Source organism: Stegostoma tigrinum, chromosome 21 (genome assembly GCF_030684315.1).
Source record: "Stegostoma tigrinum isolate sSteTig4 chromosome 21, sSteTig4.hap1, whole genome shotgun sequence".
In the NCBI taxonomy this organism is placed as follows: Eukaryota; Metazoa; Chordata; class Chondrichthyes; order Orectolobiformes; family Stegostomatidae; genus Stegostoma; species Stegostoma tigrinum.
Genome location: NC_081374.1, coordinates 46285526 through 46421520, shown reverse-complemented (window position 1 = coordinate 46421520; position 135995 = coordinate 46285526). Strand labels below are relative to the sequence as shown.

General features: G+C 43.5%; 1 protein-coding gene across 1 annotated transcript; it reads left to right on the top strand.

The window, feature by feature from the left end:
* The first annotated feature begins 71736 nt into the window (after positions 1-71736).
* Positions 71737-116408, top strand: LOC125462843 (ankyrin repeat and BTB/POZ domain-containing protein 3-like). Its single transcript, XM_048553275.2, has 17 exons — positions 71737-72700; positions 90994-91143; positions 93238-93442; positions 94625-94777; positions 96299-96464; positions 98439-98528; positions 98869-98970; positions 100517-100604; positions 103187-103322; positions 104006-104226; positions 104752-104927; positions 105574-105679; positions 106816-106918; positions 112411-112498; positions 113025-113093; positions 113568-113681; positions 114515-116408. Exons 1-17 carry the CDS (start codon positions 71860-71862, stop codon positions 114716-114718), a joined length of 3012 nt encoding a protein of 1003 aa, XP_048409232.1. The 5' UTR covers positions 71737-71859; the 3' UTR covers positions 114719-116408.
* Positions 116409-135995: the final 19587 nt, after the last annotated feature.

Genomic DNA, 135995 nt, shown 5'->3' with positions numbered 1-135995 from the left:
GACATAAAATCCGAAATTTGTCATAGTTCATAATATAGCTGCCTATGAATGAATTGTGGTAAATCTAGCACAAAACAGGGATTGAACCTAGGGATAGACCCTGACAGAACACTTGGACAGGATGACATAAGAGGATATGGGCACAGGGATGAAGCAGAGTATTTGGCATCAGTAATACTAGCTCATTCCAACATTGTGTATTGTGGATCTTTGCAGCACCACTCAGCATCTCAACTCCACCGATGGGTTCACAGTTTGTCAACAGACTATGTGGATAGTCAGACAGTTCTCCTTCTCCATCTCCTGCTGCTCAAATCTTGCTGTATATCTGTAATCACAGTATATGATGAACTATTAATTTAAGACAGAGGTAGTAAAGCTTTGTATACAGTATTGATTCATTTTAAAAGTTATATTTAAACCTATTCCAAATTGGATTTTATCAGGCACATGGATTAGCAGGTTTGAAAGCTGTAAAAAGCTAGATGAGCTAATTGAATTTTGTTCCTCTATCTGATCAGAGGTTATTTTTAGCTGGCATGCTGTAATCCTTTACTGCTGCAGTTAATCCTCTGTTAAAAATATACTCCACAATGCTCAAAACAACAATCTTGAGTGTCCCTGGCGATTCATCTGATCAATATTCTGAGTGACTAAACTGTGCATTCACCAATTGGGCAGCATGCATTTTATCCCCTCAGTAGGCAGTCTTGACACGGTCTGGAAAATAGTGGTTTAGTATTTCATTAGCTCGATTAAGCTCCTCCACCTACTTGTCAGAAGCCCCCACCCCTTTTGTGTCTGAAGTCCTCCTCCCTCTCTCGCTTTCTGATGCCTTAGCTTCCTTCTCTTTCTGAAGTCCCATATCTGTTCTGCCTGAAACCTGAAAGTCCCTCACCTTGTTCTTTCAGAAATCCTTCCAAATCACATTTTTTGAACTATAAACTGGAATTTGAATTGATTTGGTTGATTATTATCACAAATACTGAGTTACAGTGAAAAGTATTGTTTTGCGTGCTGACCAGACAAATCCTTACATGAGTACATCAGGATAATAGAACAGAACGTAGGCTTAGCTGAACTCATCCTCACCCTCAATAACTTCTTGTTCAATTCCTCCCACTTCCTACAGACAGAGGGGGTGGCCATGGGTACCGCATGGGTCCAAGATATGCCTCCCTCTTTGTACGTTACGTGAAACAGTCCATCTTCCGCACCTACACTGGCCCTAAACCCCACCTCTTTCAATGTTACATTGATGACTGTATCAGCAGCACTTTGTGCTCCCACGAGGAGCTTGAACAGTTCATCCACTTCACCAACATCTTCCACCCCAACCTTAAGTTCACCTGGACCATCTCTAATACCTCCCTCTCCTTCCTGGATCTCTTTGTCTCCATCTCGGCCAACCACCTAGAAACCAATATTCATTTCAAGCCCATTAACTCGCACAGCTACCTAGAATACACCTCAAACCACCCAGCTTCCTGCAAAAATGCCATCCCTTATTCCCAATTCCTTCACCTCTGCCTCATTTGCTCCCAGGATGAGGCGTTCCACTCCCGTACATCTCAAATGTCCTTGTTTTTCAAGGTGTGCAACCTCCCCCCGCCCCTCAGTAGTCGAGAATGCCCTCGACCATGTCTCCCGCATTTCCCACAACTCATCCCTCACACCACCTCCCCACAAAAAAACAAAACAGAATCCTTCTCGTCCTCATGTACCAACCCATCAACCTCTGGATCCAACGCATCATCTTCCGACACTTCCGCCATCTGCAATCGACCCCACCCCAAAGACACTTTACCCTCCCCACCCTTACCTGCCTTCCAGAGGGACCAGTCTCTCCATGACTCCCTTATCTGCTCCACACTCCACTCCAGCGCCACCACACGCGGCAGTTTTCCCTGCAATCACAGGAAGTGCTACACCTGCTCCTATATCTTCCCCCCTCACCCCCATCCCAGGCCCCAAGAAGACTTTCCACAACAAGCAGATGTTCACCTACACATCTGCTAATGTGGTATGCTGCATCCGCTGTTCCCGTTGTGGCCTCCTCAAATTCGGGGAAACCAAGCGGAAGCTTGGGGACTGCTTTGCAGAACACTTACGCTCAGTTCGCACTGAACAACTGCACCTCCCCGTCGCAATCCATTTCAACTCCCCCTCTCATTCCTCAGATGACATGTCCATTGTGGGCCTCCTGCAGTGCCACAACGACCTGGATGAGGGTGTAGAAGGATGGGTTAGTAAATTTGCAGATGACACTAAGGTCGGTGGAGTTGTGGATAGTGACGAAGGATGCTGTAGGTTGCAGAGAGACATAGATAAACTGCAGAGCTGGGCTGAGAGGTGGCAAATGGAGTTTAATGCAGACAAGTGTGAGGTGATGCACTTTGGTAGGAGTAACCGGAAGGCAAAGTACTAGGCTAATGGTAAGATTCTTGGTCGTGTAGATGAGCAGAGAGATCTCGGTGTCCATGTACACAGATCCTTGAAAGTTGCCACCCAGGTTGACAGCGTTGTTAAGAAGGCATACAGTCTTTTAGCTTTTATTAACAGAGGGATCGAGTTCCAGAACCAAGAGGTTATGCTGCAGTTGTACAAAACTCTGGTGCGGCCGCACTTGGAGTTTGCGTGCAGTTCTGGTCACTGCATTATAAGAAGGATGTGGAAGCTTTGGAAAGGGTGCAGAGGAGATTTACTAGGATGTTGCTTGGTATGGAGGGAAGGTCCTATAAGGAAAGGCTGAGGGACTTGAGGCTGTTTTCGTTAGAGAGAAGAAGGTTGAGAGGTGACTTAATTGAGACATATAAAATAATCAGAGGGGTGGATAGGGAGAGCCTTTTTCCTAGGATGGTGACGGCGAGCACGAGGGGGCATAGCTTTAAATTGAGGGGTGAAAGATATAGGACAGATGTCAGAGGTAGTTTCTTTACTCAGAGAGTAGTAAGGGTATGGAACGCTTTGCCTGCAATGGTAGTAGATTTGCCAACTTTAAGTACATTTAAGTCGTCATTGGACAAGCATATGGACGTACATGGAATAGTGTAGGTTAGGTGGGCTTCAGATTGGTATGGCAGGTCATCACAACATCGAGGGCTGAAGGGCCTGTACTGTGCTGTAATGTTCTATGTTCTCTGTTCTATGATGCTACCCAAAGGTTGCAGGAACAGCAACTCATATTCCACTTGGGAACCCTGCAGCCTAATGGTATCAATGTGGCCTTCACAAGCTTCAAAATATCCCCTCCCCCTACCACATCCCAAAATCAGCCAAGCTCATCCCCACCTCCCTAACCTGTCTGCCCATCTATCCCCTCTTTCCACCTCAAGCCCCACCCCCATTCCCTACCTACTAACCTCATCCCACCCCCTTGACCTGTCCGTCCTCTCTGGACTGACCTATCTCCTCCCTATCTCCCCACCTACACTCACCTTTACTGACTCCATCCCCGCTTCTTTGACTGGTCTGTCTCCTCTCCACCTATCTTCTCCTCTATCCATCTTCTATCCGCCTCCCCTCTCTCCCTATTTATTTCAGAACCTCCTCCCCCTACCCCATTTCTGAAGAAGGGTCTACACCTGAAATGTCAGCTTTCCTGCTCCCATGATGCTACTTGGCCTGCTGTGTTCATCCAGTTCTACGCCTTGTTATCTCAGAGTGTAGAATATAGCGCTGCAGCTATAGAGATGGTGCAGACAAAGGTCAACCCTAATATATGCATTAATAAATCTGATAACAATGGGGAAGAAGCTGTTCTTGAATCATTTGGTACATATTCCCTGTCTGATAGAAGAGGGTATAAGAGAGTAGGAGGGGTGGGAGGGATCCTTGATTATACTGGCTGCTTCCCTAAGGCAGCGGGAATGGAAGTCAGACACCGTATATAACTGAAATACCAACAATCAAGTGATGCACATTTATAGCTGTACAAGACAATGAGCTAAATCTTAGATAACAAGGTGTAGAGCTGGATGAACACAGCAGGCCAAGCAGCATCTTAGGAGCAGGAAAGCTGACGTTTCAAGGCCTAGACCCCGAAATGTCAGCTTTCCTGCTTCTAAGATGCTGCTTGGCCTGCTGTATTTATCCAGCTCTACATCTTGTTATTTTGGATTCTCCAGCATCTGCAGTTCCTATAATCTCTGATCTAAATCTTCCCTTTTTTTGGGTTAGGTCCAAATTATGTCAAGTTTTTGGAAGGTTTGGCACCAGGCCTAGATGGGTAGTGTGATGCTCGTCCTCCCTAATAAGCATAGGATTCTGACTTTGACCGCCTGAACATTGTTTGGACTAGTATCAGAGTCTGCCCTTGACATGCTGTGCCAGGAAACCCTGAGTGAACCTGACTGGATTGAGGCTTGCTGGCACCTATGACAAGTTTTCCTGGCTTAGTCTGCACGAAGCAACATTGCAGGACAGCAGTAATTTGAGCTTGTTATCGGTGGCCAAGAGAGAAAAGTACAAAAATGCAAGGCATTGTTCTATGAGAGCAAGTAAATAGCCTGCAGATGCAACCAGGTCCAGTCCATGAGCAGGGTGTGAGTCCCTGAGTGCACATGTCCTTGCTGCATCATTGCAATGATAGTTGCCAGTACAGTCCAGGAGACAGCACTGACATACAGAAGCATCCTGTAAGTGGATTGGCGATGCGGCTATGAAAATTTCTTGAGGCTGGCACATTCAGGTACAAATATCTGTAGATGTCGCGTGCATGTGGCTGGTGTCCGTAGAACATGCCCCTGAGATGTTGGTGGCTGGTTATTAACTTAAAGATTGTATGGAGCAAGTAGTAAGCTGAAACTGCCAGGTGTTCAGTCTGGTTATTTTTTGGGCTTTCCCAATGTCTAACATGTTTGCTAAATTTGGTAACTTGGGAGGTTGAATATTAATGAGTCAAGTTGTAACATTAACAAGGTCTTTAATAAGTGCTCATCTCAGTCTATGGTAACTTGTCACTGTCTAGCAAGACTTTCACCATAAAACATGAAGCGAGATGATCTCAGCATCGAGATTAGCCTTGTGGAACTCTTGTCTCTCCGGCCCCTAGGGGATTCTGCCCAATGTTGCTTTTTGACCAGTGAGATTTATGCAGAGCCTGCGGTGGCTGCGTTAGTCTGTGCAGCCACCTACCGCCTCAGCCAGAGACTGTAAGAGTGTCATCCTCATCTATAAGTGACAAACAATGAATGAATAAGTAGCACTTCCTCAGTATTAGCCAGTTTATTAATGTTTAAGTCTGGGCTCTGCCAGGGCCAATCAGCTGCAGACTACAGCCTTATAGCTTTGGTCCAAAATTGGACCAAAGAGCTGAATTCAAAATGTGAAATAAGAATATCTGCCTTTTGACTTCAAGACAGTAGTTGACTAAGTGTGGCGTCAAGCAGCACTAGTAAAACAGGACTCAATAAGAATCGAGGGAAAAACAGTTATCTAACACAATGGAACATATTATGTTGCTATAACCAAACATCTTCTCTGCCCCAGAATGTTGTTGTAGGAGTTCCTCAGGGAAATGTCTCAGTCCAGATGGTAGTTTTGCTGATAATGAGCAAGGTCCAGTGTCATTCACTGTTCCTGAGTTACTGAAGCAGTCCCTGTTCGCATGCAACATGGATTTCAATCTTGGCTGAGAAATGGCAAGTAATATTGCATCAAATAATGGCCCACTGCTTGCGTGTTGTACCACCGACACATTGTTCGTAGAAAATACTTATAGTACACAACTAAAGAAGGAGGCAGTGCAGATAGGAAAGGGTTGATCTTCTCATGTACTTTATGATCTTTTATTTACGTATAGTCTGAGGTTCCTTCCTTCATCTATTTTCTTTATTCACAGATGTTGGTCAAAATCCTGGAACTCCCTTCCCAACAGTACTGAGTGTCAGAGATAGTAGGAACTGCAGATGCTGGAGAATCTGAGATAACAAGATGTAGAGCTGGATGAACACAACAGGCCAAGCAGCATCAGAGGAGCAGGAAAGCTGACATTTCAAGCCTAGACCCTTCTTCAGAAAGAGGGTCTATCTTTATCATATGAACTGCATCAGTTCATTTAGGCAACTCATCATCACTTTCTGAAAGGAACTTAGGGATGTGTAATAAATTCTGGAATAGCCAATGATGCTTTAATCCCATTAAAGAATTAAGAAGAATTTCAGTGGAAATGAGACTGCCTCAGTACTTTGTGTAGCAATATCAGAAAGCTCTTTATAGAGATGAGGGTATAACTTTAGTAAAAGTGGGCTGAAGCCCTATGTCAGTCCAGCAGACCTCAGTAAAGTAGAAATATGTCCCAGAAACACCACCAGAACATTCGCAATAAATATCAGTATACTGTATCTACATCATTCCTCACATCAGGCATCAAAAATCTCCAGTGACATTCAATTCAAATGACTAGCTTTTCTTTGTAACTAGGAACTGCCGATGCTGGAGAATCTGAGATAACACGGTGTGAAGCTGGATGAACACTGCTGGCTAAGCAGCATCAAAGGAGCAGGAAAGTTTGACATTTCAGGTTGAGACCCTTCTTCAGAAATGGGGGAGGGGAAGGGGATTCTGAAATAAATAGGGAGAGAGGGGAAGGTGGATAAAAAATGGATAAAGGAGAAGATAGGGTGAGAGGAGACAGACAGGTCAAAGACGCGGGGTTAGAACCAGTGAAGATGAATGTAGGTGGGGAGTTAGGGAGTGGATAAGTCAGTCCAGGGAAGATGGACAGGTCAAGGCCGCAGGATGAAGTTAGTGAGTAGGAGATGGGGGTGGGGCTTGAGGTGGGAGGAGGGGATAGGTGGATGGACAGGTTAGGGAGGCGGGGACTTGCTGGGCTGGTTTTGGGATGTGGACGAGGGAGGGGAGATTTTGAAGCTTGTGAAGTCCACGTTGATGCCCTTGGGCTGCAGTGTTCCCAAGCGAAATATGAGATGCTGTTCCTGCATCTTTCGGGTGGTGTCATTGTGGCAATGCAGGAGGCCTAGGATGGACATGTTGTCCAAGGAGTGGGGTGGGGAGTTGAAATGGTTCACGACTGGGAGGTGCATTTGTTGCAAACTGAGCGGAGGTGTTCTGCAAAGTGGTCCCCAAGCCTCCACTTGGTTTCCCCAATGTAGAGGAGGCCACAACAGGAACAGCGGATACAGTATATCACATTAACAGATGTGCAATTGAACATCTGTTTGATGTGGAAGACTGTCTTAGGGCCTGTAATGGGAGTGAGGGGTGAGGTATAGGAGCAGGTGTAGCACTTGCTTCGGTTTCAGGGAAACGTGCCGGGGGTGGTGGGGCTTGACGGGAGTGTGGCGCAGACAAGGGAGTCACGGAGAGAGTGGTCCCCCCGGAAAGCACATAATGGTGTGGAGGGAAAAATGTCTTTGGTAGTGGGGTCAGATTGCAGACGGCAGAAATGTCAGAGGATGATATGTTAGATTTGGAGGTTGGCAAGGGTGGTACGTGAGAATGAGGGAGATTCTGTTTTGGTTATAATTGTGGATGGGGGGTGTGAGGGATGAGTTGCAGGAAATGCGGGAGACATGGTTGAGAGCATTTTAGATCATTGTGGAGGGGAAGTTGGGTCCTTGACGAAAGAGGACATCAGGGATGTTTGGCAGTGGAATGCCTCATCTCGGAGGCAGATGCGGTGGAGGCGAAGGAATTGGGAATAGGGGTGGAATTTTTGAAGGAGGGTGGGTGGGAGGAGTTGTATTCAAGGTAGTTGTGGGAGTTGGTAGGCTTAAAATGGATGTTTCCAAGTGGATGCCAGAGATGGAGACAGAGAGGTCCAGGAAGGAGAGAGAGGTGTCAGAGATGGTCCAGGTAAACTTAAAGTTGGGGTGGAAGGTGTTAGTGAAGTGGCTGAACTGTTCGAGCTCCTTGTGCGAACATGAGGCGGTGCCAAAACAGTCATCAATGTAATGGAGGAAGAGATGGGTGATAGGGCCAGTGTCGGCTTGGGAACCGCTTTGCAGAACACCAATGCTGAGTTCGCAATAAACAACTGCACCTCCCAGTCGCGAACTATTTCAACTTCCCCTCCCATTCTGCAGACGACATGTCCATCGTGGGCCTCCTGCAGTGCCACAACGATGCTATCCGAAGGTTGCAAGAACAGCAGCTCATATTTCAGTTGGGAACCCTGCGGAATGGTGTCAATGTGGATTTCACATGCTTCAAAATCTCCTCTCCCCCTAACGCATCCCAAAACCAGCCCAGCTCATCCCCACCTCCCTAACCTGTCCTTCCTCCCACCTTTCCCCTCCTCCCACCTCAAGCCCCACCCCCATCTCTGACCTACTAGCCTCATCCCATCCCCTTGACCTGTCTGTCGTCCCTGGCCTGACCTTTCTCCTCCCTAACCTCCCCACCTACACTCACCTTTACTGGCTCCATCCCCGCCACTTTGACTAGTCTGTCTCCTCTCCACTTATTTTCTCTTCTATCCACCTCCTCTTCTGTCCCTATTTATTTCAGACCCCCCTTCCCTTCTCCCATTTCTGAAGAAGGGTCCAGGCCCGAAACGTCAGCCTTCCTGCTCCTCTGATGCTGCTCGTCCTGCTGTGTTCATCCAGCTCCACACCGTGTTATCTCAGTTTCTCCAGCGTCTGCAGTTCCTACTGTCTCATTCACTGCTGACTGTAGTCGTGTCCCACAGCATCACTGGAACAGCTGGACAAGCTTCATGTCTATCATTCACTTGGGGATCAAGCTGCTGCCTCTGTACAAACAGACGTTCTCATCTCTTCCAACGACACTACAAAATCTCTCTGAAACCTTCATCCTTGGCAGATGGTTGTCAATCCTTTAAATACAACATCTGTCCGCAGAAAGATAATTGTTCCAATGGCACCAGGTCAACAGTAATACCTTCAGTAAACATCAAACATGAAGTCATTTTAGAAATAATCTGCCAAATTTGGTGAACTCCTTGAAATAATTTTGTAGTTCATTGAGGGATTCTGGACTCTTAAGAATTGCTGTGGGAAATGCTGACTGAAGCATTGAGCTCGACTGTGATGAAGCAGCCCACCAATATTTCTTGACTGAAGTCATTAAATAGAGAATAGACACTTAGGCAACCCACTATTATTTGTGGAAGGATTTGGGACAGGAGGCTGAAAAATTCGCAATGCAAAGATTTAACTGTTGAAAATAATATAATGTTATGATGGGGAGTAGTCATCAGCACACTGCTGCTGTGCCATCTTCTGGTTATTGGTAGAATTGCAAAATAATTACTCAGAATGGATCAGAGATAATGGGAACTGCAGATGCTGGAGAATCCGAGATAACAGAGTGCGAAGCTGGATGAACACAACAGACCAAGCAGCATCTTAGGAGCACAAAAGCTGACGTTTCGGGCCTCGACCCTTCATCAGAAAAAACCCGAAACGTCAGCTTTTGTGCTCCTAAGATGTTGCTTGGCCTGCTGTGTTCGTCCAGCTCCACACTTTGTTATCTCAGATTCTCCAGCATCTGCAGTTCCCATTATCTCTGGCTCTGAACCATGTGTGTGAATAGTCCTTGTAAAACAGGTTCAGGATATTATTAGGACCCCTCTTACCGTGGTCTCAGTACAAATCCATTAAACAATTGTGGAGGAACATGAATCATGTAGTACTGGCAAGTGTCTCCTTTACAGTGACAGGCTATCATTTTAAACTCAAAGTCAGGCTATTGCTTGGCTATAGGGAATTGCATTCTCTTCAATAAATAAAACAATAAATGAATTATCTAACACTTTAACTTGCCTTTCACTCTTTCATTTAATATTCAGGACAGAAGACCCCTTTTGGCCCATCAAGCCTGAACCACTAAAAATATACTACCATCTACACTAATCCCACCCTTCCGCACTAGCCCATCTTTCAAGATCCAGAGTCTGCATGGTGGTGCTCAAAGCCTGTGTGAATCTATTTGATTGATGTAACCGATATTCCACCGAGTAGACTGTTTTTAGATTTAGATTTATTTATACATGAGTACAGCGAAAAGCACACAAAATCGCCATTCACTGATGCCTACTTGGTTACAAAAACCAGAATTAAGATTTAACAGAACCAAAAGGTAAGCAAGAAGAAAAAAAAAGTCCAGATCTCAAAGTCCCAAGTCCCATGTCCACAACGGCTGCAGGCTCTGCTCCAATTGCTAGACAGCTGTCACCGCCTCACCGGCCCGCTCTCGCCGCCGGTTCGCTCTAGTTGCTGACGACGCTCAATCCTCCTTCGCTACAGGACACGGCCCACGCGTTCAACTCACACCACGCAGTTCCGGGACGCAACCTGACTCCTTCTCGACTCTTTAAGTAGGAAGTTAAAAGGGCAGGGAGGAATAGAATTACTGCAGAGAAGAGAGAAGAAGAAATAAGAAAGGAAAAGGAATGGGAACTTGCAAGCAGAACAGAGCTCCGAATTCAGTCTTACCCTGCCTCCCTCGGAATCGAGCATCCTCATGCCCTGTGACATAAACCTTAATGCTTGAGCTGCACTCTGCTATGCTCTCTGCAATTGGGCACCGTCCACCTGAAAAGCTTATGAGCATATTGCAAATTTTCTGCTGCTCAGTTTTTATTTCAATCAATGATGCATCGCATTCCACCATGGTCCTCATTTGTTTCCAGCTGAGTAAAATTGCTGGAAGCTGCATCCAGTGACTGAGATTCTTTGCAGTTGTTCCTGTTACCACAGGTCTTGCAAACTAGGAGCCAGCAGGTGAAATCACAAGTAGCCGTCTGTCTGGGCCTATTGAAGCTCGCAATTTGCATTGACTAATGGAAAGCATCAGTTTAATTATACCCTCAGAAGGAATCGTTTCCTCTGATGTTTCAGTGTGTAGGAGGTCCACCATCATCGGTGTAATCCGGAATCCAGAGTGAAAGTACGTGGATGAATATTGACAAAGAAGGAATGTTGCAATTTAACATCATCAGGATAACTATTTCACTTATTGCTCAAATCAAACTAACATTAAAAAAGAACCAAGAGACCTGTGGATGCTGTAACTCAGGAACAAAAACAAAGTTGCTGGAAAAGCTCAGCAGGTCTGGCACCATCTGTGAAGAAGAAAACAGACTTAATGTTTCTAGTCTGGTCACCCTTCCTCAGAACAGTTCTGAGGAAGGGTCACCGGACCCGAAATGTTAACTCTGTCTTAACTTAAAAAAGGATATTTTGAAAGGTTATTGTTTTAATTGGCTTAATTATTTTGGTTTTAATAGACTGGCCTAAGATATGGCAATGGAAAGCAGACCCCATGTATTGCAAAGCTGTGTGGGAAGTCTTGGACACTTCTGGCAGTCTGGATGGCAGCATCTACAAGAAGTGCCAAATATATGACCAGCTTGATTTGGACCAGACTTGGACCTTGAGCATTGGCTGGAAGCACTGAACGAAATCTGTGAGGCTAAGAGTTCTGTGCATAGCACATTTTTAGACAGGCACCCCACAGCTTAGGGAGGTGAAGTTGGAAAAGGAACAGGTGGCCACCAGTCAGAAGAAAGGAGACAGTCATGTAGTCTGGAAATCCCCAGAGTATGGCTCACTCAAAAATATTTTTTTCTGTTTTGGAAAATATTGAGACTGGTGGTTTGTATGGGGAGTGGCAGAGTCCAGATGCGCAAAGGAAAAGGAAAAAGAAGGGAAGGACAGGGCAGCAAACAGTCAGAAAGCAGTGGCTAGGTTGTCTCTTATTGTAGATGGTCATTGCCTTACATTTGCGTAGTGTAAATGCTGCTGCCACTTGTCACCTTAAGCCTGGATATTGTTGCATTTGAACAATGACTGCTTCAGTACCTGAAGAATCTTGAATGGCACTAAACATCATGCAATTATAAGCGAAAATCCCTACTTCTGACCTTATGATGGAGGGAAGGTCATTGATGAAGCAGCTGAAGGTGGTTGGGCTGAGAGCATGACCCTGAGGAATTCCTGCAGAGATGCTTTGATGATGTTGGCAGGCTTTCCGTGGCAACAAGAAATGTAGATGGAGTTCATGGATGGGGAGATTGGATTGTGTGATGGTTTGGGCTGTGTACACAACTTTCTGTAGTTTCTTATGTTCCTGGGCAGAGCAGTTGCTATTCCAAGCTGTTATGAACCCAGATAAAATGCTTTCTATGTGCATCTGTAACAGTTGGTGAGGGTTATTATGGACATGCTCAATTTCCTAGGCCTGCTGAGGAGGAAGAGGCATTGTTGTGCCTTCTTGATTGTCACATCTATGTGGGTGGTCCCGGATGGATAGTCAGTAATCATAACTCCTAGGAACTTGACTCTGTCGACCAGATCATGTAAGTACCAAGTAGAACAACATCGCTTCGTTGGCCCCTGCACTGATGATGTTGCCTAGCATGATGGTGAAACGTCTGCACGATAACCAGCCAGCTTGGCGAACAGGCCAACAACTCAACTGGAGCTACAAATTTTTGCAAGAACCTCAAGCTGTTGACCCTTTCCACCTCAGCTCCATTGATTTAGAAAAGGGAGCACGTCCTCATCCTTTCTTCCTGAAGTCAATGATCAGTTTTTTGGTTTTGCCGACATTGAGGGAGAGATTGTTATCATTGCACCACATTATCAAGTGATCTATCTCCATCCTGTATTCAGTCATTGTTCACTATCTGGCTTGCAATGGTGGTGTCGCCAGTGAACGTGTAGATGGCGTTCATACGAAATTTAGCCACAGTAGTGAGTGCACAGGGTATACAGTAAGAGGCAGAGTATGCATTCTTTTGGGGCATCAGTGTTGAGGACTATCGCGGAAGAGGCACCACTGCCTATCTTCACTGATTGCAGTCTGTTAGTCAGGAAGCTGCGGATCCAGTTGCAGGGGGTGGAGCTGAGACCAAGGTCTCAGAATTTTGAAATTAGTTTGATTGGATTTATAATGTTGAAGGCAGAGCTGTAGTCGATAAGTAGGAGGCTAATGAGATAATCTTTATTATCCAGATATTCCAGGGATTAGTGTAGGTTGAGGGAAATGACATCCGTTGTGGACTGTTTCACCGGTAGGCAAATTGCATTGGATCGATGAGGGCTGGGAGGCTAGAGTTGGTGAGAGCCATAACTAACCTCTCGAAGGACGTTATGATTATTGAGGTAACAGCCACCAAGCTCTGCAAATATCTGGGAAATTTTCCACATTGTTGGGTAGATGGCAATATTGTAGCTATAATGGAACAGTTTGGTTAGGGGTGTGGCAAGTTTTGGAGCACAAGGCTTCAGTAGTATTGCTGAAATGTTGTCGGGGCATTTGCAATTTTCAGTGCCTTCACCTGTTTCTTGATATAATGTGCAGTGAACTGAAGTCACTGAAGACTGGTATCTGAGATGATGGGAACCAATTGAGGAGGCTGAGGTGGATCATTCACTCGGTATTTCTGGCTGCAGATTGTTACAAATGCTTTTGCTTTATTTTATGCACTGATATGCTGGGCTCTTCCATCATTGAGGATGAGGATGAGGATATTTATGGACCCTCCCCCTCCAGTGAGTTGTTAAATTCTCCAGCACCATTCATGACTGGACATGGCAGGACTGCAAAGCCTAGATCTAATCCGTTGTTTGTGGGATTGCTTAACTCCATTGATCACCTGCTGCTTATGCTGTTTAGCTCGCATGTAGTCCAGTTTTGTAGCTTCACAAGGTTGACACCTCATTTTTAGGTGTGCCTGGTGCTGCTCCTTGATCCTCCGGCTTGATGGTAATAGTTGGGTGTTGTATATGTGGACTGTGAGGTTGCAGATTATATTGGAGCATAATTCTGCTGCTCTTGGTGGCTCACATCACCTCATGAATGCCGAGTTTTGAGTTGTTAGATCTATTTGAAGTATGTCCAATTTTGCACAATGATCGTGCCACACAACATGACGGAGTGTGTTCTTAGTATGAAGGTGTGTCTTTGTTTCCCCAAATACTATGCAGTGGTCATTCTTACCAGTATTACCGTGGAAAAGTACATTTGTAAAAGGCATTCTGGTGAGGATGAGGTTAAGCATATTTTTCCCTCTTGGTTCCTTAACTACTTCCCGCAGACTCACTCTAGCTGCAATGTAGTTTAGAATCCAACCAGCTTAGTTAGTACTGCTGCTGCCAAGGCACCTCAGTGGTCACGTTGAAGTCCCCACCTAAAGTACATTTTGTAACTTTGCCACCCACTGTGTTTCCTCCAAGTGTTCAACATAGAGGATTCATTGTCTGAGTACAGTATGTGGTAATAAGCAGCCGGTTTCTTTGCCCATGTTTAACCTGATACCACAAGACTCTATGAGCTCTGGAGTCATTGTCAAGGACCCTCAGGGCAACTCCCTTCCAACTGTATACCACTGTTCCACACCCTCTGCTGGGACTGTTCCTGCCGGTTGAACAGGACATATTCAGGGATGGTGATGGTGGTATCTGAGACATTGTCTGTCAGCTATGATTCCATTAATACAACTGTCTCACATTGTTGCTTGACTAGTTTGTGAGTCAGCTCTCCCAAATTTGGCATTAGCCCCCACATGTTAGTAAGGAAGACTTAGCAATATTGACAGGGTTGTTTTTGCTGATGTTGTTTGCAGTGTCTAGGTTAATGCCAAGTTTTGGTTTCATTTATTTATTGAGACTTCATTATAATTGATACAACTGAATGGCTTGCTAGACCTTTTCAGAGGGCAGTTTGAGAGTTAACCATATTGCTGTGGCTCTGGAGTCACAAATAAACTATTCAGGTAAGGATGACAGATTTCCTTCCCTGAACCAAATGAGACTTTCCCCGACAATTGGCAGTGGTTTCATCGTCAACATTAGATTCTTAATTACACATTTTTTAAAAAAAAGTAGAAATTAAATTTCACCATCTGCCTTGGCAGGATGTGAATCTAGATGCCCAGATATTAGCTAAATTACTGGATTAATAACCTAGCAATAGTGCACTGGGCCTTCACTTCCCCTAACAATGATAGGATTAGAGGCCAATAGACCACCATGGCATGATAATCTATATTCCAGGGTACCTAGAGTAGTCACCGTAGGAATAGTGGATGCATGAATGTCATCTTTCAAGATACCATGGATTCTGTATTGATTCCTGTGGATTGGGAGATAGTTAACGTAGGCCATGATTATAAAAAAAGGAGGTATAAAGTAAATAGGGAATTATAGTCTGGTATGCCTGACATTGAGAGCAAGGAAAATGCTAGAGTCCATTATAAAAGCTTTTATAACACAGCATTTGGAAAACTGTGATAGGATCGGACAGAGTCAGCATGGATTTCTGAAAGGGAAATCTTGCTTGACAGATCTGGAGTTTCTCGAGGATATAATGAGTAGACTTGATAAGAGGAAGGCAGTGGTTAATTTGGACTTTCAGAAAGCTTTCAATAAGCTTCCACATAAGAAATTAGCACGTAAAATTAAAGCGCATGAGAAGGGGGGGTAATGTACTGACATGGATAGAGAACTGGCAAATAGGAAATAAAAAATGGGGAAAAATGGGGCGTTTTCAGAGCGGTAGGTAGTGACTGGTGTAGTACTGAAGGGATCAGTGCTTGAACACCAGCTATTCAGAATGTATATTAATGATTTAGATGAGTGAAGTAAATATAACACCTCCAAGTCTGCAGACAACATAAAGCTATGTGGGAGGGTGGACTGTAAGGAAAATACACAAGATGCTTTACTGTGATTTGGACAAATTGAGTGAGTGGGCAAATAAATTGTAGATGATGTAAAATGTGGATAAATATAGCGTTATCTAATTTGGCAGCCAAAATGGGAAGGCTTATGATTTTATGAAATCCAATAGACTGGGGAAGGGAAAAGTGCAACGACACCAGTGTGTCCTCTTACACTAGTCACTGAACATATTTGCACAAATACAGCAGGAAAATATATATGTTGGCTTTTGTGGCAAAAGGATTTAAATACAAGAGCAGGGTTGTCTTGCTGCAATTGTACAGGGCCTCGTTGAGACCATACCTGGAGCATTGTGAGCAGTTTTGGCCTCTTTATCTGAGGAAGGATGCTCTGGTTATAGAGGAAGTGCAATGAAGGTTTATTGGACTTATTCCTGAGATAGAAGGACTGATGTGTGAAGAGAGACTGGATCAGTTAGGAATATATTCACTGAAGTTTAGAAGAATGAGTGGGGATTTCATGGGAGTCAACAGGCAAGTGCAGGGAAGTTGTTGCCGATGACAGGGGAGTCCAGATATAGGGGTCACAATTGAAGGATATGGGGTAGGCCATTTAAGACTGAGATCAGGAGGATATCTTATCCAGAGAGCAGTGATTCTGTGGAATTCACTGTCACAGAAAGTGGTTGAGGCCAAAACATTGAATATTTTCAAGAAGTAATTAGATATAGGCCTTAGGCCTAAAGAAATCAAAAGTTGGGGGAAGAAAGTGGAAACAAGGTATTCAGTCGGGTGATCAACAATGATTATCTTGAGTGTCAGAGCAGGTTCAAAGGGCCAAATATTAAACTATTGTTTCTATTTTCTATGAACCAGAAATAAAAATTTTCTGTAAGTCAATTTTAACTGGTAAAATGGGATCCAGCAAAAGTGAACTGGGACTGGCTGCTTGCAGAGGGATTTACGAATTTCTTTTCCCAGAGCATGATGAGTATCTGGAATTCATTGGCTGAAAGGGCATTAGAGGAACCATTGCAATATTTAAGGAGAATTTAGATGAGCAAGGTTAGGGAGCAAGTGCTCAGAAATGGGATCAGAGTAGATATAGGTGTTTGTGACCAGTGTAGACTCAATGCGTTGAAGGGCCCCTTTCCTAATAATATGTTGTGACTCTGTTGCTTCGTATTGTATGATATGTGAGATATTTCATTCTATCTCCAAGTAGCTTTGCGATCCCAATCTCTCTGACAGTGAACACCCTGATCTCTAGCACTTTATCCTCCTTAGTTATGAACTGAGAAATATGTAGAGGATTACCTCCAATTCTCTCCCTCTCCTGTTCTAAATTCTCTTCTTGTACAATGGAAATGAGATCAGACTTAATAGTGATTTCAGTGCCATGTGTTAACCTAATGTATTCCATGCACTTGATCGGGGTACCCACCAAAAAGAGGCATAAGGAGCACACTAAGTGGTAGTGGCTTAACTGTAAATGATACAGATGAGAATGTGGGGTGGAGGGATAAGTAAGCTTACCAATGACAAGAAGATTGCCTGGGTGGTTAATAGTGAGGAAGAATGTGTTAGGTTACAGGAAGAAATAGATGTGTTGGTTAAATGGGCAGATCAGTGGCCGATGAAGTTTAATCCTGATAAGTGTGAGATGATGCAGTTTGGAAGAAGTAATAAGACACGTAATATTCAATGGCAGGGCACCGGGGAGCTCAAAGGGATCTTAGGGTGCTTGTTGACTGATCCCTGAATGTAGCAGGATGGGTTAATAGGATGATTAAGAAGGCATACTGTCTTTGTCTGTCATGGCATAGATTATAAGAGCAAGGAAGGAATGTTGAGGTATACCGTACTTTGATTAGCTCACAGCTGGAGTACTCTTGTGCAGTTCTGTTTGTCACATTGTAGGAAGGATATCATTGCTCTGGAGGGAGTGCAGGGGGGATTTGTCAGGATGTTGCCTGGGATGGTGCATTTTAGCAATGAGGAGAGGTTGGATGGGCTCAGGTTATTTTCTTTGAATGGAGGAAGCCAAGGTAGAACATAATTGAGGTGTATAAGATTATGAGGGACATGGACAGGGTGGATAAGAAGCAAATGTTACCCTTAGTTGAGGGGCCAATAATAAGGGGCCATTATTTTCAGGTGAAGGGGTGGCACGGTGGCTCAGTGGTTAGCACTGCTGCCTCACAGCGCCAGGGACCCGGGTTCGAATCCAGCCTTGGGCGACTGTCTATGTGGAGCTTGAACGTTCTCCCTGTGTCTGCGTGGGTTTCCTCTGGATGCTCCAGTTTCCTCCCACAGTCCAAAGATGTGCAGGTTAGGTGGATTGGCCATGCTAAGTTGTCTGTAGTGTTCAGGGAGGTGTAGATTAGGTGGCTTATAGGGGGATGGATCTGGGTGGGATGCTGAGAGGTTCATTGTGGACTTGTTGGGCCGAAGAGCCTGTTTCTACACTATAGGGATTCTATGGTTTAGAAGGGATTTGACGAAAACATTTGTCACCCAGAGTGTGGTGGGAATCTGGAATGCATTGTCTGGGAGAGTAGTTGAGGCAGGAAACCTCACAACCTATAAAAGCTCCATGGATAATCACTTGAATATCAGGACATTCAAGGCTATGGGCAAAGTGTTGGAAAGTTTGATAGATTGGAATGTGAGGAAGTTCTCAGAAGGAGAACAATGGGTGACCATGCTTGATATTTGGATAGAAGGAGTAATGGGATGGATTTGGCTTAACCAGGCAGAGTGAGGTGCTAGGCTGGATAGCACACAGCCATAATGCATGTGAAATTGCAACTGGATGTACTTCTCCTATCTGGCTATGTTATTAAAGTTCTACCTCCATTGAATTCAGCAGCACCAGAGCAGCAGACCTTTTTCTCCCTTAATTGGGAAAGAACATCTCTTTCTGAATCTCTCTACCAGTGTAACGTATGATTTAGCATCAAATTGAGGCACAGCTCTTGGCCATACTCAATCCATAATGTGATCTCACTCCTTCAGTTCTCGATCCTTCAAATTCCATCTCAACACTTGGTTTTCAGTTGAAATTGCAATCGGCAGATCCATATCACACTTGCTTCCATATCATCAATAATAAATCCTCAAATTATATAATATTTTTGTGGCTGAGTTAAAATGGTACAGACTGATGAATTAAAATTCTTCCAGGTTTCTTACCCAATATCATGACTTGCATCCTCCTCTCCCAATCCACCCCACATTGAGCCCGAAAATCTTTTTGAAGTTATTGTGAGAGTCATTGCCTCTGTTTATAATGCCAAGGATCCTGTATGCTTTTTTTTAGCAACTTCCATGATTTGTGCTGTATACACCAAAGTATTTTTATTTCTTCACCCCTTTTAAAATTGTAACAGTTAGTTTGTTTTGCATTTCCTCATTGACAGTGTTATAGAGTCATACAGTGCACAAACAGACTCTTTGGTCCAACTTGTCCATGCCAAGCAGATCTCCCAATCTGACCTAGTCCCAATTAATTCACATTTCTCTGCATTAAATTTCACTTGAATAAAAATGAAAGAAATAGAAGTAGAAATTAGGCATTTGACTTATTAAACATGCTCCTCCATTTCATAAGATCATGGCTGGTGCTCCCACTTTCCAGCCCAATTCCTTGTGTATTGATTTCCTTAGAGACAATAATCCATTGATCTCAGCATTGAATTCACTCAATAAATAAGCACCCATGGCATCTGAGATTGATAATTTCAAAGGTTCTTATCCTTCTAAATTAGATAATGTCTCTTCAAGTCAGTCCTAAGTGGTCATCTCGAGTTTTTGAGATGATGTCACTTTCTTATAGACTCTCAAACTAGGGGAAACAACCTACTCTGCTGAAACCTCATCTCTTGTCCCTCTGAACTTCAGAGGTAATAAAGCCCATCTTAATCACTCCTGAAAAACCCTGTCATTCTATTGCACCTCTGTTGCACTCCGAGCCAAATGTCTGTTCATTTCAGCAGACTTGTTAAGTCTTCCTGAAGTCTACTACAACCCTACTCACTACATGTTATATTTCTCAGTTTCATGGTAATTGAGCTCATTTGAAAAACAAGTTATGTCCTATGTACTCAAGTCTGAATTATTAAACTGTGTTATGAAGTGTAGTGATCCAAACATCTACCTGTGGAAACACAAACTTATTTTCCCTCTTTCCAAAAATGTACTGTTCTCTGCTCTCTGCCCCTTAATTAATTTGTGTCCAAACTACTACTGCCCCTTTAATTCCCTTTAGTTTTGCTAACAAAGCTATCGTGGTACTTTATCAAACATATTTTGAGAGTTCAGACATACAACATTATCTGCCCTCCTTCATCAACTCTTCCTATTACTTAGTGTTTGCCCTTAACAAGTCAGGATTGGTTTCCAATCATTCACCTATATTTTCCCATGTGCCAATTAATTTTCTCCTGTGCTATTGCCACTAAAATTGTCACACAACTGTTAATAAGTTAACTTGTGCATAGTGACCAGGTGTATCTTTTGGGATTTTGGGATGAAAATCATCCAGGTATGCTGGATGTCCAGGAGCATTGTCTAGGACTAATAGAATTCTGAGGGATAGTTTTGAGCAAACCAGCATATGATGCTGTGCTGATCCTCACGCCAAACAATAAGCAGTTTTCCATTTCTATAATTAATCAGTTCCTTTGCTGAGTAATTAGTGTTGCCTTCATTGGCACCAAGCCATTTATGTGTTCCACAATGTGCAATTTGTCTTTTAAAATAGTTCCAACCATGGAATGGCTAAGGTCTAATGCTTTTCTAATGTTCATCAGCATTTTGCCTTTTTCAGATTGTTTGTTTATGTCAAGTTTCACCTCCATTGTGATGGTTTTGTGTTTCTTTAATGCACTGTCAGATCTGCATTTAGGCAGCATGATATCTACCTTATTAAAACCCCATGTGGGCATGTACTTGGATGGAATCTATGCAAAGTTGCAGAACAGGGGGTTTTGTTTAATTTTTAACTATCAAGATGTGCTTCATCAACTAGTGTTGTATTGTATGCGATGGACAAAACTCCATTTATCCAGAGCATCTTTGGAGGATATTTTAGCCTTTTTGCTGGCCTTGGGGAGGTTAGGAGGTGGGAGTTTCTGGCAAAGGCTGATCACTGCATTAGCAGTGTGGTCATGCTGCACTCAGTCAAACATAGGGAGGGGAAGAGTTGCTTGTGAAGGGGTCATGGGAGTGTCTACAAATTGGCACCGTTTGATTCACAAGCTAATACCATTGCTGCAATGTTCCTGCATTCATAGCTATGAATGATCATTTGCATGTTAGGCCCTATATCCTAGGTGAATCTCATCTGAAAGTTCAAGCATTCATGTGTTGGACTTGTGTAAATTGGGAACCCCTTTAGTCTATTGAGTTTGTTAAGAAGCAGCAATATAGATACATTAATTAATTAGATAAAGAAAGTATACAACTGTGACATTTGGATATGGTTCACTGATACCAAGGGACAATAGGCTGTTGCTGCAGAATGTTTTTAGTCTCCCTAAAGTTGTGGACAGCATTCTGCTTTTTAGCTTATGCGTGAGGGAACCCTTCCCTTGGTCTTTCTCCTCTTTCTTCTGGTCCATCTTTCACCTGGAAAAGACAGCCTTCTGAGGACTGCCCAATGACGACCATTTGATGTGGACTGCTGTCTACAAGGGCTGCCTGATGTGGACTGTCCCCCTGACAAGGACTCCCTCTTGCCCCTGAGCGCTTATTAAAATATCCTATTTCTAGTGGCAGATTATTTACTCTGTCAATGAATTATCTGAATCCTTTTGGCCAGTGATAAAGGGCTGCTGTCCATGAAACCAAGATGACCAGTGTCTGGCTTTGAGGAGAACTTGCAGGTGGATGGTGTTCCTGTATGTATCAGCTGCCCTTGCCATTCGAGATGGGAGTGGTCATGGATTTGGAAGGAGCTGTCTAAGGATCTTTGGTGAATTTCTGCTGTGCATCTTATAGATAGTACACAATGCTGTTGCTGAACAGTGTTGGAGGGAATGGATTCTTCTGGATAGGGTGCCAATCAAGCAGACTGCTTGTCCTAGATGGTGCCAGGCTTCTTGCATGTTGTTGGAACTGCAGCCATCCAGGGCATTGGGCATATTCCATCACATTCCTGGCTTGTGCATTATAGAAGATGGACAGGCTTTGGGGAGTCAGTCTTAGCCTGTGATCTGCTCTTATAGCCACCGTGTATATGTGGTGAATCCAGTTGAGTTTCTGGTCAATGGAAACACCCCAGGATGTTGATAGTAGGGAAATTCAGTGATGGTAATATCATTGAATTTGAACGGGTGATGGCTAGATTGTGTCTCATTAGAGATGGTCATTGCCTGGTGTTTGTGTGATGCAAATGTTACTTGCCACTTGTCAGTATATTCTAGTAAAATGTTTCCTTTTTAAAATGCTCTATCTAGACTTCCTTTTTACTTCAAGAATTATTCAACATTTAGCTGCTTCCCAATTTTAAAACCAATGATAATGTGACTTCTGTGATATCCCAATCCTAATACGGCTGCTGAATTTAAGGGATTTGTGATGGAAAAGACCTAATAAAGGCAGTCAATGATTTGTAGCAATTTTCTGATAGTTTATTGAGTTTGTTAAGAAGTGGGAGTTTTGATATGATACGTTAGTTAATTGGATAAATAATAGACAATTGTGACAACTGGGGATGGTTTGCCGATACCAGAAGACAAACAGGCTGGTGCGCTAAATGTACCGGTCTGTTAATTAAAGTTGTGGAGGCAGCACACTGCTTTCTAGCCAACTGGTTAGGGATCTCTTCTCTGGATCTTTCTCCTCTTCTTCCGGCCCATCTTCCTTCTGGAGAAGACAGCTCTCAGAGGACTGCCCAATAAGAACCACTTAATGAGGACTGCTGTCCACAAGGTCTGCCTGTTGAGAACCACCTGAGAAGAGCTCCCCTTTGCCCCTGAACAGTTATGAAAATATCTTATGCCTATAGGCAGGTTATTTATTCTGTCAGTTAAATGCCTGAATTCTTTAGTCAATGACCATGGGCAGCTACTCATGACTCCAGGATGACCATTGTTAGCTTGCCCAGCTTCATTTAAGGTTTATATTTACCATTCTTTCTAAGAACAATTACTTCTTATTTTCCAGACCAGTACATTTGATCATAAAGTACATTTGGTGTCAGTTAAATTACTAATGCAATGAGGCATCAGCACCTCAGTGCAGGTCCTAATTTTTCACTTTTGTTTTAATATTTTAGAAATTTAGAAAGTTAATAAATGCTATAATAGCTATTAATTAAACTCTCATGTTACATAATAAATACTAGGAAAAATCAGTTTTTGAGTGACCCCAATTTCAACAGAAATTGTTTCTCCAGCTTTTTGTTTTTATTTCGGATTTCCAACAACACAGTATTATGTTTTTATTTATTTCCAATCCAACTGAACTAGATGTCCATCCTGAAATTGGCCTTTTCCATTTGAGTATTTCTCTATTTTATGTTTTTTCTTGCCCTTTTCCATAACTATTTTAAATCTCTTATCATCATTGCTTCCCAAAACTGAAACATGCTCTACTTGCTCATTTCATTCTCCAAAACTGCAACCATTTCATTTTCTTCTTGGTTTAGCTCAAAGCATTCAAAACAATACAAATGTACACATTCCAGGAATTCCTATTCATCCTTGTCTAACAAGGATAATTGAAGTCTTGTATTATTAGTGCTCAACTGTTTTTTTCATTGTTCTGAAATTTGCTTTTAAATTAAGTCCTCAGTCTTCTTTTCTCCATTAGGTGGCCTATGATGCACATCCAGTCGCATAATAGCTCACTATTTCTAGTTCACTGTTTCTAACTAAATGGATCTTGCTGTTGAAATCTCAATCCAAGAACAAAGAACAAAGAAAATTACAGCACAGGAACAGGCCCTTTGAGTCCTCCAAGCCTGCTCCAATCCAGATTCTCTATCTAAACCTGTGCCTGCTTTCCAAGGATTTGTATCCCTCTGCTCCCTGCCCATTCATGTGTCTGTCTAGATACATCTTAAATGATGCTATTGTGCTCACCTCTACCACCTCTGCTGGCAACGCGTTCCAGGCACACACCACCCTCTGTATAAAGAACTTTCCACTCATATCTCCCTTAAACTTCTCCCCTCTCACCTTGTAATTGAGTCTCCCACTCTGGGAAAAAGCTTCATGCTATCCACCCTGTCTACACCTCTCATGATTTTGTAGCCCTCAATCAGGTCCCCCCTCGACCTCCATATTTCTAATGTTAATAATTCTATTCTGCTCAACCTCTCTTCATAGTTAGCACCCTCCATACCAGGCAATAGCCTGGTGAACCTCCTCTGCGCCTTGTCCAAAGCATCCACATCATTTTGGTAATGTGGTGACCAGAACTGTACGCAGTATTCCCAATGTGGACAAACCAAAGTCCGATACAACTGTAATATGACCTGCTAACTGTTGTGCTCAATACCCCATACAATGAATTAAAGCATGCCGTATGCCTTCTTGACCACTCTATCAACCTGTGTTGCCACCTTCAGGGTACAATGGATCTGAACACCCAGACCTCTCTGTGCTTCAGTTTTCCCCAAGGCTTTTTCATTTACCGTATAGTTCGCTCTTGAAATGGATCTTCCAAAATGCATCACCTCACATTTGCCTGGATTGAACTCCATCTGCCATTTCTCCACCCAACTTTCCAATCTATCTATATTCTACCGCATTCTCTGACAGACCCCTTCACTATCTGCTACTCCACCAATCTTAGTGTCATCTGAAAATTTGCTAATCAGACCATCTATACCTTCCTCCAGATTATTTATGTATATCACAAACAACAGTGGTCCCAATATGGATCCCTATGGAACTTCACTGGTCACAGTTCTCCATTTTGAGAAACTCCCTTCCTCTACAACTCTCTGTCTCCTGTTGCCCAGCCAGTTCTTTATCCATCTAGCTAGTGCACCCTTGACTCCATGCGACCTCACTTTCTCCATCAGCCCACCATGAGGAACCTTGTCAAATGCCTTACTGAAGTCCATGCATATGACGTCTACAGCCCTTCCCTCACCTATCAACTTTGTCACTTCATCAGAGAATTCTATCAAGTTGGTAAGACATGATCTTCCCTGCACAAAACCATGCTGCCTATCATGAATAAGCCCATTTTCTTCCAAATGTAAAAAGATCCTATCCCTCAGTATCTTCTCCAGCAGCTTCCCCACCACTGACGTCAGGCTCATCGGTCTATAATTTCCTCGATTATCCTTGATACTCTTCTTAAACAAGGGGACAACATTAGCAATTCTCCAGTCCTCTGGGACCTCACCCGTACTCAAGGATGCTGCAAAGGTATCTGTTAAAGCTCCAGCTATTTCCTCTCTCGCTTCCCTCAGTAACCTGGGATTGATCCCATCCGGACCAATCACATCATTTCCTTCCAAGACTTTAATGATATAGAGTCATAGTTTTTGTGACACAGGAGGATATTATTCATCTATCCGTGCCAACTCTTAGTACCCGCACTCCAGGTATTAAAAATGCTCCTTAAGAAGTGAGTGAATTGGAGTTCTTTGAAGAAGTAACATTCTTCAGATGAAAGGGAAACAGAGCATGCACTTTACTTAGATTTCTGGTAAGATACCAAATCAAAGGTTATTGCAGAAAATGTTCATCTAGATTTGGGCATTCAGGTACATAGCTCTTTAAAATGCCATGATCAGGTTCCAATATGAGTCAAGAAGGCTAATGGAATGCTGGCTTTCATATCTAGAGAGTTGGAGTGTAGAATGCATATATTGTGCAACAGTTATATAAAACCCTAGTTACACTGCACTTAGAGAACTTTGAACAAGTCTGGGTACCACACCTGAGAAAGGATGTTTTGGCCCTGCAGGGAGTTCAATGCAGGTTTACAAGGATTATACCTGGACTTCAGGGATGAAGTTATGAGAAGAGATTAAACAAATTAGGCTTAATTCTCTAGAATTTAGAAGGTTACGGCATGACCTAATAGAGATTTTTAAGATATTAACAGGGAAAGACAGGGTAGATAAACTATTTCCACTGGTTGAAGATTCTAGAACCAGGAGGCATTGTCAGAGAATCTGAGATAGGTTAACTGAATGGGCAAAGATTTGGAATGTGGAGTATAATGTAAGAAACATACTGCCTGAATGTTAAGAAACTGTAGCCGTCTGAGGTACATAGGGTTCGAGGTGGCTGAGTCTATAAATCTCAAAAGTTTGGCATGTAGTTACAGCAAGTAATCGGAAAAGCCAATTGAATGTTATTGTTTATTGTGAGGAGAATTGAATCTGAAAGTAGGGAGGTTATGTTTAAATTATGAAGGGCTTTGATTAGACCATGTCTGGAACTATGCACAGTATTCATCTTATTTGAGGAATTTTTAAATGCATTGGAAACAGTTTGGAAACAGTTTATGATATTAATACCTGGTATGGGTAGGTTGTATTATGAGGGAAGGTTGGCTTATACCTATTGGAGTTTAGAAGAGGAGAAGTTGACTTGATTAAAACATGAAACCCTGAGAGATATTGACAGGGTTAGATTTGGGAAGTACATTTGATCTTTTTGGAGAATCTAGAACATTATTATAAGATAAGAACCTTCCCGTTTAGGATAAAGATGAGATTTTCTTTCTCACAGAGGGTTATGAGCCTTTGGAGCTTTCATCAAAAGGCAGTATCAGCAGGGTTTTTGAATATTTGTAAGGTAGAGGTTGATAGATTCTTGATAAGCAAGGAAGTAGAATGTTATTGTGGGTGTGCAGGAATGTGGAGTAATAAGATCAACCATGATCTAATTGAATAACAGAACAGGCATATGGGACTGAATGTCCTTCTCCTACTCCTAACTGGTATGTTTATATAAATCCAACCTCCCATTTAAAATGATACAGGGAAAGATTTACTCAAACATTAACTGTGAGTGAAACATCATTACATAGGAATTCTTGCTTGGACATCTGTAATATCTAGTCCAATAAATTGCTTGAGTACCAATAAATAATGTTTATTGATGTCCATCAGCTTTCTTTCTAACTAACTAAGAGCTCATACAAGCTTGTGTTTTTGGAACCAGCCTGTGAGAAGACTTGATGATTTATAACATATCACTAAAGATTGATTTTATGTTTAATTGGCAACGTAAGAAATTAATGAACCTCTTAAATAAGATAACATTGTTATTACTTATAACAAGGAAAGTAATCTAGCAATATTGAAAAATTCTGTCTTTCACATTGATTACTAATTTTAAAAACAATTCAGTCCACATTTGCTACTTTCTTGTTTCCATACCATGCCATTCCAATTGGAAGAACAAGAGTGAATGTGACAATTAAACGAAAAGCTTGTTCCAAGTTGTTCAGCTGCTCCGGGAAACTGTTCATTCAACTGCTCATCTCAGATGTTTGTCTTCGATTCTTTTGAGCCATCATCCTGATGTTCTTTGAAACTAAAGAGTTTTTGAGGAGAATTTTCACCCTCTTTGTATATTTCTGGACATGTGCATCTAAATGAGATGTGGATGACTTCTTACAGCTTTCCCCAAGCAACCTTATTCAACAGACAATCAAAGTAACTTTAGGAGTACGCATTTACTAAACTACTACGTTCTTTTCATGAAGGAGACTTCATGACTCGCAAACCTTACATGGCATCAGGACATTTCACAGCACTTTACCACCACCTAGGTTCTCCTGAAGTGTTGCTACTATTATAATCTAAGAAACACAGCAGTTCTGACTGCAGCACTGCCTCATTCCTCATTTGCAAGTAAAAGGACGACTGACAAGTGGAAAGCATTCAAGAGTATAATAAAATGTGAGGCTGGATGAACACAGCAGGCCCAGCAGCATCTCAGGAGCACAAAAGCTGACGTTTCGGGCCTAGACCCTTCATCAGAGAGGGGGATGGGGTGAGGGTTCTGGAATAAATAGGGAGAGAGGGGGAGGCGGACCAAAGATGGAGAGAAAAGAAGATAGGTGGAGAGGAGAGTATAGGTGGGGAGGTAGGGAGGGGATAGGTCAGTCCAGGGAAGACGGACATGTCAAGGAGGTGGGATGAGGTTAGTAGGTAGGAGATGGAGGTGCGGCTTGGGTTCAGAGGAAGGGATGGGTGAGAGGAAGAACAGGTTAGGGAGGCAGAGACAGGTTGGGACTGTTTTGGGATGCAGTGGGTGGAGGGGAAGAGCTGGGCTGGTTGTGTGGGGCAGTGGGGGGAGGGGACGAACTGGGCTGGTTTTGGGATGCGGTGGGGGAAGGGGAGATTTTGAAGCTGGTGAAGTCCACATTGATACCATTGGGCTGCAAGGTTCCCAAGCGGAATATGAGTTGCTGTTCCTGCAACCTTTGGGTGGCATCATTGTGGCACTGCAGGAGGCCCATGATGGACATGTCGTCTAAAGAATGGGAGGGGGAGTGGAAATGGTTTGCGACTGGGAGGTGCAGTTGTTTATTGCGAACCGAGCGGAGGTGTTCTGCAAAGCGGTCCCCAAGCCTCCGCTTGGGTTCCCCAATGTAGAGGAAGCCACACCGGGTACAATGGATGCAGTATACCAGCATTCAAGAGTGTGATGACAAGAGTTCAGAGGCCTTTTGCTACTCTTAGAGTGAAAGGTAAAGCTGGTAAGATTGAGGAACAATGAGGTTCTAGTCAAGAATAAAACAGAATTTTTTCTTGGATGTAGACAATGTGGTTCAATTGAATCTCTTAATCAATATAAAGAGTCTAGGATGTAATCAGTAAGGCAAAGAGGGGATATGAGATAGCGTTGGCAGATAAGGTTAAGGATAATCCAAAGAGATTCTACAAATACATTTAAGAGCAAGAGGGCAACTAAAGAGAGGATAGGGCCTCTTAAAGATCAAGGGGGTCATCTTTGTGTTGAACCCCAGGGGATGGGAGAGATACTAAATGAACATTTCACATCAGTTTTTGCTGTGGAGAAAGAAATAGAGTCTAGAGAATGCAGAGAAATAAACTTTGACAAGTTTACAAAAGGAGAAGTTCTGGAGGTCTTAGAGAGGTCTAAGAGAATATAAAGATAGATTAATCTCCGGGACATGATCTAATGTACGTCTGAATGTTGCAGGAAGTAAGGGAGGAAATTGCAAGACGCTTTGCAGAAATATTTGCATCGTCTGTAACTATGGGTGAGGTGCCTGATGACTGGAGGGTGGCTAATGTTGTACTGTTGGTTAAGAAAGGTTGCAAGGAGAAACAGGGGAACTATAGATATAGAACATAGAACATTACTGCACAGTACAGGTCCTTCAGCCCTCGATATTGTGCTGACCTGTCATACCGATCTCAAGCCCATCTAACCTACACTATTCCATGTACGTCCATATGCTTATCCAATGACGACTTAAATGTACCTAAAGTTGGTGAATCTACTACAGTTGCAGGCAAAGTGTTCCATTCCCTTACTACTCTCTGAGTAAAGAAACCACCTCTGACATCTGTCCTATATCTTTCACCCCTCAATTTAAAGCTATGCTCCCTCGTGCTCGCCGTCACCATCCTAGGAAAAAGGCTCTCCCTATCCACCCTATCTAACCCTCTGATTATTTTATATGTCTCAATTAAGTCACCTCTCAACCTTCTTCTCTCTAACGAAAACAGCCTCAAGTCCCTCAGCCTTTCCTCATAAGACCTTCCCTCCATACCAGGCAACATCCTAGTAAATCTCCTCTGCACCCTTTCCAAAGCTTCCACATCCTTCTTATAATGCGGTGACCAGAACTGTACACAATACTCCAAGTGCGGCTGCACCAGAGTTTTGTACAACTGCAGCATAACCTCTTGGTTCCGGAACTCGATCCCTCTATTAATAAAAGCTAAAACACTGTATGCCATGATCCATGAGTCTGACTTTGGTTGTGGGTAAGTTGTTGGAAGTGATTATAAAAGATCGGATTTATGGACATTTAGAGAGGTAAAAAATGATTAGGCATAGTCAGCATGGTTTTGTGTGAGGAAAACAGTATCTCACAAACTTTACTGTTCTGCCACCATCAATCTTTTTGGTAACTTCTTCAAAAACTTCAGTCGACATTGTTTATTTGGATTTTGGTAAAGCCTTTGAAAAGGTTCTGCATGGTAGACTAATTAGTACAGTGAGGTCACACGGGATTCAGGGTGAGCTTGCCAATTGGATACATAATTGGCCTTAATGGCAGGAGACAGTGTAATGGTGGAAGGTTGGTTTTTGGACTGGAGGCCTGTGCCCAGTGTTGTTCCATGGGGATAGTTCTGGGTCCTCTTTTGTTTGTCATTCATATAAATGATTTGGATGAGAATATAGAAGGTATGGTTAGTAAGTTTGCGGACGACACCAAAATCAGTGGCATAGTGGACAGTGAAGAAGGTTTTTCTAAGACTACAAAGGGATCTTGATCAAATGATTCAATGGACTGAGAAATGGCTGATGGAGTACAATCTGGATAAATGCGAGGTATTTTGGTACAACAAACATGGGTAAGTTACAGAATTAATGATAGGCTCTTGGATAGCGTTGTAGAAGAGAGGGACAAACCTGGGTAAGTTACACAATTAATGATAGGGTCTTGGATAGTGTTGTAGAAGAGAGGGACAAATAGACATGATGGTTACAAAGATTTGGAGATACCCAAAACGTCTGCCTTCCTGCTCCTCTGAGGCTGCTTGGCCTGCTGTGTTCATCCAGCTCTATACCTTGTTATCTATGGTTAAAAAGGTGTTTGGTGGACTTGCCTTCATTCCTCCGTCCTTTGAGTATAGAGGTGGGATGTAACGTTGAAGCTGTACAGGACTCTGGTGAGGCATCTTCTGGAATACAGTGTCCAATTCTCCCGCTTATAGGAAGGATATTATCAAGCTGGAGACGGTTCAGAAGAGACTTACCAGGATGTTGCCTGGTACGGAAGGTTTGAGTTATGAAGAAAGGCTGGATAGACTGGGACTTAATTCACTGCATAGGTGTTTGATAAGTGACCTGTTAGAAGTTTATAAAGTAATGAGAGGTATAGATTGAGTTGATGGGAGTTGCCTTTTCTCTAGGATGGGGAATTTTAAGACTAGGGAGCACATTTTCAAGGTGAGAGGAGAGAGATTTCAAAAAGACATAAGTGGCAAATTTTTTTATGCAGAGAGTGGTTCGCATATGGAATGTACTTCCTGAGGAAGTGGTAGATTTGGGTACAGTTACAACATTTAAAAGGCATTTGGATAAGTACATGAATAGGAAGGGTTTGGAGGGATATGGGCCAAAAGCAGACAGGTGGAACTAATTCAGTTTGGGATTATGTTTGGCATGGACTGGTTGGACTGATAGGTCTGTTTCCATGCTCTATGACTCTATGACTTGAAAGCCAGTCTGATTTTGTGCTCAGGTGTTAAAAGACATGAAGCTACAGCACTATAACAAAGTTGACAGTGATAATTATCTAATCTGGCAATTGAGACCCCAAAAAGCTGATGCTTGCTGATAGCAGTGTTCATTGAAGAGAAAGGCTTTATCCTGATGACCCAGAATAGATATACATGTGTTAATCTGTGCTGTCTTTGAAACAGATCGGGACTGGTTAGTAGCACTGCATGTCGAGGTTCCACCAACCAGCAGGTGGTGGAAGGGTTAAAGGAGTTTGAATTATGAGCTCAGATCATGTGCAACATTAGCTGAACTTGTTTATAGGTTGCTGCAGGCCAGCAGTATTTACGGCATGCTAAAGAGGATGGCCAGAAATGGCCAAAGACATGGTAAGAGCAGGGTGGTTGAGGTCTTGCCAAAGTAAGTGTAATTGAAAAATCCGCAATGGTACATACAGGGCATATTGAAAGCGCATTTCCCATCTGTGAATCTTTATACCCTCGCTCAGACTCTGTCAGGTCTCTGCGTAGGTGGTTGCAGGGGTGAGGTTAATATCAAGGCCAGTCAATATCAAGGTTAATAACAGGGTATAGCTGCTGTATTGCTTGTAAATTTAACTTGTAGAAGCTAGTAAAGAGCTGCTTTCTGTCTTTCTTGAGTGGGTGATGTTATTTCTAGGTAGCTAGCTGAGCTGATGACTCAGTGTGTCAAACAGAGAGCAGTCAGCATGACTGTATGACGCAGATTGGTTTCAGAGGCTTTATTTAACTGTTAGTCTGTTATATCTGACCATTACTGTAAATAGCTTTGTAAACACTTTCCCCCCTCCTTGGCTGAGGTGAGTTGTGAATGATGTACTATTTGTCATGTTGGTGATGAAACTATGATATTAGATTTTGTAACCATATTTAAAATTGGGTTGTGGTCTCAAGAACGGGAGATTTTGCTGAAAGAACCATATTGCACACTAGGGATAACAAGGTGTAGAGCTGGATGAACATAGCAGGCCAAGCAACATCAGAGGAGCAGGAAAGCTGACGTTTCGGGTCGAGACCTTTCTTCAGAACAGACCCATTTCTGAAGAAGGGTCTAGAGCCGAAACGTCGGCTTTCCTGCTCCTCTGGTGCTGCTTGGCCATGCTGTGTTCATCTAGTTCTTCACCTTGTTATTTCAGATTCTCTAGCATTGTCAGTTCCTGCTATCTCTGTAACATTGCATACGAGGATTCTGTTTGGGTCCTTAGTGACTGTATGGAGTTTTTCAGGTGCTAGCCAATTATATCCACTCCCTAGAGATAATGGGAACTGCAGATGCTGGAGAAACCGAGATAACGAAGTGTGGAGCTGGATGAACACAGCAGGCCAAGCAGCATCTTAGGAGCACAAAAGCTGACGTTTCAGGCCTAGACCCTTCATCAGAAAAGGGGGATGGGGAGAAGGTTCTGAAATAAATAGGGAGAGAGGGGGAGGCGGATCGAAGGTGGATAGAGAAGATAGGTGGAGAGGAGGCAGACAAGTTAAAGGGGCGGGGATGGAGCCTGTAGAGGTGAGTGTAGGTGGGGGAGGGGGGTAGGGAGGGGATAGTCAGTCTGGGGAGGATGGACAGGTCAAGGGGGGAAGGATGAGGTTAAGAGGTAGGGAATGGAGGTGCGGCTTGAGGTGGGAGGAGGGGATAGGTGAGAGGAAGAACAGGTTAGGGAGGCGGGGACAAGCTGAGCTGGTTTTGGGATTCCATTGGGGGTGGGGAGATTTTGAATCTTGTGAAATCCACATTGATACCATTGGGCTGCAGGGTTCCTAAGCGGAATATGAGTTGCTGTTCCTGCAACCTTTGGGTGGCATCATTTTGGCACTGCAGGAGGCCCAGTATGGACATGTCGTCAAAGGAATGGGAGGGGAAGTTGAAATGGTTTGCGACTGGGAGGCCATTGGGGAAACCAGGCGGAGGCTTGGGGACTGCTTTGCAGAATACCTATGCTTGGTTCTCAACAAACATCTGCACCTCCCAGTCGCAAAGCATTTCAACTCCCCCTCACATTCCTTAGACAACATGGCCATCCTGGGCCTCCTGCAGTGCCACAATGGTGCCACCCGAAGGTTGCAGGAACAGCAACTCATATTCCGCTTAGGAACCCTGCAGCCCAATGGTATCAATGTGGACTTCACCAGCTTCAAAATCTCCCCTCCCCCCACTGCATCCCAAAACCAGCTCAGCTCGTCCCCGCCTCCCTAACCTGTTCTTCCTGTCACCTATCCCTTCCTCCCACCTAAAGCCGCACCTCCATTCCCTACCTCTTAACCTCATCCCGCCCCCCCCGACCTGTCCATCCTCCCCAGACTGATCTATCTCCTCCCTACCTCCCCACCTACACTCACGTCTACAGGCTCCATCCCCACCCCTTTAACTTGTCTGTCTCCTCTCCACCTATCTTCTCCTCTATCCACCTTCGATTTGCCTCCCTATTTATTTTGGAACCCTCTCCCTATCCCCCTTTTCTGATGAAGGGTCTAGGCCTGAAACGTCAGCTTTTGTGCTCCAGAGATGCTGCTTGGCCTGCTGTGTTCATCCAGCTCCACACCTTGTTATATCCACTCCCTAGCGGTGTTTCCAAATCCCTGCATATTTTTATCTTTGGAAAGATTTTGCAAAATCTCTTTTTCATGGTTCCACTGCTTTCACCGTTTTTTTCAGGAGTGCCTTCCAGTTCGTAAAATCTTGCTGTTTTTTTAAAAAAGTCTCCCTATTCTTTCATTTGAGTGAAGACTTTTTAAATGCACAGTGATAGCTGCAATTTTTGCCAGTAAACCTCACTGTGTTTTCCCTGCCACACTTACACCACACATAGGAAGGGGGTCATGAAGAGGTCCCCTTAGAGGCCAGGAGCTTTATGATGCAGACTTCAAGTGCATCTTCAAATGAACTTTGCATCTCTAGTGAAGTAAGAGCACATTAGTGGGTTACAGAACATACCTGGGTAGATAGGGAGACATAGTTGTCGAGTGAGCGGACTGTGCCACAGCGTGAAGGCAACACAGCTGGGCAATTAGAAGAACAAACCCAAGGAATTAGGCCAACCAAGTTGCAGAATTACAGGAACACAATTATGGAGTGAGGGAATCATATAGTTAGGGGATCACACCTGTGGAGATATGGAAACATACTTGTGCAGATAGGAGAACACAGCTGTAAAGTGAGGGGAACAAACATATGGTGCTAGGGAACACAGCTGTGGAGTTAAGGGAACTGAATTGGTGAGTTAACAGCAGTGAAGTGAAAGGAATCCATGTAGTTAGGAGAATACAGCTGTGGAGTTGGGGGACATGGCTGTTGAGATAGGGAGCTACAGCTGTGGAGACAAGGGCACAGCTGCAGAGATAGAGGACATACCTGTGGAGATAAGGTACACAGCAGAAGAAATTGGGGACATACTTGTGGCGTTAGAGGTACACAGCTGTGGAGTTAGGGGAATATACCTGTAGTGATAAAGGACACAGTCGCATAGATAGGAGACATAGATGTGGAGAAAAGGGGTTATAGCTAGGGTGCTGGGGTGACGCAGCTGCAGAGGTAGGGAATATACCTGTGGAGTTAGGGGGACACAGGTCCAGAGATAGGGGACATAGATGTTGAGTTAGGGAAGCATACCTACTGAGATAGAGACATAGCTGTAAAGTTAGGGGGTACATAGTTGTGGAGTATAGGGAGCACAGCTGCAGAGTTAGGGGAATATATTTGGTTGTTAGGGAAGCATCTCTCTAGATATAGGAGAAGACAGCTATGGAATTAGAGGACACTGCAGTTAAGTTAGGGGAAGTCACCTATGGAGTGACGCCAACATAACTGTGGTATTAAATTCTAGCGGTGGAAGGAAACGGCCCTTGAGTGGTCATAATTATTCACTAAATAACCATATCAAGCCCATGAGTGAGCAAGATGCTCAACACCTGCAGTAGGTAAAGTACCCACTGGGCTAGGCAGGCCAAGCTGTCCAAAATGACACTAATAGGATGGTGTTTCAGAGATAGCAGGATCTGCAGATACTGGAGAATCTGAGATAACACGGTGTAGAGCAGGATGAACACAGCAGGCCAAACAGCATCAGAGGAGCAGGAAGGCTGACATTTCGGGCCTAGATGCTTCCTCAGAAATGCGGGAGGAGGAGGGTGTTCTGAAATAAATAGAGAGAGAGGGGGAGGCAGATAGAAGATGGATAGAGGAGAAGATAGGTGGTAAGGAGGCAGACAGGTCAAAGAGGCAGGGATGGAGCCAGTAAAGGTGAGTGTAGCTGAGGTGATAGGGAGGAGATAGGTCAGTCCAGGGAGGACGGACAAGTCAAGGGGGCAGGATGAGGTTAGTAGATAGGAAATAGGGGTGGGGCTTGAGGTGGGAGTAGGGGATAGGTGTGAGGAAGGACAGGTTAGGAAAGCGGGGACGAGCTGAGCTGGTTTTGGGATGCAGTAGGGGGCGGGAGATTTTGAAGCTTGTGAAATCCACATTGATACCATTGGGCTGCAGGGTTCCCAAGCAGAATATGGGTTGCTGTTCCTGCAACCTTTGGGTAGCATCATTGTGGCACTGCAGGAGGCCCATGATGGACATGTCATCTGAGGAATGGGAGGGGGAGTTAAAATGATTCATGACTGGGAGGTGCAGTTGTTTATTGCGAACTGAGCATAGGTGTTCTGCAAAGTTGTCCCCAAGCTTCCGCTTGGTTTCCCCGATGCAGAGGAGGCCACAACAGGAACAACGGATGCAGTATCCCACATTAGCAGATGTGCAGGTGAACATCTGCTTGATGTGGAGGGCCTTCTTGGGTCCTAAGATGGGGGTGAGGGAGGAGGTGTGCGGGCAAGTGTAGCACTTCCTGTGGTTGCAGGAGAAAGTGCCGGGTGTGGTGGGGTTGGAGGGAAGTGTGGAGCAGACAAGGGAGTCCCGGAGAGAGTGATCCCTCTGGAAAGCAGATAAGGGTGGGGAGGGAAAAATGTCTTTGGTGGTGGGGTCAGATTGCAGATAGCAGAATCATCCTCCGACACTTCCGCCATCTGCAATGATTTCAAAGAGCATCCTATGAAAGCAGTGGATAGGGTTGGTAGAGTTGGAACTGCATCACCTTCCAAATTCATGACCACCTGGAAGGATGAAGATGGCAGATACATAGCAACACTACCGTTTGCTAGTTCTACTCACCAACCTGGTATGGAAGTACATCACTGTTCCTCCAGTGTCAGTGGTTCGAAATTCTGGAAACCTTTCCTCAAGGCATTGTGAATATGCCCGGCATAAATGGCCTGCTGTAGATCAAAAAGGCAGCTCTCATCATCTTGTCAGGGCAAATAAGGTCAGGGAATAAATGGCCAGTGATGCCCATATTCAGTAAACAAATATATAAAAAAATGACCACTTCAGCCTCTGAAAGTGGCCAAAGAGACAGATGAAATTGATAGTGAAGAATGGATTTTGTGGTGTGGAACACTGATGGCGTTGTGAGCCTTTCTGATATTTCACTGGGGAAAATGTTGGCGTCTCTCTGACTGGATGTTGAATAACCAGCGTGACAAATCATAAGAAGTAGAGGATGGTGTTTCTTCTGAACTACAGCCATGTAGCAATTCACAAAGGACTATGCCACAGACAACTAACATTCCCTTAACATGTGTGCAAATGCGACTGCACAGCAATCTTAAAGGGACTACACATGGCAACAAACATCTGTGCACTACTAAGAAAATTATGGGGAATTTTTATGAAGGCTTGGGACAGATGGCTGTGAGGCAGAGTTGGCTGCGATCAGCATTCGTCTCAGACCTGACATATTCGCATGATGTTACTGAGGGGGAATCTTAAGATGAGAAATAAAATGAAGGCAACAAGGGTTCTTTGGGGGATTTCAGAAGTAACGGAGCAGGGTGGAAGTGAAACTACTGAGGAAGGTAGTGACTGGCTATGACTGGATAGAAACTAGATGAGATCTGTTTAGCTGGTTGGTGCAGAAAGGTGAGCATGTCAAAAGCTCAGAGGTAAACGTCATCAGTTTCAGAGTCTGTCCTCATCACTGAAAGTCCTCATGCTTGGCACAATTTAAAATTTGTCTCCCACCCACTCCCCAAAAAGGGGTCAAACATTTGTTGGTGTCTTTTTTGGGAACTGAGGTTATTTCACAAGCATTCCAAGCTAATTTACACAACTTTAATTCCAATGCTTCACCACCGGTGGGGAATACTATGTTTTCATTATTTCTGACAGAATCTAAGAGTTGGTCTGGATGAGAAAAATGAACCATTTAACAAGACCCTATTTTATTTTGGACTTGTATCTTTTGCCTTGCAACTTTGTGCTTAAAGCAATTAGTATCTTAATGGATTGAATACATGGTGGCACGGTGGCTCAGTGGTGAGCACTGCTGCCTCACAGCACCAGGGACCCGGGTTTGATTCTAGCCTTGGGCGACTGTCTGTTTGGAGTTTGCACATTCTGCCGTGTCTGCGTGGGTTTCCTCCGGGTACTCCGGTTTCTTCCCACAGTCCAAAGATGTGCAGGCTAGGTGGATTGGCCGTGCCAAATTGCCTGTAGCGTTCAGGGATGTGTAGATTAGGTGGGTTATGGGGAATGGGAATGGGTCTGGGTGGAATGTTTTGAGTGTTATTGTGGACTTGTCAGGCCGAAGGACCTGTTTCCACACTATAGGAATTCTATGAAAAGCTGAAGATAAGTCAAGGAGGGTTAGTTTGAATTGCAGTTGCAATCACATAAAATGTCATTTGTTATTCTGATGTATAATTTCATTGGTAGAAATCTGATTTAATTAGAGAGGAATTGTGGGAAAGCTTAGTGATTTGTAATGGTTTGTAACTCAGAGTAGTTGGATCTAGCGGTCAGAAAGTTAATAATTGTCAGAACTGCCCTTCCATCATATGTTACAATAAATACATAGACCCCCTGCACCATCTTCTTTTAGTTGGACACTGTGGCCGGAACCTTATAAGTGTCAGTGTGATGTGAGCTATGACGAGATGTGTGATAGAATCAAATAAGAAGTATGGGGAGTATGCATTCCAGCTTGAAGTGCATCTTGTTCCATCTTTTTTGCTTTTCACATGTGGCATGGCAAGATTCTTGCTGTGTAGCAGTAGTAATTCATTTGATGGTAATTAAAGCTTGTTAAATATTTTGTGAATGCTACACCTTGCCTCATTAATATTCATCCTTCCATGTTCCCAACCTCACCAAAAAGGCTACATGTTGGGAAAACTTGATAAGGAAAATAGAGCAGGTACCTGGTGAATTCAACCCATTGCTTGCTTCACATAACTTCCATGTTGGACACGAGGTAACAATGCTCCATGGCACCAGCTGCATGTACTCTTCATCAGATGAACATTGGCATCCAGCACTTGCCAACCTATCACAACTATCACTACACCTCTCTGATATATTGGCAGTCCACTCAAAAGGCACAGACTTGAATTGCAGAGATGCTTTGTGCCAGTGATAGGCACCAGGCTCACAACATGGACCAGTCTATATCTCACAGACAGGCTGCTTTTCAGTCTTGAACTGACTGGGGGCAGGGAGGTGACATTTTGAAAAATGACACACTAAGCCAACAATCTATCATCTACAAGCTCATTCAACCAATGGCCGTGGCATAAAATTGGTTGGGGCTGGTCCTCAGTCTAGTCAAGGCAGGGGCTGCCGTTATTTAGGGGGTGCTGGTATTGTCAGGTAGGGACACAGTCTACACACAGCCCAGAGGCTTCAATGTTCTTGCCTGTATGTGATTCCTACTGAACAATGACAAAATGTGTGTTTGAGTTGGCCATTGAGCACAGGGTAGTGCTAACATAGAGATTATTAAGATGGGATGTAGGTAGGAACATGTTAAGTATAGGAGTAGCAGTTAAACAGTGATGAGGGTGAGAAAATGGGTTTGGATGTGAGATCATGTATCGGCCATGTCAGCTATGTGCCAATATGGCTTTGTGGCTGCTGTGCCAAGATGTTACCAGACTGCCAACACTTGCCCAAGTATACAGCAGCCTTTCGAAGATGGTACAGGCACAAGACATGCAGGATATCAGTGGATATCAGTGAGTGGTGAGTTGTCGTGGGATTGGCACGTGGGGAAATTGGATGTGAAGGATGCCTTCAGGGTGGGGCCGGTGGTTAATGAAGTGAGTTTGATAACTAACTAGGCCTCATGATGAAAACCTTTTCAGAAAATTCAACGCAATTCGGACTTATCCAGAAAAAGTAAGATTTAGCTCTTTGCTTTTTGTACAGTAGCCACCAGCTCATTCCTTCAACTTGCAGAACTTGTTCTCATCCACAACAACTTCCTCTTGCACTCACTTCCAGAAAATAAGTATTGCTATGGAAACACACAAGGGCCCTAGCTCTGCCTGTCTTTTATTTTGGAACTATTGAACCTTTATTGTTCCAGCCAAACTCTCAGTAATTAACATTGATGTTTCTATTTTTGTTAATTGTTTCCAGCTCTAACTGTGATTAGTTAACTTCCAAATTTTGCTTAAAATTTCCACCCAACCCAAGACCTATGTGTGACCTGCTTTTGATCTCTTGCTGTGTCTGAGTTTTCCACTGATATCTGTTAGATTGTCATTCATTTTAGATTAGAATTCTGATCAAGGGGAATCCTGTAAATTTCTCTGTTGTATTTGCTTTCATAGTGTCATTGACCCCACCAGGGGATCATATCTCCTATGAACCGTCTATTCTCTCAACCAAGGATTCCCTTGCAATGCGACAGACACAACTATTGTCCAGATCTGTCCTATCCCCTGTTCCTCTGCCTTTCACTCTTCACCCATCCACATCTATCCCTCACAGCTTTTCTGTTGAAGTAATGAAGATCAACACGAGCTTGAGGATCTACCCCTGACCTTTTATTAAGTGCTTTTTTCCCTCCATCTCTTCATATTGACTTTAATAGCTTCATTCCTTGATATAGCTCACATATTCTCTTCTGTAGAGTGAATAAATAGGATGGGGTAGTGCCTGTGATTTCAGAGTGTGATCACTATGTCAGAAACCTTGCTGAGTGGCTGGCCTGCATCCTCAGTCAATTAGCTGTGTTCTCCTTCTCTCAAACTCCCGAGTTGATGGAGCGTGGTCCTTTTGCCAGCTTTCAAGTTTCCAATTCCAGCTGCCCTTCATTTTCTATCTCATTTGAATGAGGCTTTCCCTGTGTCAAACTAATGAGTTTTCACCACTTTCTGTTCTCTCATACTGACATTATTCCACCATTTGATAATTGATGTTCTATTTCTCCTGGGTGTCAGTGTATCTCTGTGTGCGTAGGTGTCTGTGTGTGAATGCACATGTTGTTTTCTATGTGCTTTTCCTTCAATTCTGAATCTTTTTAAATGCCACTTATTGTAGTTACTTCCAGTTCTGACTAAAGGTGCACACCTGAAAAACTAACTCCACTGTTATCTTCACAGGTTCTGTGAAGGTTATTTTAGAGTATGCAGTTAGTGATAGTGCCAAACTGAAAGTGTTGAGATAAAAACCTGAAGAGGAATTGAACCTGAATTTGTTTAAACTCTCTTACATGATAGCTCCAGGAATAAGCTTTTACGGTCTCCAGTGTAGGAATTACCGCTACAGTTACCTAAAACCTTTCAAGGTGTTAGAGAAAGACTTTCTGGTGTGAGTACTGTATAAATTTGGCTACTATATCAGGGATTGTTTGTTTTTGAATCTTGTAAAAGAGTGTTTTGTGATAAATGTGATGACAGTTTTACTATATATTTTAAAACTCTTTGAATTTGTCTGTAAGTAAATACATTGGGTTATTCTACTTTATCTTCATTTTTGCTTTATAAACTTCTGTTTTGTTGTTAAAATAAAACCTTCAACATTGTGTGCTCCCATCTCAGTTAGAGACCACCTTTATAAAATCAAAACAAATCAAAATGTGATCTATCAAGCCAAATTTCAGTCTGGAATCTTACTTTTTCAGAAATAAATTGGGATTAAAACCACCTAGTTTCATAATTGGGTGACTAACCACAAATGGTTTGTAGATTGGTGTTGATACTGTTGCTTCATGTCTCTCAGTTGAGACACTATCTAGCCACTCCTACATTTTCATTTATGGAACAAGTTTTAAAAAAAACCTGACTGACCTCTTTCCCTGGCTGACCTTGACTAGGCTGTGATTTGGACACATTTCATGCCAGATTTTATGCTGAAATTTTCCAGTTGTTTTCCAGCTTCTGTCAGGGTGTTCCATTCATGCTAACAGTTTTAAGAATAGCTGAATTCTGTACAAGTACCATTTAAATTAACTTTGGATGCATGGGGTACTAATCTGTAAAACAGCCCAGTGTCTAAGCGTCTGTTCCCTGATCTAATCTATCAAACCATGCTGCATTAAGTTTCTACCTGGATTGTATTCAAAGTTCATAAATTAGACCATTTTCAGTGGATAGTATTGAATAGTTAGACATTTGTCATGCTTGACAATAACCCAGATAGATGCATTTAATGGTACACTAGGCAAGTATTTGAGGGAGAAGGGAGTAGATGGCTACAATGATTTGGAAATGGCTCAAGTAGAACCTAATGACTTGTCTGGAATGGTTCTACCAAATGGCCAGTTTCTGTGCTGTATATTTTATGGATTCCAGATTTGTAGCAGATGGTTGCTTTTGGAAGTTTGTGCTCCTGATTACTTCATTTGAAATTTTTACTTCAACCTGCACCCATGTCTCTTCGATTTTAGGCTTATAATTATTTTGATGAATCTGATGATTCACCAGGCAGAAATTCCCAGAGGCGGGGATAGTAAATATCCATTTGAGTCAGTGTGAGAAAGAAAGGTTGAAAATAAACAAAGAAAGAACTAATATCACACATCACTTTCAACATCAGAATATCCTACAGTGTTTCAACCATTTAAGTATTTTTAAGTTGTGGTCACAGTTCTAATGTCAGTAACATGCACCACATTTACGCACAGCAAACTTGCACAAACAGCAATAAAACAAATTAACAGATAATCTATTTTTTGATAGCATTGGTTGAGGGTGAGTGCTAAATATTTCCACGACACTGGTGAAAATTCAATTTCTCTTTGTTGAAGAAGCTTGTGGGATCACATACATCCACCTGAGAGGTTAAACACAGCTTTGGTTTGACTTCTTGTCCAAAAGACAGAAATTCAAAAGTGGAGCAGCTCCTCAGTACACCATTAAAAGTGTCAACCTGGATTTTACACTCAAGTCTCTGATGAAACCTGAACCCAGGGATGCAAATGCTGTCGCTGAGTCATGGCTGACGCTGGAAACCCAATAAAGTGACAGCTCATAGTGTGAGTGTGCCTGGTGTCGAGGATGAGAGAAAAGACAATTACACGAAGTTCAATTAGTTCAAGGGGCAGTGTAGTTTCACAACTCACTTTCTGATGCACCTTGAATTGTAATCATCTCAATAACACAATACTTGAAATTGAAATGTTTCCTGGCTGGCTAATTTTTCTGCTTTTGCTCATTTTTAGCTTTCTTTAATTTGCTCTTAAAACCTACACATAAATGTTGCTCCTGAGGATCTCAGGATGTTCCAAAGTTCTTCACAGCCAAATGAAATTTTGTAAAAGTGGTCATTATGGTAATGTAGCAGCTAATTTGCAAAGGGCCAAGCTGTGTCCCAAAAACAGTTTTTGGTGATGATGGATAAGGAATAGATATCGTCCAGGACATCAGCGATAACACTTCAATGTGATTTATCAGAAAGAGTTTCATACTTCCTAGAAATATTCTCCTCTACTCGCTTATGACCTGACAATGATGCAATATTGTGATTCATTGAAATAATTTGTGTCATGAATATAGATTGACGCAAACAACCTCTTTGCATTTCAACAGAAAATACTGAGACATGTTCAAAAGTAAGCAATGTGATGTATGCAACCTGTCAGCACTCTGAACCTACTGCAGACTGCCCTCACTGTTTTCATAATGAAAGAAAAGTGCGCAGAAACTCTGCAGGTCTGGCAGCATCTGTAGAGAAAGAAATAGAACTAACATTTCATGTTCAATTTGCCTAAAATATTGGCAGAATTTTACATCTTTTTGGCTGTCAAGTTTATCGAATTTCTTAGACTGTAAGAACACAAAATATAGTAGCAGACAAGGCCATCTAGTTCATCAAATCTGTTGCACCATTCACTAATGGCTGACATTTTTCTTAACATGGTAGCTTGGTGGTTAGCACTGCTGCTTCATAATGCCAGGGGGCCAGGTTCAATTACACCCTCAGGTGACTGTGTAGAGTTTCCACATTCTCCCTGCGTCTGTGTGTGTGTGTGTCTTCCCACAGTCCGAAGATGTGCAGGTTAGGTAAATTAGCCATGGGAAATGCAGGGTTACAGGCATAGGGTAAGGGTGATGCTCTTTGTAAGGTCAGTCTGGACTCCATGAGCCAAATGGCCTGCTTCCACATTATAGGAATTCTGTGATTTCCCATTCTCCAAACCTGTTTAAGTCCTGCATGCTCCCCATTTCTGCAACACTACCTGTCCAACCATCTACATTTGTGTCATCTGCAATCTTAGCAACAATGCCCTCAGTTGCTTTGTAACGATTTTTAATGTCTGATCCCTCCCCCTTTTAATGTTTTCCATAATTAGAGCATTTCTTGCCTCAAGGACAAGCAATAGCCTCTGCCGTATCTTACCAACTCACCTAATTAACTGTCCATCCTGCCCTTATCTTATCTCTCTTAATGAGTTCTAGCCTTATCCTACAATGCACTATTCCTAGAACAATTTTTCACTCAGTGGATATCTATGCCTCATTCCCATGCCATCTTTAAAAGGCTACTGGGCATCTGGAAATGCTTTGGCAATCTGATGTTGTCCTTCACTGCAGTGGCATAGCAACCAAAAAGCCATGCTGCCCATTGGCACTTACCGGCATGGCTGATATAACCCATTGTTAGCCACTAACAGTCCTCATTAATAGCCATTCATCCTCCTAGCCAGATCATCATCCACTCTTTTGTTTGCCCAACTGTTCTCTCTCTTTCGGGGTTCTATCCCCACATATCATTTACTCCTTAGTGGCTCCCCCACTCTATCTTCTGTATATAAATCAACATTTTCCTGGCTACCATCAGTTCTGAGGAAGGGTCACTTGACCCAAAATGTTAACTCTGATTTCTCTCCACAGATTCTGCCAGATCTGCTGAGCTTTTCCAGCAATTTCAGAGGTTTTAGTGTATCCTCGCATACAACTTTATTCTTCCACTATGCTTGCTGTTTAATCACCAGACCACACAGTTTACCTGTTCTTAGTGACGTCCTCATTAGATCACTACTACTCTGCCCCCTATACCCATTGTAGACCCGCATCTTGTCATTGTCCAGTAAGGAGACGTACCAGTGTTACATACAGACAATATTAAATATGAGTAGTAATTTACAGCCAGCAAAATGAACACAAGCAAATGAGTAGAAGCTACAGCTCCTTCCCACAATGCAAACAAAATGCTGGAATGAAGACCAATAATTTGTTTTTTCCTTGTTGGCCTGCTGTACCCAGCTCTCATCTGCTCAAACCAGGTGCTCTGAACTGGCCTGTAGCAGCTGAGTGCTATCATGCACAGTGAGAGCTTTCCCCCTCCCCAATGTCGTTGTTCTCCTACTTGAAAGACCGCTCCCATTGTGCCAGTTCCTCAGCATCTGTTGCCTCATTGCCTGCCCCATTTTTGCAGGATATAGCAGCCAGAATGATGGAGCACATGTTGTCTAGACTGTGTTTGAGGACTATGCAGCCTTGTTGTTTGTTCCACCATGGCCCACGTCGAAGCAATGCCAGAAATGTATCTGAGCTCCACATCAGTTAGGAGGTTACATAATGGTGTCACAAGTCATGGTCGCTGTGGATAGCCCTTGTCCCTGAGTAAGCAGCCTTGTAAAAATCCTAAACACTCAAACACACCAAATGCAAGAGAGTACTGCAGGATGTAGGAGCCATGGCAATATGCAAGGTGGCAGACACACTCCTCCAAGAAGTGCTAATAATGATCTCAGATCACTTAGACATTAATTGAATGGATGAATTCTGCAGCGTGATGATATGACCATCTCTGTGCTAAGTATGCACAGCTGATGGCAGGCGCCCTGATCTGTGGGGGGGTTGGTGGGAAGGGTGTGGGAATACCAACTATATTTCTATATCTTACTTTCTGGGGTTCAGCACTAACCTTGTCATTGGGAAACAAAATGAACCAGCATGAACTCACACAGATGGTACATCTGAGAGATCCTTCACAATTGAGACTTTATAAAGCTCTAGTTAGGCCCCATTTAGAATAATCTGTCCAATTTTGGGCCCCACACCTCAGGAAGGACATACTGGCCCTGGAGCATGTCCAGCGGAGATTCGTAGGTTTAACGTACGATGAAAGGCTAAGGATCCTGGGATTGTATTCATTAGAGTTTAGAAGGTTGAGGGGAGATCTAATAGAAACTTACAAGATAATGTATGGCTTAGAAAGGGTGGATGCTGGGAAGTTCTTTCCATTAGGCGGGGAGACTAGGACCCATGGGCACAGCCTTAGAATCAGAGGGGGTAAATTTATAATGGAAATGAGGAGACATTTCTTCAGCCAGAGAGTGGCGGGCTTGTGGAATTCATTGCCACGGAGTGCAGTGGAGGCCGGGACGTTAGATGCCTTCAAGGCAGAGATCGACAAATTCTTGATCTCACAAGGAATCAAGGGCTACGGACAGAGTGCAGGGAAGTGGAGTTGAAATGCCCAACAGCCATGATTTAAATGGCAGAGTGGACTCGATGGGCCGAATGGCCTTACTTCCACTCCTATGTCTTATGGTCTTATGGTCTAATTCACCGATCATTACCAAGAAGGAGCCAGTAACATAGAAGTTCAAAGAAACTGTCAGTTTCACAGTCACTGTGAGAAGGTGGTCTCCCCTCCTGCGGCACTCAGATCTCACTGTACTGACTGGAATAGTTTGGTAATATGTTCTGGGATATAAGGACCTGCATCAACACTGTGCCTCGTTTATTGCCAGGGAAGGTAATTAGGGGTGAAAAACTCTGGTCCTTCTGCAGACCTGATGCACCCTCCACAATGATCAGAGCACAGAACTGCTTTACTGTAATTGCTTCACACCCTCCGGCAAATTTTAACGAGCAGTCCCTAGAGACGACGGACCGGACCCCTGATTGCTATCTTTGCAGCTTCCTGACTGACTGCACATGATGCTGGCTGCTTGTGGTAGCCCTACAGACTGACTGTTGCCCATTTCTTGGACTTATCCGTGACCATGACTAGCCCAAACAGATGACAGATTGTGGCCAAATCCCTGCACTGCGTGTGGACTGCGCTCCTTATGGTACTGCCCCCTCCTCCCACCTTGACTTGACTGAGAACAAACTTATATCAGTGATAATGGGAACTGCAGATGCTGGAGAATCCAAGATAACGAAGTGTGAAGCTGGATGAACACAGCAGGCCAAGCAGCATCTCAGGAGCACAAAAGCTGACGTTTCGGGCCTAGACCCTTCATCAGAGAGGTATGCTCTCTGATGATGGGTCTAGGCCCGAAACGTAAGCTTTTGTGCTCCTGAGATGCTACTTGGCCTGCTGTGTTCATCCAGCTTCACACTTTGTTATCTGAGAACAAACTTGTACCCACTTTCTGACATGGCCATTTGGTTTTCTGGACAGAATTCTACTGACAGGCAGCACAGTGTATGTCTGCACAAAACAGTATGCCGATAATGCTTTTCTGATTAGTCTTTAGGCTCTGGCTGAAATGACAATTGCTAAATCCCTTGCAATTTATTTTATTCACTAGTGGGACATGGGTGTTCACTGATTGGCTGGCATTTATTGACCTTTCCTTGTGTCATTGAGAAGGTGGTAGTGAGCTGCCTTCTAGGATGCTGCAATCCACATGCTGTAGGTTGGCCCACAATGGAGGTAGGGAGGGAATTCCAGGATTTTGACTCAGTGACAGTGCAGAAATGGCAATATAGTTTGAAGTCAGAGTGGGTGAGTGGTTTTTGAATGGGATTTTTCAGGCGGTTTCCACATAAATGATGTAGCTCAAGTCCCTGTTAGATTTGGCCCATTAACTCTATTTCTGTCTTCACAAATACTGCCAGACCTGCAAAGTTTCTTTAGCACTTTCTGTTTATATTTAAGACTTCTAGCTTTAGCGTTACTTTGCCTTTATCTCACAACTTTTTATCTGGATCTAGTTGGAGAAATAGGAATATTTGCATCATGAACAAGCATTGGGATCTGGGCTGTTAGTAAATCATAAATGCTAGTTAATCTATTCAATTTTGTGTGAATACTAAGAACTGAATTTGAGAAATGCAAAAGCTTAGAGCCTCTTCAACCTTGACTAATCTCATCATAAAAGACTGAGGGAAAATGTTTTAATCTTCAGCTGATTCTTTTAAAATCACTTTAGACTAATAAGATCAGCATTATATAGAGTAACAGCGATGCCCAGGAGGAATTCAGTGGGTGTTGGTGTTAGACATTCTGTTTGGTAGAGGATTCTGGTTATTTGGATGCAGAATAACACAATTATTACTGGATTTGCTTTCATGCTCACTCTCTTCCCTCACCTGGCTATATATCCAGAGGGTAACTAAGAAACATTATTTAAAAAGGGAAGGAAACAAATGCAAACAGATTACTACAGGATAAATAGCTTTATGTCTGTTACAGAGAAAATGTTCGAGTTCATTATAAAGAATGAGTTAGCAGAGTATTTAGAAATATTATTAAAAATACATGAAATAATCAAGCAAAGTCAGCATGACTTCATGAAGGGAGAACCATGTCTGACACATTTAATGGAATCGTTTGAAGTCGTAACAAGCAGGATAGATAAAAGGGAAGCAGTCGGTTGGTTAGCATCAGTACCATACATTGGGCTACTTAGTAAGAGCCCATGGTGTTGGGGATAGAATATTAGCATGAACAGTGGATTGCCTGACTAGTAGAAGATAGAGAGTTCTGATAAGAGGTGCATGGTCAGGATGCCAAACTATAACTAGTGAAATGCTACAAGGGTCAGTATGAGGGCTGTAATTACTTGCCAGGCATATTAGTGCCTTGGATGAGGGAAGCAAATGTTCTATTGCCAAGTTTGCAGTTAATGCAAAAATACGTGGGAAGGCAAGTGGTGAGGATGACACAAAAGAGTCTGCAGAGGGATAGAGACAGGTTAAGCAAGTGGGCATAATCTTGGCAGATGAAATATAATGTGGGAAATATTGAGTTTATGCTCTTTGGCAGTAAGAATAGAGGAGCTGAATATTCTTTAAATGGAGTAAGACTACAGAAAGCTATAGCACAGAGGGATTTAGGAATCCTTGTGCGTAAATATCATAAAGAATCATAGAATTCCAACAGTATGGAAGCAGGCCATTTGGCCCATTTAGTCCACAGTGACCCTCCAAAGAGCATCTCACCCAGAGATCCCCCCTCCCCCCCACCATTCCTGTAACCCTGCATTTCCCACCGAAAAATCTACCCAACCTGCACACTGCGGGCAATTTAGCATGACCAATCCACTTAACTTGTACATCTTTGGACTGTGGGAGGAAACCAGAACATGTGAAGAAAACACACATAGACATGGGGTCAGCATGCAAACTCCACATGAATTATTTGCCCAAGGCAAGAACTGAACCCAGGTCCCTGCCACTGTGAGGCATCAGTGCCAACCACTAAGCCACTGTGCCACCCCAAAGAAATGTGTCTTATCGACTGATATGATGAAATGTTATTTTGCAGACACAATGTAAATTTTGTAATCCCATATTTGTTTGCTTCCCTGTGCCATAATTCATCGATGCAGTTTTAAATTGTTCCAAAGTTGCTAACGTAAAAGCACAATTTCAATATGTTTGTATATACTCAAAAACACATATATCGTGTCAATCCTATTTAAAAAAAATCTTTCCCTTCCTGTTAAATTCAAGTAAAATGCATGTTGTTTGCATTGATGTTCCAACACACTGGACAGACAAAATACCAATTTTTGAAACTAACATATGCATCAGTCTGTTTTTACAGACCTGAACAAGAGCTTGGAACACAATATCAATTTGAATTTTCCATTTAACAATCCAGTAAAAAACTTGAGGCACTCATTCTATAGATTATAGAGATAAACTGTCAGTTCAAGAATGAGATCAGTCTGACTCTCTGGGTAGCAAAGAGGATCTAATTATGGCACATGAAGTTTAGAAGGTTAAAACAGAGATGAGGAATTTCTTCTCTCAGAGTGTATTGAATTCATGGAATTCTTAACAGCAGAGTGCTGTTGAAGCTGGGTCATTAAGCATATTCAAGGCTGAGATAGACAGGTTTTTAATCAGCACAATTAAAGATTCTGCAAAGTCAACCCAGTGCCATTTGCCTTCTGTGCAAAAGTGGAGGCAGAAATCAGAAGACTGGAAAGTGAAGGAATGATCAAACCAATCCAATTTGTTGAGTAGACTGCACCGGCTGTACCTATTGTGAACCCCAAGGGGTCGGTTTGCTCCATGGGGATTTTAAACAAATGGTAATCAGTTTTTTTGCAGCTGGATGAATACTAAATCCCTCACATAGAAGACTAATTGATACCCAAAAGGGTTTGTACCGACATATGAAACTACCATTTGGAGTATCATCAGCGGACGATGGAAAATATTTTGTAAGGTCTACCTGAGTTCACCATTTATCTAATGACATGCTAATAACAGGGAAGAGTACTCAGAGAACTTGGACATAGTCCATAGACGTTTCTCCAAGCTGGGTGTATACTTTAAAAGGAAATAATATGAATTCTGGACACCCCCAAGTGACCTACTTTGGATACAGAATCAATATGATTGAGTTACACATGATGGAAGATGAAGTGAGGGCAATCAATGGTGCCCTGGCTTCCATCTGTGTACCGGAGCTTAGGTCTTTCCTTGGATTAGTGAATTATTATAGAAAGTTGATTCGTAATCTAGCCTCCATCCTGGCACCCTTACATCTGCTATTGAAAAATGGTCAGCCTTGGAAATGGTCTCGTAGCCAAGACATAGCCTTTAAGGAAGTGAAGATGTAGGTATCATCATCAAAGGTGCTGGCTCACTTTGATCCCAAGCAAGATCTGGTGCTGACATGTGATGCCTCCCCATAAGGTATTGGGGTAGTGTTGGCTCACAAATGGCCCAGTAGAAAGGAATGCCCAATGGCTGATACAGACATGGAGAAGGAAGGTTTGGCGGTCATCTTTGGAGTGAGAAAGTTCCACCATTACCTTTATGGGTGTAAATTTGTAACAGTGACAGACTACAAACCCTCCTAGGACTACTCAAAGAGATAAAGGCCATGCCACCCATATTTTCAGGTCAAATTCAATGCTGATTCTAAGCACATACAATTATAAATTGGAATATCGCCAAGAAGGCTGAGTGGCAAATGTCTGGGTCTTGAGCCGCCTCCCGCTGCAGATACACCATTGGTGGTGCCACCACTGAAAGAGTTCATTCTGATTTTAAACTTTCTGGATTTCCTTCCAGTCACTGCTGACAATATCAGACTGTGGACGCAAAAAGATCTGGTCCTAGCAAAACTAAAACGGCTGGAGGTGAAGGGCGAAGCAAAAGGGTCATCACAGCCAGAGTTGAAAACTTTCTGGATATAGCGAGAACAAATCTTCATAGACGACAGCATTTTATTTTGGGGAGCAAGAGTGACTGTCCCAATCAAAGTTTGCCACCAGTTACTGGCTGAACTCCACCAGGGTCATCCAGCAGTGCCCAAAATGAAGATTTTGGCGAGAGGTTATACCTGGCAGCCAGGATTGGGAGCACATATAACTATGCTGATGGGACAGTGCCAAGGGTAACAACAAGGACAAATATTACTGCCAAAAGCTCCCCCACATTTGTGGAAATAGTGGGTAAAACTTGGACTCGGTTACACATTGACTATGCTGGCCCTTCCATTAGTCAGAGTGGATGTCCACTCAAAGTTGTTGGATATGCATAGAATTCATTCATCAAATATTGGGATGACGATAGAAAAGCTGCAAGCACCTTGTGCAATACTTAGGCTCCTGGAAGTATTGGTCACAGACGTTGGGCTTTCATATTCCAGCAAGGAAGTTGAGCATTTCCTAAAGTCAAATGGCACTGGCATATAGGGACAGCTCCATAGTATCCATCATCCAATGGCCTGGCAGAAAGACCAGTCCAAACTTTGCAGACAGAAACAGCCTACAACTTTACTTGATGCTGAACTGTCCTGGTTCCTATTTGATTATTGGACAACGCCTTATTCAACTGCAGGGATAGCTCCAGCAAAGTTGCTAATGGGGAGAAGACTCCGCACCAGGTTAAATCTGTTCTTCCCGGACCTGGGGATGGAGGGTGAAATGGCATCAGGAGCACCAGTGCTGAAGACAAGACTCCTGTAAGTGAGAGAGATAGTTTAATTCAACGGTCAAAGTTTGGTGTTGAAACTACAGAAATGGTCCTACATGGTTTGATGTGAGGTCAAGTCTAATCACGTACAAAGTTTGGGTAGGTGAGGTTGTCCTGAACAAACATGTGGACCACATGAAACTGTGGGGCAGGAGCAAAACATACTTGGCCCCTCAGAACAGTCAGAAAGGCTGTTGGAACCAGTGTTTTCTCCCCTTCTGTCTAGAGGCAAAGAAACCTCAGAGTCTGAGATGGACTCAGCAGATATCGCTGCCTCAATACTTTTACCACTTGAAGAAGAGGGTGAATTTTGTCCAAGATGTTCCAGGCACAAGAGATGGGTATAATCCAGTACATGCTACCCATATCTGAGGCTGAGTCAGAGGATCTGAACCCAGTGTGAAAATGCCCCGGGACAGGCCACAAGAAAAAGAATAGGCCTACAAACAGAGGAGGAGGGATGTAGTGATTGGAACGAGGTTGGCTAGGTAGACCTCATAGAATATGAGTTCCCTGACTGGAGCTATTAACCTGGTCCAATCAGGGAGCCCTAGCTGACAGATACAAATAGGAATGGCAGAGGTTCTCAGATAATAAAGTGTGGAGCTGGATGAACACAGCAGGCCAAGCAGCATCTTAAGAGCACAAAAGCTGATGTTTCAGGCCAAGACCCTTGCAGAGGCTCTGTTCACTTTGAGAGCTGACTCTGAGGAGGCTGGATCAGTAACAAGTACTATACACTTGTAAATAAAGGGTGACTTGGTAATAGGATACAGGCTTCTGTGGAGTTATTGCATATTCCTCTGTGAAGACAGAACCAAAATATGTATTTAATTAGAGGTAGTAAGAACTTCAGATGCTGGGAGCTGAGATAACAAGATGTGGATTTGGATGAACACAGCAGGCCAGGCAGCATCAGAGGAGCAGGAAAGGGTCCAGACCTGAAAAATTAGCTCATCCTCTGATGCTTGTTTTATTTTCCCCATTATATCTACCCCTATTCTGACTGTTAGGAACTTTACATTTGTCTGAACTATTTTGTTTTCTTCACATACCTACAGAAGCATTCACAGTCAGTTTGTATCTTTACGTCAAACTTACTCCTGTACTCTATTTTCACCCACTGAATCAATTCCTTTATTGTCCTTTGCTAAATCTAAACTGCTCCCAGTCCTCAAGTGTGCTTCAAAATTGGCTAATTTTTATCCCCTTCCTTGCATCTAATTCCCTGATTAGTCATGATTAGACCACTTTTCCCATTTTAGTTTTGTGCCAGACAGAAATCAATGTTGTGGTTCCTCCGTGCACTTTTTAAATGTTTACAGTTATCCACTACCATCCATTTAAGTAACATTCAGCAATATAATGTAGCCAACTTGCACCTCAATTCATTGAGATTTCCTTTATTTACTTCAAAGTGAACTTTAACCTTAATCAGTATAAAGCAAGTGTGATGAACCAATGGGTTTTTTCCATCCACCAGTCTGTATGTTAATATAAGAAAGCTGTCAATGAGAAAAGTATGAAAATAACACTCCGGAAAATGCTGAATGGTCCCTTTAGCCTAATGCACACAGTTATGAGAACCTGAGAATTACAATACAGATATCACCACACATTTCATTCCACCATGATTCATTTTATGTGATTTCCTGTAAAAAAAAGTATTTTTATAAGAAAACAACCTGGCTATGAAAATAAAATTGCAAAATTCCTCCTCAGTTCCCTTCGGCAATTGAAACTAGACTATGAGATCATGTTGGCCTGTTAGACACTACCTATCTGTCTGTCAGTCTCTATCTCAATCAGGAACAGGTCTGGTCTGTAACTGAAGACATAGATCAATGGTTCTCACACTGTAGTATGAGTACCCTTGGGAGTAAAGGAGACATTTTTGGGGGCTACATGGGACACATTGTCCAATGGTGGATCTATAGTCTTTTGCTTTTCTTAAAATGAGTGCTTGATGATCCAATACTTTGAGGTATGATGAGAATTATTCAATTGCTATGTACAGAGACAATGCAACCCAAATAATAAGTTCAAACAAAAGTTTGCATTTGTTTACCATCTTTAACAATAAAGAAAAGCTCTGTGGTTTTTCTACAAAAGGCAGTTAACAAGGAAATGGGTGGAAGCCATGAATTGCACAATTAATTTGGGATGATCAAAACTTGGCCAAAAAGGTATTTTTAATAAAGCCTTTAAGGCAGTAAAGTTCAGTGGACATACTGAAGTGTTTTCCCATTAAAACATACAATCCTGAAGGGGCTTGACAGGCTAAATGCTGAGAGGATGTTTCCCCAGATGGAAGAGTCTAGGACCAGAGGGCATAGTTTCAGAAGAAAAGTGTGCCAATTTAAGATTAAGATGGGAAGGAATTTCGTCTCTTAAAGTGTTTAATGTCTTTGGAACTTGTTGGTACAGAGAACAAAGCAGAGTCCTTGTGAACATTTAAGGCTGAGAAAGATAGATCAGTAGGGGAATCAAGGGATATGAGGAAAGGGCAGGGAAGTAGACATGAGGAATGTCAGATCGGCCCATGATCCTATTGAACAGTGGAACAGGCTTTGGGGGGCCAATGGATGAATTCTGTTCATATTTCTCATGGTCTTATGGTTTAATTGTACTTTAATCTGTATGTTTTGTAAAATGTTTGAGCATTAAAGGAGCTAAATATTAAATCTATATACAAATTATAGTCCTTAGTCAGCTCATAGACTTAGAAGTGGGTATGCAATAAGTAAAGTTGGGATACATGATTTTTTTACTTTTGTTCTTGATGTATTACAATTTTTTTATATATATTCTGACCTTTTTCTGATCATTAAGTACTTGTCTAATTTTGAAAGATTCTTGAACCTGGAGATAAGATTGAAGGGTCCAGACCCGAAATGTCAGCTTTCTTGCTCCTCTGATGCTGCTTGGCCTGCTGTATTCATCTAGCTCCACACCTTGTTATCTCATCATTCAAAACTGAAGTTTAATGCAGAAATTAGGTAAAATGCATACACCATGACTAGTGCTGAATTAGTTAAGAATGTTGATGAGTGAGTTCCAAACAAGCAGATCAGGCAAATACAAGGCAGAGGAAGTTGTTATACACCCCTCATAATCCTTGAATACCGAGTCCACTTCCAGACAGGACTTGGGGTGGCATGGTGATCCCGTGGTTACCACTGCTGCCTCACATCACCAGGGACCTGGGATCGATTCTACTCTCAAACAACTGTCTGTGTGGAGTTTACACATTCTCCCTGTGTCTGTGTGGGTTTCCCCTGGGTGCTCCACTTTCCTCCCACAGTCCACAGCTATGCAGGCTAGGTGGATTGGCCATGCTAAATTGCCTGTAGTATTCAGGGATGTTTAGTTTAGGAGGATGAGTCTGCGTGGGATGTTCCAAGGGGTTGGTGTTGACTCATTGGGCTGAAGGGCCTGTTTCCAAACTGCAGGGATTCTATGATTACAGAGCTACCTTAAGTCATACATCCAGTTCTGGTCATACCACACCTTGAGCATTGTGTTCACTTTTAGTCATCAAAACCTGATGAGAGGTACTCGAGAACAGGAGGCAGAGAATAGAAACACCATGGAAAGACTGGTCTTGTGAACGAGGCTCCTTTGTTTTAGAACTGTAGACATGTTCCAGCTAATCAAGGATCAAAGGTAAAACATTTGTCATAGTTGCATTGTTTTCTTGGCCAGGGGAATCTTTATTTTTTTCATAATGGTACTTCAGGATTTATCAGAAAATTATCTTCCAGTTTTACTCAGAAAAATAAACATACATTCCCCTTAAAAATATTTCAGGGTATGAACTGAAATCAAAAATTCATCCATCAATTAATTAAGAATCAATGGAAACTCCAACTGGGCAGATACATAATTAGTTGGAAACAAAATACGACTCATATTAACAGTCCTGTTATAACTTGCACACCCACCTCAATCCTGGCTGGTTTGTGATGCAGAATGATGTGAAGAGCACAGGTTCACTCCCCATTTAGGCTGAGATCATCATCATAGTCCTGCTTTAAACTTTGCCCTTTGTCTAACACATGGTATGCCTTAAGTACCACCAGTCATCTCTTCCTCCAATGAGAGGGGAGCCTATGGTCCTTTGGAATGATGACAAATTTCACATGCACACATTGAATTTATACAGTGCTGTTAACAACATGAATATTCCCACTGTGTGTAATAGAAGCATTATCAGCAAAATTTGTAACTGAGCTACAAAAGGAGATACTATGGCAGCATGGCCAAAGAGGCTTTTAAGAACATTTCAAAAGTTGTAAAGAGATAGTCATGTTTATGGGGGGATTTCCAAAACTAAGCGCATAAGAAGCTGATGACACAGTAACAATGGTGGAGCAATTAGATGCTTGAATTAGAAGAGTCCTGGGGATCTCAGAAAAACTATCATGGTGGAAAAAGTGACAGAGATACAATGGGCTGAAGCCATTAAAGGAGACAGAAATAAGAATTTTAAAATTTAGATGTTAACAAGTTTGTGATATAAGTTGGTGAACATGGTAATATGGTTACAGAAGCGAAGCAGAGCTGAGTTTTGTGAGCATACATGAGGAACTTGAGGTCATGCTTTTGGTTGATGCCGTTAAGCGGTAGCATGCAGATGAGAGGTAAAAGAGCTCAAGGTGTATCTTTGGGTACTCAAGAATTAATAGTGTGGGAGTGAGAAGAAAGGCAAGTGGTAACATATTTACCATGCAGATACAACAATTATGAATTAAGAAGGCAAATGACATGTTGGCCTTTATGCAAGTGGATTGCCATGCAGAAATAAAGAAGTCTTTCTACAATTGCTGTGTGATTTGGTGAGACCACAGTTGGAAACTGTATGAAATTGTGATCTCCAAATTTGAGGAAATATTATACTCACATTAGAGGCAGTAAACCAAATTGGTTCCCAGGGTGAGTGATTTTTCTTATAGGAAGAGGCTGAGTAAATTCGGCATATGCTGTCTCAAGTTTAGCAGCATAAAGGCTGAACACATGGAATTATACAATAATCTGAAGATAATTGGCAGACTAGATATAAGAAGGGTGTCTCCCACAGCTAGGGAATCTTGAACACAGACATGGTCCAGGCAAAGGACTGATCAATAAGAACTGAAAGGAAGAGAAAATTCCTCACTCAAAGGGTTGTGAATCTTTGGAATTCCCAGAGGGTTGTGGGTGTGTCATCATTGAATCAATATTTAAGGCTGAGATATGCTGGCTTTGGAGTTGGGGTTGGGGGAGGTTTGAAAGCAGTGGATACCGGGAGTGGCCTGGAAAGTGGAATTAAAACCAAAAGTCAGGCAAACGGAATGGTGGAGCAATATGACAGGTGTGACTGTCCAGCCTTGCTCCTGTTTCTTATATTCTTCTGTCAGTGATTGAGTTGGTAAGGATAGAGTCAGGGAACGGTGCAGAGGAGGAATGGTTTATCACAGTTTGGTTATATCAGATTGGCGTTTCCAAACTTTTCCAACCAGGACCCCATTACAAGGCTTAAAAATGCTATCATACCCTCAGTGTGAACTGCTAGAATGGAATGAGAGAGGGGACCTGTAAGAACAGAAATGGGGCAGTACCTGTTAAAGGAGAGGGTAGAATAAAGAGGAATACGAGGAAATTAGCTTGTTGTTTAAAAGCATGAAAAGCCTGCCATTTTTATTGCTGCAGGAATCTGTCCTCCAGGAATACCACACCCACAGTTTGAAAGTAAATATGACGTGTTAAAGTTGCCTTGCAGTTGTTTACTTAGTCAGAGTGTCATGGCAGTTGTTGCCTTGCAACCTTGAACTTTTAGCTTACAACTGTGACTGCTTTGGGAAGCTCTGACTTAAGAGTGTAATTTGTTACTTTGTTAAAGGTTGTTGTCAATACTGTCGTAGTTGTGGAAACCTGACCAAAGATTTCAAACATAGAATTGTAGGATATGGATCTGGGAGATGACTTTGGAGAGTAAGGGGAGGTTGGTAATCCTGCTGTGTTCATCCAGCTCTACACTTTGTTATCTCAGATTCTCCAGCATCTGCAGTTCCTACTATCTCTGAGAATCAAGCAGTAGTTTTCAAGAGTAGTGAGATTGAGGATGGCTTTAAAAGGGGTGATGATGACAAATTTAAAGGGGAGGGATCAGCTTAATCTCCTCAATCCTAGTGACAAAGGCATTTTGCACTTATTGGAGGAGGTAGAGGAAAGGGTTCATAAGAAGAATGGTTCATAGTGGAGAAAAGAAGCTGGGCATTATCTTTGTTTCCTCATATGAATCTGGAACAGTGAATAATTTCAGTAGAAGAGAGCAAGACAAGACTCAGTTGTGTTTTATGTGTTTTAAGCCAGATCCAACAATCAACAACTAACCAATAACCCGCTGTAAGTATTTAAATCTATGTTACTTGGACTCGTACAACATTGACATTTGCAGAGAAACACACATGGATTCACTGACTCATACACAGTCTTACATTGCGAATAAACTATCAAGTACAGAGACATTAGTATAGGCATGGGCACCTGATGACAGTTGTACAGAAATACACATGCAGTCACACAAATACTGACCTGGATTGACACAATTAGAGACATACATACAGATACACAAATACAGACTTGCACCTACTCTCGTACAAGAGACATGCATACTGACACAGTGAAACAAGTACAGCTAAATACTTGCAAATACAGACCATGTGCGTATGAACATAGTGTACAAAGACACACATAGAGTCTTTACTGACATACACGGACAAGTTTGAAGAGATATTAACACAAGCATATGCTGACACAAAAACAGATATACCCCAGATTCACTTACACATTTCTTGTATACAAATACACACTTAACAAGGAGAGACACGCTTACAGAAGCTAATATAAATACACTCACTGATCCATCCAGAATCTGGTGCCTCACACTCACCTGGTCGCATACAGATGTGTGTAGATGTACACAATAACTTGCAAATGTACACTGACACAAGTAGATGCAGAGACAAGTGAACTGAGATACATAATTGACATGCATAGAGATACACATGCTGGTCTGTATAGAATCACTCACACACTGACAGATGTACCTTAACCTGGTTAAACAGTGATATTAATTCATCTATAAAATGTTAATACAAAGATATAGTGGTGTTCATCTGCAAACACATTAACTTGATGATATCACTAAAATGTAAACAACTTGATACATTCTTATCCAGCAAAATACTTAAAGGTGAATTTGCATGATTGACTCACTTCAAGATATAGACGCTGAATGATGCACGTAAACACCAGATGAAACTTTGAGTCAGACCTGTCCAGACACACACACCTGAAGATATAAAATCATTGTCCTCACTGAGAGCTAGATTTATAACCAAGAAAGATGAGACAGACTACAATTCAATAAAGCAAATAATCTGTGTTTTATTTTAGGAGTGAGAAGTGGTAGTTCACATACGCTGGCTAACAAACAATACATCTTTGCTGTCTGATGCTTCCTTACAGTAATATTATGAGATCGGTTGATCTTAGAAATACTGTTGTTGTCGTCCTGTAACATGAGTGTTTGGGTGAAAGCCAGGGCTTTTGGCTCATGTTAGATTGAAATAGTATGTGAGATTTTATCATTTCACACCCAATGAGTGATTAGAATGTAGAATTATCACAAGAAATGTTGAGGTCAATTATTTAGATGGACCTAAGAAAAAAAATCAAGGCGTACATGAAAGGAATAGAAGTACTTGTTGATAGGGTGAGGTGAAGGACGATGTGAGGAGGCTCATTTGGAGCATAAACACCAGCAAAGGTCAATGGAATGAATAGTCTGTTCTGTGTTGCTAACTCATTGTAAACTCCACCTCCCTTCGCCCCATGCTCCACCATTGGTCATAAGCATATCAGCCCTTTTGGCAGAGGCAGCTAGAGAACCCACAATCGTCTGCACTTCAGAAACAACTCTATCCATTGTGTGATTTTAGTGGGCATATGTCAGGGTTACATTGAACCTGGTTAAACATATTCATTTGTTCTGAGTCCAACCCAGCAGGAACTGGAGAAGACAATGGCCTTATAAATTTTCTGCAGGGTCACTCGCAGCAGAATCCAGGAGCCCTAATCTTTAATTCAGTTGAGTCGAGGACAATCCCGGAAGAATTGTCGGGGCCTCTGCCAAAAATATTCAAGGAATGTGCTAACTCAGCTCTATGTTTAGACATGGAGCTATTATCAGAAAATCGGTAAAACTGGCAAATGAAACATATTGTTTCAACTTGTCCTCTATATTTCAAAGTGGAGGTCCAGTCTGACCTGTATGTTCATTTTACAAGTATTAGTGTTATTTTACTGTTCATTTCCTCATGAGATTTTTTGTTTTATTTCTCAAGAGTGTCAACTTCCTCCTGTTCCAGGACAGGCAAACACAGACTGATGCACCCCTGAAGAAGTTTCTTATGGGGTTACTTGGTAGGAGTGCAAACGGGCAGTTGTACCTGAAAATTGAAATAGAGAACTGAAAACGCAGGAAATACTCATCAGGTCAGGCTGTTTCCGAGCAGAGAAACAGATGAACATTTCAACTCAATGACCCTTTATCAAAACTGAAGAATGATAGAAATCTGATGGGATTTGAATTAGAATCCCAACAGTGTGGAAACAGGCCCTTCAGCTCAACAAGTCCACACTGAACCTCAGTGCATCCCACCCAGACCCATTCCCCCATAACCCACCTAAGCTACACATCCTGAACACTACAAGCAATTTAGCACGGCCAATCCACCTAACCTGCACAGCTTTGGCTGTGGGAAGAAACTGGAGCCCCTGGAGGAAACCCACGCAGACACGAGGAGAATGTGCAAACACCACATAGACAGACACCCAAAGCCAGAATCGAACTTGGGTTCCTGGTGCTGAGAGGCAGCAGTGCTAACCACTGTGCTACCGTGCTGCCCAAAGCAAGTGAGCAAGTGTAAAGAGGAAGGGGAGAGAAAGACAGGGAAAACTAGCCATTTGGATATAGAACTGGCTCAAGGTAGAAAACAGAGGGTGGTGAGGGAGGATTGCTTTCAAACTGGAGATCTGTGACCAGTGGTTTGCCACAAGGATCGGTGCTGGACCCACTCCTTTTCATCATTTATGTAAATGTTTTAATGTGAACGTAGGATGTATGTTTAATAAGCTTGCAGATGACACCAAAATTGGAGGTGTAGTTAGCAGCAAAGAAGGTTACCGCGGAGTACAATGGGATCTTGATCAGATGGGCTAATGGGCCGAGGAATAGCAAACGGAGGTTAATTTAGATAAATGTGAGGTGCTGCATTTTGGAAAGGCAAATCAGGACAGGACTTAGATATTTTAGATAATAAGTTATAGAACTGGATGAACGCAGCAGGCCAGGCAGCATCAGAGGAGCAGGAACGCTGATGTTTCGGATTTCTGAAGAAGGATCCAAACCCGAAACATCAGCTTTCCTGCTCCTCTGATGCTGCTCGGCCTGCTGTGTTCATCCAGCTCTACACCTTATTATCTCAGATTTTCCAGCATCTGCAGTTCCTACTATCTCTGAGTGAGGACTTGCGACACTTAATGGTAGAGTCCTGGGGAGTGTTGCTGAACAAAGAGACCTTAGAGTGCAGGTTCATTGGTCCTTAAAAGTGGAGTTGCAGGTAGATAGGATAGTGAAGAAAGCCTTTGGTATGCTAGCCTTTATTGGACAGTCCTTTGAGCGTAGGAGCTGGGAAGATAGGCTTTGGCTATATAGGACATTAGTTAGGCACTTTTGGAATACTGTGTACAATCTGGTATACCTGCTATAGGAAAGATGTTGTTAAACTTGAAAGGTTCAGAAATGATTTACAAGGATGTTGCCAGGGTTGGAGAATTTAAGCTAAAGGGAGAGGCTGATTAGGCTGGGGTTATTTTCTCTGGAGCATCAAAGGTTGAGGGGTGACCTTATAATAGGTTAATAGAATCATGCCGGGCATGGATAGGGTAAATAGACGAAGGTCTTTTCCCTGGGGTGGGGAGTCAAAAATTAGAGGGCACAGGTTTAAGGTGAGACAAGAAAGATTTTAAAGGGTCGTAAGGGGCAACATTTTCATGCAGAGGCTGGTGCATGTATGGAATGAGCTTCCTGAGGAGGTGGTGGAGGCTGGTACAATTACAAAGTTTCTGCATGTGAGTTTGCTCGCTGAGCTGGAAGGTTAGTTTTCAGACGTTTCGTCACCTTTTTTTATTTGAAAAAATATACTTTATTCATAGAATGTACAAAATAAAACATTTATACACCTACCCAGTCGTGCAAGCTGCTCCGGGTTACCCAGGGGGTACGTACACCAACTAAAGGAAAAAACAAAACAAAGAAAAAACAAAGCAAAGAAAATACCCTGGCAGTCGTCTCCCTGCACAGTCCCCATTGGCCCCCTGACCAGTTGGGGAAGGTGCCAGCTGGGCCCAGTTACCAGATATGGCCCTTTTTTCTATTCTGGACGAGCAGTTTCCCCACCACGCCTTGGCCGCGGCTGCCCCAAGCTTTAGCGTGTCCCTCAGCACATAGTCCTGGACCTTGGAGTGCGCCAGTCTGCAACATTCGGTCAGGGTCAGTTCTTTCAGCTGGCAGACCAGCAAGTTGCGGGCAGACCAAAGAGCATCTTTCACCGCATTGATGGTCCTCCAGGCGCAGTTGATGTTGGTCTTGGTGTGCGTCCCAGGAAACAGCCCGAAGAGCACGGAGTCCCGTGTCACGGAGCTGCTCGGGACGAACCTCGACAAATACCACTGCATCCCCCTCCAGACCTCCTGCGCAGAGGCACACTCCAGAAGGAGGTGATCGACAGTCTCGTCCCCCCCGCAGCTGCCTCGAGGGCAGCGTGCGGTGGTGCAGAGATTCCGGGCATGCATAAAAGATCTCACTGGCAAAGCCCCTCTCACCGCCAGCCAAGCAATGTCCTTGTGCTTGTTTGAAAGTTCTGGCGATGAGGCATTCTGCCAAACGACTTTGGCAGTCTGCGTGGGGAACCACACGACGGGATCCACCCTCTCCTTTTCCTGAAGGGTCTCGAGAATACTACGTGCTGACCACTGCCTGACGGCCTTGTGGTCAAAGGTGTTTCCCTTCAAAAATTTCCCCACGAAGGACAGGAGGTATGGGATGGTCCAACTATCTCGGAGTATTCCGCGGCAACGAGGCCAGGCTCATCCTTCGCAACACCGGGGACAGGTAGAACCTCGGTAAGTAGTGACACTTGGTGTTTGCGTACTGAGGATCTACACACAGCTTGATGCAGCCGCACACAAAGGTAGCCATCAGGGCCAGGGTGGCATTTGGTACGTCCTTTCCCCCATTTTCCAGGTCTTTGTACATGGTGTCTCTGCGGACCCGGTCCATTCTCGACCCCCAAATGAAGTGGAAGATGGCCCGGGTGACCGCAGCAGTGCAGGTCCAGGGAATAGGCCAGGCCTGAGCCACATACAACAGTACCGAAAGCCCCTCGCACCTGACAATCAGGTTCTTACCCGCGATGGAGAGGGACCAGAGTGTCCACCTGCCCAGCTTCTGCTTCAGTTTGGTGATACGCTCCTCCCAAGTCTTAGTGCACGCCCCAGCTCCATCGAACCAAACACCCAGCACCTTCAGGTAGTCTGTCCTGACGGTGAAGGGGATGAAGGAGCGGTCGTCCCAGTTCCCGAAGAACATGGCCTCACTCTTACCCCTATTGACTTTGGCACCCAAGGCCAGTTCAAACTGGCTGCAGATGTCCAACAGCCTACTCACCGACCGACGATCGGTGCAGAAGACGGCGACATCGTCCATGTACAGGGAGGGCTTGACCTGAAGGCCTCCGCTGCCAGGGATAGTCACGCCCTTCAAGCTCACGTCCTTCCTGATGGATGCGGCGAAGGGCTCCACACAGCACATGAACAAGGCAGGAGAGAGCCGGCAGCCCTGCCTGACTCCAGATCTGACAGGAAAACTGTCCGATTCCCACCCGTTGATCGAGACTGCGCTAACAATGTTGGTGTAGAGCAGCCGGATCCAATTGCGGATGCCCTCCCCGAACCCCAATTTGGAGAGGACGTCCCTCATGTAAGCATGTAAGCATATCGAAGGCCTTCTCCTGGTCCAGGCTGACGAGGCAGGCGTCCACCCGCCTGTCCTGCACGTAGGCGATCGTATCCCTGATGAGCACGAGGCTTTCAGCGATCTTCCTGCCCGGCACAGCACAGGTTTGGTCAGGGTGAATCACCGACTCCAGCACAGACCTGACCCGGTTGGCTATGACCTTGGCCCGGATTTTGTAGTCCACGTTCAATAGTGAAATGGGACGCCAACTCTTAATTTCTTCCCTCTCCCCCTTCCTCTTGTAAATGAGGGTGATGATGCCCTTCCTCATGGACTTGCACATTTCCCCTTCCCGAAGCGCACTATCGTACACCTCCAGCAGGTCCTGGCCGACCAGGTCCCACAGAGCGGAATACAGCTCGACCGGTAAGCCGTCGCTCCCGGGAGTCTTATTCCTTTCCAAGGACTTGAGGGCTCTGGTCAGCTCATCCAGGGATATCGGCCGGTCCAGCCACTCCCTTGTGCCGTCATCTAAGACCTCCGTGATAGACGACAGGAACGACTCGGAGGCCATGCTGTCCGTGGGCTTCGTGTCGTACAGTCTGGCATAGAAGGATCTGCTGATCCTCAAAATGTCGGGCCGAGACGACGTCACCGAGCCATCGTCCTCCTTCAGCTGGCTAAGCACAGAGCTCTCTTTGTGCACCTTCTGAAAGAAGAAACGCGAGCACATCTCGTCCTGCTCCACGGAGCGGACCCTGGACCGGAAAATTATCCTGGAGGCCTCTGCGGCGAAGAGCGAGGCTTGCTGGCCCCTCACCTCGTGGAGGTCCTCCGTGACATCGACCCCCATCGACTGCAGAGGGAGCAGGTTCTGCATCCTTTTCTGGAGTCGCGACAGCTTTCCCCCCCTCTCTCTCGCCTTCCGAACACCCTTGAGGACAAAGAACCTCTTGATGTTCTCCTTCACTGTCTCCCACCAGTTGCCCGGAGATTCAAAGAGGGGTTTCACGGTTCTCCAACCGGCGTATTCCCTCTTAAGCTCCTCGATGTTCTCTGGGGTCAACAGAGTCGTGTTGAGCTTCCACGTCCCCTTGCCGGCCTGCTGGTCGTCCTGTAAGTGACAGTCGGCCAGCAGGAGGCAGTGGTCAGAGAAGAACACCGGCTCGACGCCGGTGGACCTGACTGAGAATGCCTATGACACAAACAGGAAGTCTATCCTTGAGTGGATAGACCCGTCTGGCCGCGACCAGGTGTATCTCCGCTGCACTCCGTCTGCAGGGGTGCTGAAGACGTCAAGCAGCTTGGCGTCCTTTACCGTGCCCATCAGGAATCTGGACGCGATGTCCAGTTGACTCCCCCCACCCGCTGTCCCCACGCCGGATCTTCCATCTGCATCGATGATGCAGTTGAAGTTTCTGCCTAGGATGACTGGCCTGGACGTAGCCAGCAGGGGTGGAAGCCGCTGCAGGACGGCCAACCGCTCACTCCGTACCGCTGGGGCGTACACGTTGATCAGCCTCAGGGGACCATTCCTATAGGTGACATCAGCCACTAGGAGGCGCCCTCCCCCCACCATCTCCTGAACTTGAGAGATGGTGAAGTTCTGCCCCTGCAGCAGAATAGCCAGGCCGGGGAGCGACAGTCGTTACCCCCCGACCAGATTGAAGGCCCACAGGTCCAGGCGCCAGACCATTTACCATACCTGCTGAGGTGCGGTATCCCGCCCTCCTGCAGAAACAGGAGGTCTGCCTTGACGGTGGTCAGGTAGGCCAACGTGGACACACATCTTGTGGTGGACTTGACGCTGCGCACATTAACGCTCGTGACTCGTACCCCCATTGTGGGCAGTGACCGCAGAACCCTCCCCGAGTCCAAGGTCCAGCCGCTCCATCTGTCCCTTCATGCCCATTGCCCGGGCTAACTGCTGGACGCTCTCCGGGCTCAGGAAACCGTCCGTGCTGCCTTCCAGGTGGCATCCCCCTGTCGGTGGTACGGAGGCTGGAGAGTCCGGCTCTGGGTCAGGCTGGGGACACGCTGTTTCCTGCTTCCCACCTGAAGGTTCTGGGGGGCCCTCCAGGGCCCCAGCGGCGCGTGGCTGGGTGTCGGAGGGAGCCTCAGGACGCCTCCCGTCACCTGGAATCGGGGTGCCGCTTTTCTTCTCCCTTGAGATCTTTAGCTTCTGCTTTGGGCGGGCCTCCTCCGAATCCCTCCCATCAGAGGAGCTCTTATAGCCCCCCTGTAGCTGCCTCTTCCTGCCTGAAGGTTGCGGTGCTGGGGCCCACCGGTGCACCTTCCTCCTCGCCTTCCGGACCGTCGTCCACTCCCCTGGGTCACATGTCGTCTCCTCCATCGACCCCAGGTTGTCGGGGGGAGCTGAGCCTGCAGAGGCGATTTGCTGGCCTCGGGTCCGTCCTGCGGGGCTGGGCCCTCCTGCACAACCTGGCCCTCTTGCACATTAGGGGGGTCCTTGCAGGGGCCTGGTGCCTTCCTCCCCTCCAGGAGGGCTTGCCCCTCATTGCCCCTGCCGGCAACCTGGGCGTAGGTGGTCCCCCGCCGTGGGCATGCCCTATTAGAGGTGGTTCGCTTCCCCACAAAGATTGCAGCTTTTTTCTTTTGGGCAATCCTTTGCAAGGTGTCCCTCCTCCGTGCAGTTCCTGCAGATGGTGGCTTTGCAGTCGGCCGCCACGTGACCTGACCTACCACAGGCAAGGCAGACTTTAGGTTGCCCTGCATAGGTCAGGTAGCCCTTGCTCCCGCCGATCGCGAAGCTGGATGGTGGGTGTACGACATTCCCATCCGCGCCCATCCTCAGCGTCACCTTGACCTGCCTCTTACTCGTCCAGATGCCAAAGGGGTCCATGATGTCACTTAGGTCCCCTTCCACCTTCACAGACCTTCCGAGGAAGGTCAGGACATCAACTGCTGGCACATGTGGGTTGTACGTGTGTACAGTCACCATACGGCTCCTCTGTGCTGGCATCACAAACAGTGGGACAGCGGTCAATACAGAGAGGGAGCCCTCACCTCCTTTCTCCTTGAAAACCTCCAGGAAGCGCTCGCAAAGCTTGGCACTCCTGAAGGTCACATTGTAGAAACCTCCTCCAGGGAAATCCTGCAGGCAGTAAATGTCCGCAGCAGCGAACCCACAACAGTCCAACAGGAAGAAATTCACGAAGAAATTGCGGTCCACAGGTGCACCTTCATCCACCTTCTTCACGGAAACGCGGATGGTGTTCCGGACCCCCTGACCCGGGGCATGAGCACTCGCTGCAGCCATCGTTGCAGGTTGGCTGCTCCCCTGAACCAGCGTTAGGCCGAAGCCAGCATTAAGATCCACTGGTTGCAAGGGTGCACAGCCAACCCGACGTCTTCCTTTCACCTCCAACACAGTCGTGCTCTCCTCTTCTCGGTCCACAAAAGAGTGGGTCTCCATTTTGTTCCGGATGTAAGCTGGTTCACTGAGCTGGAAGGTTCGTTCCCAGACGTTTCGTCACCATTCTAGGTAACATCATCAGTGAGCCTCTGATGAAGCACTGGTGTTATGTCCCGCTTTCTATTTATCTGTTTATGTTTCCTTGGGTTGGTGATGTCATTTCCTGTTCTTTTTCTCAGAGGATGGTAGATTGGCTCCATTACAAAGTTTAAAAGGCATCTGGATGGGTATGTGAATGGGAAGGGTTTAGAGGGATTTGGGCCAAATGCTAGCAAATGGGACTAGATTAATTTAGGATATCTGGTTGGCAGGAATGAGTTGGATTAAAGGTCTGTTTCCATGATATAATCTCTCTGACTCTATGCTGTGTTTCTCCAGCAATTTCTGTATTTCTTTCAGATCTACAGCATCCGCAGTTCTTTGTTCTATAACAAAAAGGAGGTTCTTGATAGGAAAGAAGACAGGAGAAATTAAATGTCAAAAAATTTCATGGTTCAAAGGTCAAGGGGAGTTGTAATGAGTAAGGGAACAAAAGATGTGTCTTGATGAGGTGTGAGTGGCTGGATAGCAGCCATCCAAATGCAGGATAACTGAATAAAGAAAGGAAGAAATAATACTTGAATTCACAAGAAATAAAATAAACTAAATGGAAAAGTCATGATATAATATTATGGAACGCAATGGAGGCTGTTGTAACAAGTCTGCTGTTGACAAAAAAGGTAAAAATAAAAGCCTGTATGTGCTGTGAATATGCAGAAACATAGCACATTGACTAGTATACACATAGATGTGTGTATAGGTGCAGGCATGCTTGCAAAAGTACACACCAACGTGAGGGCTGTTTTGGCAAAGTGGCAGTGACTTCATGTCTGGACTAGAAGATCCAGGTTCGAGTTCCCCCTGCTCCAGAAATGTGTCATAACATGTCTGAACAGGTTAATTCAAAGTATCTGTGCACCCAATGTGTTTGCATCTCTTAAGTGTGTGCACGTGTCCACAAGTAATCCATGAATGTTTGTGTTGGAAAATGTGTGTGTACATTCCCACACATATCTCTATATACTTAGAAAAGTTTTTATGTTTATGTGTTTGTAGCTGTCTATAGGTATATGGACTACAAAATGGCCTCGACAATATGATGTACATGCTGTAAACTCAGATCTGGCGGGAACGGGGATTGATAAATTAAATGATTAATTGCTGAGGAGGTGGATCCAGATTCTATTGAAGTGTTCTGAGTTATGTATAAGAGTAAACATTACTTATCAACACCACATTATTTTTAGACAATACTTGTGTTATGACACATCCTATTGCAGTATTAAATCATGAGACTAGAAAAATGCTTAGCTGTTCATCTGACTTTATGAGTATAGGTACTCATAGGTAGTTGTAAAGACATAACAGACAAATTAAAGGGAAATTTCAAACAGGAACCATTAGGATTACTCACAGCTGAGTATGAAATTAGACCACAAGTTCGTTGAAACACATGCTTGAGTTCATTTCATCATATGTGTTAAGAGATTTTAGCTGCGAGACCATGTGAAAAAACAGAATGTGACTTTGATTCTCAATTTTGAGATGAATGAAATATGTTGAGAATCTCATTCTTGATCAGGGTTCCAAAACCCCTACTGATTTTAATGTAAAGACTAATCAATTAGGTAAGGTGCTGAGTTGGTCCATGTTGGGGATGCATTCTCTGTCATTGCTGAGTCACACCCTCTGTCCATCCAGAGTCTCTATTCCTGATCTCAAACACAGTCTATTACTGAGTCTTTCATATACTGTCCTTTGCTCTAACTCACTCCGTCCATCCCCAGGTTCTCTTAATCTGTCTGTCATGAGCCTCTCACTCTCTGTTCATCTCTGAATCTCTCATACTCCACACTTTCCTCAGTCTTTTACATTCTGTCAATCCCTGATTCTCTCACACTTTGATCATCTCTGATTCTGTCACATGCTGTCAATTCTCGAGTCTTTCACATTCTCTCTATCTATCTTTGATTCTCTCATCAGAGATAATGGGAACTGCAGATGCTGGAGAATCCGAGATAACAAAGTGTGGAGCTGGATGAACACAGCAGGCCATGCAGCATCTTAGGATCACAAAAGCTGACGTTTCGGGCCTAGGCCCTTCATCAGAAATGGGGCATGGGGAGAGAATTCTGAAATAAATAGGGAGAGAGAGGGAGGTGGACCGAAGATGGATAGAGGAGAAGATAGGTGGAGAGGAGAGTATGGCGGGGGGAGGTAGGGAGGGGATAGGTCAGTCTGAAAAGGATGGACAAGGGGGCGGGATGAGGTTAGTAGGTAGAACCGTAGGTTGCAGGAACAGCAACTCATATTCCACTTGGGAACCCTGCAGCCTAATGGTGTCAATGTGAATTTCACCAGCTTCAACGTCTCCTCTCCCCCAACTGCATCCCAAAACCAGCCCAGCGGATCCCCACCTGCCTAACCTGTTCTTCCTCTCACCTATCCCCTCCTCCCACCTCAAGCCGCACCTCCATTTCCTACCTACTAACCTCATCCCGTCCCCTTGATCTGTCCGTCCTCCCTGGACTGATCTATCCCCTCCCTACCTCCCCCCCGCCATACTGTCCTCTCCACTTATCTTCTCCTCTATCCATCTTCAGTCAGAATCCTCTCTCCATCTCCCTTTTCTGATAAGGGTCTAGGCCCGAAACATCAGCTTTTGTGCTCCCAAGATGCTGCTTGGCCTGCTGTGTTCATCCAGCTCCACACTTTGTTATCTTTGATTCTGTCATGTTCTGTTCGCCTCTGATTCTCTGAACGTTTTGTCCATCCTTGAGTCTCTCATACTTTTTCTTTCCATCTGATTCTTTCACATTCCATCCTTCCCTCGGTCTCTCACATTCTGTCCATCCTTGATTCTGTCACACTGTGCCTTTGATTTTGGATTCTGGAGAAGTACCTGCTAATAAAACTGCTAATATGACACATCTGTTCAAAAAGGGAGGCAGGTAAAAAGCAGGTACCTATAAGGCTGAGGCAACAAAGTGTGGAGCTGGTGGAACTCAGCCAGCCAGGCAGCATCAGAGAAACAGGAAAGCTGATGTTTCAGGTTGGGACCCTTCTTCAGTCCCAGCATCTGTAGTTCTTGTTATCTTACCTATGAGGCTGATTAGCTTAACATCTATTATTGGAAAAGTATTGGAATCAATTATTAAGGAATTAATAGTAGAACACTTGGAACGTCATAATTCAGTCAAGCAGAGTCAGCACAGCGTCATGAGAGGGAAATCAGCTTTGACTAATTTGTTCGAGTTTTTTAAGGAAGTCTCAGCCAGACTGGATAAAGAGGAACAAGTAAGTGTGTTGTATTTGGATTTCCAGAAAGTGTCCTGCAAGGTACCTCATAAAAAGCTAAGTTTCAAAATAAGAGCCCATGTGTTAGAGGTAGTACATTGACATGCATAGAGATCTGTCTATGGGGAGGAAACAGTGAGTGGGAATAAGGGGTTCTTTTCAGGCTGGCTACCTGTAACTAGCAGGGTTCCACAGGGATCCGTGTCAGGACCGTAACTGTTTGTAAAATACATTTATGACTTGGAGGCAGGAAGTGAATTGTAGCTGAATTTGTGGAAAACAGACAGAAATGCAGGTTGTGAGATGGATGGAAACAGTTTACATAGATAAATTGATTAATAGGTTAAGTAAGTGGGTAAAAATTTGGCCAATGGAGCAAAATTTGGGGAAATGTGAAGTTGTTCATTTATGGAAGGGAGAACTAAGAACAGCGTATTAATTAAGTAGAGACAAACAACAGAAAGCACCCACACAACACGACTCGGGGGAGCTTGTGCACGAAACACATAAAGCTAGACACACAGGGTGCAGCAGGTAATCAGGAAGGTTAATGGAATGTTGGCTCTTATTTCAAGGGGTTTGACGTATAAGAATAGAGAAGTCTTACTGCATTGGAGTACTGTGAGAAAATGTTTCCCCTCGTGGGGAAGTCTAGGATCAGAAAGCATAGTTTCAAAATGAAAAGCATCAATTTAAGACTGAGATGAGGAGGAATTTCATCTTTTAGAGAGTTGTGAGTCATTGGAACTTTTTGCCATAGAGACCTGTGCGGCCAGGGTCATTATATATATTTAAGATGGAGAAAGGCCGTAAACTCAGTAGAGTTTATGAGGAAAGGGTAGGAAAGTAGACATGAGGATCAGTCATGAACCTGCTGAATGGTGGAGCAGGTTTAAGGGACCGAATGGCTTACTCCTCCTGTTCCTTTTTCTTACGGTCTTACGGTCATTCCATCTGAGTCTCTTACACTATGTCCATCGCTTAGTCTGGCACACAATGTCCACTTCTGAGCATCCCATACTCTTCTTCCCACTCTCGTATACTGTCCATCCCAGATTCTCTCATACTATCCATTTTAAAAAAATCTCTCACACTTTGTCCATCCCTGAATTTCTCTATTTGCCCATCCTGGTTCTTTCACATCGTCCATCCCTATTTTTCTTTCACTTTGTCCATCACAGATCCTCTCACCGTCGGTCCCCGGCACTCCACACTTCTGATGAATCTTGCAGTGTCTGAAATCCTCTGCTTGGTGCTTCGTTGCAGTTGTGACGGGGAGGTGTGTTCCACAGAGAGGGGCGGGAACGAGAGAGGCGGACCCGGAGTTGCTGGACTGTAAATCTGCTAGTTTTGCTCAGTCAGTTAATTATTTGTAAAAGGGAGTGCGGTTGCATGCGGAGCCTCAGTGTGTAGAGAGGCTGCAGTGTCACCACGGGAGGGCTTGTGCCAACAGGAACAACTCAAGTTGTGCCATTTGCCTTCTCCCCAAACTTCGGGGACCTTTTCTCTTGGTCATGTCCGGATTTTGTAAACCAACAGCCAAGAACTTCGAGAGCTTGACTTTGGACTCTGGGTATGGAGGAGCTGCCGACTCGTGTGGATGGTCCAGTTTGTCGCTGTCTCATTCAGGAGGGACATGGGGCTCGTTGGCCGGTTCAGCAGGGGGGAGATACATGGACAGTTGTGACAGCCTAGACACTGAGCTACCAGAGGGCTCAGTGTTAGAGGTTCTGGACTGCTGGCCCAAATTACCCCTTCTGGAGGATGTCCCATGGGCTGAGGAAGAGTTACAGGAGGTGCTACGAAGACGCCATCCCAGAGAATGCAGGCAGCCCGCTCCCGGTGGCTTGCTGAAGAAACTCTCCAAGTACCTGAGCAGGGCACTGGTCCGGATCGGCAGGGAAGCGCAGAGGCTCAGCCTCCTCACCGCCAAATGCAGCAAACACGAAATCCAATCTGCGGCCAAGCTGGTCCTGTCCTGGTCCCTGTCTGAAAGCTGCATGGCGGCGGCGGTCCAGGCGCTGTCCGTCTACAACCTGAACTCCGGCGGCCAACTCAACAGCAGCAGGAGCTCCCAGTGCAACTTGGTGTTCTCGGTTGGCCGCTTCTTTCGGTGGATGGTGGACAGCAGGCTGTCCAGCCGCATCCATGAGCACGCAGCGATCTACCTGACTGCTTGCATGCAGAATATCCTGGAGGAGTTACACAAGAAGCTGCCGGACAGCTTCCTATCCCAAGGGAAGGAGTCGCTTGAGGCCGTAGACAAAACTCTGGAACAAATGATCAGCAACGACGCCGATCTCTGGGGCTTGTTCCAACCCTGCGAACACCTCATCTGCGGGAGAAATGCTTACGGTAAGCTAGTTGTCAGAAGAAAGACTTAAATGTTTAGCCAGGATTTCACCAGACCTCAGGATGGGAGTTCTGAAGATCCTACAAAGAGATTGTGTTTTATGTGTTGGCTGAAGGCTGATAATTAGGTGGCCCACCAAATCTCTCTGCATTCCTACAGTGGAGTGTCAACTTAGAGTAAGGTCTGACAATTCCAGAAATTGGTTTGAACCTATAAGTTTCAGTCAGAAGAGAGCCACAACTGAGACAGTACTGACGCCATAAAATCCTGGCCATCTCTTGGGGTTTGTTTTTGTTCTAAAATCTTTTAGATTCAACCGAATAGAAAAGGCCATCAACATTCCTTAGGAATTGGCTGCAGTTGCTCATTAATGAAGTTAATGAGATCTTTATCGAACTTCATTAACTGGAAAGGTTAGGAATAACAATGGGTTTATTGGCACAGGCCTCACCTGGAGTCTTGGATACCATGCTATGAGAAAGACATCAGTTTGTGGACTCCTGGATGGGATTAGTAAACCTTGTTATCAAAGAGATAATAGGATTAATAGTCCAGCAATAATGCCATTGGGCCATCACCTTCCCTGTTCCCTGTTGTCAGTGTGTGAATGATCAGAGAATTAGATAGACTGGACAGTGAGAGTCTTTTTCCGAGGATGATAACTTCAGATTGTATGAGGGGGCATAGCTACAAATTGAGGGGTGATAGATTTAAGACAGATGTCAGAGGGAAGTTCTTTACTCAGAGTGGTAAGGGCGTGGAATACCCTGCCTGCCAATGTAGTTAACTCAGTCACATTAGGGGCATTTAAACAGTCCTTGGATAAGCATATGGATAATGATGGGATAGTGTAGGGGGAGGGACTTATATTAGTTCACAGGTCGGCGCAACATTGAGGGCCGAAGGGCCTGTTCTGCGCTGTATTTTTCTATGTTCTATGTTCTATGTTCTAAACGTTAGTTGCATGCAGAAAGTTGAGGTGATCTGACAGAGCAAATGAAACTCTAAAGTAGAGATTGTAAGAACTGCAGATGCTGGAGTCAGAGAAAACACAGTGTGGAGCTGGAGGAACACTGCAGGCCAGGCAGTATCAAATGAGCAGGAAAGTTGACGTTTGCAGAAAAACTGAAGAAAGGCCCCGAACCGAAATGCCAACTTTCCTGCTCCTGTGATGCTGCCTGGCCTGCTGTGTTCCTCCAGTTCCATACTGTGTTATATATGAAACTCTAAAGTGCCTATGCTGGAAATTTCGTCAGACCTGCCATTTAAGTACCATCTTAAACTGAATTTAGGTTGTTTTGACCTATTGGAATCTGTAACCAGGAACAGATTAAGTATCCAGTTCTTATTAGCCCACTGTAGTTAAAAGAGAGAAAGAGACAGGAAGATAGATAGATAGGGACGGAGATAAGGAGAGAAAGTAGCTGGCATAAAAATTAGAAGAGACAGACAAAAGAGAAAGTTGGAAAAATACCAGGCAGAAAATGGAGTGATGGAGAACTGAGCACTCTATTCCATAAGTGAGGACAGGGTTCAAATCCAGACCCAATCGATTTAGACAGTTTCCACTTTAATTTCAGATTTTATTTCAATAATTTAGTGTCGACAGAATTTTGCTTCAGGAAAGTTTCTAACTCACTGAACCTGTCTTTGCCTGTTAGGCAAATTCAATGGCATATTTCTGGCTGTCTGCTTTTTCCCACGTTAATCCCTGACACTCCTTATAGGAGAGTCTTGTTAACCTTTATGGGGGAAGGGAAGTTGTAGATAGAAACCAAAGTCAGTTCTGTGAAGTTCTCTAGTTTGATTTGTATTATATTGAACCTTGCACTATGTTAGAAGTAGGAGGAGGATGAAGAATTTTTTTTTAAGAACAACTTAATTTTCCTTCAATTTCTTTCTGGTTCATATCAAACGGCGAACAACTCACCAGCAGCTCTTAGTGCACTTGGTGTTTCTCTGTTGGCCACTTTTTTCGGTGGATGGTGGATTCCTGTGGCTAAGGAGAACATTTGACCTGTTTTCACTTCCTGCATAGAGCTAGAATTGGCAGCCCAGGGAAATCCAAACATTTCTGTTTTTTGCTTAGTTTCACTTTAAATATATTTGTCAGATTGTCCAAAATGAAATATCAATCCAGAGTCAACTCATTGCACCCATTACATCAGAGTCAGAAGATCATGGGTTCGATTCCTATCCTAGAAACTTGAATGCACTATCAAGCCTTGCTGTCCAGTATATCTCGGGGAATGCTTCACAGTCAGAGGTACAGCCTTTTATTGAGCCATTAAACCGAGGCCCCATCTGCCATCAATAAGTTTATGAAAAATTATGTTGTGATTTTTGAAGAAGAGCAATGGAGTTCCACTTTGATGCCCTGAACAGTACTTAGCCCTTTACCCAACATCACTAAACAGATTGTCTAATCATTATTTTATTGCTGGTTGCGGGTGATTGTTGCATACAATACCTGTACACATGCAAGTATTTCTTTCTAATTTATTACAAGTTTTTGACTATATTTAATCTGGCAACCTGTGTTTTCTTCACATCTGAGTTTTATGTGTAGTTACTGCTATAAATGCCATCCCAGTAACTAGCTTGTGTACAGCAAGATGCCAAAACAACAAATGAACCTTTACTTTTTTTTTGCTGATATTGGCTGTTGCTCGTATTGGGCAAAACATATTTGTTAAACTTTAAAATTAGCCTAGCATTACAATAATTAGACAAAGACTATTGTTTTTTTCTTAATAAATAAGCTTAGCTATTAATTTATAACTTAAAATTTCAAATGTTTTTTGAGAAGGAAATTAAATAATATTTTCATACTGAATGTGGGATTATAGTACTGTTCATTATTATTTCTTTATCCTTTACATTATATTCCTTATGCACAAAGGCAGTAAACATAGTTTAGGATTGTTCTAGAGTGGAGCTGGTACAGATATGGGCAGAATGGCCTCCACTTATGCTGTAAACCATGGTTATTTATTAAACCTCTGGTTTAAAAAAAATATAGTTTGAAACGGCAGGACCGATGTTTAACATATCCTTACTCCAGTATAGCTGAGATAGAAACTTAGAAGCTACTTCTCGACGGTTATAGATTATTTCAAACCGACAGAACTATGGATGCCGTAAATCAGAAACAAAAATAGAAATTGCTGGAAAAGCTCAGCAGGTCTGGCAGCATCTGTATGATCAAATGTTAGCTTTTCAAAAGTCAGAAGAAAATTCCTTATACTGAGTTCTTGCCTGTGAAATTGATATTGAGAGTTTATATTCAATGCAGAAACTTTCAACATTAAGGCTTAGACTGAATAAGATTCTGAAGAGAAAGAGAAATGGGGATAGGCTCGATAAATATGATTAGGACTTTTGCTTCTGTGAAGGTAACCATTGACACACACTGTTTAAATGGAATGGTGTTTTTATTAATGCAGTTCCTATCATTTCTTTCTAACCCATTTACTCCTAAATCCCTTGTGTCTTGCATGTTGCAACTTACTTGTGTCACTTTTGGTTCATGCTACATGACTATACTGTTAGGCTTTGCACGAGTAGTTCTCACAAAATTGTTTGTCTCTGCATGGACTTCCTCTTTGGCTTCAGCATGATCCAGTATCAAGGCAATTAGTTCACCTTAGAACATAGAACATAGAACATAGAACAGTACAGCACAGAACAGGCCCTTCAGCCCACAATGTTGTGCCGACCATTGATCCTCATGTATGCACCCTCAAATTTCTGTGACCATATACATGTCCAGCAGTCTCTTAAATGACCCCAATGACCTTGCTTCCACAACTGCTGCTGGCAACGCATTCCATGCTCTCACAACTCTCTGCGTAAAGAACCTGCCTCTGACATCCCCTCTATACTTTCCACCAACCAGCTTAAAACTATGACCCCTCATGCTAGCCATTTCTGCCCTGGGAAATAGTCTCTGGCTATCAACTCTATCTATGCCTCTCATTATCTTGTATACCTCAATTAGGTCCCCTCTCCTCCTCCTTTTCTCCAATGAAAAGAGACCGAGCTCAGTCAACCTCTCTTCATAAGATAAGCCCTCCAGTCCAGGCAGCATCCTGGTAAACCTCCTCTGAACCCTCTCCAAAGCATCCACATCTTTCCTATAATAGGGCGCCCAGAACTGGACGCAGTATTCCAAGTGCGGTCTAACCAAAGTTTTATAGAGCTGCAACAAGATCTCACGACTCTTAAACTCAATCCCCCTGTTAATGAAAGCCAAAACACCATATGCTTTCTTAACAACCCTGTCCACTTGGGTGGCCATTTTAAGGGATCTATGTATCTGCACACCAAGATCCCTCTGTTCCTCAACACTGCCAAGAATCCTATCCTTAATCCTGTACTCAGCTTTCAAATTCGACCTTCCAAAATGCATCACCTCGCATTTATCCAGGTTGAACTCCATCTGCCACCTCTCGGCCCATCTCTGCATCCTGTCAATGTCCCGCTGCAGCCTACAACAGCCCTCTACACTGTCAATGACACCTCCGACCTTTGTGTCGTCTGCAAACTTGCTGACCCATCCTTCAATTCCCTCGTCCAAGTCATTAATAAAAATTACAAACAGTAGAGGCCCAAGGACAGAGCCCTGTGGAACTCCACTCACCACTGACTTCCAGGCAGAATATTTTCCTTCTACTACCACTCGCTGTCTTCTGTTGGCCAGCCAATTCTGTATCCAAGCAGCTAAGTTCCCCTGTATCCCATTCCTCCTGACCTTCTGAATGAGCCTACCATGGGGAACCTTATCAAATGCCTTACTGAAGTCCATATACACCACATCCACAGCTCGACCCTCATCAACCTTTCTAGTCACATCCTCAAAAAACTCGATAAGGTTTGTAAGGCATGACCTACCCCTCACAAAGCCGTGTTGACTGTATTTGATCAAGCCATGCTCTTCCAGATGGTCATAAATCTTATCCCTCAGAATCCTTTCTAACACCTTGCAGACGACAGACGTGAGACCTTGATCCACCTTCTTTCTTTACCCAACTTTCCAGCAAGCTGATGATTTCATTGTTCCTACTGGAATGCTGCAAATATCGTGAGAAAAATCAAACTTCCTGCCTCTAACTGGAACATTGCATTGATGTTGAGTTGAAAGATTTTACAATAGCAGTTTCTCTGAATGTTCCCCATTTGCCTTGTCCTGTCCCAGGTTAATTATAGCATTAAAGTTACATTAATGGAACCTGTTTATTAGGAATCGGAAGGAAACATTTTGACCTAATAGCCTGTTTTGCCATTTAGCCTAATTTGTATCTTAACACCATTGACGCACACTTGCTGTATGTATTGTGATGCTCTTACACAACAAATCATGTTTAATTAGACTGATCCTTTTTTTGATGAGATGGCTGAGAGATTTGGTATGGTTTACATGAACCCCCAAATCACATTTTGTACAGTGCTACTAACAGGCTTCTCAGCAAAGTTCAAGCTTGTGGAATAAAATAAGTTGCAACATGGATATGAATTTAACTGTCAACATGGTAGTGGTGCACAGTTTTTTTTTTGGATCGGAGCATAGTATATAGTTGGGTTTCTCAGGAGTGGCATAAGGACCACTGCTTTACTTGATCTGTATAAATGACCGAGGATTGCGTGTGGTGTGCAGGACGCAATTCCAAACTTATACATGATACAAAATAACAAAAATATTGTGAAAGTGAAGAGCATAGTGGTAGACTTAAGATATAGACTGATGGAATGACAGGCTTTGAGAAGGTGAAATTTAATATAGGGAAGTGTAAAGTAATACATTTTAGTGAGACGAGCAAGAGGCAATATAAAACAAAGGATGCAATTCTGAATGGGTACAGGAACAAAGAGATCCAAAAGTATATGTGCACACATCTTGAAGGTAACATGTCAGGTTGAAAAAGCAGTTAATAAAGTACAAGGAGTCCTGGGTTTACAAATTGAGTCATGTGCCAATTTTTTTCTAGTGAGGCAGTAGCTCAAGTTGAAAGGTTTCCTGACCTGGCAGCCTTGTCTCATTTTACTGGACCTGATTTTCACTAGGGATTAGGTGGCTTGAAGGTGCCAGAAGGCCTCAAAGGCAGGCCGCTAAGACTGGGTGGTTGGAAGAAATACCTTGGCTATCTGAGGCTACATTCTATTTGTTTTAGCCACTAGTTCTCAGCCTTACATCAGCTTATATGCGTAGCATCTCCCCATCTCCAATGTCAACTCATGCACACCCCGTGCCCAGTAGCACCAGATACACCCATGCCATCTCCATAGCCACTCATCCAGTATTCAGCACTTGCAAATCACAGGAACCATGTGAGATTGTACTTAGAAAAAGTTCTTGCAATTTTTCACAGCTCTCAGACTTACCTTTAATAGTGCAAAGAAACTCTCGTGAAAAAAAACACATAAAAATGTTTAAATTTCCTATTGTTAAATCTTTTAGCTAAAAGAAAGAAAGCTTCTATTAAGGGCCCACATCAAAGACATATAATCCTTTCATATCCTCTTTTTAAACAATGAGCCTCTTGCTTAGATAACCGTAACCTTGGAAACTCAGATAAGCATTCATAATGATATAATTGTAATCCTTGAGGGAAAAGTCAACAAATTCCTTGATTGAAACTGCAAGTTCGAATGGTAATTTTCATTTATTATCTATGGATGGAGCAGGTGATTTTTAAAAGCTTCAGATTATGACGCTTGGATTGACCTCATTCATCCTCCAACAGTGTTCAGATCTATTCCATCAATTCATGACTCACAACCTGCAGATTAACTTCATTGCAACAGACAATATTTGGTCTGTCTGAACTCAGCAATAAGTTCAAATGGTTCTACTGATTTCAGGTTTATGTTGTTTGTGAATCACATGCTGAAAAAAATTGAATATCTTGAACTTGGGGGCAGAACTTTCATGCCTGGGTTCTGTCCACCATTTTTCTGTAGAGGTCTATAGAGTCTCACCAATTCTGCAAAAATCTGAATCAAGAAGCAGAAGACTGATTCAAACTGCTTTGTAAAAGAAGGAACAGTGATGAGGAGAATCTTTTTTATATGAGTGATTAAGATCTGAAATGCACTGCCTGAGAGTATTGAGGGTTCAGTTGAGGGTTTCAAAAGAAATTGAATAATTAGCTAAATAAAATAAAATACAAGGAAAAGGCAGTTAATAGCTGGAAATAATGATAAAACTTTTGCAGAGGACTGTCAGGGAGCTGAAGGCCAAATAACCTCTTTCTTTGCTATCACCATTCCATGATACTTTGTGTATAAGCGTGTGTTCCCTGATTTTTCTCCCAAATGGCCCAGCTGTAGTTTTGAGATATTTTCCAATCAACCTGTTCATACATGTTAGTACGCACTTCTGGAGAAGGTGGGACTTGAACCTAGGCATCCTGGCTCGCTACTACCACTGCACCACAAGACCACTCAGTTGTAGTTGTAAAGTTTTGCCCTGGGACTGGAATCTCCTGTTTGTCTCTATCCGCTTTATTAAATTTGTTTATTACCTCAATCAGATCAGCAACAGTGACAATTTACATTTACATACAACCTTAATTCATTAATGTGTTATTAAGATATTTCAAAAGCATTGTCTGATAAAATTTGTCATCAAGCCACATAAAGTGATATTAAGATCACCCGTTAATCTTCTCAGAGGAATGTAAGATAAATCTTTACAACTTATCTTTATAATTTAATCTTTAATTCATGGTGAATCATTTTCCAAGGCCAAAATATAGTCCTAAATTGCAGTGTTTCAGGAGAAAGTTGTTATCCTGAAAACTTGAGACTGAAAAGAGGGAGGTGAAGGGTGTGCCTCATCTTAGTTGTGATTACTAGGCTTGTTTTGATCAGTGACGTTAAAGGGCTGTCATTTTATTAAAACTTAGTTGACAAACCTTTTCCATTATATCTGAACTACGTGGGAATGCATTACACAGGAGTGACATCATTGTAGCAAATAAACTGGGCTCATTCCCCCTTCCTGCTATGAAAAAAAAATTTTAACAGAAGTACCACTTTTAACAAAATACTTCTCAAGCGAGACATTCTCTAACCATGTGTGTAAAGCCGTCAGCACTAAAGGGATTAAAGCTCTTGTGAATGCTTCTGGTTAATGCCAGAATAATTCAACTTCCTGCCGGCGATCTGACCTATAATTTGCTAAATATAATACCCCAAATAATGCCACCCGTTGATCAATTAAAATCTGACCAAACACAAGGAGATAGAGGTGCACAGGCAGCTGGGAGATTATTCACTCTCAGACTTTCACAATGCTTGCAAATATCAAAGTAATGCTCTGTTACTAAACCACAACATGAGCTTCACCTGTTTGGCCTTGTACAGGATGCAGTGATACAGGGCTGGAATATTGAGTGACAGTGATTAGTGGCCAGACTGCACTGGCAATGACACTGGATAGCAGACATTAAGATAAGAATTATACTGAGCCTAAGTGTGGTCGCCCCTGTGGTGGAGTAACCATTGTTATGATATTAAGATGCTGATTGGTTGCTGATATCAGTGGAGTATTTCCTCTTGTATTTGATACAATGGAAAATGTTTATCTTTGTGGCAATTCGCTGGAAGATATTGTTGAAAGCAACTCATCCTAAGACCATAAGACAAAGGAGTGGCAGTAAGGCCATTCGGCCCATCAAGTCCACTCCGCCATTTAAATCATGGCTGTTGGGCATTTCAACTCCACTTCCCTGCACTCTCCCCGTAGCCCTTGATTCCTTGTGAGATCAAGAATTTGTCGATCTCTGCCTTGAAGGCCTCCAACGTCCCAGCCTCCACTGCACTCCGTGGCAATGAATTCCACAAGCCCACCATTCTCTGGCTGAAGAAATATCAGCTCATTTCAGTTTCAAATTTACCGCCTCTAATTTTAAGGCTGTGCCCACGGGTCCTAGTCTCCCCGCCTAACAGAAACAACTTCCTAGCATCCACCCCTTCTAAACTATACATTATCTTGTAAGTTTCCATTAGATCTCCCCTCAACCTTCTAAACTCTAATGAGTACAATCCCAGGATCCTTAGCCGTTCATCATACGTTAAACCTACCTAAACCTGTATTATAGTGACATTGAAATCCGAGAGGTTATGCTGGAGACTGTTCTGGCTGGAGCAGTCTAGACTTGCAGCCACTTGCTTTACAAAAACAAGCAATTCTTCAACATCAAATAGATTTACAAGTTATTTTGCAACTGAGATAAGCAACTGCTTGTATTGCTGAGAACAAGGACTCTGCTAGCTTTGCCTCATACATTGCTAGGCCTCACCGCTCTTCTTGAGTAAATAGTCCTGAGCTAAGTGTTCTCCGCTGAACTAAGACCTGTAAGTTCTGACTCTTCTGCATTTTGTTTCTGTCCAAGGGATTGCAGTTCAGGAGGTGAACTGAGGTAATAATACAGCTTAAGGCTCTGCAAATGAAGCTCACGAGAGGTGGTTTTGGAGAGTACAGAACTGTATTCTGCCATTTCAGCATGTTTCATTGATTATGTGGTGTACACATGTATGGTGGGTCACATCCAGCCAGAGTCCCGTCACAATTCAGAACACGCTTGATGAGCTGAATGATTGACGCTTACTTTGATGTTACCAGGACTGTTGGCCATGTGCAAGAAAAAACATCAACACATTGGAAGTTGAACATCCTGGTTTTGTATTGTAGCTTCTGTGCTCGGTATGGTTGCTGTGATTACACCTGACTATTTGTGACGGACAACACTTAGGGGATATGAAAGCATGGATGTGGGTAACCAGCAGCTTTTATCCGATTAGTTTCCAGCAAATGAATACCACACTTGCACTTGCCTCCAAAGCTGCTGACAGTGTGACTGTGTAATAAATTCACATGTACTTTCCACAGAAAGCAAATTGCAACAGTATGGAAAAGGGAGGGGTGCCTGGCTATCTAAACTTTACATTATGATCCAGTTTTCATCACAAAAAGTTGACCATGTGAAACTAATACTGACTTTTTTTTATTTTCCCACCTCATATGATTTAACAATAAATGTTGCAGTTACTTGAAGCATTTAATAATTGAAAATAGGGACAACTTTTGGGTCGATGCATTTCCCTCCAATGTTTCTAATACCATCTTCTGTTGGGGAAGAAGTTTTGAGAGACCCAGGTGCCTATTTGCTAGTGTGACAATGGTCCAGACTTTGCTGGAAAACACTGGCAAGTTTAGCAATGTTTGCTGTTAACAGTGTATGAATTGTCTATCAACTTGTGGTGAAGAAGAGACACCCTGTGAGTTGCTACAAGTTGAAGGACAACTTGTGCTATTTTACCAGTTGCCTGGCAAAGTCAGCTATTTGTCCTCAATCTCCCCATGAATTTTGTGAAATTGCTGCATTATCCCATTGAACTCATTGCAGAAAGGTAGGGCTCAGTCTTAGTAGCACAGGTATCCTTTTAAGAAGGAGATTTAGGTTTCTGCAATGCCTTTGAGCCATTCTGAACAGTTTCATTTGTAATGGTGCAGAAGGACGCTGTCGAGCTCATCATACCTGCACTGGCTATTCAAATAAAGATCATTATCTAGTGTCAATCTCATGCTTTATCCCCATACTCTTGCACATTGTTTTTATCTAAATAATCATCCAATGCCCTGTTGAATGCCTCAAATGAATTTGCCTCCACCATATTAACAGAATTTCTACAACCTGACTATTTGCTGTCTGACAGTTTTTGTTTTCTCACATCATCCTTGCTTCTTTTGGACTTTATTTTAAATTTATGCCCTCTCTTGTTCTTGTTGGGAAAACTCCACGATAAACTTTCCTCCAGTCAGAAAAAAACCCATTGACCATTACTCTTTGTTTCCTAACACTCAAATTTTGTATCCACAATGCTACCGTCCCTTATATACCATAGCCTGTAGATGTGAGGCACTGACCAAATGCCTTCTGGAAATCCATGTATATGACATCAACAGTGTTACCCTCATCAAGCCTTTCTGTTACCTTTTCAAATTGCTGCAACAAGTTAGTTAAACATGATTCTCCTTTAGAAAGCCACACTGAGTCTTCCTAAACAACTCGCATTTTTCCAAGTGGCTATGAATTCTATTTTGAATAATTGCTTCTAGAAATGTCCCCACAATTGAAGTTAAACTGTCTGCTCTGAATTAATCCTGACAATCCTTCTTGAACAAAGCGGTAATGTTTGCAATTGTCTAGTCTTCTAGCACTGCTCCTGAGTCCAGGGAGGGTTGAAAGCTTATGGTCAGTGCTCTGCAATTTCAACCCTTACTTACTTCAAAATCCTGAGATACATTTCGTTTGGTCCCAGTGCCTTTAATTACCCATAGTCTATCCAGGACTAATTCTTCACACATCACATTTCTACATGACAACCTGTAACTCCCCAGCACTATTTACTTTAATCTGTGCTTTCACATACATGCACATTAACTCGGTTTTGGACTTCATTTCTTTTTTATAGACAATAGATAATAGGTGCTCGAGTAGGCCAGCACCACCATTCATTATGATCATGGCTGATCATCCACAATCAGTATCCTGTTCCTGCCTTATCCCCATAACCCTTGATTCCACTATCTTTAAGAGTTTTATCCATCTCTTTCTTGAAAGTATCCAGAGAGTTGGCCTCCACTGCCTTCTGGGGCAGAGCATTCCATATATTCACCACTCTCTGGGTGAAGAAGTTTTTCCTCAACTCTGTTCTAAATGGCCTACCCCTTATTTTTAAACTGTGTCCTCTGGTTCTGGACTCACCCATCAGCGGAAACATGCTTCCTGCCTCCAGAGTGTCCAATCCCTTAATAATCTTGTACGTCTCAATCAGATCCACTCTCATCCTTCTAAACTCAAGTGTATACAAGCCCAGTCGCTCCAATATTTCAACATATGATAGTCTGACCATTCCGGGAATTGACCTCGTGAACCTACGCTACACTCCCTCAATAGCAAGAACGTCCTTCCTCAAATTTGGGACCGAAACTGCACACAATACTCCACGTGAGGTCTCACCAGGGCCGTGTACAGCTGCAGAAAGACCTCTTTGCTCCTATACTCAATTTCTCTTGTTATGAAGGCCAGCATGCCATTAGCTTTCTTCACTGCCTGCTGTACTTGCGTGCTTGCTTTCATTAACTGATGTATAAGGACACCTAGATCTCGGTGTACTTCCCCTTCACCTAACTTGACTCCATTTAGATAGTAATCGGCCTTCCTGTTCTTGCTGCCAAAGTGGATAACCACACATTTATCCACATTAAACTGCATCTGCTTCGCATCTGTCCACTCACCTAGCCTGTCCAAGTCACCCTGCATTCTAATAACATCCTCCTCACATTTCACACTGCCACCCAGCTTTGTGTCACCAGCAAATTTGCTAATATTACTTTTAATGCCTTTGTCTATATCATTAATATATATCACAAACAGCTGTGGTCCCAGCACAAAACCTTGTGGTACCCCACTGGTCACTGTTTGCCATTCCGAAAGGGACCCGTTTATCACTACTCTTTGCTTCTTGTCAGCCAGCCAATTTTCAATCCAAGTCAGTATTTTGCCCCCAATAGCATGTGCCCTAATTTTGCTCACCAATCTCCTATGTGGGACTTTATCAAAGGCTTTCTGAAAGTCCAGGTACACTACATCCACTGGTTCTCCCTTGTCTATCTTCATTGATACAGCCTCAAAAAATTCCAGAAGATAAGTCAAGCTGAATCTGACCTATCCTGTTACTGCTATCCAAATGAGTCATAATTTCATCTTTTATGATTGACTCCAGCATCTTTCCCACCACTGACGTCAGGCTAACCAGTCTATAATTTCCTGTTTTCTCTCTCCCTCCTTTCTTGAAAGGTGGGACAACATTAGCCACCCTCCAATCCACAGGAACTGATCCTGAATCTATAGAACATTGGAAAATGATTACCAATGCGTCCACGATTTCTAGAGCCTCCTCCTTAAGTACCGTGGTATGCAGTCCATCAGGTCCCAGGGACTTATCAGCCTTCAGACCTAACAGTCTATCCAACATCATTTCCTGCCTAATATATATTCCCTTCTGTTCGTCCATTACCATAGGTCCTTCAGCCACTATTACATCTGGGAGATTGCTTGTGTCTTCCCTAGTGAAGACAGATCCAATGTACCTATTCAACTCTTCTGCTATTTCCTTGTTCCCCATTTTGCTTTACTCTGACTTTACCTATGTACTTCTTATTCTGTATGTTAGTGCCAGCTGTATCTCCAAGTATTTTGTGAACCCTGGTATTCACGTCTATTATTCTATCTTGGTTCCCAATTTAGTTTAAAGCTTTACCAACAGTGCTATCGAAACATCCCATAAGGACCCCAGTCCTGCTGTGTCCAGGTGCAACCAGTCCAGTTTATACAGGTACCATCATCCCCTGACCCAATCCAGTGCCCTGGGAATCAAAACTCCTCTCTCACATATCACCTTTGCAGCCATGATTTCATCTGCCTTATCCCATTATTTCTGTATTCACTTGCACAGGATACTGGGAGTAATCTGGAGATTCCTATGTTTTGAGGATCTGTTTGCTAAATCTCTACCTAGTTCTTTTAGTTCTGATTGTAGGACTACAATCTCTATCCTACACGTGACATTGATGTCAATGTGGACCGTGAATTCTGGTTGTTCACCAGCCCCAGAAGAATGCCCTGTAGCCACCATGTGACATCCTTGACTCTGGCACCAGGGAGGCAGCTTACCATCCTAGCCATAGAAACACTTGTCTGAAAAATCCGCTACTACTGTTTGGCCCCCTCCAGTGACACCCTCATCTGCCTAGCCGAACTCATCCTCACTCTCAACAACTTCTGTTTCAATTCCTCCCACTTCGTACAGACAAAGGGGGTGGTCATGAGTACCCGCATGGGCCCAAGCTATGCCTGCCTCTTCATAGGTTATGTGGAACAATCCGTCTTCCGGACCTACACTGGCCCTAAGCCCCACCTCTTCCTCCGTAACATTGATGACTGTATCGACGCTGCCTCGTGCTCCCACAAGGAGTTTGGACAGTTCATCCACTTCACCAACACCTTCCACCCCAACCTCAAGTTCACCTGGACTATCTCTAACACCTCTCTCTCCCTCCTGAACCTCTCTGTCTCCATCTCTGGCAACCACTTAGAAACCGATATCCAATTCAAGCCCACTGACTCGCACAGCTACCTAAAATACACCTCCTCCCACAAACCTTACTGCAAAAATGCCACCCCCTATTCCCAATTCCTTTGCCTCCACCGCATCTGCACCCAGGATGAGGCATTCCACTCCTGTAAATTTCAGATGTCCTCATTTTTCAAGGACTGCAATCTCCCTCCTTCAGTGGTCGAGAACGCCCTCGATCATGTTTCCTGCATTTCCAGCAACTCATCCCTCTCACCCCCTCTCCGCAATCACAACCAAAACAGAATCCCCCTTGTCCTCACGTACAACCCCACCGATCTCCGGATCCAACGCATCATCCTCTGACACTTTTGCCATCTGCAATCCAACCCCACCACCAAAGACATTTTTCCCTCCCCACCCTTATGTGCTTTCCAGAGGGACCACTGTCTCCATGACACCCTTGTCCACTCCACACTCCCCTCCAGCCCCGCCACACCTGGCACTTTTCCCTGCAACCGAAGGAAGTGCTACACTTGCCCCTGCATCTCCCCCCCTCACCCGCATCCCAGGCCCTAAGAAGACTTTCCACATCAAGCAGATGTTCACCTGCAGATCTGCTAATGTGGTAAACTGTATCCACTGCTCCCGTTGGTGGCCTCCTCTACATTGGGGAAACCAAGCAGAGGCTTGGGGACCACTTTGCAGAACACCTATGCTCAGTTCACACTAAACAACTGCACCTCCCAGTCATGAACCATTTTAACTCCCCCTCCCATTCCTCAGACGACATGTCCATTGTAGGCCTTCTGCAATGCCACAACAATGAATTTAGAAGAAGGGTCTAGGCCCGAAACGTCAGCCTTCCTGCTCCTCTGATGCTGCTTGGCCTGCTGTGTTCATCCAGCTCTACACCTTGATATCTCACTGTTGCACCTCCGTTTCTTCTCCTCTCCACCCCCCCCCCCCCCACCCCCCCCCCCACACCGCCTCTCTGTACCATCAGGCTCCTTGTAGTGTCAGAAGTTTGGCTTTGACTGCGCTCCCTTGAGAAACCAGTGCTCTCATCAGTTTCCAAAATGGAAAAGCAATGTGTGAGCAGGACTCCAGGAGTCTCCTGCACTACCTGCTTTGTTAACAAAATGTGTTACACCAAGTGCCCGTTGTCTCTGTTGAAAAGAACTCAAAGATCTAGACACTTCCTGTCAATGCTGTCATTTTCTTTCTGTAACCACAGCAGATTGTGCTGCAACAAAATTCGGCTAATTTTCCACAGTAAAGTTTTGTCACTGTCGGTTTCCTGTTCAGCAGACTTCCGTCATTTGGCCCACTGCTGGGGAACAGAGCAGCTAGGTTTTGCCCAGATATATCAACGTCTTCTCACCGCACTGCGTAGGTTAGCAGCACTGCAGGATGTAGATTACAACTTGAGCACACTCAGTTATAAATATCTATAGATGAATAACCGTAAGCAGAGAATTGCAAGTTGCAGCTTTGTGATAGTGTAAGGAGAACTTTATGTTTTGTAAGACATCATAAGGAACACACAAAAACAAAGACATGCTGCACACATAATAAGACGCATATGTATGTACAAGGTAATAGTGTTACTGATTTTTTTCTCCTTTATTCATTCATGGGTTGGAGGCATCACTGGCCAGTTAGCATTTATTGCCCAGCCCTAATTGCTCAGATTGTCAGTCACATTGCTGAGGGTCTGGAGTCATGAGTAGGCCAGACCAGATAAGGATAGCAGTTTCCTTCCATATAGGATGTTAGTGAACCAGATGGGTTTTTCCCCAACAATCAACAATGGATTCACAGTCGTCATTAGACTCTTAATTCCAGATACTTATTGAATTCCAATTCCACCATTGCTGTGACGTAATTCAAACCTAGATCCCCAGAACATTATCTGGGTCTCTGGATTACAATCGAATGATAATAACACTAGGCCACTTCCTACCCAGCAGTTGAAGTCATTCTAAGGTCATGGCTTGGAAGCGGCACTCTTTCTTGTGTAACATTATTCCACTGGGTTCTGGGACGGCAGTCTATCTGATGTAAAACAGTTCCACTAGGTTACTGGGGACAGCAGTCTGTCTGGTATAGTATGCTCCTCCATCTACCATCCTACATGCTTTCATCATCTTAACAGATCTTATCATATAATCTTGGCGTGTTGTAACAACAGGGTCTGGAGTTTTCAAAGTTTTCTATCAGTGTTGCCTGATACATGACAACATCCAATTTGCAGCATATCAGCTACAAAACCTGCATACCATTCTTACAGTGTGTAGATCAATGAGTGTGACCATCGAGGCAAGGAGGACTGTTGTTCCTGTTGCAATGGTGGTTAGCCTGACTGCATTGAATCAGTGCATCTCATTCTGTCTGAGATGGAGTTGCTTTAGTGGGTCAGGATTAAACAGATACAAATAAAAGCCGACACATGCATTGAAATAGAAAGCAATTGTTCACATTAGTATAGATTGTAATAACAAACCGAAGCCCAGGTAATCTGCCTTTTCCCAAAATATTCATCACTGAGTGGCAGGGTGGATGTAGGGATGGAAACAGGTAACAGAAGAGCAGACCTACATTTAACAGAGTCTTTCACAACTTGAAGATGCCCCCAAAGTACTATAAATTCAATCTGGTGTTTGAAGTGTAATCACTATTGTAATTTAGGAAATTTTGTAATGAGATAATCAGCTTTATTGGAGTTGGCTGAAGGAGGGTTATTGGTCTTGGTACCAGAGAAAATTCTCTGCTTCTTTGACATGGTTTTGTAGGATATTGCACCATCTGAGAGGTCAAGTGGACCTTTCTGTCGCACCTTCAACAACAGCATCTTTTAACAGTTCATCATTTCCTCAGCAGTGCATTGGAAATTCAACCTGCTCAATTCTTTGGAATGAGGATTAAACCCAGAACTGATTTTGAAGTGGGAGTTCTGTGGGTGAAGCCATGCTGATACTTCTGCAGACTGATGTTAACAGTTCCTCACCAGAGCTAAGATACTTTTATTAATCAGTTTCTGTATATCTGAACTACTGAACCAAAGAGTGACATCTGATTAGACAAATTGTAGTGCTTAACATCAGAAAGATATTGAGCAGTCATTTTTCACTCCTTTGGTAATATCGGTTGTATTGGCAAGCAAAGTTCATTTCACTTATAATTAAGTGAGAAAGGATGGTGTTCATTTTATAAAGTACCAACAGTGGAGAGTGTAGCCAGACCTTTTTGCTCAGGTGCGTCATTGGATTGTCAGGCAGCAGGTCCCAGAAGACTGCCGCTCCTGGAGACCAAACAAGAAGTGCTTGATCTGAGACTCCATCAACCCCTTGAAGATTCCATTCCAAAATGACATGTTATTAGCCATGGTTCATTTGAGTAACACGCTTGCCTCTGAATCAGAAGGTTATAGGTTCAAGCTTCACTCCAGAAATTTGAGCACATTATCAAAGCTGACACTCCAGCAAAATACTTTGAGAGAGCTGCGTTATCAGATTTAGATTTAGGTTTTATTGTCATGTGCATTTAAACACAGGAGCACGGTGAAAAGTGAACAATGTCATCATTCCCAGCGCTGCGTTGGGTGCAAAGGTTCCCAGGTACAAAAATAGAAAAATGAAGAAATATGTTAAAACTTGCAACACCACAATTCTTTTTAGTATAAAGTAGAAAAAAGACATAATGTTAAAAGTTACATAGCTGCTCTTTCTTAAGCCATGGGCCTGCAGACACTCCATGCTGAGCTTTCCCCACAAAGACACACTTATACCCATGGTGGACCAAGTCCCACCTGAGCCCACCAGCCTCTTCGCTGCTGATCACCATCAGGCCTCACCAGGCTTCACTGACCGCCACTGACCACTATCTGAGCTTGCTAGTCTTTACCACTGACTGTTGTCGTCTATGCCTTCTTTTCAGATGAGACATTAAAGAAAGGATCACTGAAATGATTTCAGTCAAATATTCTAAACAAGAGCAGGCAATCTTTTTTTTAAATAAACTGATCATTTTGCCACTTGTGTAATGTTTGTTGGAATAGGTGGAGAGACATGCCTGTGCTTTTCCATTGCTGAATATGTTTTCTTAGCTCACCATTGATCAAATAATACTTGTATTTCCTTGGTTGCAGGTGTGCCTTGCATTCCAATCTACCTCAGCCTGTACATGGAACGTTATCAAAGTGGAGGATCTATCCACTGTCAACTGTACAATTGCTTGGACCTTAGGAACCTGGAGCAGGTCATGCTGGCAACCTCTGTGGGCACCATTGCTGAACTCAGTCAGTAAAATGTGATGCTTATCCCTTCACATAGCACTGTGTTAATTATAATGCCTTTAAAAAAAGTTGTCATAAATAATGAGTTTTATTGCAGATATAAAAGGCTAATCATTGTGCAGTACTTTTTCATTTCAAATGATTATTTTAACAAGACGCTTCATTTTGCTCTAAAATACTCTGGTGATAGACCAGGTAACAGATGTTGGTTTTGATTTGAGGAGCAAAGTTTTACGATGTGATGATTATTATTTCTAATTTAGTTGATAAAATAAATCATTTTAAATGTGCTTTTTGAAGCTTTTTTAAAATCAACATGAATCAATAACTGAAATTCCTCATAATTCTACAATCTGAGGTTAAGCTTTGCTTTAATGTTGATTTTATCATGAAAATATTATTTATGTTACAAAATGTGATCATTCAGGGTTAGGACTATTTTAAGTTTGATTTGACTTACATTGATAAATTTGGTACATATATTTTGTATATCCAAATTATGCATTCTAACAGATGCATTTGATGTAGAAATGCCAAGCTTAGACATTTTTAAAAAGCCCACTTCATGTTGCAAAAAAATGAGCTGCTGACCTCTGGTATTATCACAAACATGCCCTGGGTTGCAAGCGGATATTTTGAGGTACATATGTTGCTTCCTGACATCAGCATATCTATGGAACAGAGGAAATTACAAGGTGAATTTGTAGGGATGTTTAAAATTATGAAGGGATGAGACAGAGTCAATAGTAATAGACTTTTCCAGTGACTGGGTATTCTAAGACAATGGACAGAGATATCAGTTTAACTTTGCGAGATTTAGAATGTAGAGGAAGAGATTTGTTTTATTCAGAGAGTTATGGGATGTGGATTTGTACTGTAATATTTAGTTAATTGTTTGACATAAATTGGGAATATACTACTGGGCAAATTAGTTTCTGGATATTTATTTGTTGGTTATCTCTCTATTGAACACTTAACCCAGTTACTATCCCATCGTGCACTGATGACTTTGCTTACAGAGTTGTCTGTGTCCTTGGGTAGCACTATTGATCCGAATTGCAGTTTATGCTTCAGAATTGCCTCTAGCATGATAAAGTGTTTTTTTTTACTTATTCATTCATCGGTTATTGCTGACAAGGCCAACATCTATTGTTCATTCTCAATTGTCCTTGAGAAAGTGGTACTGAGCTACCTTCCTGAACTGCTCTAGCCCATGAGGTGCAGGGAAGGAGTTCCTTGATTTTGATCCAGCAAGGAAAGTAATGTACACCTAAGTTGGGATTGTACATGATGTTGAGGAAATGCTGATGATGGTGAAGTTCCTGTAGAGCTGCAGCCTTTGTCCTTCTGGGTTATAGAGGCCACAATTTGGAAGATGCTCTTGAAGGAGGTGAGATACAACAGAGTATCTTGTAGATGGTATGCACTGCTGCAACTTTACATTGGTGGTGGACAGAGAAAATCTTTAAAGCAATGATGGGATGACAATTATGCAAGCTCTTTTTTGTCTTTCTGTGGCCGGTTATCAAAGAGAATTGGAGCTGCACTCATCCCAGGGATATGGAGTATAATCCTTCATGCTATTGAACTGTGCCTTGTAGATGGTGGAAAGGCCTGGGGGAGTCGGGAGGCGCAAGATCCTTAGACATAATCACTTCCAAACCCATAATCACTGCCATTTAGAATGACAAGGGCAGCAGATACATGGGAATACCACCACCTGCGAGATCCCCTCCAAACCACTCACCATCCTGACTATGAAATGCATCACTGTTCCTGCAGTGTTGCTGGGTGAAAATCCTGGAAATCCCTTCACAATGGCATTGTGAACGTACCTGCAGCCCATGGACTGCAGTTCAAGAAGGCAGCCCACCACTACCTCTCAAAGGAAGCTAGGGATGGGCAATGAATAATGGCCCAGTCAATGATACCATTGTCTTATGAGATAACAGAAAACCACAGCATTTATGTGGTTGGTGCAGTTTAGTTTCTGTTTGGTGTCAAGACTCCACTACCCCTCTCCCCAAGTTGTTGATGGTGGGGATTACACTAATGCCACGTCGAATTGGCTCTGACTATTCTGTTTCTTTTCCACAGGTGACCTGGTCTCACAAGCGATGTATTATTTTCATCAATTTGGTGCAAAGCACCCTGGAAAGGGATTTCAGCTACATTTCAAAAAGGGGCCGTACTCCTGGGAGCCGGAGGCTCTTCACGGGCTCTTTTACTACATGCACTGCTCTCATCTGGAATTGGAGAATCCCAACAGTGACCCACCACAAATAAAACTGGGCAGTGAAAGGTGAGACAATTGAAATTGGGACTTCTCAAAAATGTCCATTCTGATTAATTCTACAATTTGCTGAGTTGTGACATTCTGGGAAAACACCATATATTCCACAGGGCTTTCAGTAATTGTAGCGCTTCCAGTTTTGCATGTTTTAGGGTATCCAAGCCACATTAAGAAATGAGAGAATTGTAAAATCTAGTGCTCCCTCACCTCAGATCTCTGAAAGCAAGAAGCAGAGATGCAAACTCAACCACAATGTAAATCCAAGACTGATTCAAGCCTGATCTCTGCTGTCAGCTTTTGCCCCCTTCTCAGACCAAAGACAGAGGCAGATACCAATAAACTAAGATTGACTTTGAGTAGCTGACAGTTTCTCTAGGTTGCTTTATTATTATTTTGATAACTGTGAGCTGTGAAAGGGAAATGATATTTGGTTTGCACATTTATCAAATGCTACTGAGATTAAACAGTATCACTGAGCTCAGTCTTTGAGAATTAAAACATCATTCAGAGATCTGATAAGTAATTTACATAATTGCTGCATTCTTATTGAATCATGATTGCTGCAAGAAGTGAAAAGTCTTTGATATTGGTTAGGGTTTGATGCAAGATACACTAACCACTGACTCTGCATGTGAAGACAGATGATGATGGTTATCTAAGCTCACGCGGCATAAATCACGTATGTTCAAGCTGTATAGTCAGCTTATAAAATTTCCCAACTTTCATATGAAGAGGAGATGGGAAAACCCCTGTCCATCTGTAATTGTGGTAATAAATAATTTGATGATAGACCAAAAAGAGACAGATTTTGGCGATTGATTTTGTTAGCCCAAAGGCTTCGAGAAGTGAGGGGCTATATCAAGGGGCATTATCAGTATAGGCAGAGGTTAGCTGAATTTGCTGCCTCCAGCTCATTGCTTGCACAGTTTCAAATAACTTGGGCAGTATTAAACAGAATTATTTTCTAAGATCTTCACTGTTCTCCCTCTGAATGTATTGTGCAGAACTGGAACCAATGCACAGGGACATACAAAATATGTATGTTTGAGGATTCACTTTGCCGTGCTTTCATAACAAGGTGTTTGCTGAATATCTGCTTAATAGCTTCTGAAGAGAGGTGGCGTCCAGGTCAAATGCATATCGATGTTCTGATGGCTCGTGTTGTTTTTGCATGCATTTCCTTCCCTTCAGACCATATGAGATTCTCCCACCGGTGGTTGAGTGGATCAGGGTATGCATTGCGCAGGCAGATCACAGACACAGTCTCACAGTGGACATTGGTGACCTTCGGCAGGCGGCCAGGCTTCTGCTTCCAGGTGTAGACTGTGAACCCCGACAACTCTGGTGAGCAAAGCTTCATTAACTCAAATTTGGCATATGGAGTTGAGGCATATAAATGGGTGAAGATGAAGATAAGCTGATGTCTACTTGAATAAAGTTTTGAGAGGTTGAATAACTCATTGCTGTTCATATCTTAAACTTGCAGATAGAATGGGGATTCCATTGATACAGATCCTTGATATAATGGAGATGTGTTCTATTCAACATAATCCTATTACTTTGGTTCCCAACTCACCAGTTGGAGAAATACTCTCAATGTTAGATCATAAGACCATAAGGCATAGGAGTCCACTCCGCCATTTAATCATGGCTGATGGGCATTTCAACTCCACTTATCCACACTCTCCCCATAGACCTTAATTCCTTGCGAGATCAAGAATTTATCAATCTCTGCCTTGAAGACATTTAACGCCCTGGCAACGCTCTGTGGCAACAAATTCCACAGGCCCACCACTCTCTGGCTGAAGAAATGTCTCCTCATTTCCATTCTAAATTGACCCCCCGTCTAATTCTAAGGCTGTGCCCACGTGTCCTAGTCTCCCCGCCTAACGAAAACAACTTTCCAGCCTTTCTAAGCCATGCATTATCTTGTAAGCTTCTATTAGATCTCTCCTCAACCTTCTTGTGTAATGTTGTGTAATGATTGCCTAATTATCATGAAAACCTAAACTGTATCTTAAATTTCTGAGAGGCCACGGACATGTTACAGTATTCCCTCATCTTGGAGCTCTTCCCATCCAATGGAGTACTTCTGTTGTGTCAGTGTTGGAAATGTGGCAGCCAATTTTGTGCAGAGAAAAGTCCCAGCTACTACAATGAGATAAATGATCACGGTCCAGTTTTAATGATATGAATGAAAGATAAATACTGCCCAGCAGGAGAACTTCCTGCCTTTCTTCGAAATAGTATCTTGCCATTGGATCTTTTACTTCCACATTTCTGATGGTGCACCACTTCCTCTGTATGGAATTGGAGTGTCAGCCAAGATTACGTGCTCACATCTCTGAACTGCAGCACTGAGTGTATTATCAACTGAGCCAGAGTCAATCTATGAAGTATTTCGGACAGGACATTGGAATAACAAGGTTACACAGAACTTGTAGAAGTTCAACACAGTTAATCTTCAAGAGTGGAGGAGAAAGGAATGTAGGCAGTTAAGAAGAAATTTTTTCTTATAGGAGCAGGTGTAGGCCATTCAGAGCCTGCTCTGCCATTTTAAAACATGGTTAATCATCTATCTCAGTACCATAATTCCCATGCTATCCGCTTATCTTTCAGTGTCATTGGTAAATAGAAATCTCAATCTCTCTCTTGAAAGTAATGTTTGAATTTCTATAAGCCCTCTAAGGTTGAGAATTCTAAAGATTCACAGCCCCCTAAGTGAAGAGGTTCTTTCTAATCTCAGTCCTAAATTGCCTGTGTTCTCTTGTTTTGGATTCCACAGCCAAGGGAAACAGAAGCTAATCTATGTTAGAAGTTAATACATCAAAATGAATTTCACCTCTTTCTGTTTAACTTGAACAGGATTAACAGCATTTTATACCCATCCCGTGGACTGGACACCAAGCAGGCAGAGCTAAAACTGAGACAGAATCTGGGATTCCAGATGTTGAACTCCGGTCGCACTGATTTGGCGAATGCAGCTGCTGCGCTGCTGGGACCAGAGGGACTCAACGCTCTGAGTGAACAGGTAGGGGAGAGGCATGCAGGAATATGTTCCTTAGAGCAGAGAAGATTGAGAAGAAACATGATTGACGTATAAAATTGAGGAGTATAGGCAGGGTAAAAAGGAAGAAACTTTTCCCCTTGATGGAGGGATTACTGACCAGGGGTCATAGATTTAAGCAAAGGGGCAGAAGCTTTATTTGAGATGTGAGGAAAACGTTTTCACCCAGAGTTAGGAATCTGGAACTCACTGCCTGTAAGCGTGCCAGAAGGCAGAAGCCCTTATCACTTTGAAGAAATATTTCAATGTGCACTTGCGATGTCAAGGCATACAAGGCTATGGGCCTAGTGCTGGGAAATGGGATTAGGATGGTTAGGTGGTTGCTTTTGACGAGCGCAGACACAATGAGCAAAAGAGACCTATTCTGTGCTGTAAATTTGTGACTGTATGACTATGTGTGTAATTTTACATTGTCTGTAATAGACACCAAAGACAGATAAGCTACTGTTAACTTATGGTTAAAACACATTAGTAGGTTGAACTTGTTTAAACTGGGTGCTACAAATACAGTGTAATAAAATGTGAGGCTGGATGAACACAGCAGGCCAAGCAGCATCCCAGGAGCACAAAAGCTGACGTTTCGGGCCTAGACCCTTCATCATGTGCTCCTGGGATGCTGCTTGGCCTGCTGTGTTCATCCAGCCTCACATTTTATTATCTTGGAATCTCCAGCATCTGCAGTTCCCATTATCTCTGCTACAAATACAGTACTAGCTTTGATCAGCAGTGCCACTCCTTCTTGTGTTCTGTTCATTATTCAGGAGCAGAGAAGATAGGAAGCAAAGTAGGTGAGATAGCATTGGAAGGGGATATTCTTAAGACAGGGGACTTTATGGTTATTTGATAATGTAAAGACCTAAAGCAAGAAACTCAATCACTTAGGTGAATGTAAAATCTGACTATGTTTATATTGGTGATGAAACTACTAAAATGGGGAACAAATCTCTTGTTCTACTTGTCACTTTTGGAGAGCAGGAAACAATATTTAATCCATCGAAATGTTTCAATCAAGAGGATACAGGCAACTTTTTAATTGCTGCTTGTTTTATAATAATCTGGTGGACTGTTTTTCACATCTATTAATGTTGTCTCTACCTGAGTTTACAGAGACTTCAGTTAAGAAAGTAGAAGGTCAACTTGATACTTGAGTTGTCCATTCAACCCAGGATGTAACACCATGTATATTAGGGGTTGTTTTCTATGATGTCATTGTCTGCATTGTAATACCTGGTATTAATCAGATATTTTCTTGCCCCTAATCTGAATAAGGAGCTTTTAAAAATTGGGAAATCTGATAAAATTCTCCATAAACCAAACAGGCAGGATGTAAAGCAAGTTTATTCATGCACGTGAAGTGGAAGGGAGGTGAGATTGTACCTCAGTGCAACATTCAGCCATCTGTATCAATAATCACTGTCTAGAACAGGGCATGACCATAGCCATTATTCATTTCCTCGCAAAGTCCACATTCCACACATTGTCATGATGCTTACTATAAGCAGGATATACTTCAGACTTCACCAGAGTATCTGATGGGACTGGAGATATATCTTGTCGCATGATATTTCACTATGCTGGTTGATCTAACTGACACTGCATTTTTCCTAAATTACATATGAACCCAGTGAGGACTAAAGTTTTCTTGTCTGCCTCATTGTTCGAATATATGAATGTTCCCTTCAGTCACCTTCATTTCTGTTACAGTTGCTGCACGCCATAGGGGCGTTTATAGTGCAGTGTAAACTTGCATTTGATAAATTGCAAATGTTTCATGGGATCAAAAATTGAGTTACATTAATCAACTTAGTATGGCGATGTGCCACCTGTCTCTGCTTCTCTGTTTGTGTGAAAGTGATCTCTAAAGTTTGTCTTTGAGTGTGAGCCCCATGAACTCAGAGAGACAGCTTTACCTCAGCTAATACAATTTTTTCTGTTCAGGGAATGACTCCACTGATGTATGCAGCAAGCAGTGGAGATGAGGCCATGGTTCAGGTCTTGCTGATATCTGGAGCAGACATTGATATTCAGGTATGATATTGGTAATTGACACATTAACTTCACATGAAAGTACGTCCAAATACATTGTTATATTTCACATGAGTAACCTACAGGGTGAGCCTATAACAAATCAACCCTGTTCCAAGTGTGGAGTATTCCTGTAACACCTCGACCCTGACACAGTGTCACAACAATTTATGTTTGACAATTTATACGTGATCTCCCTGATGTTTAATGAAACATGTCAGCTTTAATTGGGATGCCTCTAGACAAACAATGAGCCAGTGCTTGAACAGAATAAATATTGATTATTTCTAGCAATGACTTGCTAAGCTTGTGAAACTCCTAAACTGTCATGCTTGGTTTGCAGGTGCCAGGTTATTCCCAACAGTGCCCTTCTGTCCATGCAGAGACTCGACACTGGACTGCTCTCACCTTTGCAGTTGTATTTGGCCATCTGCCAATCGCACAGGTACAAAAGTGTGTCAGTTTTGTACATTTAGTTGAGTAAATATTGAGTACTTCCAACTTCCCATAGATTAATGAAGAGATATTTCAGATGTTGGAGCCTATACTGTTGTTGGAGAGGCTTTGGTTTACCTCAGGAGCAGGGTTTTCTGAAGCCTGCTGTTCTCTCTGGGGCTAACCCATCATCACAGATCGTATAGTTACTCTTCATTTATCCATGTTGTCAACAAATGTCTCAGTGAATAGCACTGTTCTCTGAGTCTGATGTTCGTGGGTGTAAATCCCAAACTAGATACTTGATCTCTTAAATAAAATTAATATTCCAGTGACATACTGAGGGAGTGTCACATGATTGCTAATGATGCCTGTTGCATGAGAATTTAAACCAAGGCTCTGACTGCCCTTTCAGGTGAATGCAAAGGATTCCATAGCACTGTTTTGAAAAACAGCAGTGAAGCTATGCCTACTTCTGGCCTAACTATCTTCAACTGCTCCATCAAAGACCTTCCCTCCCTTCATTAGGTCAGAAGTGGGGATATTCACTGATTTCACAGTGCTCAGCATGATTCGTGACTCTTCAGATACTGAAACAGTCTGTGTATGTAAATGTAACAACACATGGTCAACATTCGAGCTTGGGTTAATAGTGGGCTAATTCACAATACTTAATTGTCAGGCAATGATAGTCTCCAGCAAGATAAATCTAACCAACACCCATGGACATTCAACAGCCCCACCATCACAATGAGCATTCTGGGGCTTATTACTGACCAGAAACTGAACTGGACTATTCATTCCCTTGAGCTCATTCTGTTATTCAGTTAGATCATGGCTAGTATCATGAATCCATGTGTCAGCGTTAGAAATTATCAGTCAAAAATCCCACTTGAAGCTCAACAGCCGCAGCATTTGGAAGTTTCAGATTTCCACAACTTGTGTATGAAACGCCCCTCATGATTTCACTGCTGAACAGCCCAACTCTAATCTTCCAATTGCCTCTACTATCTCATCCCCATACTGGAGAAGCACGTCACTGTCTCCACCCAATCAATTACCTTATATTTTTAAAACACTTCAGTTGAACTAAGCTGCATAAATGATGGAGATGGTTATAAAGTGTGGGCACAGGGTGAAATCAAATGTATAGGGGTGTTATAGAACTACATGAAGAGGGACTGCAGAAGAGTGAAGCCTTACATGGAGTAGGTAAGAATGGAGGGGGAGGGGGCAAGCTGTGAATGAAGTGATACAGGGGGCAATTTGGGATTGGAAGGATATGGAAGCAGGGTAGAAATGGAGGGATGCCATGGGCAGAGTGTACTAGAGGGTCACATTGTGCAGGGAGAAACCAAGTGATAAGGGGACTTAGTGGGTCTGGAAGTAATTAAAGTGGAAGAATTCTCAGGTGAGCCAAAGGTGTGGACTAGCCTGTCCATTTTTGCCAGTAACTATAATTTCTGTCTGTGCAATAAAGTATAATTATGTGTAAGTAATTAAGTGTACTGTTACAATATTGCCCTCTGTGTGACATTCTCTCTGTGCCTGTGTAGTTGCTGTTGGATGCCGGAGCCCATATCGATGGCTGTGTTGGTGAAGGAAGCTGCTCTGAAACTCCTCTGCAGCTAGCAGCCGCAGCAGGTACATGACAGTTAGGGGAAGGGTCACTGTTGGGAAGGGAATAGAGCGAGAGTAGATCTGACTGTTTCGGCAAGTTCTGTCACAGTGTTGACAGGAGCCTTTCATCAGATTGGTTCTGTACCTTTTACATTTGTGCTGTAGTCTGTATATATATTTAAGCAAGTCCCCTAATAGTAGATTATAGTCCAGGGTTCTGGAAAGGGTATCTCACTTTTTAATTAATTTATAAATGTACTTGATATAAATTTGAATTAAACACATCATCACCGGTCTCGTCAAAAAGCCTGCACCAAAATGAAGTTGCATCCTATTTTTTTTAGAATACCTTCTCTATGTTCAGCACAACCCCTTCCTTAGATTTAGACTGACCAAGCTGGTTGAGTCCTGACCTACTGCTCATCAGACTATCTAGTGTAAACAGATCTGTCATGATAGTAATGATACAAGTGACCACCACATAGTCCGTGTGCACACAAAACTCCCATTTTCAAACTGATGGAATGTGTTGTATTTTGTATGGCACTACCAGTGTGCTAAATGAGAAAGATTTAGTATAGATCTGGCAACATAGAACTGAACATCCAAGAGTCAACTGAAACAATCTATAACCGTGTGACCTGGTATATCCCTCACCCTCCCATTGCCATCGAGCTGAGCAATCAGTGGAGTTTTAATGACAAGGGCAAGAGGGTATACCATCATTTGTACCTAATAATGAGATGGCAACATTTTATTCTTTCATGAAATGTGGTATCACTGGCTGGGCCAGAAGTTATTGTCCATCCCTGATGAAGCTACAATGCAAGGCAACACAGACATGCAGCAACACTATGGAAGCAGCTTATGATAGGCAGCACAGCAATTCCCCAAGTAACAGATTATTTCTAAGTTCTCCAGTCCTATCGCATACAGCTGTAAATGGTAGTGAACTAGAGAAGAAGGCATATCACTATCCCCATCCTCAATGTTGTGGGAGTCCAGCACATCAATGCAAAAGAAACAGGTGAAGCATTTGCAACAATCTTCATCCATAGCGCTGAGTAAGTGATTCAACTTAGCATATTTGAAGCCCCCAGCTGGTGCCAGTCTTTTGTTGATTCAATTCACTCTGTGTGATATCAAGAAATGACTGATGGCACTGGAAGCTGCCTTAGTCCAAATATGAATGATAAAGCAGGTTTGTAGAGGTGAAGTGACAGTGACTGTCTATGATATTAAGGCAGCATTGATCCAATAGTTGTATCAAGAAGCTGCAGAAAAACTAGAGTCAGTAGCAATCGAAGAAAGTTCCACCAGTGGGGAGTTAATACCTGACGCATAGCAAAATGATTAATTTCTGGTTTCAGCTCCAGGACAGGCCTGCAGGAGTTCAACGTTTTCTGATAGGTCAACCATCTTCAGATGCTTCACTAATGACCTTCACTGCATAATAACGGCTGATTGGACTGATTTCAATGTTATTTTCCAGCTCCTCAAATATTGAAGCAGTCATGTCCATGTGCAGGAAGACCCAGACAACACTTGGGCTTCACCTGAACGTCACAAAAGTGCTAGGCAATGATCATGTCCAAACAAGAGAGGAGCTAGCCATTTGTCTGACATTCAGTAGTGTTTTCATCACTGAATCCCACACTTGTCAACATTCCAGGGGTTGCTATTGATTAGAGCCACCAATGTAAATACAGTGGCTACAAAAGCAGCTCCTAGGCTGGGGATTCTGCAGCGAGTAACTCATCATCTAACTTCCCAGAGCTTGCCCACCATCCAAAAGACGCAAGTTAGGAGTTTGATGGAATATTCTCAAACTTACCTGGACGGGTGCAGCTTCCACAACATTCAAGGAGCTTAACACTAGGACAAAGCAGTCCGCTTGATTGGTGCTCCATTCACCACCTTCAAATTCACTACCTTCACCACTGATGCACAGTGGCAGCAGTGTATACCGTCTACAAAATGCACTGCAACAACTCATCAAGGGTCCTTTGACAATACTTTCCAAAATTCTGTCTCTAGAAGGACAGGAACGACAGATGCATGGGAACACCACCATCTTCAAATTTCTTCCAAGTCACACATCATTCTCTGAACCTGGAACCGTATTGTTGCTATTTCAGTATTGCTACTTCCTAACACTGTGGATGTCCCTACACAATACAAGATGCTGCTGTTCAAGAAGCAGGCTTATTACCACCTTCTCAAGTCCAATTAGGGATGAGCAATAAATTCTATCGATGATGCTCATGTCCCATGAACCATTTCAAAAATAAAAAAAGCAAGAAACATCAAATGCAGTTGTCTAAATCTCAGTTTTTAATCTGTCTTTTCCTGTATTGCTACATACAAACGCATAAAAATGCATTTCCAACAAAAGTGTACAAGTTACCTTCCCTGTAAAGCCTAATTTATAAGATGACATTCTTGGAATAACCAAGCTATAAAATGACATTCTCTGTAATAAACATAGATTATAAGGTACCTCCTTACCACATCCATAAATAATATGCTCCCTTGCTGAGGCTTGCTCCCTCTCCTATACTTCTCTATGTACTGTGCCTTTCTCATTCTCATCCTGTGATTTACAGGTCGCCTAGATCTGGTCAGTTTGCTACTGGAGAAAGGAGCTGATCTCCTGGCTGGATCCAATGGTAAAAATGGAGTCACTGCATCTTTGCAAGGAATTACTAATCCTTTCAGTCAGGCTGCCGCTCATGGACACAGGTGAGAGATTAGGATAGGCTCGTGTTGACTACTGGGTTTGGGTAACAGAAGCTGTTGTATCAGAAAATCTATACTGAGAGTGTCAGAGATAATGGGAACTGCAGATGCTGGAGACTCCAAGACAACAAAATGTGAGGCTGGATGAACACAGCAGGCCAAGCAGCATCTCAGGAGCACAAAAGCTGACGTTTCGGGCCTAGACCCTTCATCAGAGAGGTGATGAAGGGTCTAGGCCCGAAACGTCAGCTTTTGTGCTCCTGAGATGCTGCTTGGCCTGCTGTGTTCATCCAGCCTCACATTTTGTTATACTGAGAGTGTGGTAGTTTATAGAATTTTCTTTAGTCTTCTTCTGCAGTTGCTGTAGGGTAGGGTGGGTGTTGTAATTGAAAGCAATATACTGTGATCAGATTGAGAAGGACAGTGTCTTAACTGATAGTTTTATACCGAGGGTGTGGTGGAATGAAGACAGAAATAGCTATAACTGGAAAAGTTTTTTTAATGAGGGACTAGAAGTACTTATGAATAGCTTGCCCTGTGCATTGATCATTTACATTCAAAGATGCACTGTTGTCCTTCGCTAACAAAATGTGCTGTTGTATTCAGTTATATGGAGTCACACAGCATTGGAAATATATATTTTGCAATTTTTCTGTTAATACACTCTGTTTTACACTTTTGCTTAGGGATGTGTTGCAGAAGCTTCTGTCACAGCCAGACACCCTAAATAATGACATCATGTCCTTGGAGGACATCCTTGCTGAAGGGGCAGAGGTCAGTGACCAGCAGGCTGCGAAACCTGGGGTGAATCGCAGCAGTAAGTCTCGTAGGAAAGCTCTGCAGGATGCCCTGAATCAGAGTGCTGAACATAATTACCTTGACATCACCGTAGAATTACGCAACCATGGTGAGTACAGCACTTCATCACATGCTGACACAGCTGTCCTTAAATTCTCACAACAGATTTCTTCTTATTGCGCTCTCTCTCTTTGGTTGGGATGGTGCTTTGGAATCTCTGGTCTATCTGATACTATAGTGAATAGAATAATTCTCAACTCTTGCTGGTCTAGTAATCTTCCTATAGATTATAGACTTGAATCCAATTACCTGTGCTCTGGTTATGTGAAATATGTTCAGGTCAGATATTCCTGTGCCTTAGGTAAGGTTCTCTAGCTTTTTCATTGGATGTGGTGGTAATGGTGGGGATGAGTAGTGGAGAGAAGACCTCCTGTTGAAAGTTAGCTAGTCCCTTTTAAGTAAGAGACAGTAAGAACTGCTGACACTGGAGTCAGGGATAACACAGTGTGGAGCTGGAGGAGCACAGCGGGCCAGGCAGCATCAGAGGAGCAGGAAAGTTGATGTTTCAGGTTAGGACCCTTCTTCAGAAGTGTCTTCAGAAGTTTCTTTAGTGTTTGTTCTTCACACCCACAAGGTGTTCTATGGACTGTACATTCCTGGCTCAAGTCCCTGGAAACCTCGCTGATCCAGCGGCAGTGGACCATAACTCTGTACCTGCTGAAGGACTTTGATTCTGTGAAGGACATATACAACCAAGAAATGATCACCCATGGACTGACCCTCATGTTTGACATATTCCGCCTGAGCAAGGTACAACTTTGTCTTCATTCAAGCCAATAATATTATGTCCCGGTATGTGCTATTACAAATCCAAATCTAACAGTTTTTGCTCTTACAGCTATCAATTTAGCAGTCTCTGATAACAAAACATGAGTTTCTTAACCTAATCTAGCATGTTGTGACATTCCAGATTGCACTCTGTCATTTATATGGTTGTAAGAAGTGGGTGTAGGAGTAGCCCCTTAAATTGCTGTCACATTCAATAAGCTCACGGTTGATCTGATTGTGGCCTTACTTTCCTGCCATAATCCTGGACTCGTTTGTAGATCAAAGAATGTGTCAAGTTCAGCCTTGAATATATTCAGTGATACAGCCTGGACTGCTATCTGGAAAGAGAATTACAAGGATTAACATGTCACTCCAAAATAAGTGTTTAATCGTGATGACTGAAAAACATTAGAAAATTTATTGAGAATATTACAATCAATCAATGTGTGATAGTGAACTTGGACAGTGCCTGGTCTACAATGTAGAATGTGGGACTTTAAGTGTTTGTCTGAACCGTGTGCAAGTATGCTGACAGTATTGGAAGCTGAGCATCTCTGCAAAGTATTGAATGAGCTGGATACAGACCCAATGATTAATATGGTGTACTGTCTTTGTGTTACATTTTCAGAACGATGCTATTATGCGGCAGCTGGCAGCCATCTTCAGCCATTGCTATGGGCCTTATCCTATCCCCATGATTCAGGAGAGTAGTGAGAAGATCAAGGCTGCACCTGGTGAGTGTCGTATGGTCTTGTCAACAAGTGAAACTAATTGATAACCTGACTTTCAGTAATTATATCGACGTTGCAATCCTTGCCCCACTCGTGTTTTACCATAGAGCCAGCTCATAACTCGATTAGACTCAATACTTGAAAATGAATGATCCCTGTCAAGGAGAAACTTTGTTATCTTATTATGAGTTTCTGAACAAAATATGCCTCCTACTGTCAAAAGTGCAAGGGCTGACACAGAGAGCAAAAAGGCAACATTGATGCTTGTGCCTTAAGTTGGGTGGAGAGTGCAGATGAGGCCAGATTCAAAGTTTTGTGTCTGAAGAAAGGGCCAAGGCCAGCACTGTAGGCCAGGGAACTGCATGGCCCTGATTTCTAACACATTTTTATCTGATAATATCACCTGTATGTAATGTGCTGTTATTGCATGAGACTTTGTGGGCTGTCACATTTGCAGTATCTGGACCCGCTCCTGAATGTTCCACTTCAGGTAAAAATTACCTGCATTAGTTTACCTTTTCTCTTACTGTCACAGAGTGGGTAGGTTTTGTTGGTCAAGGCCAATCCCTTGGGTAGGCAGGGGTGGCTATATCAGTTATTGCTCACTTAGCTCTGCTAGGGTCTCTGGGTCAGTCCCACCCATGACTTGTGCACAAAAATTGAGGCAGACATTCCTTAGCAGTAATGAGGGAGTGCAACACTCCCAGAATTGCTGACTTTCAGATGAGATATTTAAACTGAAGCATTAGCCAGATGTAATTACTGGTTTCCTGCCCATATTTATCCCTTAACCAGTGTCGCTGCTCATTATCACATTGCTATTTGCAGGAACTTGCTGTACATAAATTGGCTACTGCATTTTGTTCATTATGTCAATGACTATACTTCATTGACTGTAAAGTACTTCTTTAAGATCAGGCGGTTGTGTAAAACACGACAGAAATTTTTGTTTCTGAAAAAGGGTCCTGACCCGAAACGTCAAGCTTTCCTGCTCCTCTGATACTGCTTGGCCTGCTGTGTTCATCCAGCTTCACACCTTGTTATCACAGAAATGTATGTTTTTTTTGGGGAGGCACTGCACTGGGATGTGGTAAGGTCAGATGGTTATAGATTTAACTCCTTGATGGTTCCTCTTGCAGACCCCACTTTATTGAATCGCCGAGAACAGTCAGACATTACATTTCTGGTAGAAGGGAAGCCATTCTATGGTCATCGGACAGTGCTGTCAGCTGCCTCATCCCGGTAAGGCTATGTGCTTCACCACATTGTGAGCCAAATAGTTTGGTACAGAGTGCTGAGGTTAGAAAATCATACTGTATTGTGTAAATTAAACTTATGATCATTATGAACTGATCCAAAGAACCAAGAGTGTGATATCCTTTCAGCTTTGCAGCAACTGCAGGGTGAAGTTCCCCACTAAATGAGTGCCAGAAACTACTGTCTGCATATTCTTGGCACAATCAATAACCTCTAAATAAAAGAGGCAGTCACTGCATTGAATGGAATTGGCTGAATGACGGGAAACTGAGGTTAGCTGATACTGGATATATTTCAGGCCAGAGAAAGGTCTGTAGCCTAGTTCCCTAGGGTTCATTGTTGGACCTTCACTCTTCCTGATATATATTAGTGACCAGATTTTGGTGTACATGGCACAATTTCAAAATTTATGATGAAATACAACTTGGAAGCATTGTGATCTGTGAATGTAGAACTTGAAAATGGCACAATCAAGTTAATTGAGTGAGTGGACAGGTATTAGATGACGTTCAATGTGGAAAAATTGGAAAAGGAAGGAAGTTGCGTTGAACATCTATAAGGAAGAACTCATCTTTAGCTGGAGCATTGAGTTCAACTGCAGGCACCACGTTTTAGAACGGATGTTAAAGGGAGAGGCAATGGTGCAGTGGTATTGTCGCTGGGTAGTACGCCAGAGATTTTGGCAGTGGTCTTGTGTTCTAGTTTTAAATTCCACCACAGCAAATTGGTAGAATTAGAATTCAGGTAGCTGTAATTAATTCATCTAATGATGACCTTTGTTATAAAATGCTATTTGGCCTGCATGTTATTCTAAACATGGTTGACTTAGCTGAGATAGCCAAACAAGCCACTCAGTTGTGTCCAATCTTTAAAAGCTGCCAAAGAATGGAACCAAATAGACCACTTGCCATTAACCTAGATACCTAGAAAACAAGTACTCCCGCCCAACAACTAGGGACTAGTGCCAAAATTGGGAAAGCAGTCTCACATACTCTTACCTGTCAGACAATGTTCCACACACCATTTTTAGCTTTGTCCTGTCCCACTGGCAGACCCAGCAAAGGTGATAATGCAGTGGTATGCAATCAAGAGGAAGTTCCCCGGGAGCCCTCAACATTGAATCTAGGACCTATGAAGTGTCATGGCATCAAATCAACCTCTAACAAGGAAGCCTCGTTCTGATTATTATGTACACACTCCCTTCCTCTTGACTGATGAATAAGTACTCCTCCGTATTGAACACCACTTGGAGTAAACAGGAATGCAGAATGTACTCTGCATGTGGAGTTTCATTATCTATCACCACCACTGAGATAAGCCAAGAGCTAAAGACCAAACATAATGAATTCTGGAGAAACAGAAGGTATGGCAGCATTTTCAGTTCTGAAGAGAAGTCATATGGACACAAAGTATTAACTTTTTTTTCTCTCCACATATGCTGCCAAACCTGTTGAGTTTCTCCCTTTGATAAAGAATAACAAGGTGTAGAACTGGATGAACACAGCTGGTCAAGCAGCATCAGAGGACCAGGAAGGCTGACGTTTCGGGCCTAGACCCTTCTTCAGAAAATCTCTCTCTGTTTCAGCTTTCTGATATCTGCAGTATTTTGTTTTTTATTTGAATCCTAAAGAACATGGCTGCTGGACTGCTTTTGTGGAAACATACTTGACCTCAACATCAGACGATGTGGAGTCAGGTTCCATCTTCACATGTTAAACCCACTGGGATATTGCACTGGAAATGCAGCCTTGCTAATCTCAGAATTCTGTTATTACAGAAGTTGAACATTTTATAGGTATGCAAAATTCCCCAATTTATCCGTCTTTTAGACTCAGGCTGACGGAAAGCACAGCCTAGGTTTCTATATTTAACAAGAATGAATATTTATTACAAATAAATAGATTTTAACTACAGGTAAACAATTATAAACTGTTGATATATAATACTACTAGTTAAAACTCTAACCCACTTATAAACTCACCCTCACTATGCATAAACAGATTGATACCCAAAAATGAACATGGGCCTAGTGGCCACAGGGGAAGACTGGGATGGCAGCTTAGTGTTCGCTGACCATAGCGTTTGCTGAGGTGGTCCTTTTCCCTTCTAGATTTTCCTTCTCCCGGTAAATATCCCCATCCTCAATACTGTGTGAGCCCAGTACAGTCTTCAACCAGAAGTGCCAAGTGAGTGATCCGTCTTGGTCTCGTCCATTAGCCCCAGTGTTACAAATGCTAGCTTCAGCCAATTTGATTCACTCTACAAAAGTTCAAAAAACAGCTGGAAGCCCTGGATACTGCAAAGGTCATGGATCCTGAAAACATCCTGGCAATAGTACTGAAGACCTGTGCTCCAGAACTCCACTAGCCTAGCTCTTCCAGTAAGAGCTACAACAATAACATCTACCGAACAATGTGGAAAATTACCCAAGCAAGTCCTGTACACGCCAGGCAAAACAAATCTAACTTAACCATTTGCTACCCTATAAGTCTATTCTCAATCATAAACAAGCCCTTCCATTGCTGCTTACAATGTTCCCTGTTCCCTCTACGCTGTGTTTACACAAGCGCTTGCCATTCCCAGGTATAGTTTTAGTCTTATAGTATTCAAACCCACTGCTGATTTCATAGGTGCATGCAGGACAAAAGATAATTAGAGCGAACGGTGGCCATCAGCAGTGCTGTCAAGGAGCACTTACACAAGAATGACCTGCTTACTGACATCCATCTGGGGTTCCACCAGGATCACTCAGCTCCTGACCTCATTAGAGCCCTGAGCTAGACATAAACAAAAGAGCTGCACAGAGGTGACAGTGACTGCTGTGAGATCAAGAAAGTGTTTGATGGGGTGTGGCATCAAGGATCCCTAGCAAAATTGGATTTTGTCAAAATTGGGGGATACTCTCTTCTGGGGGGGTCATACTGAGCTCGAAGATGACTGTAGTTGTTGGTGACCAGTCATCTCAGCTCCAGGATTTTACTACCTGACTTCGTCAGGGTAGTACCTTCTAGCCCAATAATCCTCAGCTGCTTCGTCAATAACCTTCTCTCAATTAAAATGTCAGAAGTGGAAATGTTCACTGATGATTCCACAACATTCAGAACCATTCATGACTCCTTAGATATCAAAGTAATCCCTGTCCAATTGCAACAAAACCTGTAGTGTTTAGGCTTAAAATTATAAGTGGCAAGTAACGTCATGTGGCACCAATGCCAGGCAATGAACACCTCCAGAAAGAGAGACTCTAATCAATGCCATTGACGTTCAATGCATTATTTTAATTGTTTATCCAATTATGGACATCCTGCGAATTATTATTGACCAGAAATTGAACCGGACAAGCCATCTAAATAATGTGGTTATGTGGGAAGATCAAAGGCTATGAGTACTGCAATGAAAACTTATCACCTGATTCCCCCAAAGCCTATCCATCATCAACAAGGCACATGCTAGGAGTACAATGAAATATTTCCCAATTGCTTAGACAAGTGCAGCTCCAAAAACACTCGAGATGCTTGACACCATCCAGGACAAAGCAACCCACTTGATTGGCACCACATCCACAAGCATTCACTCGCTTCACCACACAATCTTCCATACCCATGACCATCGTTATCAAGAAGGACAAGAGGAATTGATACATGTGAACACCACCACCTGCAAGTTCCCCTCCAAGAGATTCAATATCCTGACTTGTAAATATATTGCCATTTCTTCATCATTGCTGGATAGAAGTTTGGAACTCACTCCTCAACAGCATTGTAAATGTGCCTACACTAAGTGGACTGCAGTAGATCAAGCGGAAGCTCATCACAACCTTCTTAAAGGCAGTTAGAGATGGGCAAGAAATGCAAGTTCAGCCAGTGACATGCACATCCCCTGAATGAAATGTTAAAAATAGATCAGAGAGAATGCCGAAGAGATTTACGAAAATGGTTCCAGAAATGAGGAGCTTCAATAATGAGCATAGATTGGAGAAGTTAGGACTGTTTTTGCTTTTGAAATGAGATGCTGAGAACAGATGTAGAGGAGGCTTTCATAATTAAGATTGAGGAGATGGGGAGGAAACGATCCAATTTATGAAAGAACTGAGGGTGAAGGGGACATAGATATAAATTAATTTGCAAAAGAAATACTTGAAATGAGATAACTAATTGATTGTAATAACTCAGGAAACCTGACTGGAAGGGGATCTTATTTATTGTTGAAATACAGCCACTATTCATGGAGTACATAGGCTAGTTCCAGCCCAGTACAAACAGACGCATTCCAGGACTTGCTGTTTTTAACTTTTTGGTTGTGGTCCAATCTGTCGAGGCCTTCTGGTTTCAGGTGTGGGGACATTACTACTCCAGAGCTCTGGGTCTGCTTTATAGATACTTTCTAACCATCCTGTTTAGAATTGTTCTTACATACCTCTGGAGCATGTGGGATTGAACCTGAATCTCTTGTCCTATTGGTAGGGACAATCCCAGTACATCACAGTAGCCCCCCTAGGTCTGCTTTACTTCTTCTTGTACACACAACTGAATGGCTTTTCCACCCCAAATCACCCATCACACACAACTAAGCAATTTTTCCACCACCAAAATCACCATGATTTTTCTAGTGCTTTTCTTTTTAATCTACTAACCCCACCAGTAAAATACCTGTGTAGCCAAATAGATACTTACAAGCTGTTGAAAGTGAGGAAAGCTAGGGTGAGGAGGATAGGCTAAATCAAAATGGAGTTGGAATAATGAAACCCATATAGTGCAGATAGAGGTCATTAGGTCAATCGAGTATGCACCAACCCTCTGAAAACCATCCTACTCAGACCCACCCTCCCTCCCCCCATCCCTGCATTTACCATATCTCGTCTGCACATCCCTGGACATTACAGGGCAATTTAGAATGGCAAATCCACATAACCTGCGTATCTTTGGACGGTGGGAGGAAACCAGAGCACCCTGTGGACACCCACACAGGAGAATGTGCAAAGCCCACACAGACAGTTCCACAAGGAGATTAATTAGTGATTTGCCATGAGCCTTCTAAGGATTATCAAACTTGCAAAAACATATTTGTTGTGGTCGAGTGTGCTCTGCCTGATTGCCTTGAATGAATCTGTCTTCTGTACATTCAAAAAGAAGTTAGGCTGTTATTTGGAAAGGAGCAATATGCAGGATTACAGGGAGAATATGATACAATGGCATTAGATGAAATGCTCATTTAGAGAGCTGGTGCAGATACAATGGGGCTGAATGGTCTTCTCCACTGTAATCATTCTGTAATTCCTGAGTAACATTGAATCACTGCACAGGAATTTCCTGGGGAGTGTCACTCAAAATCACATTCAAGACCCTTACACCTGGTCCAAATTACTTCACCTTAGCTTTATTTCAAAATCTAATACAGCAGTGTTGTTATTGCAGTATTGAATGACTGACCCACACAGGATACTTCCTGTAGTCATGGATGATCTTCTCCCTCTTCAGGTTCAAAAAGCTTATTGCAGCCCACCCTCCTGATGTTAAGACCTGTAAACCCATCGAGATTAAGGATATCCAGTACGATACATTCAAGGTAACTGTTAATGGAATACCAAAGTCTACACAGAATCAGGTAATCCTGTAATCATATTGCACCTGGTGCTGGTGGCTAACCTTAAGGCATCTTGCCAGACCTCAATCAGAAGCAGACAATCTGAAGTAAATGGTACTTCATTGGGCTGCTGATTTTGTGGGTCACAGCTGTGTGCAATTTGCTTGCCAAACAGTGGTGATGTTATTTCAAAAGCACTTCATTGACTATAAAACATCTTGGGACATTTTGAAAGCAACAGTAGAAAGACAAAAAAAACTGAAAGAACTGCAGATGCTGTAAATCAGGAACAAAAACAGAATTGCTGGAAAAGCTCAGCAGATGTGGCAACATCTGTGGAGGAGAAAACAAAGTTAACATTTTGGGTCGGACCTGAAATGTTAACTCTGTTTTTCTCCTTCTCAGATGCTGCCAGACCTGCTGAGCTTTTCCAGCCACTCTGTTTTTGTTGTTGTTGTGAGACAAATTTTGTGCATAGAATATTTCATTTTGATTTTTTATTTGGCAGTGCATGGTGCAGTATATTTATGATGGAGGGACAGAGAGACTTGGCATCAGTAAAAATCAAGCCCTGGAGGTAAGATATCTTTATCTTTGTGGTAGTTCTCTATATTCCACAGTCTTACATGAAAAGGATACGCACTCAGACTGGTAATCTATTTCCTTTCCCAATGAATCAGATATCCATGGTGCATTAACAGGGTGGTGTATACAATTAACTTCATTGCTGCTGTCAAATTCAGATAAGGATTATAGTCTGCAATACTTGCCTTACTGGTTAGGTGAGCTGTGAGAACCCAGGCTACAAAAATATGTTCACATTAATGCTTGTTTTCTGACAAATGTGTTGAGGAGAGTCAATGATAGTGTGTGGGGGTTGTGGAAGGGCTTTAAATGGTTGGATGATTTATAAATAATATTTAGGAAAAGATTCAATGACCAAGTAGAGACTATGATAGGATAAAGTGTGGAATGGTTGTGATGGTATGGAGAGATGACTGATTCTCATATCTGAATAGTTTGACTGAGTGCTTATGACTGTCTTTTGCAGGTTCTGTCAGCCTCCAGCATCTTCAAGCTAAGCCCTCTGATACGCCACTGCGAGGTCATATGTTCAAGAAACTTGACACCTGCTAACAGCCCACATATATACCAAAAGGCCAAGGTAAGAAGAGATCAGCTATTTTGTTGGATATTGCCCTGAATTCCTTGCAACCTGATACAGCGTTCTAAATGAACACTTAACAAATATGAACATGATACATTTTAAATCTTTAGAGTGAATATTGGTCAGGTTCTATAACATGGATAATTAACCATGCGGATCAAATAGTCAAAAGAGGCAAGGAGATGCTGCACTGTTAGATAGTGGAATAAAAAGGGACATGTCTGCCCTCTATGGTTCTTGGAAAAGATCTTCTTTAAAAAGAGATGAAGGGCATGGCCACTGGTGTCCCAAGCTATATTTACCCTTCACAATCACTAGAAGTGGATTATCTGGTCACTATGCTGTTAACATTCTCGTGATGGACTAAATTTGTGACCACAGTTTATACAGAAATGTGGGAGGACTTGAACCCTGAGCTGAAAGTTACTAAGCAGCAGCACAGCACAGTTGAAACCCAATCACTTCCTTCTTATTTCCACTTCCTGAAAATAAATTCCATGGTTTTCTGACATTTTCTGACTTCTTGCACTGATGAGTTTTGATGGACTAAATATGGAGAAAATTTCCATTGGCAAGAGGACATGAAGGCAACAATGAAAATAATTGAGTTCATGTAGCAGCAAATCATCATCTATTTGCTTTCCATGAGAAGTAATTTCAATTGTATGCTTCAAAAGGAGATTGGATAAATATGTGAAAAGGAAAAGTTAGGATCGTGAGACTATTTGAATTGTTTTCTTAAAGCTCATTCCCAGTCAGAATGAGCCAGATGCTTCCTTCTATTTTGTATGATTTTTTTTCTTCTGAAGTTTTGATTCTATGTTGTGAAGGTTCTCAAGGCCGATGAGCTGATTGCCTACTGCAACGGATACTTCCTTAAGAATATGCTGCCTTTATTGGAGCAGGACTCCTTCCAGCAACTGTTGCAGAGCCAGACAGGGAAGAATCACGGTCTTCTGACAGAACTACAGCAAGTGCTGGCCTTCAGGATGCAGGCTGTGTACCAGCCCACTGGCAAGGAAACAATAGTATGATTTTTTAAACTTGAAAGCAAGCTCAAGCTTGATAGACATTGCACTTTTTTCCCTAAATTAAAGGAGACTCAAGTAGCTCATATTCTCTTGAATTCAGAGTGCTGTGAAAGAAATTGTGGTGTGTTTGAGAAGCTGAATCAGATTGAGTGTACTACATACTTTAATAAGCTAGAGTGTGAGTGGCTTGTTACTGAAATAAAAGAACCTGTGAGTGCTTCCTCAAAAACATCTCTGTCAAGGAGCAACGCCTCATATTCTACCTTGGGAGTCTACAGCCCGATGACCTGAACGTAGAATTCACCAGTTTCAAAATCTCCCTACCCACTGGCCTCATCCCATGCCCAACGCTCCCTCTCAACCCCACCTCCTTGACTTGACACACCCCACCCATCTTCTTTCCCACCCTTCCCACTGACCAGCCCACTACCCTCTAGCTGCATCCACCTATCACCATCCCATCTACCTACCTACCCCCAACCCCACCCATCCTCTCTCTATTTATTTCCTAGCTCACTTACCCCTCCCACATCTGAAGTGTCCAGACCTGAAACACCGACTCTCCTGCTTCTCTGATGCTGCCTGATCTGCTGTGTTCCTCCAACTCCATGCTGTAATTGTCTCTCACTCAAAATCCCTATCTGTCAAAATTACAAATTATCAAAGCCCTTCTTTTATACATCAGATCAGGAACTAACTATTAACATTTAACAATTACCCAGATCACATGCAGACTAAAGGCATTCAGGGTATATTGTATTATCATTTGCATCCTCTAGTTTTCCTATCTCATTTTTGAGATTCATGGTCTCAAAATTAGGAAATAAGGGTTCATTCCTTTTACCTCTTTTGCAAGACCCATCCCCAAAGTTCCCATGTCCCTACCATCTCTCTATTTGGTCTCATTTCCAGGATGATTTTAATCTACATCAGAGCCATTTCTCCAGCTGCATGTCACCTGTAGAGAGCTTAGCTCATGGGCCATTGTGCCAAGGTGTGTGGGTAGCTGGTGAGGGAGGCTTCAGATTGTAGAACACCTTTAGAGAATTGTCCCTTTCATGCGTCATATCTGAGATATCTCCACCATTTGCGATCCACGACAAACACCTTCAATCAGTGACACCAGAAATTCAGGCGCTTCAGACAGCAGAAATTAGAAAAACACTGGCTTGAATTGGTCAACTTTTTAAATTTAGCACCAATACTTCAACAACACCTTAAAATCGAACTTGCAACTACGAACTGAAGTTAGAGGTTGGTTCAAAATGTCTGATGGCCTCAGTAATGTTATTTAGACACGGAATATGTCACTCAGCAAAGCTTTCTGTGGTATTGGGACTCTCCACTTGCTTACAGCAATTAACTAATGGCTTAGTTTATAAAGTACCTTTGGCTCGCTTGGCTGATTACTAAAGAAAGAGGAAGCAAAATGACTATTTATTATTTATGTGCAATACTGTGTGTAAATTATTGTATTCATTGTTTCTTATTGCTTAATTTAATGTTCATTTTTGTAAAAATGACTGTTCCAGCCTGGAAAGGATTGTTATATTATGAAGTGGTAGAAATATATATTTTTAACAGGAATGAAGATCGAATGAAGGATTCAAATACTGTGACTGTATTTACAATGTTGAATGCATTGACATATTTTCACAACGTGCCTTTTGTAATTAAATATGACTTGAGTCCATCCAGTCTTTTTGTGTGAATCTGTGTTTTCAATGGGGTTGGGAGGGAATGTCTGATTTCTTAATACCTTATATCACAAGTGACGAGTGAATTATTCTGCTGAGGAAGGATCACCGGACCCGAAATGTCAACTCTGATTTCTCTCCACAGATGCTGCCATACCTGCTGAGCTTTTTCCAGCAGTTTCTGTTTTTGTTATTCTTCTGAGATCCTCATTCCTGGATGATATATCCAGAAGGCATAAAGAAAGACTTCCTTTATACTATATCGTCTTATATTTAAATTCCTCCCGGCCACTTTCTGGATTTTGAATGCTGATTGAACACATAATGGGCAAGTTGGCCATTTCTTGTAATTTCCAGCAGTTATCAAAAGGAAAGATAATTTATCATCTGAGATGTCAAACCTCCTATTTGTATCAATGTTCTAGTCAAAACAGCTCCAAGGGACCCCAGGCAATGTGTCTCCATAGCCAGGTTTGGTTTCCAAAAAACTCAGTCACAGCCATTACCCTTGACTTGATGCGAACTGCTCCTCAATTATCTTCAACAATACAATACGTTTGGATGATCTCATTGTCTAAAGTGACTCAATCTAAAGATACAGTGACTTGAGTGAAGCTGCTAGCTGAATTCATAGAATCACTACAGTGTGGAAGCAGAATATTTGGCCCACCAAGTCCACAACGATCCTCTGAAGAGCATCCTGCCTGGACTCACCCCTTTGCCCTATCCCTGTAACCCTGCATTTCCTATGGCTAATTCACCTAGCCTGCACATCTTCAGACTGTAGGAGGAAACCCACATGGACACTGGGAGAATGTGCAAACTCCACGCAATCAGTCACCAAGGGTGTAATTGAGCCTGGATTCCCTGGCACTGAGAGGCAACAGTGCTAACCACTGAGACACTGTGCCACCCTAACATGCCATCAGGGCTGATCTGGGATGAATTGTGGTGTGAATCATTTTTAGTTATACAAGTTTTGACTTCCATCAATCATTTTGCAACAACAGAAGTAAAACAAAAAAACTAAAAAATTAGCTCTTGGCTTAGCTAATGTCTGCGTCTTGTCAAATGCCTAATTTCCAGAAAGAATCCTATATTTCACCTGCAAAGTGAACCAATTCTCAGTTCACAACTGCTGCACTTTCAACTGAACCTGAGCTGAGATAGGGAATCCATGCATATCCAATATTAGGACTTCTATTGGAAGTCGTTTATTGGCCTCTACTTCATATGAAATAATGCCAATATCTTTAATCTTAAATACGTGTGTGCGTGCATGTGTGTGAGTTAAAGGATTGGGACAAACATTGCCCCATTTTTCAATAATGTGATTATTGTTTGTATTCATCCGTGTGATGAGGGTATCACCAGCCAGTACTGACAATGTTACCTGGCAGGGTGACGAAACATTTGCAACCAAACCCTTCCGCTTGGCAAGCGTGTTTACAACTTCAAAATTCAAATTTGTTAGATGTGACCGTCCCTTGACAAAGCCATGTTGATTATCCTTGATTAATCCTTGCCTCTCCAAGTGGAGATTAATTCTTTCCCTCCGAATTTTTTTCAGTGGTCTCCCTACCACAGATGTTAGACCCACTGGACTGTGGCCTCCTGGTATATTTCTACCAGACTTGAGCAATGGTGCCATATTTGCTGTCCTGCAGCCCTCTCACACTCCTACTGTGCCCAAAGAGGATCTGCAAATTAATGTCAATGCAAGCAGATGGTGCAAGTTCATCCTTTATCTCCCACAGCAGCCTGGGATGCATCTCAGTGAGGCCCAGGGATTTGTCCACTTTCAAACCTAATAAAACTGTTAATATTTACTCTCTCTCAATGTTAATTTGTTCAAGTATATCACAGTCGCCCTCCCCAGTTTCTGTACCGACACAACCCTTTTCTATCCTGAATATAGAGGTAAATTACTCCTTCAAAAGCTTAGCCAAGTCTTGTAGACACACACACAGAATGCTACTTTGGTCCTTCGTGATCCCTACTCTTTCCTTCGTTATTTTCTTGCCCCAATATACATATAAAAAGTCTTTAGATTTTCTTTAATGTTATCTACCAGGATTTTATCGTGTACCCTTTTTGCTCTCCTGATTTCTTCTTTAAGCAATCCCCTGCACCACAGGCACACTATCATTGAGCTCTTCTCCATTCCACATCCCTCCCCTCCCATTCAAGGAAGATGATGGTGTGGTAGTAATGTTGCTGAATTAGCAAACCAGAGATGAGGCTAATCCTCTGGGTAGAAGAGTTCAAGCCACACCATTACAGCGGAAAGAACTTAAATACAATTAATAAAAATCTGGAATTAACAGTTATTCCTGGTAATGGAGGATGTGAAACCATTGTTGTAAGTACTCATCTGGTTCAGGAGCCCAGTGTAGGGAAAGAAATTGGGACTGGCCCACACTTGACTCCACACCCAAGACATTGTGGGTGACACTTAAATAACTTCTGTAAATGGTCTAGAAAACTATTCAATTGTATTAAACCACCACTAAGTCTAAAAGGAATGAAACAGGTTGGACCTATGAACTGGAAATAATAACAGCAAACAACCTGTTGCCAGCCCTGTTGGCCGTACAAAACTCTCATTACAAACATCTAGGGGATTATGCAAAAATTGGGACAGCTGTCCCACAGACACAGTCATATTCGCTAACTTGTACCTTACAAAACAATATCCCCGATGCCATCATTACAATTCCTGAGTATGTGCTGCCGCACTGTTAGAAACAAGCACAAATGGCAGAGCAATAGTACACAGTTGGGAGGGAGATACCCTTGGAGTCCTCAACAACGACTTGAACGTTGTGATATTTCAGGGCATCAGGACAATCAGGGTCAAGGAAGGCTTTTGCTGTTTACCACCAACCAAAAGCCCTAACCTCAGTTGACGAATCAATGTGCCTTCCTTGTAGTTGGAGTCAATGATTTCAGTTCTGGGAAATTATTGCAGGAATTCCTCAGGGCTGTATCTCAGTCCAGTCACCTTCAGTTGCTTCCTCAATTACTTACCCTGTATCATAAGGTCAGATTGGAATGTTTGCTGATGATTGCATGAATATTCAGCATCATTCATGACTCCTCAAATTGTGTTGTAAATGAGTGTGTGTTATAAGCACCACACTCTTCATGATGTCACATGGACATGGTGGGAAAACAGCTTAGGTTCTTAAAGGAATAGGACCTGACATTTGGGTCTTTCTCATTGTATTTGCAACCATGTCCATCATATTAAGGTAACTTGTACATAATTGATATCATACAATATGCAAATCTTGTTTAGGACAAGAGCCTCTTCTAATTTCTGGTAAGATGGCAGGGGCTCGTCTGTTCTGTTTACTTTACTCTTTGTTTCTTATTTTTCTCTCCTCTCTTGTTTTTTTTCTCTCTCATTTTATTTTACCTACCTTTTGGTAAAGAGCTCGGTCACAGGAATGTCATCGGCGGCAGCAAGTAGACCGGGCAGCACAGACTGAAGTAGACACAACAGCACAGACTTGAATGGGCCCAGAAACGTGGACTCAAGTGAACCCAGCAGCACTAGCTCGAGTGGGCCCAGCGCAGACTCGAGTGGGCCCAGCAATGTGGACTCGAGTGGGCGCAGCAGCAGGGACTCGAGTGGGTCCAGTGCGGATTTGAGTGAGCCCAGTGCGGACTTGAGTGTGCCGAGGAACATGGACTTGAGTGTGCCCAGCATGAACTCAAGTGGACCCAACGCAGACTTGTGGCGGTGGTGACAGAGGCCAGTTTAGGTTCCTGGTGGCTTCTGCATCATTGAGGTGGCCCTAGCATCGACTCATGGCTGGTGGTATGGGAGCACGTTTGGTATCCAGTGGCATCAGTGTCCAGCGCAGATTCATGGAAGCGATGACGAAGACGAGTTTGAGCTCAGTCTGAGACCCGGTGGCCTCGACAGCAGATGCATCAGCAAGGTGGGCCCAAAGCAGACTCATGGTGGCAGCAGAGTTGGGTTTAGGCTGGTTCGTTACCTGGTGGAATTGGCGACATCTGCGTTGGTTAAGTCCAGCAAAGGCTCATAGTGGCGAGGGAGTAGGCGGGAGCGAGATGGTGCCGAAGAGTGGATGACTTTTGTTCCAGTGGTGACAGTGCAGTGATGGGGGCTTGTGCCTGGCTACCAGGCCCTCAGTAGAGCACTTAACAAGAAGGACTATAAAGTTGGACACTATCTTCCTTTTTTGTTTCATTTTTCTGCTTTTATATTCTATGAATGGTTTATTTTTGTTTTAAGGTAGAGCTGGGGAGTAGCAACACTTTTCAACGTAGTTTGTAACAAAATACCTTTGACGATAAATAAATCAAATCAAATGATTGAACTACCCAGTGGTTTTCCACTATCTCATATGAGCAAACAGGTCATAGATCTCTACCAGAAAAGAAGATGGTGACAGCAAACCTACCAGTTACATCATACAACACAATGTGGTGAGGTTTCTTATACAACATGGTGAACAGTAGTGAGGATTGCTTGTACAACGTTGTAAATAGTGGTTAGGTTTCTTGTACAACGTAGTGAGCAGCAGTGAATTGTATTATCTGCTCACAATGGAAAACGCTGACTGGGTGCCCACTTTGTGAAACACCTACATTTTGTCCACAAAAATGACCCTGAGTTTCCAGTTGCCTGCCACCTCAACACATCACTGCATTACCCTGGCCAACATTTATGTCTCAGGATTGCTATAGTGTTTCAGAAAAGCTCAGTGCAAGCTGGTAAAAAAGCATCTCATTTTCTGCATGGGGTCCCTGCAGCCTTCAGGACTCAAAACCAGTTCAATAATTTTACAGCCTGAGCACCTGCTCCCATACCCCAATCCACACACACCAGGCCTTATCATCATATGGGCTGCTTTCACCATAGCCAATCCATTTTCATCAACTAATGGTCCCTATTAGTAGCTTCTTTTCCTCCCCGGCTCAGTATGTTTCATTCCTTCGTCTGCTCGTGAGCTGCTCCCTCTCAACAATAAATAAAACAGAAATTGCTTGAAAAGCTCAGTAGGTCTGGCAGCATCTGTGGAGAGAAATCAGTGTTAATATTTTGGGTCGAGTGACCTTTGCTCTGATTTCTGTCCACCACACGCACGGTGGCTCAGTGGTTAGCACTGCAGCCTCACAGCACCAGGGACCCGGGTTCAATTCCACTGCTGGGCAACTGCCTGTGCAGAGTTTGCACATTCTCCCCGTGTCTGTGTGGGTTTCCTTCAGGTGCCCTGGTTTTCTTCCATAGTCCAAAGATAGGCAGGCAAGGTGGATTGGCCATGCTAAGTTGCCTGTAGTGTTCAGGGTTGTGCAGACAAGGGGGATGGCTCTGGGTGGGATCCTCTGAGGGTCAGTGTGGACTTGTTGGGCCAAAGGGCCTATTTCACATTGATGGGATTCTATGATAAGATGGCGAATTATTCCAGCAATTGGTGATTTACAGCATCCACAGTTCTTTTTTCGCTGTTACTGCTGTTCTCTCTCTCTGGACTCAGTACTGTACCAGTGCATAATGGCCTGCTTCGGCAAATGCTCTGCCCAGGACTGTAAGAGACAGGAGGTTGTGTGCACAGTGCAGATCAACTTTCCATCCATGGACTCCATTTATACATAAATTTACATGTAATGGTGGAGTGGACTCGATGGGCCAAATGGGCTTACTTCCATTCCTATGTCTGATGGTCTTATGGCCTTATGGAGCAGGTTCAACAACAGCTTCTTCCAGGCCATTATCAGACTGATGAATGGATTTTCTAGCCTCAAATAACGCTGATCTTCCTAATGTTGATCTTGCCTAGAGCATGCCCTGTGCAATGTAACCTGTGTGCCTCTGTCTAAGTCTTTTTGATTTGTACATCCTTTGCTTACTGTGATCTGCCTATACTGCTTGCAAACAAATCTTTTTATTGTATTTTTATTGTATATTGGTACCCGTGACAATAAATCAATCAGTCAATCAATGTGATAAATTGTGGTAACATAGAGAGTCAGTGAAATAAATGATACAACTCTAAAGGGTCTGCAACAACAGAGAAAGCTGGATACCTGTGTACAACAGTAATTAAAGGTGGTTGGATAGGCTGGGACAGCAATTAATAAATCATAGAATATTCTCAGCCCATTTAGTAGTGACATAGAGTACACGAACAGGGCGGTTATGCTGAACCTGCATGTGACATCAATTAAACCTCATCTGGAATATTGTGCACAGTACTGGGCACTACACTTTAGGAAGGAGTTGAATGTTTTGGAGAGAGTTCAAAGGAGTTTAATGAGAATGGTTCCAGGGTTGAGTAACTTCGGTTATATAAAGTTGGGACTGTTTTCCTTGGAGAGGTGAAGGTTAGATTTGAATGGTTGGTACTGAAGCCTCACAGCACCAGGGATCCAAGTTCGAGTCCAGCCTCGGGTAACTATCTGTGCGGAGTTTGCACATTCTCCCCGTGTCTGCGTGGGTTTCCTCCGGGTGCTCTGGTTTCCTCCCACAGTCCAAAGATGTGCAGGCTGGGTGGATTAGCCATGTTAAATTGCCCATAGTGTTCAGGGGTGTGGGGGTTATAGCGGGATGGGTCTGGGTGGGATGTTCCAAGGGGCAGTGTGGACCTGTTGGGCCGGAGGGCCTGTTTCCACACTGTAGGGAATCTAAACAAGCAGGAAGTGTGTTGGAGGTGGTGAAGGGAAGCCTCAAAAGGAAAACCCCTCAGTCCCACAGGGGCCAACACAGGCCAGCAGCAGAGTGGAAAGAGACAAAGTTACAAAGGAAGCACTGGGAACTCCACTTCTGACAAAGATATGGGGGAGAATGGCCACAAACAGAAGGATAGGCAAAGGATCAAGTGTGCAGATGAGATGAGCAACCTTGACCTGGAAATGCTGGACATTGTGAGGGACCCAGTGAAGCTCTACCTCCTGATATCAGGAACCATAAGGTACACAGCACAGCATGGCTCCAGGAAACCAGGACCAGCTATGCACTGAGAGTGGAGCAGAGCACAACACCTCAGCCTGGTTTGGGCCATGACATGAAACCGGATGTTCCTTTCTTTGTTTCCGCCCAATGACACTTGACACCTAATTGGGACGATGCCCCAGGGAGGTACAGGACAATTCCCTCAGCCCTGATTGAGGGGCAATGCCCCCTCCCAGGGAGGTACAGGAAAGCTCCCTCAGCCTTGATTGTGCAGCAATGCCCCCTCCCAGGGAGGTACAGGACAGCTCTCTCAGCCCCAATCGAGGGGCAGTGCCCCCTCCCAGGGAGGTACAGGACAATGCCCTCAGCCCTGAAAAGGTGCAACAGTTTGCCCATGCCACAGGGATGCAGAAGCTCGCCCAATGACGGGACCGGGTTTAAATCTCGATTGGACAGTATGGTGATCTAGAAATGATAAACTTAATGTGAGTTTGCTCGCTGAGCTGGAAGGTTAGTTTTCAGACGTTTCGTCACCATTCTAGGTAACATCATCAGTGAGCCTCCGACGAAGCGCTGGTGTTACGTCCCGCTTTCTATTTCTCTGTTTAAGTTACAGCAATTGGTAAAGAGCAGGCCCTGACCTCACCTGGGAAAGCGATTCACCCCTGAAGCTATCCCCACAGCTACTCCAGGAGCGGGATTCCAAGGTGCGTGATTCTCCCTGAGAACTATATGCGCAGCTATCTCTGGAAAAGGGATGGCCACGCCGAAAACTCCCGACACAGGCCTGTCCCGTACCAGGGGAGCCAACAGCAACCAACCACAACCTACAGGCTGAACGACTGACAACCTCCAAACCTACCGGCCCGACTGACACCACCAGGCCTCAGGCACATCCTGAGGTGAAAACCAGCTCGCAATATCCACCACAAAGTGAGGAAAACCAAGAACTCGCCTGATAAATCTAAAACATGTTCCTACCACATCAGCAGACTCAACCCAGGCTGAAGGCCTACAACCGTCCAAAGTCTTCATGGAGATACTGCATACAGCAAGTGGGAACAGCCAGCTGTGCTTCAACATTGTGTTTGTCTATAGTGGTGAGCTTAAAGTCCTGACCCCAAATTATCCAACCTAGCTAGCGAGGTGCCGGGGGGAGAAGGTGGGAGGTGACAGTGTAGGAACCCCAAGGGTAGGAAACCTGGTTAAAGTTTCTGCGATTAATACTACTGTTTAGCTTCTAATAGTGTTTAACCTGTGTTTACTTTAATAGTGTACTTCATTTCTGTCCTCTGTATAATTGATTGTGTCAAATTCACTGTTTTGTATTTACCTTTATTTCTTATAATATACTTACCTTCTGTATTTACTAAACATAGAGATTGTTCTGTAATGAAACACCTGGCCACTGCCTTCTTTACTTCATATTCCCTCTCTGGTGTCACCCATATCCCAGGAAAGAAGGAGCAGTGTACTAAGGCTGTGTCCCTTTAGACCAGATCCTGGTGGCATAGTACAGTGCAGAAGCTCACTGAAGTTTTATCCCAATGGACTTGCTAATGCATATGTGAATACAGTATGTGAGCTATGTTAGGGCTTTCTCCATGCAACTCCAGGACCCAGGCATAATAGTGAAAGGAGAGTTAATGTTCTCTGAAAGGATACATAGTCATGGTTAGCTGGAATAGCTGGTCTCACACAATGTCTAGCAACTGAAAAGGCCCAGAATCCCACAATGTTCGCCATGGGCCTGCCAGTGAGTACATTTCATTCAATGATATTCTCATAGGATACAAGCAAAGTATTCAACAGTGACATTATTCACCAACCAATCCTGTAGTTCTTGCTCTAGTTTTGTTTTAATTGGAGCTTTTATTGTTTATTTCAAAATAAAAGATAGCACCACAGACACACACAAACCACTTGTGGACAAACATTGCAAGGCATGGTCCTTTTTAAGCCCGGGAAAATCCTGAGACAGAGGCTACATATGTTATACATCAATACTTTTGTACACTTTAATGTAGATGACTCAACGCTGCCAATTGCACATTGGGAGAGGGAGGGAGAGACGTACCATTCTGAGAATGCAAGAAATAAACCCAGGAATCCTCCAGGGCCCATGCAAAGGTCCCCTGGGAAATGGTCTATATCCTGGGATTCAGACACCATCCAGCCATGCTGAAGACACTGTGTTCCTCCTTTTGACTGCGGAATTCCCTGCATGTCAACCCACAGTGTAAGAGGTGCTCTTAAAAGTCGGGGAAAATGTTCCACTCTCAGGGTCGGAATAAAACTGGCCTCATCTTCTTCAGTTTCTTTTCTTCATCATCCTTCCGTTTCCTTATCAGGTCTCGGGCTGCCTCCAGCCCGTGGAAGTGGAGCACCCCCCAGTACTCAAAATCTTCCTCGGGAACACTAACCAGCATCGCATCAGGCACAGCCATTGGAGTGTGGAACAGGATGTCGTATAGGGTTTGATCTAACTGCTCGGCACTGGGTGGATGCTCGGAGCTTGACAGAATGGGAGCAGATCGGGAAATTGCCAAGCCTCTTCCAGCCACTGGAGGGGATGGCCCTCCTCTCTCAGGGACCTGTGCGAGCAGCTCTTTGATCTCTTCGTTTTCTTCCAAAATCAGAGCTTTGCTGGCAGCCAGCAGGCTTGGTGCTGAAATTGCAGTTTCTATTATCGATGACTTGCGTGACACTGTTCCTGTAGCTGTGATGGAGGTACGCACAGCTGTCTCCCAGCTGAGGGAACTTATCGATGGTATTTCAGTGACTGAGCTTGGGTTGGTAACATTTGAAATTGACGGAGTTGTATTTGTATTTAGTGCTTTTGACTCAGCCTCCAAACTTTTCTCAGAGGGGGCCTGGTTTTCTTTCGCGAAATCTTTAGCTGGCTCAGTAGGAACATTGTTTTGGTCTGTGGGGATTTCGTCTGTCGCTGCAGGGGCTTTGCCTGGTTCGCTGGGAACTTTGTCCAGTTCTGCATGGGCTTTATCTGTCACTGCAGGGGCTTTGCCCGGTTCGCTGGGAACTTTGTCCGGCTCTGCATGGGCTTTATCTGTCACTGCAGGGGCTTTGCCCGGTTCGCTGGGAACTTTGTCCAGTTCTGCATGGGCTTTATCTGTCACTGTAGGGGCTTTGCCCGGTTCGCTGGGAACTTTGTCCGGCTCTGCATGGGCTTTATCTGTCACTGCAGGGGCTTTGCCCGGTTCGCTGGGAACTTTGTCCAGTTCTGCATGGGCTTTATCTGTCACTGTAGGGGCTTTGCCCGGTTCGCTGGGAACTTTGTCCGGCTCTGCATGGGCTTTATCTGTCACTGCAGGGGCTTTGCCCGGTTCGCTGGGAACTTTGTCCGGCTCTGCATGGGCTTTATCTGTCGCTGCAGGGGCTTTGCCCGGTTCGCTAGGAACTTTGTCCGGCTCTGCATGGGCTTTATCTGTCACTGCAGGGGCTTTGCTTGTTGCCCCAGGGACTTTGCCTATTGCTGTAGGAATTCTGATTAGTGCCGCAGCAACTCTACCTGTTGCAGTGGACACTTTGCCTGAAAAGGCAGGAGCTTTGACTGGTGCAGCGGGGGCTTTTTCTGGTGCAGCGGGGACTTTTTCTGGTGCAGTGGGGGCTTTTTCTGGAGCTTCTGGGGCTTTGTCTGGTGCAGCAGGGGCTCTGTCCAGTGCATCGGGGGCTTTTACTGGTGCATCGGGGGCTCTGTCCAGTGCAGCGGGGGCTTTTTCTGGTGCATCAGGGGCTTTGTCTGGTGCAGCGGGGGCTTTTTCTGGTGCACCGGGGGCTTTGTCTGGTGCAGCGGGGGCTTTTTCTGGTGCATCGGGGATTTTGTCCAGTGCAGCGGGGGCTTTTTCTGGTGCATCGGGGGCTTTGTCCGGTGCAGCAGGGGCTTTTTCTGGTGCATCGGGGGCTCTGTCTGGTGCAGCGGGGGCTTTTTCTGGTGCATCGGGGGCTTTGTCCAGTGCAGCGGGGGCTTTTTCTGGTGCATCGGGGGCTTTGTCCAGTGCAGCGGGGTCTTTTTCTGGTGCATCGGGGGCTCTGTCTGGTGCAGCGGAGGCTTTTTCTGGTGCATCGGGGGCTTTGTCCAGTGCAACAGGGGCTTTTTCTGGTGCATCAGGGGCTCTGTCCAGTGCAGCGGGGGCTTTTTCTGGTGCATCGGGGACTTTGTCCGGTGCAGCAGGGGCTTTTTCTGGTACAGCGGGGGCATTTTCTGGTGCTTCTGGGGCATTTTCTGGTGCAGTGGGGGCTTTATCTGGTGCAGCGGGGGCCTTTTCCTGTGCAACGGGGACATTTTCTGGTGCAGCAGGGGCATTTTCTGGTGAAGCGGGGGCCTTTTCTGGTGCAACGGGGACATTTTCTAGTGCAGCGGGGGCATTTTCTGGTGCTCCTGGGGCTTCTTCTAGCGCTGTAGTATCTTTGTCTGGCACTGCAGGGAGTATATCTGCTATTGCAGGAATCTTGTGTGGCTCTGCAGCAGCTTTGTCTGTTTCATTGGGGGTTTTGACATGTTCTGCAGGAACTCGGTGTGGTTCTTCTGGGATTTTGTCTGGTCCCGAAGGAACTTTGTCTGGTTCTGCAGGGACTTTGTCTGGTTCTGTGGGGATTCTGTCTGGTACCACAGAGGTATTTTCAAGTTCTTTGGGGTGTTTCTCGAGTTCAGTGGGGACATTTACTGATGCTGTTGGGACTTTGACTTGCTCTGTGGAAAGTTTATCTGGAGCTGCAGGGACTTTGATTTGTTCTGAGGGAACTTTGTCTCGTTCTGCAGGGACTTTTTCAGGTTCTGCCGAAACTTTGTCCGGTTCTGTGGGAGCTGTGTCTCGATCTGTGGGAGCTTCTTCTGGTTCTGCGGGAACTTCGTCTAATTCTCTGGGGGCCTTGTCAGGTGCTGCAGGGACTTTGCCTGGTTCTGCAATTTCAATTAACGGTCCGATCCCCAGTATGCTTTTGAATCCTTCTGCATTCATGAAAGATGATTTCGGCACTTCATGGTCTCCACAGCTAGCTTCAGATAGGGTTGTTGAAGGCAGAGTTTCAGGAATGGGGTCAACAAGATCTCCAGCAAGTTCCTGCAAGCAGAAATAAATTGCAAATGATATTTATTTTCTAAAACTCATTCAAATTGTTGCAGAAATTAAAAATTTGGTTGCCAATGGCCTCGGATCATTAATGGGAGAAATAGAATCACCAAATGATAAGTAAGGGAGTACCCTGAGCAGGCTGCCAACATGTCAGCCTTACCTAGAGCCATGATGAGGATGCACACATTTGCAAACAAAAGCAGAGACACATGTTCATATGCACATGTGTGTGCATGGACACAGGCAACATGGTGGCTCAGTGGTTAGCACTGCTGCTTCACAGTGTCAGAGATCTGGGTTCAATCCCACCTGTGGGTGACTGTCTGTGTGGAGTTTGCACATTCTCCCCGTGTCTGTGTGTGTCTCCTCCGGGTGCTCTGGTTACCTCCCACAGTCCAGAAATGTGCAGGCTAGGTGGATTGGCCTTGCTAACTTGCTCATAGTGTCCAAGGACGTGCAGGCTAGTTGGATTAGCCATATGAAATTCAGGGCTAGAGGGGTTGGGTCTGGGTGGGATGCTCTTCGAAGCGTTGGTGTGGAATCAATGGATTGAATGGCTGCTTGCACACTGTGACGATTCTATGAGTTGAGAAGTCATGTTGAAGCTGTAGAACATTGGTGAGGCCTTTTCTGGAGCACTGTGTCTAATTCTGGTTGCCCTGTTATAGGAAGGCTATTATTAAGCTAGAGTGGGTTCAGAAGAGATTTGCTGCATTTGGAAGGTTTGAATTATAAAGGAAAGATTGGATAGACTGGGAATTTTTTCACTGGAGCTTGGAAGGTTGAGAGTTGGCCTTATAGAGGTTTATAAAATCATGAGGGGTCAAGTTAGGATTAATGGTTGATGTCTTTTCCCTAGGATGGAGGATTTCAAGACTAAGGGGCATATTTTTCAGGTGAGAGGAGAGAGATTTAAAAAAGACTTCAGGGGTAAATTTTTTTACACAGAGTGTGCTCCGTGTGGAATGTACTTTCTGAGGAAGTGCTGGATACAGTGTGGGAACAGTTATATTGTTTAAAAGACATTTGGATAAGTACATGAGTAGGAATGGCTTGGAGGGACATGGGTCAGGAGCAGGCAGGTGGGACTGGTTCAGTTTGGGATTATGTCCAGCATGAACCGATTGAACTGAAGGATCTGTTTCCATGCTATGTAACTCCATGAATACTTCTCATCTGTATTTACAAAGGAGAAACTTATTGTAGCCAGGAATTTTATTTGAGATGATGAGGTTCTAGAATACGTGAAGATTAATAGGGAGGAAGTATTAGATGTTTTAGCAGGTATGAAGGTGCATAAATTCCCAGGGCCTGTTGAAATATGTCTCAGGTTGCTATGGGAAGCAAGGGAGAAGGTGGCTGGGGCTCTGGCGGAGATATTTAATACTTCAATGACCAAAGGTGAAGAGTCAGATGACTAGAGGATAGCTAACGTGGCTCCTTTGTTAAAGCAGGGAAACAGGGATAGGCCAGGTAATTAGTCTCATGTCAGTGGTAAGGAAATTATTGGAAAAAATTCTGAAAGACATATCTAATCAATACTTGGAAGAGAATGATCAAAGGAAGCATGGATTTCTTAGAGAGAGATCTTGTCTTACTGATTTAATTGAGTTTTTTAATAAGTTGACTAAATAAATTGATGGGAGTTTATATGGGCTTCAGTAAGACCTTTAACAAGGTCCCAATTGGAAGGTTTGTTCAAAAGATAAGAGTCCTTGGTATCCAAGGCAAGTTGACAAAATTGGTTCACAAGTAGGAGGCAAGGGGTAATGGTGGAGGGTTGCTTTTGTAACTGGAAGCCTGTGACCATCGGTATACCATAAGGATCAATGCTGGAACCCTTACAGTTTGTTATATACATTAACAACTTGAATGAATGTAGGAGGTATAGTTGGTACAGTACATTTGCAGATGACATGAGCGTTGGTGTTGCAGTTGATAGTGATGAGGATGGTCTCAGGCCACAGTCTGATATTGTTCTGCTGGTAAATTAGGCAGAGCAGTGGCAGATGGAAATTAATCCCATTAGCACAGGTAGACAGAATGGTGAAGAACTCTTGCCTTCATTAGCCAGGGCATTGAATACAGGAGCAAGCAAGTCTTATTACAACTTCAAAAAACTTTGGTTAGGCCAGAGGCGGAATACTGTGTGCAGTTTGGGTCTCCACATTATCTGAATGCGTGATTGGTAGAGCGCAGAGGTGGTTCACCAGGATGTTTTGTAAGAAGAAAGGTCTCAGTTATGAGGAGAGGCTGATAGGCTGGGTTTGTTTTCCCTGGAGCAGAGGAAGCTGAAGATGGGATCTGATTGAGGTATATAGTATTATGAGAGGCATAGACGGAGTAGATCATGAGACTCTCTTCCCAATGGCAGACATGTCTAAAACCAGAGGGCATAAGTTTAAGGTGAGGAGAGAGTGGCTTAGAGGACACCTGAGGAAACAAGAATCCACCCAGAGGGTGGTAGAAAGAGAGAACATGCTATCTGAGAGGGAGGTGGAGGCAGGTACATTTTAAAAGGATCTGGCTGAGTGCTAAAAATGCAAGTGTATAGTAGGCTATGGACCAAGTGCATGTTAGTGGGATTCGTGTGACCTGGTATTTATTAGATAGCATAGACATGATGAGCCAAATGGTATGTTTCTATGCTGCATAACTCTTTGATAGATATCAATTTGACAGAAGGGTTACAGGCAGAGAGAATGAGGATGAAAAGTAGATTTAGCAGTTTTGGCTACAGAGGGGGGACATAAAATCATTATATGCTTTAGGCTTGGTGATGACAGCACAATAAAGCCACTAAATACAATAGCCATTTCATAGAAAATAATTGTATAATATAGTCTCCAGTGAGATTCTTACTCTGTTCAGCAACCCCTTTGCAAAAAACACCCAAGTGAAACTTGACATGGAGCATGATAAGACAGTTATCTTTCAAAGTGGATCTGCAGCTAGGGAATTATTGTAACCCCTTAGCAAAACTTAATGTTTCTTTTCAGAGTTTGAACAAGTTAGGAAGAAATCAGGTGGTAGGAATCAGAGAGAAAAAATGAGCAAATTTGATTAAAGCCACATTGACAATTTGTCTATCCAACTTGTCAACCATTAAAAATCCTGCTAAACGATGCCCACGTGGTTGAGGGAGAGTATACAGGACGAATAGAAAATATTACTGAAACATTTCTAATCTGAAAAAGTGTCAGAGAAATGGACCAGTTCTTGTTGTCAGCCCTCTGTTGGCACCTGATTTCAGAAAGATAGTTGCCACGGATCTAAAGATTTGGGACAAAACTACATATACTTTCATTCCGGGTGGTGTACATTTGGCAACCACAAATAGTTTGCTTACAATAATATTTATATTGACAAAAAAAATCCATGATGAATGCACCATGTATAGCAAATTTAGCAAATTAAGGATGGTTTCAAGGACAAGTTGTACACCAGATGATTGGGCCCATCTTTAAAACCAGCAAAGGATGACCAAAAGCAAAAGAAAGAGACATTAGAACATGAGGGCAAACTTTGAGTGATCATAGCACACTAGGTAAGGTTGTCACTTCCACAGGTTATCTAATTACCCAGACCCTGTTCTCTGATGACAAATTACAGAGGCACCTGGTAAATGAAGAGATGCAATAGTTGTGGGTGAGCAAGAAAAACTAATAGTAGGTTGGTAGCCGTGAGAGGGATATCGGGATTTATGGAATAGCGTGAAAGAGTAGAGAGGGTTCTTTAGGCAAAACGGGGCAGGAATTATAAACTTAATGGCAAGGTCATGGGAGTGTTATCGAACAAAGAGATTTTGGAGTGCAGGTTAATTGTTTCTTCAAAGTGGAGTCATAGGTAGACAGGATAGTGGAGAAGGCATTTGGTATGCTTGCCTTTATTGGTCACTGCATTAAGTATAGGAGTTGGGAGATCACGTTAAGACTGTACAGGACACTGGTTAGGCCACTTTTGGAATACTGTGTGCAATTCTGGTCTCTCAGCTGTAGGAAAGATGTTGTGGAAATTGAAAGCATTCAGAAAAGATTTACAAGGATGTTGCCAGGGTTGGAGGGTTTGAGCTACAGGGAGAGACTGAATAGGCTGGGGTTATTTTCCCCTGGAGTGAAACCAGATGGAGCACCTGACACCAACTAAGGCATCAGCCCTGTCGACCCTTCAAAGTCCCCCTTCTTAATGCTCGAGGGTCTGTAGGGTATGTTTCCTTGGGAATGGCTATGTCAGGCAGCACCATCACCATCCATTGGTTTGTCATGATGCAACTTCAATGCAGAGCCAGCAGAGATGGTAACACTGTGATAGGCAGGAGGAAGTACGTTGCCCTGGGAGTCGTCAACATTGACTCCGGATCCCATGGAATCTCAAAACATCTGTCAAATAACGACTGGGAAACCTGCTAATAATCTAGTACTGTTTCCCCTCGGTTGGTGAATCAGCGCTCCTCCATGTTGCACACCTTTTGGAGGAAACACTGTGGCTGGAAAGGGCACAGAGTGTGCTCTGGGTGGGGGATTTCGATGCCCACCACCAAGAGTGGCTCAGCAGCAGCACCACTGCTCAGGCTGGTTGAGTCCTAAAGGACATCGCTGCTTGCCTGGGTCTGTGGCAGGTGACGAAAACAACATGAGAGAAAAATCATACTGGATCTCACCCTCACCAAACTATTTGCTGCCAATGCACCTGTCCATGACAGCATCGATGATTGGTGACTTCTGCATTGTTCTTCAGGAGACCACCTTCACGCTGTGGAGAGCTTCAGTGGTGCAACTACTGTGTTAAATGGGATAGATTGCAACACTCAAGACTGGGCATCCATGAGATGCTGTGGGCTACCAGAAGTGCTGAATTTCTCCAACACTTTATTTTTTGTTTTTTTAATGCCCTTATTCTTGTACTCTACACCCCTATTAATAAAGCCCAGGATATAAAAACTTCATTAATAGCTAAATTTTGCCCATGTGGAGAGTAAACACAATATGAGTTAGATGAAATGAATGGCCCGTTTTCATGATGTAGATCCTACGTATTAGGAAGATAATTATCCACAGCAATGTAAATGAATGAATTATCCTGCATAAAACATCCTACTTACCAATGGTGACTGAATGACGATCACACCCTGAGACGTTTTGTTCAGTACATTAGAGGCACTCGATTTACTGTTCCCCATCTTGTCTTTCTGAAAAGAGAGAGAAAATGCACTTAGCCAATGTGGGCCAGCTATTTGTAAAAGGGCTCCTGTTAACTTTTGTTTGACATTAATCCCAGAGGACTCACAGTTTCATTCCATTTCTGAGTCTCTCATTGGCTATGATTGTTCCCTGTTGGAGCCGGTGCTGCAAAGTGAAGGGAGCCAAAGTTAATAATGCAAGCTGATTGGCAAAACTCTGTGAGATGTTTGGTGGTAAACTACTAGCAGTTTCCTATCAATCATCATCTGAAGAGGATAAGATGTTAGAGCAAAAGGAAATTATATAGCCCATTGAATCCACATCACGCACTTTCTCGCCCATTGTTGCGACATTTGCAAAACTAGCAATTGTATATTCACTTGCCTCAGCTAAGTCATTAATATATTTTCTAAATTTGGCCTCATCACTGATCCTACAGTGCTCAATTAGTTATGCGTTGCCATTCTCTGTATGCACTTTCCATTAATCCACCTCTCTGTCTTCTGTTAGTTAGCCAATACTCTATCCTTGCTAATATGCCATCTAATCACCAGGTGTTCAAACCTTACTTTATAGTTTAACTCATTGAACTCGTTTCCAAATTTAAATATATCACATTTACTCGTTCCCCAATCTTTGTCCCATTCATTACCTCCTCAAAAACATTCTAAAGAAAATTCATACAATCTTACAATGCAGAAAGAGGCCATTCAGCCCACATCAACACTACAAAGACCATCCCATAACACAGCACTTACCATGCCCAATTCACTTAGCCTACATACCCCTGGAGAATTTAGCATGGTCAAGCAACCTGACCTGCACATCTTTGGATTGTGGGAGTAGCTCAGAGGAGAGAGAGAATGCGCAAACTCTACACTGACTTTCATCCCGAAGGTGGGATTGAACCCAAGTCCCTGGTGATATGGCATAACAAGGTGTGGAGCTGGACGAACACAGCAGGTCAAGCAGCATCATAGCAGCAGGAAAGCTGACGTTTCGGGCTTAGACCCTTTGAGGCCTGAAACGTCAACCTTCCTGCTCCTATGATGCTGCTTGGCCTGCTGTGATCATCCAGCTCTACACCTTGTTACCTCAGATTCTCCAGCATCTGCAATTCTATTATCCCTGGTGATATGAGACAGTAGTGCTAACCACTGAGCACCCAGGTCACCCAATTTGCCAGGCATGATTGTCCCTTTGTGAAGCCATGCCAACTCTGCTTCATTACATTATACATTTTTAAATACTTTGCTACTTAATCATGTACAATAAAATCTAACTTTCTTCCAAAGACAGATGTGAAGCTAACTGGCCTATGGTTATAAAATGTGAGGCTGGATGAACACAGCAGGCCCAGCAGCATCTCAGGAGCACAAAAGCTGACGTTTCGGGCCTAGGCCCTTTATCAGAGAGGGGGATGGGGAGAGGGAACTGGAATAAATAGGGAGAGAGGGGGAGGTGGGCCGAAGAAGGAGAGAAAAGAAGACAGGTGGAGAGAGTATAGGTGGGGAGGTAGGGAGGGGATAGGTCAGTCCAGGGAAGACGGACAGGTCAAGGAGGTGGGGTGAGGTTAGTAGGGAGGAGATGGAGGTGCGGCTTGGGGTGGGAGGAAGGGATTGGTGAGAGGAAGAACTGGTTAGGGAGGCAGAGACAGGTTGAACTGGTTTTGGGATGCAGTGGGTGGAGGGGAAGAGCTGGGCTGGTTGTGTGGTGCAGTGGGGGGAGGGGACGAACTGGGCTGGTTTTGGGATGCGGTGGGGGAAGGGGAGATTTTGAAGCTGGTGAGGTCCACATTGATACCATTGGGCTGCAGGGTTCCCAAGCGGAATATGAGTTGCTGTTCCTGCAACCTTTGGGTGGCATCATTGTGGCACTGCAGGAGGCCCATGATGGACATATCATCTAAAGAATGGAAGGGGGAGTGGAAATGGTTCGCGACTGGGAGGTGCAGTTGTTTATTGCGAACCGAGCGAGGTGTTCTGCAAAGCGGTCCGCAAGCCTCAGCTTAGTTCCCCCAATGTAGAGGAAGCCACACCGCGTACAATGGATACAGTATACCACACTGGCAGATGTGCAGGTGAACCTCTGCTTAATATGGAAAGTCATCTTGGGGCCTGGGATAGGGGTGAGGGAGGAGGTGTGGGGGCAAGTGTAGCATTTCCTGCGGTTGCAGGGGAAGGTGCCAGGTGTGGTGGGGTTGGAGGGCAGTGTGGAGCGAACAAGGGAGTCATGGAGAGAGTGGTCTCCCCGGAAAGCAGACAAGGGTGGGGATGGAAAAATGTCTTGGGTGGTGGGGTCGGATTGTAGATGGCGGAAGTGTCGGAGGATGATGCGTTGTATCCGGAGGTTGGTGGGGTGGTGTGTGAGAACGAGGGGGAT

Coding starts and splice junctions, on each gene's coding strand:
- LOC125462843 (XM_048553275.2), top strand. CDS start 71,860: ATGTCCGGATTTTGTAAACCAACAGCCAAGAACTTCGAGAGCTTGACT. Junction 93,443..94,624: donor ATAAAACTGGGCAGTGAAAG/GTGAGACAATTG, acceptor CCTTCCCTTCAG/ACCATATGAGATTCTCCCAC. Junction 106,919..112,410: donor CTGTCAGCTGCCTCATCCCG/GTAAGGCTATGT, acceptor CTCCCTCTTCAG/GTTCAAAAAGCTTATTGCAG.